Source organism: Tiliqua scincoides, chromosome 2 (genome assembly GCF_035046505.1).
Source record: "Tiliqua scincoides isolate rTilSci1 chromosome 2, rTilSci1.hap2, whole genome shotgun sequence".
Classification (NCBI taxonomy): domain Eukaryota; kingdom Metazoa; phylum Chordata; class Lepidosauria; order Squamata; family Scincidae; genus Tiliqua; species Tiliqua scincoides.
The window spans coordinates 116,606,509-116,747,417 of NC_089822.1; the positions used below are offsets into that span (position 1 = coordinate 116,606,509).

General features: G+C 46.5%; 5 protein-coding genes across 19 annotated transcripts in view; 1 reads left to right on the forward strand and 4 right to left on the reverse strand.

Annotated features, from left to right (window-relative positions):
• FAM3A (FAM3 metabolism regulating signaling molecule A) overlaps nt 1-928 on the reverse strand; it is a 10,570-nt gene extending 9,642 nt beyond the window's left edge. The window contains exon 1 of the mRNA XM_066616930.1: nt 808-928. The gene's annotated coding sequence lies outside the window, so the exon portion shown is untranslated. The remainder of the gene's footprint in view (nt 1-807) is intronic.
• A 16,461-nt stretch (nt 929-17,389) lies between these two features.
• Nucleotides 17,390-44,009, forward strand: KDM5C (lysine demethylase 5C). Of its 5 annotated transcripts, none has more exons than XM_066618465.1 (28): nt 17,390-17,941; nt 21,537-21,614; nt 23,239-23,361; nt 23,877-24,047; nt 24,385-24,519; nt 25,810-25,878; nt 26,271-26,394; nt 26,480-26,661; nt 31,295-31,453; nt 31,655-31,774; nt 31,974-32,132; nt 32,245-32,426; nt 33,066-33,228; nt 33,314-33,433; nt 33,621-33,815; nt 33,901-34,082; nt 35,065-35,189; nt 35,648-35,795; nt 36,090-36,186; nt 36,343-36,701; nt 36,858-36,996; nt 37,272-37,451; nt 37,534-37,674; nt 38,026-38,562; nt 40,641-40,698; nt 40,947-41,146; nt 42,896-43,099; nt 43,190-44,009. In XM_066618465.1, the coding sequence occupies exons 1-28, from the start codon at nt 17,390-17,392 to the stop codon at nt 43,196-43,198; spliced, it is 4,911 nt and encodes a 1,636-aa protein (XP_066474562.1). In that variant the 3' UTR covers nt 43,199-44,009. The 5 variants fall into 5 exon arrangements, with proteins under 5 accessions (XP_066474562.1, XP_066474563.1, XP_066474566.1 ...); XM_066618466.1 differs by having other exon boundaries at nt 43,193-44,009; XM_066618469.1 differs by lacking the exons at nt 17,390-17,941; nt 21,537-21,614 and having other exon boundaries at nt 23,278-23,361; nt 36,343-36,492; nt 36,862-36,996.
• Nucleotides 44,010-48,115: 4,106 nt separating this feature from the next.
• On the reverse strand, nt 48,116-73,910 carry LOC136642127 (semaphorin-3F-like). 2 transcript variants are annotated; one of them, XM_066618367.1, is made up of 19 exons: nt 73,699-73,910; nt 72,058-72,183; nt 63,811-63,971; nt 63,458-63,520; nt 62,898-63,017; nt 62,630-62,723; nt 61,843-61,962; nt 61,247-61,386; nt 59,924-60,038; nt 59,562-59,631; nt 59,314-59,458; nt 58,869-59,091; nt 57,074-57,162; nt 56,931-56,972; nt 56,527-56,684; nt 55,432-55,499; nt 54,263-54,447; nt 49,991-50,121; nt 49,511-49,648 (listed from the first exon to the last, which is right to left on the reverse strand). In XM_066618367.1, exons 2-19 carry the CDS (start codon nt 72,158-72,160, stop codon nt 49,600-49,602), a joined length of 2,076 nt encoding a protein of 691 aa, XP_066474464.1. In that variant the 5' UTR covers nt 72,161-72,183; nt 73,699-73,910; the 3' UTR covers nt 49,511-49,599. The 2 variants fall into 2 exon arrangements, with proteins under 2 accessions (XP_066474462.1, XP_066474464.1); XM_066618365.1 differs by lacking the exon at nt 54,263-54,447 and having other exon boundaries at nt 48,116-49,648.
• Nucleotides 73,911-80,255: 6,345 nt separating this feature from the next.
• Nucleotides 80,256-94,390, reverse strand: LOC136638673 (serine protease 53-like). The gene is made up of 14 exons (XM_066612707.1): nt 94,369-94,390; nt 92,577-92,754; nt 92,144-92,388; nt 90,412-90,455; nt 89,330-89,525; nt 88,355-88,489; nt 87,957-88,125; nt 85,176-85,432; nt 84,008-84,138; nt 83,004-83,241; nt 82,650-82,785; nt 81,327-81,574; nt 80,626-80,762; nt 80,256-80,519 (listed from the first exon to the last, which is right to left on the reverse strand). Exons 1-14 carry the CDS (start codon nt 94,388-94,390, stop codon nt 80,256-80,258), a joined length of 2,400 nt encoding a protein of 799 aa, XP_066468804.1.
• Nucleotides 94,391-106,713: 12,323 nt separating this feature from the next.
• HUWE1 (HECT, UBA and WWE domain containing E3 ubiquitin protein ligase 1) overlaps nt 106,714-140,909 on the reverse strand; it is a 119,139-nt gene continuing 84,943 nt past the window's right edge. For 7 of the 10 annotated variants that reach the window (XM_066614323.1, XM_066614324.1, XM_066614331.1 and 4 more), the window contains 39 exons: nt 139,982-140,048; nt 138,426-138,640; nt 137,998-138,209; nt 137,487-137,669; nt 136,477-136,649; nt 136,088-136,236; nt 135,639-135,714; nt 135,094-135,192; nt 134,674-134,807; nt 133,668-133,839; nt 131,541-131,769; nt 131,153-131,331; nt 130,045-130,134; nt 129,802-129,953; nt 129,195-129,240; nt 127,831-128,109; nt 126,884-127,142; nt 126,665-126,798; nt 126,364-126,584; nt 125,156-125,444; nt 124,962-125,064; nt 124,012-124,552; nt 120,906-121,461; nt 120,157-120,275; nt 119,871-120,027; nt 118,979-119,111; nt 117,996-118,198; nt 117,640-117,767; nt 114,710-114,806; nt 114,377-114,532; nt 113,849-114,094; nt 112,339-112,456; nt 111,408-111,548; nt 110,847-111,134; nt 110,625-110,730; nt 109,350-109,467; nt 108,629-108,810; nt 108,067-108,257; nt 106,714-107,243 (listed from right to left, as the gene is read on the reverse strand). In XM_066614323.1, coding sequence (XP_066470420.1) covers nt 107,141-107,243; nt 108,067-108,257; nt 108,629-108,810; nt 109,350-109,467; nt 110,625-110,730; nt 110,847-111,134; nt 111,408-111,548; nt 112,339-112,456; nt 113,849-114,094; nt 114,377-114,532; nt 114,710-114,806; nt 117,640-117,767; nt 117,996-118,198; nt 118,979-119,111; nt 119,871-120,027; nt 120,157-120,275; nt 120,906-121,461; nt 124,012-124,552; nt 124,962-125,064; nt 125,156-125,444; nt 126,364-126,584; nt 126,665-126,798; nt 126,884-127,142; nt 127,831-128,109; nt 129,195-129,240; nt 129,802-129,953; nt 130,045-130,134; nt 131,153-131,331; nt 131,541-131,769; nt 133,668-133,839; nt 134,674-134,807; nt 135,094-135,192; nt 135,639-135,714; nt 136,088-136,236; nt 136,477-136,649; nt 137,487-137,669; nt 137,998-138,209; nt 138,426-138,640; nt 139,982-140,048 — 7,044 coding nt within the window. In that variant the 3' untranslated portion in view covers nt 106,714-107,140. The remainder of the gene's footprint in view (nt 107,244-108,066; nt 108,258-108,628; nt 108,811-109,349; nt 109,468-110,624; nt 110,731-110,846; nt 111,135-111,407; nt 111,549-112,338; nt 112,457-113,848; nt 114,095-114,376; nt 114,533-114,709; nt 114,807-117,639; nt 117,768-117,995; nt 118,199-118,978; nt 119,112-119,870; nt 120,028-120,156; nt 120,276-120,905; nt 121,462-124,011; nt 124,553-124,961; nt 125,065-125,155; nt 125,445-126,363; nt 126,585-126,664; nt 126,799-126,883; nt 127,143-127,830; nt 128,110-129,194; nt 129,241-129,801; nt 129,954-130,044; nt 130,135-131,152; nt 131,332-131,540; nt 131,770-133,667; nt 133,840-134,673; nt 134,808-135,093; nt 135,193-135,638; nt 135,715-136,087; nt 136,237-136,476; nt 136,650-137,486; nt 137,670-137,997; nt 138,210-138,425; nt 138,641-139,981; nt 140,049-140,909) is intronic. The other 3 variants (XM_066614329.1, XM_066614330.1, XM_066614333.1) reach the window with 3 other exon arrangements.

Below are 140,909 nucleotides of genomic sequence, written 5' to 3' on the forward strand. Positions count from 1 at the left end.
GACACACAGACACATTCACATTCTTATCTTCATCAACTATTCCCAGAAGGAAGAGACTTTTGAGAGTATCTGATGGCCTGCCTTCTCCAATACAGACTGGCTCATCCCCTAATGGGGCTGACATCTAGCCTTACAGGATTGCAGCCTTACAGCCCAATCCTACCAACACTTTCCTAGGAGTAAGCCCCATTGACACTAATGGAATTTACTTCTGAGTAGACATGCAGATGATTGGGCTCTGAGGTTGCAATCCTCTCCACACTTTCCTGGGAGTAAGCCCCAGTGACTCTAATGGGACTTACTTCTGAGTAGACATGCGCAGGATTGGGCTCTGGGGCTACAATCCTACCCACACTTCCCTGGGAGTCAGCCCCATGAACTACAATGGGATTTGCTTCTGAGTAGACATGCATAGGCTTGGGCTCTGGGGCTGCAATCCTCCCCACACTTTCCTGGGAGTAAGCCCCAGCGACTCTAATGGGACTTACTTCTGAGTAGACATGCATAGGCTTGGGCTCTGGGGCTGCAATCCTCTCCACACTTTCCTGGGAGTAAGCCCCAGCGACTCTAATGGGACTTACTTCTGAGTAGACATGCCTAGGCTTGGGCTGTCTTGGCACTGGGCCGTTGCCGGAGGAAGGGCTCCCCTGCCTGACCATCTCCCCCACCCGCTCCTCACTCAGCCCAGAAGGCGCCCCTCGTCACTCCGATGCACACCCCTCTCCCCAGCCCGCGACCCGACCTCCAGGCACCCCACAGCTTCGCGCTCCCTCTGCCCGGGTCGCCCTCCTTCCCTCGCCCACATACTCATCTCCCCAGCACCCCATCTGCTCCTCCTTCGCGAGACGAGGCCTCCAACCCGCGATCCGCATCTGCCACTTGCGCCGGTTCCGGGCAGAAGCAGGATTTTCCTGCGGCGGCGGCTCCTCCTGGCGGCTCCCAGGGCGAGAAGCGGGGCGGAGCTGAACGCCGGAGCTGCAGCCACCCCGCCCATCACGCCCTGGGTTTGGCAGCTCCCCTGGAAGCCCCGGGGACCCCGTCCCAGCCCCGACTCCACGCTGCCCAATCCCGTGCGCGTCTGCTCAGAAGTCAGTCCCATTAGATTCAGTGGCGCTTACTCCCAGGAAAGTGTGGGCAGGGTTGGGCTGCCAGCCCTGCTCTGGAGATTCCCACGGCTTCCTGCTGTCAGCACCCACGGGTCAGGCCTGCAGGGATTCGTCCCCCCCTTTCGCAGAGCTGCTCTGGCTGTTTGGCGGTGGTTTGGCATTGCCAAACAAACGGGGAGAGGAGAAGGCACCCCATGGAAGAAAATTAAAAATAGAAAAACAAAATAGAGAAGAGATGATCAACTGTAACCGCTTTGCAGCTCACAAGTTCTTAAATCCAATACAGGTTAAGTAGCCCTTATCCCAAATGCTGCCAGATCCTCAACCTTTTGTCCTTGGTTTGGGCCCAATCCTATCCAATTTTCCAGCACCAATGCAGGCATAATGTAGCTTGATGTAAGAGAACAAACACTCCCTTACTTTGAGGAGGCCTCCATGATTCCCTGCCCCCCCCCTGCAGGATGCCCCATTAGCAGGGCTGCACAGGGCTGGAAAATTGGATAGGATTAGGCCCTTTGTTATTTAACAGCAGGTACAGGTATTCTGGTGATGCTACTGCACTGCTTAGTTATCCTCAACACAAGTTTTCCACTGCATTAATGGTATAATTTTTGGCTGTTAAGTACTTATGGGTGAATAAGATGTGGGTCCCATTCCCATGCTATCTCTTTATCTTCTTTAGCGTTTGTCCCGTGTGGTGCCAGGGACCACTATTTTGGATCAGAGTCACCATTTCTCTCGATTGCTATCTCCTTATGTATATGCAAATATTCCAAAATCTGAAAAATTCCAAAACACTTCTGGTCCCAAGCATTCTGGGTAAGGGCTACTCCTCCTGGGTAAGGGATAATCCTGTAACAGCATCCTAAATATAAACCACTGTAATCATGAACTTCAGGAATTTGAGAGCTAAAAGGAAGAGCTATGTAAATAACCATATTTTTTTTAAGGGATGGGAAGGAAGGTATGGGAAAGGGAAACTCACTAATTAATTGGCACCCTCACAAAGATCCTAGGAAAGCCCCAAACCAATATAACGGGTCTCCAGATTTTTTGACACAAGGGCCACATCCTATATCTGACATGGTGTCAAGGGTCAGAAAATGAATAAATAATACATACATGGAGAACCAATGGACTGAGATTTTGATTTGAATACAATATGGAAAAGGAGGGGAGCAGAGGGCAAAACTGACTTGCACAGGAAGAGGAGGAATGGATATTGAAAAAGCATCAAGTAACCTACAATGCAAATCACAAACTTTTTTTGTTTCAGTTTCTGTTCCTTATAAGTTTAACATAGGCATTAACTTTATATTTATGTCCCAGGTCTCCCAGCATCTATATATATATCATCTCATTCAGCCACTAGAGGTGTTGTATTTAATGCAATGTAATGTAATGCATTACATTCAGCACCTTTAGTGGCGGTATATACCCAGCATAAGGGATATACCCATGCTGGGAAACCCGGAAGTGCATCTTTTGAGCTGTTTTTAGCTCTGAGATGCTAGGGAACCTTGAAGGCCTGATAAAATTCACTGGAAGGCTGGATGTAGCCCCCAGGCTGGCGTTTGAAGACCCCTGCAATATAACAGTACTATATTAGCTGGACTTGTAACAAGACAATGATTGTTCTGCTGCATGTGGCAATACTGTACTACATTTCTGAAAAAACAAAAGGGCTACAGAAGAGTATTTGGCTAGCAGTGGCAGTGGTTGGAGTGCCTGACATTCACCAAGAGAGAGCAGATACTCACAAGTTGACTCTTCCAAGTAGGATGGATAGTTAGGCAACACATTTGACAACAGCAAGTTGGAGGAATAGCAAAGATGCATTTGACAATACTGAAGGGTTTGTGTGGGGGCAGGGGGAGAGACATGAAACAGATAATCAGCATCAATGCATCCTGGCATGGGATTCCCCCCCCCCGCATTTCCTTGCTCCCCCTGCTGGATCAGGGATGCCCAAACCCCAGCCCTGGGGCCACTTGCGGCCCTCGAGGACTGTCAATGCAGCCCTCAGGGAGCCCCCAGTCTCCAATGAGCCTCTGGTCCTCCAGAGATTTGTTGGAGCCCACACTGGCCCGATGCAACTGCTCTTAGCGTGAGGGCAACTGTTTGACCTCTCGCGTGAGCTGTGGGATGAGGGCTCCCGCCACTGCTTGCAGTTTCATGTCTGTGATGCAGCAGAGGCAGCAAAGGAAAGGCCAGCTTTGCTTTGTACAGGGCCTTTTATAGGCCTTGAGCTATTGCAAGACCTTCATTCATTCATATAAGTTCATCTTTAATATATTCATTTATGTAAACTTATTCAAATTTTAAATGTGAATTAATTATTCCCCCCCCCCCGGCCCCCGACACAGTGTCAGAGAGATGATGTGGCCCTTCTGCCAAAAACTTTGGACACTCCTGTGCTGGACTGATGGAGTGGAGTTTCCAGCTGGGTGTTTGTGTATGGAGTTAGTTCTCCAGGGGCAGATGAGAATTCTGCAATGAAAAGTATAAAAAGATAAGCTTTGACAAAGTGCCTTGCCATGCATGCTGTGAGGACAGCAGGCTGTTTGTGCGAAGTGCTTCCTTTGTGCCCTTTCCCCATGGTTCCTGTCACAAGATTCCCAGGCACATGCCCTATGGGTCCATGAAATGAGCCCAGAAAGATATAATCTCATGCTACACTCCCATGCACTCTGTCAGGCCTGGGCTGCTGGCAAGGTAGCTGTGGCAACTGTGTATGGGACAGAGCCACCAGCACAAATGGCTGGAAGCCCCACACTGCCAATGGACTGCCAAGCAGTGCATCAATGTGAGGGACAGAATAGGTAGGTCAGGAGAGAATTGGGGCATGGATGTGTTGAGGGTGGGCTGGGGATGGTTATTGGTGGCAGCAGCAGTGCCAATATCCTATGACCTTAGCTTGGGCCTGACATACCCCTTTGAACCTACTCAGATTTACACCAGCAAAAGAGCTGGTATGGATCTGAGTAGGACTATTGGGGGCTATGGCATGGTGGAGTGGGTAATAATACAAATCCTTTATTTATCTCTCCTCCACTGCCTGGTCCTCAGCCATTCTACAGCACACAGCAGAGACTGTCTTACTGTTGCTGCATGCTCTGGGCCACCCTTGACAAGATTGGGCCACTAATCTCACAAAAAATGGAATATATGAAAATCTTTTAAAGTATGTGAACAAGACTTGCAGCCCAATTCATTACAACTCCCTGTGTGGTGATGTAGCGGTGCCAGCATGGGTTCTGTTGAGTCCCATGAGGGAGTTTTGGCCTCAAGAAGCCTCCTCAGGGTAAGGGAATAGCTCTATAGCTGGTGCAAGTTCACGTTGACCCAGGAAGGCAGATCAAGTCCAAGCAGTGGTCAGGATTTGGCATGTGCCACCACTACTGCAGCCATACCTGCCCCTCTCCCAGGCCTAATCCACACTCCCTTCACTGTTCAGGTTATAGTCGAACAAAGGGGCAGATTGAGAAAACACAGTCAGGGGTGATTTGGGGCTGAGGACCAAGGAAGTCTGCCAGGGTGGCAGAAATGGCCTAAGGCCACCTGGCACCTGAGGTGGCATGTCAAACACTGCCCCCCTTTATCTGGTGAACACCTCTGCGCTTCTTGCTCCCTGGATTAGACAGGGAAGAGGGGGTTGAGCAGAAGGGCAGAGGAGAGGAGAAGGTGGGGGAGCAGGGGAGGCAAGTGGACAGAGGTGGGTGCCCCCTGCCAATCTGTGGCTGGAGGCAGTGGCCTCAGTCAGACTTGTGGATGGGCCAGCGCTGCAGGGCGGGAACAGAGTAAGCTTGCTTCAGCACTCTCACAAGTTGATCAGACTGCCAGGCAAAGGCAAGGGTAGAGGCAAGGATTTTTTATAGAGCCCAAGTGTCACTTGACTGTCCTCAGCCTGGCCTTGCACCCCAGAAGATATTCTTGGTCCAGGGAATTGTAATTGCTCTGGCTTCCTAATTATCACTGTGCATCTCATTCAAGATACTCACCCTGACACTTTACACTAGAAACATTATGCCAAATTTCTAGTGATACAAGACAATCAAGCAACCACATGGTAGAAAACCCACTGCATGGTAAGCTGGTCACCAGTAATTACATGGGAACAAAAAGGAAGTGCAAAAGGAAAGGTAACTTAACACTCTCCATGTAATAAAGGGAAGAGTCTCAAAGCTGAAATGCCCAGTATAAACAATTATTTCACCTAACCATCTAATCTCCAAGTACTAGCCAGGGCTGACCATCACTCATGGAAACCTCTGCAACAAATCAGGGCCAAATGACACATTATACAGGAGATGCATGATTTATCTGCTGTGTTTGTTTAACTGAAGTGCAACCAAGGAGCAGTGGCAGAGGAGGTACTTAACCCTTTCTCATACACCTCATCTGCAGTGCTCCCCAAGGCTGCTGTTTGCCCCATGTGGGAAAAACATTTAACCTTATCCTTGTATTTTCCTCCCTCTGGGACAACAGCAGCTTGGAAGCAATTTTAATTGTGAAAATGGTTTAGGAGGAAAGGACGAAATACCTCCTTCCTCCAAAGTTATGGCAAACAAATAGGCAGTCTCCCTGAGACTGCTTTTTCATTCAGAACCAACTCTAGTCAGGAAATCAATTGAGGCTAGTTCAAGCCCTGCTTGCACTTAAGACAGGGCACCAAATGTTGTAGTGTGCAATACTTTGCTGCAGTCAATGCTTCCACATTTACCTAGAGACATGCCAATGTGCAAAAAGCCATATCTGCTGCTTCCTTAACCATTGTCGTCATCATCATTATTGTTCTCTTCCTCCACTGCTGCTGTTCCTCCTGATCCTAAGTCTCCCGCATTTAAAAAGGAAGAGGGAAAGGGAGTGGAAGTGTGCAGAAGAGGAGTGTGGCGGGCTAAAGTGGAGACATTCTAGGCCTGTCATGCACTACCCTCTCCTCCACTCTTCCTCTCTTGTTCTTTCCCTTCTTCCTTTCTATGAAGGAAGGCCAATTCTATGCTTGGGATCGTTAGAAAAGGTATTGAGAACAAAAGAGCTAATATTATAATGCTGTTGTACAAATCTATGGTAAGGCCACACCTGGAGTATTGCGTCCAGTTCTGGTCACCACATCTCAAAAAGATCATAGTGGAAATGGAAAAGGTGCAAAAGAGAACAACTAAGATGATTACTGGGCTGGGGCACCTTCCTTATGAGGAAAGGCTATAGCGATTGGGCCTCTTCAGCCTAGAAAAGAAGCACCTGAGGGGGGACATGATTGAGACATACAAAATTATGCATGGGAAGGACAGAGTGGATGGAGAGATGTTCTTTACCCTCTCACACAACACCAGAACCAGGGGACATCCACTAAAATTGAGTGTTGGGAGATTTAGGACAGACAAAAGAAAATATTTCTTTACTCAGCATGTAGTTGATCAGAGTTAGGACAGACAAAAGAAAATATTTCTTTACTCAGCATGTAGTTGGTCAGTGGAACTCCTTGCCACAGCATGTGGTGATGGCATCTGGCCTAGATGCCTTTAAAAGGGGATTGGACCCATTTCTGGAGGAAAAATCCATCACGGGTTTCAAGCCATGATGTGTATGTGCAACCTTCTGATTTTATAAATGGGCTGCATCAGAATGCCAGATGCCAGGGAGGGCACCAGAATGAGGTTCTTGTTGTCTTATGTGCTCCCTGGGGCATTTGGTGGGCCACTGTGTGATACAGGCAGCTGGACTAGATGGGCCTATGGCCTGATCCAGCAGGGCTGTTCTTATGTTCTTTTTAAAATCCAGGGAGCGTGGAAGGAGGAGCAGTGGTGGAGCATGGCAGAGGTGGGTGGAGGTAAAATGAGGTGGCCCCAGTTAATCCACGCTTAGGGTGACCACTTTGCTATGCCTAATGGATAGACTGGCCCTGAAACCAATCATGGATCTCCCATTTGATGCAGGACTTCCAGCAAGAAAGTCTCTGGCATCTTATTTCCTGTGTTATCTGCACTCTGACTCTTCATGCAGTTGAACCCTCCATGGGTCAAGGATGTCCCTTTGGCTGAACACTGTCTGCTGCCGAGTCCTTAATCCAATGAGGATGCATCAGGCCCTGTGAAGCACCTGCTTCCAAACCAAGTCAAATATAGTCCAGATCCAGTTCTTGAGAATAATCATGACATTTTTTTTATTAGGGCATTACAGATATGATAATAGGGCTGACATAATTCTGAAGAACAAAGTCCCTAGAACAGCTTCTATAAGAGAAACTTCAATATCTCTCATATGCTAAGGGGGAAAAAAAATAAAGCCACAACCTTGGAATTAATCTGAAATGTGAGATAGCATGAAGGGTGCTCTGTGAACTATCAGCCACAAACATTGTTCCAATTATCCTGATACAAGGCCACATGTGTGCTATTGTTCCTATTAAAAACCAATTCAAAAAAATTGTCCTTCTCCAAACTTGCTTTAATACTGGGAAATTTCTGAACTCTTTACCAAAAAAGACTTGAGCTGCAATTCCATTCTATAATTATAATCCTATTCTATCCTATCACGTCCTTGTCAGAGTAAGCACTCAGAAAGAACAATATTTGTTGTTCACAAGGTTGGTCCATCATGAAGCCAACTGAGGCAGTAATTTCAGGAGGGGTATGGCTACCGCCACCCACCGACTCACATCCATTGTTCTTCCTTCCATTCTCAGAAGAGACACTCTTAATTTAACTCTACCACCCTTATCTCTTCCACTCATCCCCTTCTTCCAATCCAGGGAATGGAAGCAGAGACTCACACATCACCAATCAAGGCAGGGAACCAGCATTTGCCATGTAACCTCAGGTGCTGGTGATACCCAAGGGTTGGCCCTGGTTGTTCATTTCTGAAATACAGCTTTTACCTATCATCCAGAAAATTACTTACAGCTCTCTTCAATCACCCAATACATTTGATGTTCACATGAAAAGTTTCTGAAGTTTAGAAAAACATTTAGCTTGTCTTTACAACTAAGTGTGTTGCACGGTGTCTTTAGGGTTCAAAACAAACTCAGCAGACTGAAATTGTGGTGATTTCCAAGTCTTTATTCATTGCCAGCAATGGGCTTCTCTTGGTGGTACAAAATGGGGAACACAGAGAGCTGTGGTCTCTCAGTGTCCCAGAGAAAAAGCAACATTCCCTGCTGGGTGTGACCATTTATACCTGTAGGTTCTTTGTCTCGAGAAAACTCCAATCATATTTGTTAGAGCCTATGATGTCGGATATGGGGATTTTTCCATTGGCTATTGCCATATCTGGAGCATACATTTAAATATCTCAGGTTACTGTATTCGCCATTTTGGAGAACTCCTCCCCTTTCTGCAATGTCAATACTATTTCAAAAGGGGGCAGTGTGCCTCTATCTTAATTTTCCCAATTACACTAATCTTGTAATAATCCATTTATTTAAATCCGTGTTTATACTTATTTTATTCAGTATTTTATCTTCTCTTCTAATCTAATTCTAATTATTTTGTAACTTTTTCCTACAAGAAGTTATATAGAAATCTCTGATTTTTATAAATCTCTCTCTTCTCTGATATAAGTTGCATTTTCAAGAGAAATCTCTAATTGGAGGCCTCTCTCCCACATTCCTGAGCATCTTCCTTATCGGATTCTGCCAACTCTGATATGTGTAGTCTTCACTAGTTTCATGTCTGTTCTGTCAACTTTGAGTTTGAACAGACTCCCTGTTAATGAGTCTGTGCCTACCAAGATTAATTATTCTCATTACTAGAAATATTCTTAAACTCACTATCTATTCTGGCGCCTAGGAAAGTCTGGGCATTTTAGTTAGTTGTCAGGTTTGAAATATTCCTGCTTAGATAAGAATTTCACATTCCTTATTAGCTGTACTGCCTTTATTTTGCAAGCCTCACTCTAAGGCAGACTTAAATCCTTTTAACTTTGTTTTCCCTTATTAATTTAACTAATATTCAGCAAAGAATATACTTGCTAACTTCTGAGTTTACAAACAATAAATTTTGTAACATTCTATGTGCTACTCTCCTTTTAAATGACTTCAGAACAGCTTTTAAAGTCCCTATTTGGTGCTTGAGCGTCTGAATCACTGTTCAGAAGCTGCATTTTCACTTGTGGACTTCATGTGGCTTCTGTTGACCTCTAATCTCTCCTACTAATTATTTTACAACTTTTACCCAAACAAAACACTTCTGCTGGTAGCAGAATCTGTCACTCTCTATCTACTGTTATTGCTCTGGCTAATTTGCTACTGTTTCATGAAAGGCTCTCTCTGTCTAAATATAGGCCTTTCTTCTGCAGCCTAACTCTTAGATGTTATACTGTTTCTCTGTAAATACATTTTAAACTTTATTTTGGTTTAACAATGTCTTTTGGCTTTTAAAATAATCCAATATGCTCTTCTGTGTGTTTTCCCTCCTCTGCTCAATGCTGTCTTGGAATTGCAAATGAAGAGGGGGGGATTCCAGCAGCAAGCAGTTAGTCAAGGGGATTCTTTGAAGCTTCAGCTTGAATCTATAAATTTTACTAGTTAACTTGACAACAAATTGCTGTTATCTTGATTGTGTCAAATTGGTTTATTGCTTAAGCAATTAACTACCTCTGTTTGTCTATCTGGGACCTCTCTGTGTTAGGCTAGGTCTGACTCTGAAGGGTGACACAGAGTTCATTTGATTTTACCTATTTATTCCCTAACATTTCCTAACTTATTCTTTTATTTCTTATTTACCCATTTCCTTTACTTATTATACTTCTCATTTAATTTTGTTCTTATAAAAGACCAATTAGGATGTATCCTTGATTCCTTCCCAACAGACTTTTCCTTGAGGACTCCCAGCTTGTAGTCCCTCCTCTAAGGCTTCTGGGTAAAATGGATCTAAACTCTTCTTGGCAACTGTGCTTGTGAACATGCTAACATACATATTTCTCTCTAACATAACATAACATTTGATTCATATAAATTCTGATATCCCAAATGCTCTCTCTCATGAGTCTTCTTTGTGAGATGTATTTGAATCTAAAATATTTTGGTTCAGCATAATGGCTACATACAACTTGTAACTTCCAGGGCCTTCCCTCAAGTGAATGAAAATGGCCTATACTGACTAGGTTTTTAATGTCTGATCAATTTAGGGCCCAATCCTATCCAACTTTCCAGTGCCAATGCAGCTGTACAAATGAGACCTGTGCTGCATCCTGTGTTGGGGAGGCAGTCATTAAGGCTTCCTCAAAGTAAGGGAACATTTGTCCCCTCACCTCAGGGCTGCATTGCAGCTGCACCAGCACTAGAAAGTTGGATAGGATTGGCCCCTTATTCAGCTCAATTTCTTTCAAGGCTTTCAACCCAATCCAATACCCTCCCACTGTAAGTAGCCTGTCTGCTTGCTTCCATGCCAGAGGACATCTGTCCTCTCTGCTTTCTTTCTTGTTCAGTGCTGTGTTGGGATTGACAGCCCATGGTTCACAATGAACCAACAAACTGGAATCAGAAAGCATGGCAATAAGGCCCATGTGGGGTGCAGGGGGTACATTGCACCTGGGCCTGGATTAAAAAACCAGGTTGTCTTTATAGAATCATAGAATTGGAAGGCAACTAATAGGTCATCTACTCCAACCCCCTGCCTGTAGCAGGAAATCCTCCTAGAGCAACTCCAACAGGTACTTGTCGAGCCTCTTGCTTGAAGATCTTCAGTGAGGGAGAGTCCACCACCTCCCTCAGCAATCTATTTCACTGCCAAATCACCCTTACCATCAGGAATTTTTTCCTGATATCCAATGGAATTTCTTCTCTTGCAGTTTGTACCCTTTGGATCTAGTTCTACTGTCAGAGGCAGCTGAGAACAAATCTATCCCTTCTTTCATGTGACAGCCCTTCAGGTATTTGAAGAGACTATCATATCCTCTCTCAGCCTTCTCTTCTCCAGGTGAAGTCTAACCAATGCAGAACCACAACTTCTCACAGCTTGGAAGCTACGGTTCTACTAATGCAGGCTAAAATTGCACTTGGCTTCTTTGCAGCCACATCATGCTGCTGACTCATGTTCATCTTGTGATCCAATGCAACTCTAAGATCCCTCTCACATGTTGTGCTGCCAAGCCAGGTATCTCTGATTTTATACCTGTATCTGTCCTTATTTTTGCCTAAGTGCAGAACATTGCATTTGTCCCTGTTGAACTTCATCTTATTCCTTTCAGCCCAGTTTTCCATTTTGTCTAGGTCTTCCTGAAGGATTCTACTGTCTTCTTTTCTGTTTGCTATTCATCCCAGCTTGGTGTCTGTAAGTCCATGGTGGGACCCCACCTCCTGCCCAGGCAGTCCAAGTGCGGTTTGTGGGGGACCTCAGGTGCAACTGACTTACCCCACCTTGGAAGAGACCACAGAGACCTTTGTCTGGCTTGATATAGGCAGTTTATTTGGGTCAAGGTTTTGACATTCATCAAGCCCCTGTTACTTCACAAGGGCCTGGGCTTAACATTCTTGTGCTAATGCTAATTCTGATGATGCTGGGTAGAATGCCTCTGGTGTGTTTGTCAATGTCATGGGCTTGCTTCCATGGTGGGCTGTTGGAGGAGTTGTCCTGTCCACAGGCAGGACCAGAGCCCCACAGTGCTTTGTTTCAAATGGAAAGGAAGATTACATCCTGGTGCTTTAAAAACCAGATCTATGCCAAACATTTGCAAAATGGGTGCAGAAGGTTCTTTGAAAGAGAAGGAGGCTTGTCTGATTTAAATGAAAGTCTCAGGAGCAATAAAGAGGTTAAGTTTGCCTGCAGTTTGCCCTGGAGCCCATTGCCATGGAGATTGATTACCCTGTCATTATCTTTGCTGCAGGAACAGCTCTGACTCCTGAATGACCTCGCAGATAATCTATGAGGAGATGATCTATGCTTTGATTTATTGGCAGAAATTTCTCACCTTAAAGGCAAGTATCTACAGTACCTCTGTGGGGATGGAAGCATATTCCTCCATCAGCCAAGGATCCAGTCTCCATATTTGCAGGATCCTCCTTCTGATTGAAGATGAAGACAAAGTAGGAGTTGAGTAGCTCTGTCTCCAGACACCAATTGGCCATCCTTATCCAGCAGCAGTCCCACCCTCTCATTTCTCTTCCTTTTCCTTTGGGCATACCTTAAAAAACCCTTTTTGTTGTTCTTGACATCCCTGGCCAGCCTCAGGTCATACTGGGCTTTAGCATTCCAGACCCTTGCTCTTCAAAACCGGGCTGTCTGTACTTCTCCCTGGTGATCAGTCCCATTTTCCATTTCCTATACATGTCTTTTTAAATCTTCAGTTCCCCACTAAGATGCTTGTGCAGCATCCTGGCTTTTTGAGGTGTCTTCCCCTTTTCTTTTTCAAAGGAATTGTTTCTGACTGTACTTGTAGAAACTGTTTCTTAAGGAACTCTCACTCATCTTGGGTTCCTTTTCTCATTAGTTCATCAGCCCATAGATCCTGTATTGGAATTGCAGAAGATATGGCAAGGAGATAGGATATGGTGTCTGCAGTGGCTCTCTGCTCTGGTATATCTGGGAAACATGGGGTTAAAACCTGGGCTTTCAGCAGTAGCTGTGCTGCACAGTTGCAGCCACTAGAGGCAGTCAGGCTATTAAAGGAGCAAATGGAGCAGGAAGAGTTTGTGGGTTGTAGGGAGAGGAGACTTGCTGGCTAAGTGGACTGACTTTTTAGTTAACTCGTAAATTGACTCATGGTTCTGCTTATTGGACTGACTTGTCGGCTAACTGACTTACTGGCAGTTAACTTATGGACTGACCCATGGCTCTGCTAATGGACTGGCTAATGACTTACTGGACTTTTGGACTGATTAACTGACAACCTGACCAATGGACTGGTGGATGCACGATGAACTGGTAGACTGACTTGTGGATTAACTAACTGACTACCCAATTGATTATCTGGATTGAGATTGCTAGGTGGTGGAGAGCTGAGGGGGTGTTACTGCACCTGGAAGGACTGCTGCCTCAGGAACTAGGAGGAGGGACCATACAGGCCCACAGGCAAACTACTTTTTTCATTGGTGCTGGGGTACAGTGGTAATGTTTGCTAGAGCTGGCTGTGGTTAAGCTGGGGGAACTAATTAGCCTTAAAGTGGGCATAGATTCTCTAGGCCAAGTTCATAGCAGGAATTTGGCAAGACAAAACCTATTTACCATTTCCCTGAGCTTGTTAAAATCAGCCTTCCTGAAATTTAATGTACAGGTTTCACTGTTTATTTGTTTTGTTTCCCATAAGATTGAGAATTCCAGTAGTTTATCATCACTTTTCCCTAAGGTTCCTACTACTTTGACCTCATCAACCAATTCCTCCTTATTGGTTAAGATCAGGTCAAGGATGGCTCCTCCCCTTGTTCCTTCCTCCACTTTCTGGAAGATGAAGTTAGCCTCCAGACACAATAGGAATTTATTAGAGCTCCCATGCTTGGCTGAATTACAGCCCAATCCTGAGCTGCCCGGGGTGCACGGCTGCAGCGGCGCTGAGAATGGCTGCCGCCACATGCTGCGCGCCACAGCCTGGCGTGGGCAGCATCTCGGAAGAAGGGGACTTTCATCCCCATCTCCAGGTAAGGGAAGCAGCCCCACCATGGGGCTACTCACTTTACCGCCGACCAAAAGGTTGGTGGTAAGGTAAAGCTGGCCAGTGTTGGGTTAGCATGGGCAGTAGCCCAGCAGTAGGACTCGCAGATGTGCCTTACGGCACGTTTGCAACAGTACGCAGCGGCACAAAGCTGCTGCACCGAGCTCAGGATTGAGAGTCTCCCAACAGATATCTGGATTGTTAAAGTCCCTCATTACAGCTACCTCATGTTTCCTTGCAATGACTGCCAGTTGTTTCAAGGAAACATCATCCATTTCCTCCCCTTGGCCTGGCAGTCTTAGAATAGATGCCCACCACAATGTTGTGCTAGTTACTTTCCCCCTTAACACTCACCCAGATGCTCTCCACAAGGGTACCTGGACCACTTTGTTGGATTTATGAGCAGGTGTATAAATTTTTGACATATTATGCTATCCCCCTCCCCTTAACCACATGTTCTTCCTGAACAACTGATAGCCTTCCATTTGTGTATTCCAATCATGAGTCATCCCACCAGGTTTTGGTTATTCCTATCAAGTCAGATTTACCTTCAGTTGCTAGAAGTTCAAGCTCAAAACCAGGTTGGGTGTATTGTCTGAACAATCCGGCATTGCTCTACTGCCAGTCCTTGCCTGAACACCTTAGCTAGCCTGCTTACTGTTGATTACACAGGCCTACCAAATTGAGGGTCAGAAAAGATTTTCCCAAACTTTATGGTGGTTTGATATGAATTTGGGGTGCCGATTCCCAAAATGGCATCTGTTTTGCCCTATCATGTCTAGTTTTGGAGGTATAGTAAAGCCTCATTAGTGAATGGTTCAAGCAGCTTCCTCATGAGGAAGGCATGGTGTAGGCTTCCTCATGAGGAAGCTGCTTGAACCATTCACTAAAGAGGCTATGCTGTGTCTCCAAAACTAGATGTGATAGGGCAAAATGGATGCCATTTTGGGAATCGGCACGCCAAATATACCCAGGAATTGGTGTAACTTTTAAGGAAGCAAAATGTGTGTTGGCCTGTGCTATTTCTGATGTTATTTATGGCTTTTGGTACCAGCAGTAGCTTTGCACCCAGCATTCCACGTGGGCAGTGAGACTGGACAATGTAAGATCCAGGAAATTTCTGGGCCCCTTCCTTTGGCTCCTGGCGGCCCCCTTTTTGACCCTGGACCCAGGTACAAATTATCCCCTTTTCCTGCTCTTATGGGCTTTGAATCAGAGTCTCATCCAAGGGACCCAAAAGATCATCAACCCCCTTGCCAAGGCAGAGTATCCACGACTATCACATCCTAGATCAGGGGTGTCCAAACCCCGGCCCTGGGGCCACTTGTGGCCCTCAGGGAGTCCCCAGTCTCCAATGAGCCTTTGGCTGTCTGGAGATTTGTTGGAGCCCGCTCTGGCCCAATGCAACTGATCTTAGCGTGAGGGCGACTGTTTGATCTCTCAAACAGTGAGCTGTGGGATGAGGGCTCCCTCCACTGCTTGTTGTTTCATGTCTGATGCAGTAGCGGCAGCAAACAAAAGGCTAGCCTTGCTTTGTGCAAGGCCTTGAGCTATTGCAAGACCTTCATTCATTCATATAAGTTCATCTTTAATATATTCATTTATGTAAACTTATGTAAATTTATTCAAATTTTAAATGTAAATTAATTCTTTTTTTCCCTGGCCCCCTCTCAGTGTCAGAGAGCTGATGTGGCCCTCCTGCCAAAAACTTTGGACACCCCTGTCCTAGATAACTGGCTACCCAGCCTCTGCTTAAAGACCTCTGATGATGGAGAGTCTGCCACCTTCTGGGGCAGACTGTTCCAAGGCAGTCTAGAAAAGAAGCGCCTGAGGGGGGCACATGATTGAGACATACAAAATAATGCAGGGTCATATGTATATGACCTTCCCCCAAACTCCTGTGGCACAGTGATTGAAAATGGCTGGGATAGAGGGATGCAGGGGATGGATAGAGTGGATGCTCTTTTTCCTCTCACACAACACCAGAACCAGGGGATATCCTCTAAAATTGAGTGTCCGGAGAGTTAGGAGACAAAAGAAAATATTTCTTTACACAGTGTGTAGTTCGTCTGTAGAGCTCCTTGCCACAGGATGGTGGTGATGGCATCTGGCCTAGATGCCTTTAAAATTTCTGGAGGAAATGTCCATCATGGGTTACAAGCCATGATGGGCTTGTGCAACTTCCTGGTTTTAGAAGTAGGCTACCTCAGAATGCCAGGTGCAAGGGAGTGGCACCAGGATGCAGCTTTCTTGTTGGCTTGTGTGCTTCCTGAGGGATCTGGTGGGCCTCTGTGAGATACAGGAAGCTGGACTAGATGGACCTATGGCCTGATCCAGTGGGGCTCTTCCTACTTTCCTATGACCAAATAAATCAGTGGTTTTTGCTGTTCTGAATTACATGTTGCTTTTACAAATTCATACAAGGCTGCCAACTAAGCACAGATACCACCTAGTTTGTGCTGGAGCCAGCTGTGGCATGGAGCAGCTATCTTTCTACACAGAACCCTAGGATGAAGCTGCTTGGGAATGAGAAGCAGCTCAATCCCACACAGAGCAGACAAGGAGGGAACATGACAGCGTGTTGCATAAGCTGCACCAGGCCCCTGTAGGCTGGGCCCCTACAGTGTAGAAAGGAACTTCTGGGATGCACCACTTGGGCTGGTGATCCAACTGGATTCTAGTTGTAACTGGACTCCGGCTGTCTTGACTCCAGGGCCCCACAACTGCCACTTGCAAGATCTGAAAAAGAAGCAGGTGGTACTTCCAAGCTACAGACAATGTTGCTTTGCCAGTCTATGCTGAAGAAATGCCATGCTGAAGGCTGGGTCAGAATAAGTGAAGCCAAGCCCTGGCCCAAGATGCCCGCACTAGAGCCCAGAATGGAATTGGCCTTGTGCATGCATGAGTAGCAGGTACACAAAGAAGACTCCAGATCAGGTGAGCCTTAATTAACCGCACTCTGGCAACACAATCCCACGAACGATGCTGCTGATAAAACTGAACTGAGTGGAATCCAATTGACAGCTGCTGGGCTTGGTCTGGTCTGACAACCGAATGGGCGGGGCCACGGCAAACCCCGCCCACTCGCCCTCTCCCCCTCTTCCTGTTTTCTGTCCTCTGGCGCAGGCGCGATGCGGGCCTTTAAACGTGCGCAAGAAGTTCCAGCGGCCACATTGCCTTGCTGCTTGAATCCTTCCGCCTCGGCCTTTGGGGACTTTTTCTCCCTTTCTCTTTCGCCTCGGGAGTTTCCGGCGGGAACGGGCACTCGCAGAGGAGACCTGGCTGGGGGTTTCCGCTCCTGAGAGATTTTTCTGGGGGGCTGCGGCGGCGTTCGGAGGAGCCGCTTCTCGCGCCTGAGGAGACCGGCGGAGGGAGACGCTTTGTTGTTGCTGGAGAGTCTCAGCGGAGGGTATTGAGAAAGTCCAAGATGGCGGTGGCTTCTAGGCCGAGGGGACCCGGCAGGCCCTTAGTCTGAGGAGGCGGGAGGACGAGAGCCGCATTTGGGCCCGGAGAGGCACCGAGGGCACCCCGAGGAGGCGGGAGCGGGGCCGAGGCCAGAGGGAGCGGGCCCGGGGGAAGGAAGCGGCGTTGAGCGGCCTGATCCGTCCCGCCCGGCAGGCCTGTGGCTCGAGTGAGGGGGAGGGGCCGGGCATGGCCCCCTGAGGGGCCCCCCAGGAGGAAGGAGGGGTGGGGGCATGGAGCACAGGGAGGAGCAGGGAGAGCTGAGCGAAGGGGCGGAGCAGGGGGCCTGGGCGGAGAGCAAGGGGCCCCATGGGGACCAGGGAGACTGGGGGCCCCGGGGGGAGAAGGGGGAGCGAGGAGGCCGGGGCCCGAGAGGCGAGCGAGGCCCTTCAAGCGAGAGGGGGGAGCATGGCGATGCGGGGGAGCGGGGCCCCAGGGCGGCAGAGAAGGGGGAGCGGGGCGCTAAGGGGGAGCGGGTGCCCCGTAGTGACAAGGCCGAGCAGGGAGATGGGGGTCCTCGGGGTGAGCGAGCCCTTCGAGCTTCAAGAGGAGCAGACCAGGCTGACCGAGGTTTGTGGGGCATAGAGCAGGGTGAATGGGTCGAGCGTGGCTTGCCTTGGGCTGGGGAACCCGATCCCCTGTTGCCGCCTGAGGATTTCTTGCCGCCCCCTGAGTGCCCCGTCTTTGAGCCCAGTTGGGCTGAATTCAGCGATCCACTGGGTTACATTGCTAAGATTCGGCCCATCGCAGAGAAGAGTGGTATCTGCAAAATCCGGCCTCCTGCTGTAAGTATGGATGGGGCAACACAAGAGGGGTGCTTTCTCGCAGATCCTGGGACAGGTTACACCAGTCCATGAGCATGTGGCATTTTGGGAGCTGGTTTGTTGTGAGGAGCAGATCTTATCGTTTGGGGTCGTGTTTGCCAGTGAGTATGTGGGGAATGGTTTTGTGGGAAGTGGAGTGGAAAGTTCACCTACTGGTGCGTTGGGGGTACAGGACTGAACTGGTGTATCTTTGGGGGCACCGACAGAAATGAATGACTGTGGAGACACTGACAGTATCCAGTGAAACTGGTCTTGAGTATGGCATTCTTTGAGGTCGTACAGGACTTCAGTAACATCTGAAGGAAATTTGCTGAGGGCAGTCATGATTCATGTAAAGGCTGAATGGGTGGTGAAAGGTGTGTGGCTTTGTTGAGATTGAAAAGTATGGGCCCCTCCCACCCTACTCCATCAGTCTATAGGGGCTCTTATCTCTATGATGATGGAATGAATATGTAAAGTCTATGCACACTGGAGTCAGGGATGTCCAACATGTTACTGGACTGTCTGTGTGTCAGTGCATAACTTGTGGTTTTTTCAGTGAAAGGATATGGAGGGCCGAACAGCATTTATCATGCCTGTTGAGAGTAGGAGGTGATGTCATTGGGCAGGAAGTGATGTCATAACAAAATAAGAACTTTTTCTCACTTACAAACTCATGAGCTGGAAATAACAGAAGAGAAAGTACGCAAATCTTGATCATATTTCAAGATATGAGAGAGCCCAAATTTCATGGGGGCTGCCCTTTTAGCAGTAACACCACAGCACTGCTCAGCTGCTGAGAGCCTGAGGGTCGGATAAAAAGCTTCTGCAAGCCACATCTGGCCCCCGGACCTTATGTTTGACACTCCTGGATTATACTTGTAATGGTGGTATGTGGTTGGATGTATCAGCTAACATCTTGGAGAACTTGCTTTTTTGCCAGGCTGGAAATGTTGCAAGTTAGGCATCTCCTTTTATTGCCTCATGCCTTATACATCCTCATGGGATGTAAATCTTCATACATCGCAATGATTCTACTAGTTTTCTACATCCAAGTCATGAGCATAGAGTAGATTGTCACATCATCTGTAGATATGTCCTCCTTTTTACATGTCCTCCTTACATGGTTTTTCCAGTATCTACTTATGTTTTTCTGCTGCTTTGTTTTGATGTTGATGATCTGGTCATAGAAAAAATTTCAAGTATAAGAATAAAGCATGTAAGAATTATTCAATAGTGTTTTGGGTACTAATAACAGTGACATGTCCAGTATGGCTGCCAATGGCAGAGTCTTTGTTTAAGAAGCATCTGGAGGTGGGGAAGAAGAAGAAGAAGAAGTATTAGAGCACCCTTGTTTTCCCTTGCAGAGTGTGCATCTCCCAAGACATAACAGGAAGGTTTCATGATGCTGTAGGACCAGAGGACAGGAAGTGCTGAGGTGCTTCAGTAGAAGCATGGTCATAAAATCCTGATTTTGTCTCAGCTTTTCCAGGCCTCTGGTCCCAAAGAAGCACTTGAGTCAGAATTTATTATTATTAATATTAATATTAATATTATTATTAATAATAATAACAGTATTTATATACCGCTTTTCAACTAAAAGTTCACAAAGCGGTTTACAGAGAAAAATCAAATAACTAATGGCTCCCTGTCCCTACTTCCCAATCTTCTCTGAGAAACCATTGCGATTTTTTCTGAAAGCAACAAAAATATTAGTTCTTATCTAACCAGTGAATTGTTTTGTGGGGATAAAGGGTTTTCTTAAGTTGTATCCTCCTTGTTTTACTTTCAAGGGCTATAAACTTGGTTCCAGACTGTTGTTTTGTATAATCCATACCCTCCAGCTTGAAAGCATCTGCTGTAGTTCAGCTTGGTAGAGGTTGGTGTTACTCTAGATAGCCATTAGTTGATTGTTTGATTTTCTCTGTAAACTGCTTTGTGAACTTTTGGTTGAAAAGTGGTATATAAATACTGTTAATAATGATAATGATAATAGCTTGGTCTTCTTGTTAGTGTTATTCTAGATAGCTGTCAAACATTTATCTTGTTAAGATTGTTTGGTTTCATCTTCCTGTCTTTACTATTTGGAAAGTTGTGATACTATGTGGGCCATCTCCCTTTACAATTACGATTTGTGAGTTGCATTTGCCAGTGTACATTCAACAGAATTTATAGTGTTGTAAATCTGTCTTATCTTTACTACTCAGTCAAAAGCTTTGACATAGAAATCAACCATGTGATAAAGATCTTTCACAATCGAGAAGTCAGGAATTTTCCAACTTAATCTGTCTCTTTTCCTCAAACTCTTTTAAATAATTTTGTCACACAACTACTAAAATCTAAGAGGAATATTTTATTAATGTCATTACTGTTACAAAAATGGAGCCAATTAATGTGGCTCATGAGTGAGTAGGAAACAGCCTAATGGCAATTCTAGTTTTTAAAAATTAAAATAGGTAATCATCAATTTGACCTACTTCCAAGATGCTTTTGTTATGAGGCCTTGAATATCTCCCCCTTCACAGGCCTTCTCTTGTCTTTCCGTCCCTGGCAGCTGATGACTATAAGCAGTTGCCCCACCCTTGAAGTATCTGAGCAACAGATAGTTCCTGCATATCCAGTGCCTTGGGGAAAAATATTTGTAGATTGGTTAAAGAGGCATTTATGATGTACTGTGCTTTTGTCAGGCTTACTGTATATAAATAGTCAAGGGGAAGATGCGTACATACACCACTTTACAATGCCTAATGCATTCATGCTTCACAAGTGGGCATCTGTCTACAAAGCTAGGTCTCTTTCAGATGTCACCTTTATTCCCGTTCGAGCTTGCTCTCTTTTTTTCTGGTGGCTGTGGGTTATCTTCCCTTGCAAAACAAAGAATCTTCCCCTTCTCCCAGGATTTTTTGATATTTTTTTTCCTTCTCTTTTACTTAAAGTCTTCTAGGTGGAAAATTGAATTGGGATCCTGTGAGACACCATTCTTTTGAGTTTCATGTTTTAATCCTTGTCTACAGCAGGGTCCATTGAAGCCCACAGATGATGTTGTAACCTATCGCTTTATAGCAGGGGTGTCCAAACTTTTTGGCAGGAGGGCCACATCATCTCTCTGACACTGTGTCAGGGGATGGGGAAAAAAAGAAATTAATTTACATTTAAAATTGGAATAAATTTACATAAATGAATATATTAGAGATGGAATTTATGAATGAATTAAAGTCTCGCAATAGTTCAAGGTCTGTAAAAGGCCTTGCGCAAAGCAAGTCTGGCCTTTCCTTTGCTACCATTGCTGCTTCACAGACATGAAACAGCAAGTAGTGGAGGGAGTCCTCAGCCCACAGCTTGCACGAGAGGTTGAACAGTTGATCTTCACACTGAGAGCAGTTGGGCTCCAGCAAGTCTTTGGTGGGTCAGAGGACTGGGGACTCCCTGTGAGCCAGATTGGGGGTCCAAGAGGGCTGCAAATGGCCCCTGGGCCGAGTTTTAGGCACCCCTGCTCTATAGGATTAGTAACAGATTTTACATGAGTAGAAATGGAGCATTAGGGCCCTAATCACACACCTTTCTACTTTTTCCTCAGGACTGGCAGCCTCCCTTTGCTGTAGAAGTGGATAATTTTAGGTTTACACCACGAATACAAAGGCTCAATGAACTGGAGGTGAGTGTTGCAGGTGTGGGAGAGAGAAATCTACTGGATATTGTCCATGTTCCTTGGAGGACTAATGGGCCATCTAAACCAAGCTCAATGTTGTGGTTTTTGTTTTGTTCTTTTGAACCAAAAAGACAATAAAGGACTCTCTTGATAAATTAAATATTTCTGCAAAATATAGAACAAATACAAGTCAGAAAATCCCCCCAAATAGATTAATTCTTCATGATTAGTTTTTCTTATGAAAAAAGAACCCATATGAAAGTGCTGTTAATAAGATGGACTCCATATAAGGCTTTTATTAACAGGATCAGGTCCAAAAGTTGTGTCAAAGTGTAGAGAGTTTGATACTGTTTTGGACTCCATGTTGTTAATTACAGTTTGCAGCAGCTGATAACTGGGGCAGCTCATTGGAGACCACCTAATAGTCTAATAAGGGCAAAACTCTTGAATCGCACTCTTGGTGAAAAGAATTAACCTGCCTAAGCTTGTTTTAGGTGTGAAGGTGCTAGATGCTAACCTAGGACCTCAACTTCTTTTTGTTGTTGAAGTTGTTAAGGAACCTTGGCTATGTGACTAGGGCTGCAATCCTAACCACACTTTCCTGAGAGTGAATTGAACAAAATAGGGCTTATTTCTGAGTAGAACTGGTAAGGATTGTGCCCTAAGGGCGCAATCCAGCCCTTGACTTGGGCCACCTCAAGTCCCTTGCGCCAGCCCAGGAGGTATGGCATGTTTGTGCCTCCTTGGGAGGAAGCCGGGCCAGCGCTCAGAGAAGCACCAGCCTGCAGACAGAAGCCTCCGCACCAGCTTCCTCCAAGTGCCTTGCGTCGGCATGGCTGTGCCGACTCAAGGCTCTGAGGTAGGCGGGGAGGAGGTGGGAGGGATGCATTCCTTGGTGGATGGGGAGTGGGAGGAGGGGCTGGGATTCAGCAGCTATGTTTGCCCTTGCCTCTGGCTGAGCCACTTATGGCCTCTATCCTGTGCTGGATACAGCGCAAGCCTCTTGGCTTGCTGTTCCGTGCAGGATAGGATTGTGCCTTAAGGCCCAAATCCTAACTAACTTGATCGCACTGACACAGCTGTGTCAGTGGGGCATGTGCTGCATCCTGCAATTGTGTGGCAGTCATGGAGGTCTTCTCAAGGTAAGGGAAGGTTTATTCCCTTACCTCGGAGCTAGAAAGTTGTTTAGGATTGTGCCCTAAGAGATGTGCCTTGAGAGAAATATTATTGTAGTGCAGACAACTCTGAAAAATCTAATTCCATTTCCCCCACTTAAATTTGACTAAATTACTTCAGTGGCTACCCTGAATTATGACAATGAAGTTCTGCATTCAAAATTCTAGTCTCCAAGGAAACCTTCTGGCAGGGCATTGTGTCAGTTAGCAGGAGCAGACAAGAGCAGCCCTTGTTAAGAGCCCCGCAACTGCACAGAAACCCAAGGCCAGTACCAGCCCAAAACAATGTGTATATGCAACATTTATGACTATCAAAACTGACTGAATCTCAACATCTTGTGGGCAAGCTAGAGGTCAACATTGGTGGATGAAAGGTGCCATTCTTTCATAGAAAACTGTATGTGTGAGCTGCTGGCTACAAGGAAACTGACTGCAGTTTATGTCCTTATCACCAGGCACAGACTAGGGTGAAGCTGAACTATTTGGACCAGATTGCAAAGTTTTGGGAAATTCAAGGCTCCTCACTGAAAATCCCCAATGTGGAGAGGCGAATCCTTGATTTGTACAGCTTGAGCAAAGTAAGTTAGAATTGAATTCCTTCCTAAAAGACAGAAGTGTAAGCTAGATTTAAGGATTGAGAAGAGGCTGTAGATCTGGTGGGTTTCTTTACTAAAGTTAGTAACCACCTTACTAACTTTATGGGTTAAAGATTTTCTGTTGACTACTGATTGAAATAGAGGAGTATTGGTAAGTGTGAGAAGAAAGCTGGGACTACAGAATCTGGGACTACTTTATAGAAGTGAGGTAGGAAGAATTGGGTTTGGTATTTGGTATAGCTCAGTGGTTCCCAAACCAACTGGTGGCTCCTTTGACCTACGGGCCATTGGCTGTGGCTCCCCATTAGGACTACAATTCTATACGTTGTATAGGACAGCGGGTTCTTCACGAGGATTCTGTGGCTCCCAATGGAGTTACATCTCACAGTTTGGGAACCACTGATAAAGTGCATTGAGATGCGGGTTCTTGTGTGGTGACTGAATAATACTATCTAAGTTTGAGTGAATTTGGTGTTCCTCAATACTTTGTATTCCAGATTGTGATGGAAGAAGGTGGATACGAAGCCATCTGTAAGGATCGCCGGTGGGCACGAGTGGCCCAGCGCCTTTCCTATCCATCAGGGAAGAACATTGGCTCCCTTCTTCGCTCCCACTATGAGCGCATAATTTACCCTTATGAAATGTACCAGTCAGGTGCCAATTTGGTGGTAAGTAGCAGGCTGTGTAGGAATTTTAATGGTGTAATCTTTAAAAATCTTCGTTTGCCTTCTGTTTCCTCTTAGCTTGTTCTAGATGCCCCTAAGAAAACTTGAGACCATCTAACCACAACCCCTTTGGATTTTGTTTTCCATTCTGGGAACAGAGTTCTTGCTGGGGGGAAGGTGTGGGCTCTTGAGTTCCATGAAAATGCCATGTGTTCCATTGTCTTGATTCTGTTGAGTTTTGAGGGGACAGCTGGGGTTAGTCTGTTGTTTTCTGATCCCTAGCCATGGGGTGGGCACAGTGAGGAGGTTTACTTTGTGTTAATGCTACTCCTTCTCCCAGCAGTGCAATACCCAGCCATTTGACAGTGAGGAGAAGGACAAGGAGTATAAGCCACACAGCATCCCATTGCGCCAGTCAGTGCAGCCCTCCAAGTTCAACAGCTATGGGCGTCGAGCCAAGCGTCTGCAGCAGGAGGTGAGTGTAGAATGCTTACTTCTAGCCCTAATTATAGCTTTTGTTCTGGGTTGGGCAAGCCCCAAACTCCCAGAGCTATTTCACGTAGCCCTAACTCTGCAGAAAGCTTATTCCTTCCCAGGCCTTCTGGAGTCCATTCCTCCCACGCAGAGAAGTCTTATCCTTGCAGGTTTTAAAAACTGGAAGTGTTTGTCAGCCTTTCTCCAACCTTTCAAAGAAAGTATCCAGTTACTCTGGAAGGAACAGGATCAGTGGTTAAACTTAAGTGGAGAAGAGTCTGTGGTCTTAGGTGTTCTGTCCCTGTCTGTATTGTCTTGCCATTAAAAAAAAAATACAGTTGTTATGGGCTACCAACCTCAGTTTTCAATCTTGTGGTCAGCTGTGACTCACCAAAAGATTGTTGGGATATGGATGGTGGAGTGTGTGTGTTTAAAGGAGAAAAAAAATCTGTCTTGATTCAGTTTGGGAAAAATGTTGATTGTAGCATATTCAGGACTAGGAGAAGGAATTGAATTCTCTCTGTGGGGAATAGGTCTGATAGTGGAGTGTGCAACTGGAACTTGGTCTCCAAGGTTCTGTTTCCAGGTCTGTAATATTAGAATAATCTAGGTGCAGCAAAAGGTGCTGGAGTTCAGAACACACCATATATTCCTTCTCTTTGAAAGTGTAAGGAAGTCTATAAAATTGTACTGCAGATGCCAAGTTGCATTCTAGGCATCAGTTAATCTGGAATTACTGTCGTCCCCCCCTTTACCCTGTGCTTGCAGTCACTATAGCATGGGTTGGAATCTGTACCTTTCCTGTGTAAGCTTTTGAAAGGTGGCAAAATATCTACTCACCACTTCATGAGTGTAGCAGTATGGCTTGAATGAGAAGGGATAACTAATCTATTGGGTGAGAAGGGATAACTAATCTGTTTCCAGTGATCTTGAAGTATCTGTGAACAAGATGTGGTAAGAATTAAGATTCCAGGATTCTTTTTTCTCCTTGCGCAGCTCTTGTTCCTATACTCCATCTGTAAAATGGGAGCTAAGAGACTGTTTGGTTTTTAAATCCTTGTTGACTTCCAGGAAATAACAAAGCATTTTTGCACCCACTCAGTTTGCTGGCTCTCTGTTATAAGGCACCTTTTGTTCCTTTTTGTTTCATGAAAAAGGAATTGTTTAAAGATATCAGTTTCCTTTATGGTAATCCAGTACTCTCTCCCCCTTCCTTTGCTGATGCCCTCATTTAAAATTCCTGGAGCCATGCTGTTGACTCCCACTCCCCACACATTTTGTCGTCCTACAGGAATCTGAATTGTGCCCTGAACCTGCCAGCGCCCCAGCTCTGTTACCCGAGCGAGCGCCTCAAGCATGGGTACTGTTCCTGTTGTCCACCTCTCCTGCATATCTTCTGCTCTGATTACTTGCCCTGCTTCATGACTGGAAGTCTGTGGGTCACATGAAACAGGAGATGTGGCCTGAGGAGACTAAATGTCCCAGCATACACTGCTTTACTTCTGTTTGCAGTGCATTTTGGGCATTGCTTGTATTGGAAACCAAGAATTCTTCTCCGTAAGAAGTTGAGGTTTCTGTTACAGGAGCTCACTCACAGCTTAGCACTGTCCTAGTATTGCCTGCTTCTTGCTACTGCAATCTATCTGCTGCTGTTGCTTTCCTTTGCTGCTACTTTTTGAGGGGCTCTGGAGCGAAGTTTAGGGCTAATGACCTTAATATTATTATATCCCCTCTAACATGTTCGCCTTGCAGCCAGAGCCAACAGAAGAAGACATTGAGAAGAACCCAGAACTGAAAAAACTGCAGATCTATGGTGCTGGCCCCAAAATGATGGGCTTGGGGCTTGTGGCCAAGGACAAGAACATGCGCAAGAAAGGTGGGAATGATGGGCTGGACTTGCACTAGGGGACCAGAGGGTAATCAACCTGTTAGTACTCTTAAGTTTCTTTTCTCCAATCTAGAAAAAGAGATGCCAGAGTGTCCTCCAACTGTGATTGTGAAAGAGGAGACACCTGTTCCAGAGACTAAGCTGGAGCCTATTTCACCCCGAGGCTATGCACATATGAAAGAAGAGTTGAGGCATAGTCCGGAACCTTGCACCAAGATGACCATGCGCCTGCGTCGTAACCACAACACTCAGTTTGTAAGTGAAATCGGCAGTATGCTCCCTTCTTATTGGTTAGGTCTGTTAGCAGAGATGTGGGACAAAAGCAAATTCATTCACAGTGGATCTGGGTTATACTGTTTATATTCTTCAGTACTAAGCATGAGAAGTAACTGAGCATGGTGCCTCAGACAGAAAGACATTAGATGACAGCAGCACAGGAAAAGTGACTAAGGCTGCAATCCTAACCACATTTTCCTGAGTGTAAGTCCCATTGAACAAAATCGGATTTACCTCTGATTAGACCTGGTTAGGATTGTGCCCTATATGAGAAGACTAGTCAAAGCAGGTGAGAGCAACCCACAAGCCTTTACACCAGGGGTCTCCAAACCCCGGTCCGGGGGCCGGATGCAGCCCGCAGCAAGCCTCTATCCAGCCCGCAAGCCAGGCTCTTGTCCCCTGAAAGCCTCTGGCCCACTCAGCTGAACACGACCAACTGTGCTCTGGTTTTGTCTGGAGGGTGTTCTGAGGACCAGAGAGGTTGAATGAATGAGCCCATTCATTCATTTATTCACTCATCTAAGTTCCATCTCTAATTTATTCATTTAAATCTTATATTTAAATTCTTTTTCCGGCCCTCAACACCTTGCCAGGTATTTGATGCGGCCCTGTGGCCAAAAGTTTGGAGACCCCTGCTTTACGCTAAGAATGGGATAGGCAACTGCTTCCTCTGTTGGTGGGGATGAACATACATACATAACCTCATCCATTGTTGTACAGATTTAGCTTGCATGCTATTGCTCTTCCAGCATCCTTTCTTGGCAGCATGTTTGCCAAGCCAGAGTTCTTTTGCTTTGCAAGATGCAGTGCCACTCCACTCTGGGTTTGGTGAATGCATCTGAAGTCATCTCATCAGATGGGCAATAGTGCATGTCAGTAGTCCTTGCCCTTGGGAGAGGGGTGATGAACTCATTTCATATAGTGAGCTGACTAGCATTCATGGCGCCTGCTGGGGGCCAGAAATGTCATTAAGCAGGAAATGACACAATTAAGGAGGTGATGACCAGAAATAAGCACTTTTTCTTACTGAGGCAGTCATTAACTGCAAATGACAGGAGAAGATATGCAAATCTAGATCTTACAAGATAAGGGAGAGCCCAATTATCATGTGGGCCACCCTTTTAGCAGTGCAACTTCTGCTGAGGCATCACTTCACAACTCAGCAGCTGAGAGGTGCTCTGTTAGGTAACACCTTGACAGAAGTAGCACTGCTAAAAGGATGGCCCACATGATAATTATGTTCACTCAGTGCACCTGCTATTTCTCCATTTCTCAGCTCTCTTGGTCTATTTCTTCCAGCATACTGTTCCTCGCCTCCTGAGTTCTTCTGTCTCCCTCACAGCACCTTGGCAGAAGTGGCACTGCTGAAAAGGAGACCCTGCTTGATAACCGGCTTTTCCCAATGTCACCCTTTCAGCAGAGCCGCTTCTATCCATGCCTCATTTCACAAGTCAAAGCAGCTGATGATGTGCAAGGAGAGCCTAATAGTCATGGGGTCCAGGCCCACAGAAGCTCTTTATGTTTGACATCCCTGCCATTTGATGGCAATGTGTTTAGCTCAGGAATTGATTCTTTGTGATCAGAACGTATGTTTCTGCCTGTCATCCTGCTTTCTTGAATTTATGTATAAGGCCTGGGTCAGCCTTGCCTCTCACAAATCTTGTCTCAGCCAGCAATTGGTTTATTTTCTCATTCCATATTCTTGCAGTCTGTTTGAGCCTGTAGATACTCTTTTGAAGTTTAAACATGAGGTCCTGGCCCTGAATCTTGGATAGGTTCGTACTGACTTCCACCTCACTTTCATCTGTGGTTTCACTGTCATTTGTGGATTCCCTTGAGTCATGTGGGTTTGCATGATATTTGGTGCTGGGCTTTTGTAAAAGTTTATAGTCCTGCTTATTGCAACCTTGTCTGTTTGCCCCAGAGTAAGGGGCAAAAAGTAGATCCTTTTTGCCCCCTACTCTGGGCACAGTAATGCACAAATATGCCCTTGGTGGTTCTGGTCCCTAACTTGGATAGTTGCAAAGCTTATACCTCTTATTTCAACTGAGCATCCAAACATTCTCATGTCTCTCACACTTGGTCTGGATCTGTGTCACAGTTTGAATGGAGAGCTGTCAGTGCCTTTGATGGCAATCTGTTCAGTGGGTAGGTTGCTGTCGTTTTTGCTTCACCCTAGTATTTGTAAAGTAGTGCAGCTTCTAGTTACAGACATCTAGTCATCTCGACTAGAGTACAGTTCTTTCTCTTTGCTTGTTCAGATGTACATGGCATAGTTATCCTGTTTTCAATGCCTTGTTCCTTCGAGTAGGCTTCCATGTCCTTCTCTGTGTATTCTCTGCCATTATCTGTGCAAAGTGTTTGTAGCTTCCTCTGGAAGTTATTACATGGTTATTGCCATGTACTTTCATAGTTGCCAAGCATCTTGCTTTTCTGTTCCAAAGGTAGGTGATGGTGTATCTGGAGTAATTGTTGGTGAAAATTAACTGATTTTTGCTCCCACTTTGGGGTGAGAGTTTTCCTTGGTTCATGTATGTTGTCATGATGACCTTCAGAGGTTGAGTAATCTTGTTCTGTGGAAGTGGTATATGTGTGGCTTTTACCTTGATGCAACATGTGCACCTTATGGTTGTGTGACATGAAGACATTTTCAGTCAGGTTGTGTTTAAACAAGCTCTTCTTTAGTCTCTGTGTGACTGTGTCCTGGGCATCTGCTACAGGTGGATGCACTTCGTGTTCTGTGTTTGAATGCTGATTCTGGTTTGTTCAGTTTGGTATACACATTTGTGGAGGTGGCTATCCACAATTTCTCTGGCTGTAAGCTCAGTCTCCTTAATCTCTACATTGGCCCCCTTGGAATTGCACTGTGAGACTGTTGTTGCTAGTGAGGTGCTTCACCGATAGAAGGCTTCCAGCTTGGTCTGGGATGTGTAAGACATCTTTCACGAGACTGTTCTGTGCTCCTTTTGAACCCTACAGCCTAAAAATCCATAGCCCATTCCCTCTTCAATGAAGCTCTTTTCCATCTGCTAGGAAAATGTGTTGTTTTTTTTTTTTTACATCAAGGTCTGAAAAATTCTAGATTGCTGGTCTTGTTGCCCCTGAATCAATGTTCCATCCATGCACTATACTGCCTGGGTGGCTTTCAAGCAGTCGTTCCGTGCATCAACTGCAGATTGTCTGTGGCACACTTGATGCTTGTTTCCTGTGCTCAGCTCATCAGATTTAGTAGTCCTTTTTTGGATGTCTAACTTTCTTGTATTTAAAACATGCCCTGGTTTCCCTTCTCCGCCTTGTGACTTCATCTACGTTCACTCCCTTGAATTTCCTTTCGGCACCTAAACTCATCTACCAGCTTGCCTTTGATTTACTCCATTGTGAGGTGTGATTCTGGCTTGGTCTCTAAGATACTGATGAGGGTGCCAGAGGACTTTGGGAGACTGCACAGTAATAGTTCCCCTACATGGTTGTCTTTCATTTCTTCTTGGAGCCCACGCAGCTGTTCCACAGTTTCTAACATGGCATTTTTGTGTTTATGCATCTCCTGCCCTTTTCCAAGTCTCATTCTGTGTAGTGGACATAGCAGGACCAGTTTTCTGTTAAAGCTGAGCCTTTGTACATTTTCTAAAGAGCATTCCCCAGACCATTCACAGTTTCTTTCTTTCCCACATGTATGAGCTGTTGATCTGCTAGCAAAGCTATAGATACTTTTGTCTACCTGCCTTTTCTGTCCCTTTTGTACATGGTTATCAGCTAGTCTGACTCTGTACAACACATCCCAGAGAACATACTTGGAAAGTAGCAGTTCCACTGCTGATAATTTTCATTGTTTAGCTTTGCTATGGCAGACTTAGCCTCTCAACTGCCAGCCATTTTTCTTCTATGGATTGTTGGATACGTCCTGCCCCTTCTACTTACCCACAGCTTTTCACAGCTTGTCCTTAGCACTCTGTTTGCAGTTTGTATTATGTCTGGGCCCATAATGAGAGCTGTGGAAAAAGCAAACTCATTCACCACAGAGCTGAGTTATGCAAAGCATTCATGTGCTGCAAAATGAAAGAGAAGTAAGCTGGTCATGGCTGCTTGAGAAGCGAGATATAAAACAACAGAAAGGGAGGGAAACCAACAAGAAGTCTAATCAAGCCACACAAGACAATCCAAGTATTTAAACTAGAGCCCAGATAGGTAATGGCTGTCCCTACTGGTGGAGATGAACACCCACTATCATTATAAAGGTTTACGTCGCATGCTGTTGCTCTTCCAGTAAGATCCTCTTTAGTTCTTCTGTGCCCTGCCTCTGGATTAGCTAGTCTGGTGACCTGGGATGAATTGAAGCTGGTGTGTCTGTAGAATAGTCTTGTACTCTTTTTTTCTTATTGGTGATTGGCTCGTAGAGACGGACTGCTGGCAGATACAACCTCAAAGCTCATGGCATCCATAGCCCACTGATCCCCAGATTCAAGTAATGATAAGAAAGTAATAGATTAACTTGAGTGGCTTCTATGACTTCTTCCTTTCTTCAGGGCTGGTTGTTGTTGGAGAAAAGACTTACAGAACAGATCGTTAGTAGTGTTGTTGTAATAGTTTTATGTTTGGTTTTGCTGTCTTTTAGATTGAGTCTTATGTATGTCGTATCTGTGCTCGGGGAGATGAGGATGATAAGCTGTTACTATGTGATGGCTGTGATGACAACTACCACATCTTCTGTCTATTACCACCGTTGCCTGAGATTCCTAAAGGCGTCTGGAGGTGTCCTAAATGTGTCATGGCGGTAAGGAGTCTCTGTCTACCTCTGATAGCAGGGCATGGGAAATATTCCTTGACTGGCTCAGCCTTTATGAAGTTGATGGCGGTCACAAAATCATTCAAAATATAACACCAATCCAATCACTGATACATGGTGGAAGGCAGAGAACAATCATTTGTCTCTGTATTCCTTCTGCCTATTTTTTTTTTCTCTGTTCCTCCATAGGAATGCAAGCGCCCCCCAGAAGCTTTTGGCTTTGAGCAGGCCACTCGAGAGTACACATTACAGAGCTTTGGGGAGATGGCAGATTCGTTCAAGGCTGATTATTTCAACATGCCTGTACATGTGAGTTCTGGAACCCTCACCCTCACTTGCATGTGCAAGTGCTAGAGTCATGGTCAATTAGTACCCATTGTACTTTAGGGAAGAGAGTAGCTTTTGATGGATGTAAAAAGCTTTGCATCCTGCTCTTTCTCAGTTCCTACCATGCTGCTTCTAGCCTCTGATATGTATGGCCTGTATTCCTGACTGTTTCCTTCCCCAGATGGTGCCAACAGAACTGGTGGAAAAGGAGTTCTGGCGCTTGGTGAACAGCATTGAAGAGGATGTGACAGTGGAGTATGGAGCAGACATCCATTCCAAAGAATTTGGAAGTGGCTTTCCCATCAATGACGGCAAAAGGCAACTCTCTCCAGAAGAAGAGGTGTGTATCACACTGAAGGCAGTTACGTATCTCACTTTGTACCTCATGACCTGAGGATGAATTTGTATTCCTGAATCTGCCCTCATTCTTAAGCCCATGTCTTTGGTTGCAGGAGTATGCAGCCAGTGGCTGGAACCTCAATGTGATGCCAGTTCTAAAGCAGTCAGTGCTGTGCCACATCAATGCTGATATTTCGGGCATGAAGGTACCATGGCTGTATGTAGGCATGGTGTTCTCTGCCTTCTGCTGGCACATTGAGGATCATTGGAGTTACTCTATTAACTACCTCCACTGGTAAGACATCTGGGGTTGGTGGGTGGATCTGTTCTGTCTAGTACAGTATTTCTTAACCTTTTATAACAGTTAAAGCTCCTGGTACAAACGTAAGACAATTGGTACTATAAACGTATATTTAGGAGTGCAAGAAAGTTTTAAATGTTTTTGTTAAATTGAAATTGAACGAGAAAGCAGTGAACAATTCACTACTTCTGTGGCACTTGACACTTTACAGACACTATTGTAATGGTTGACCCATTCATCGTTAAAGCACATCCAGGAGTGTGTTGGTAAGCCCTGCTGCCAATCTCCTTAACTTTGCCCTTTCTCTCCTCGGGGAGAGAAGAGCGGGGAGCAAAGCCAAGGCTTGCTGACACGTTCCTCAGCATTCTGTAACCATGACAGAGTCCACAGTTGCAATAACATCTGAAAAGGGCTAATCTTTCTCTTCCAGTCTCCTCCTTGGTTAATTTACTTCGTCCACCACCTCCTGCTTCATAGCCTTGAGTCCTTAGGAAAATCAGCTTTCTTAACAAAACATTTTGGGGTGAAGAAGTGTCCCAGAGTCTGGAGAGCAGTGGTTACCCAATCTGCCTTTTCCAAAATGTAAGGGCTAAATGAAAGCAGCCCTTCCTGACTTCATTTCCTCTTTTCTAGGGGTGAGCCCAAGACCTGGTATGGGGTTCCATCCTTTGCAGCTGAACATCTGGAAGAGGTCATGAAGAAATTGACTCCAGAACTGTTTGAGAGCCAGCCAGACCTGTTGCACCAGTTGGTGACTCTCATGAACCCTAACACGCTCATGGCTCATGGGGTTCCTGTGAGTTTCTTTCCTACTCCCCCTCTGCACCCTTCCTCTATCTACAGTCCCTGTTCTCTCACTGTTTCTCCTTTTCCTTCTGCAGGTTGTTCGGACCAATCAGTGTGCTGGAGAGTTTGTCATTACTTTCCCTAGAGCCTATCACAGTGGTTTCAACCAGGGCTATAACTTTGCTGAAGCAGTCAACTTCTGCACTGCTGATTGGGTGAGTACAGAGCTAGCCAAGATTTATGTGCCTTTTTGTCTTTGGTTGTAGAATAAAATGCAGTAGGTTACCAAAGAGATTTAGGTTGCAGTTTATGGCTTGAGGTCTTGTTTATGTGTGAAACACACCTGAAACTCTTGAGCCAAAGTTCTTCTGTTTTATTGACTATTGGCTTGTTCATATTCAGTTGCCAGCTGGTCGCCAGTGCATTGAGCACTACCGCCGCCTCCGCCGCTATTGTGTCTTCTCACATGAAGAGCTTATCTGCAAGATGGCTGCTTGCCCTGAAAAGCTGGACCTGAATTTGGCAGCTGCTGTGCACAAGGAAATGTTCATCTTGGTGCAAGAGGAACGCAAGCTGCGCAAGGCACTCCTTGACAAGGTGGGGGATATAGAGTGGGCAGACAGCTAGTTTTGGGTTGGGTATGGATGCCTAACAAGCTCTTTATTGCTCCTGCTTTTCCCAGGGTATCACAGAGGCAGAACGGGAGGCCTTTGAGCTGCTCCCAGATGATGAACGCCAGTGTGATAAGTGCAAGACAACCTGCTTCCTGTCAGCACTGGCTTGCTACAATTGTCCAGATTGTCTTGTCTGCCTGTACCACATCAATGACCTCTGCAGGTGTCCTAGCAGCAGGCAGTACCTCAGGTAGGTTGAAAGAAGCAGACTCTTTTTATGAATTGATTCATCATGCCTTCATGAAAAAGAAAATAGATAATAGACTTGTTGCCTCACACAGCCTTTGTAATCATAAACACTTCAGCAGCTGTCTCTTTTTTCACTATTGAGTGAAACTGGGCTTGGTGTCTGTTTGTGCATACTGGAGTGTTGCAAAAGCATGTCTGCTTTCAATGTGGCATTTTCTTTTTTAAATTAACTAAGATTTAAAACCTTTGTCTTACATTGTCACTTCACTATGGTTAGATCACTGCTTCTTAAACTCTTGGACGAATCTTGCTTGGAGAGCACAGAACACCTCAGTGGGGAGGACACAAAGCTCTAGGGAGGATTAGGATTCTGAGGCAGGTGGAGTCTTCCTCCCACCAGTAGTCATGTATGGACTGAAACCTTCCTAGCAGACGAGCCTTATTTATCCATGTTAAAACAAGCTTGTTGAAGACTTAGCAAAATAGTGACAGCTCTTTGCCTGGCTCACACTTTATCCTTGCACATGGAATTTGAGGATACCTGTCATATTGGGGCAGCCCAATCCTAACCTGTGCTGGTTCAGGCAGGCCAATCAGGCAGGGTTTGAAGTGGATCCAGCCCAGCCGACTCCTGAGGAGGAGTCGTGACTTATGGAACGTTTGCAACACTCCTGAGCTGGTGCAAGGGACTTAGTTGCCAAGAGAAATGATAGTAGGAAAGGATTGCCATCAAAAATGTGTCTTTGCAGGGGGTACTGAGTTGTAAATGAGAGGCATGGGTAATAGTGGCTGTGCACAATGAGACAGATGGGGGAGGGTGATTTGTGCTCCAATTAGCCACAAAGTGGCTAGGTAGCTTATGTATTCATCCCCCCCTTTTAATATCCCTTTATGGTCTGGAGCCTGTAGTTCCAACACAAGTTTGTGGATGGACTTAAAGGGAGATCACACTGTTCTCTTTTTTGCTTCTCCTTCCCGTTCAGGTATCGGTATACCCTGGATGAGCTCCCAACCATGTTACACAAGTTGAAGGTCCGAGCAGAGTGTTTTGACACGTGGGCCAATAAGGTTCGAATTGCCTTAGAAGTGGAAGATGGGCGGAAGAGAAGTAAGTAACCTCATCCCAGGGCTCCTGAGAACAAAGACTTCAAATCTCCTATGGAATGGGTTTATGGTCTGGTGGGGAAGTGCATATGTTCCCCCCAAGGTACCCTGCATAATTCCACTTGAGTAAATTGTGAGCAAGTGCACAATTGTGTTGGCAACCATGAGAAATTTTCCTTCTAAAATGTAATTTTCCTTCATACTACAAAAAGCAGTGTGGAAAATGGGGAGCAATGGGATTTGGTGGCGGGGGCACAGGCAAAAGCTTCTGGGTCAAAGAAAAATGTCACTCAAAGCTGGGACTGAGAGTGGTGGAGGGGTTGGCAACTCTCCTAATGAGAAGTGTCCTGGAATCTTCAAAAGGCTCTTGGGAGCTCCTGGGCTCTCTTTACCAACCTTGGTTCCTGGGATTGGTAACAGGAGATGGGGAGTGGAATTGACTCTGAGCCTGTATTCTTATAGCCTTGGAGGAATTGCGTGCCCTGGAGTCCGAAGCACGAGAGAGGAAGTTCCCAGAGAACGAACTGCTTCATCGCCTCAAATGCTGCCTAAGTGAAGCAGAGAAGTGTGTCTCAGAGGCCCTGGGTCTGATAAGCAGCCAGGAAATGGAGTGAGTGAAAACTGTTCTTAGTGAGCTCTTCTCTATAGCAGTATTATCAAGCCAGGATGCCTCTGTCTTTCTATCAGCTTAATCCATCCAATGTTCAGAGTATCCCACCTCCGCTTATGATTTTGTTAAGTAATTCTCTTGAGCAAGGGTGAACACTTCTGCTCCGTGTATTAGATTGATGACAAGGCTGCTTGTGCTTGACCTGTCTGCTGTGGCTTCATTTCTCTGGGATCACATTCATCTCCTAAACAGCTTCTTAGAGTGCCATGCTTCTTCTCCTGCTTGCTCTTACAGGGAACCATCAGTCCATATGACGGTGGAGGAGTTGCGCACCTTCTTAGAGCAAATGAGCAATTTGCCCTGTGTCATGCACCAGATAAAGGAAGTTCAGGTAGGGACAGCAGAGGTATATTGTGGTTCCCAAGTTTGGAGAACTGACCACAGGCTAGAGCACCAAATGGGGCTAAACGGATGCTCATTCTGGGTGTAACATTGATTGTAGGGAGGAGCCTGGCTCTGACTTGATTTGATGTGTGTCACCTTCTAGGGTGTGTTGGAGACAGTGGAAGCCTTCCAAGCAGCCGTTCAGGAGGCCCTGCAGGATCTTCCAGGCAGCTCCCCAGAGCTGCATAAACTGCTGGCACAGGGGACACGACTGGGGGTCGAGGTGCCAGAAATGGAACTGCTGGAGAGGCAGGTGCAACAGGGTGTCTGGCTGGAAGAGGTCAAGCAGACGCTGCGTTCACCCCAGGATAAGGTTGCCCTGTCTGTCATGAGGGCACTCATCACCTCTGGTTGTGGGGTTGCCCCCAGTCCTGCTGTGGACAAGGCCATGGCTGAGCTGCAAGAGTTACTCACTATTGCCCAGCGCTGGGAGGAAAAGGCCCAGATGTGTTTGGAGGCCAGGTGAGGTTTGGACTCTGTTGTAGATGGCGGAGAGAAGTTGTCGGGTGTCTGTAGTTCTGGGTGGAAGGGTTAATCTTGGCGCCGTTGGTGCTTTGGCAGAGTGATGGAACATGCATGTGAAGCTTCTTGTCTGATCGCTTCCTCTGATACTTGCAGGCAGAAGCATCCACCAGCCACACTGGAGGCAATCATCAAAGAGGCAGAGAACATCCCAGTGCATTTGCCCAATATCCTGTCTCTCAAGGAGGCGCTCTCTAAAGCACAGGCTTGGATTGCAGATGTAGAGGAGATCCAGGTGTGCTGTAACCCAGAGGACTCAGGCCCAAATCCTAACCAACTTTCCAGCGCTGGCCTAGTGATGCCAATGGAACATGTACTGCATCCTGCAGTTGGGTGGCAGTCAAGGAGACCTCCTCAAAGTAATGGGATGTTTGTTCCTTACCTTGGAGCTGCATTGCCTTTAGTTCGGTGATGGAAAGTGGGTTAGGATTGCGCCCTTGGTTAATTTAGTGCGGGTTGGTTGGTGATACCCCAGAACATTAGCAGCATGTGTCTACTTTCTCATCACAGAATGGTGACCATTATCCATGCCTAGATGATCTGGAGGGGCTTGTGGCTGTGGGTAGGGACTTGCCAGTGCGCCTGGAAGAACTGCGTCACTTAGAGGTTCAAGTGGCTACTGCACACTCCTGGCGGGAAAAAGCCTCTAAGACTTTCCTGAAGAAAAACTCTTGCTACACGTTGCTTGAGGTGAGTGCTGGTTTTGGAGTGCATGAGATGGGGAGGAACTGTCCTTCCTCAAAGGCTTAATTCCTTGGCCTCTTTCTCCCAGGTGCTGTGCCCGTGTGCTGATGCAGAGTCAGACAGTGTCAAACGCACCAAGTGGCAGCGAGAGAAAGAACCAGGCCTGTACAAATCGGACACAGAGAGCCTGGGCCTCTCAGCGCAAGACCTCAGGGACCCTGGCTCCGTTGTGAGTGTCTGGGCGCCTAGTATGGCTGGTTGGCCTGGGAGGGGAATGTATGGTGAATGGGATCCAGGGGTCTGTCTTGGGGTGGGAGGGGCCTATTCGGTAATGTTTAGGTGTTGCTAAGGATTATGTTTGTCTTGTGGTTCTAAAGATGAAGAGGTCTGTGGTGCTCCCTGGTGTGAAGATTGGTTTTACTGGGGAGTGGGAGATATGTTTGGATTTCTGCCTCTAATTTTGTCAATAGGTACTTTGTTTTGGGGAGGGGCGTTCTGATTTTCAAGAGTAGAAGGGAGTCCACAGGTAAGGTTTTTTTCAGCTTTGACTATACATGATCTACCTACTTTGTGCCAGCAGATCTTGGCCTTCAAAGAGGGTGAGCAGAAGGAGAAAGCGGGGATCCTGCGCCTACGCCAGTCAAATGCCCAGAAGCCTGTGCCGTCAACACACAGCACTCCTGGGAGTCAGTACTGTGTGTGTTCCCAACCCCCAAGCCCTGCCATGCTGCAGTGTGAACTGTGCCAGGACTGGTTCCACACCACCTGTGTGGCTTGGCCCCACCTGGGCAACCCTCGTCCCTCTCCGGCATGGTGGGAGTGGGAAGCAAAATTCCTGTGCCCACTGTGCCAGCGCTCTCGCCGGCCCCGCCTGGAGACGATCCTGGCCTTGCTTGTGGCCCTGCAGAAGCTGCCTGTGCGGCTACCTGAGGGAGAAGCCTTGCAGTGCTTGACCGAGCGTGCCATTACGTGGCAGGACCGTGCCCGACAACTCCTAGCCTCCTCAGACGTGGCGGCTGCCTTGGAGCATTTGGCAGGGCTGCGGCAGCGACTTCTTGGGGACTCTGCCAAGGAGGCAGGTGCGCTGAAAGAGAGCAGCTGTAATGAACAGACCAAGGTAAGTGCAGGAGCGGGCTTCCCACATCAGTGCTGGAAAGGAGCGCAAGGGGTGTGTCTCAACACTTGCAGCACTTGCTTCCTCTCTGCCGAATTCTGTGCACATTTTGCATCTTATGATTTGTGTATTTAATCATGCTTGTTATATAGCCGGGGCCTAAAAAGGTTTTGTAACTCTTATTTTTCAGGGGGGTGTGAGATTGTGAATAAAGGCTGAGTCTTATTTCTTCCTAACAGCAAAGGACTAGAAGGAGAACTGTGGCACTTGAGAAATTGGAATCTATGCCAGGTCCCACATTGTGTATGTGACAAAAGCATCCCATCTGTCTTGGATACATACAGCCAAATTGATGGTTGATTGGGATCAGTACATGAAATACAGCCCCCCACTCCAGTGCTTCTTGATGCTCATTGTCCTGGTCACAGTTGAGGCAAAATTTCCCTTTCAGTGTCTAGACTAGTGATTTTCAACCATTGTTCCACAAATGGTCCACAGGAGTTTGGAAGAGGGTCATTTATTAGAGGGCAGTTGGGGGATGTGAGCCCCTCACTGGCAGTGCCATGTGCCTTGTCAGTTGTCCAAAGACCAATGGTGTGCCTTGACGGTTTTAGCTCTTTGTCAGTGTGCTGTGAGATAAAGAAGGTTGAAAATAGTTGGTCTAGACCAGGGTTTCCTCAAACTGTGGGTTATGACTCATTTGGTGGTTTGTGGAGCTTTAATTTATAAACTGAGAAGGCAAATGCTTGGAGTCTTATGGAAGGTGAAACTGAGCCATAACACTTGTTTGCTTGCGAGTATGTGAACTTGCCTTAGTCCACTGGAAAAGGCAGACTGAGAGGAATGGTTCCAATCTGATGAACTTGGCCCCCAAAAAACACCTGGGAAGGAATTCCCTCCCTCCAAACTGATGTTTGTATTGAGTCCTATGGAAAGTGGAACTAAGCTACACATTTTTGTTCACTCGCAAATAAGCAAATGTGCCTTGACTCATGGTCAGGTCAGGCAAAGAGGAATGCAAGGCCACCAGAATGGTCCCAATCTGATGAAAGTGTAGGTCAGCAAAAGTTCCAGAAAGCAACCTTCTCTCCCATAAAAAGAATAAAACAGAGGCTTGAGCTGGTAAGGTGAAATCTTTTTTTAAACTTGTAAAACTACATGGGTCCTAATAGTGATATGGTTTAAATATAAGAACTTGAGCTAGGCACTGGGTAGGGCTGAAAATTTTACTGGCTTTTTTTTTTAATGGGGGTTGTTATTGCAGGCAGACTATAGAGTAAATTCACTTAGAACAGGGCTGGCTTCCCCTTATTTGTTTTACTTAATTATTTATAATTTGTTTGGTGTCACTTCCAGCCATGACATCACTTCTGGTGGATCCCAGACAGATCATCCTTCTAAAACATGGTCCTCGTGCTAAAAGTTTGACAACCACTGGACTAGACACTATTCTGGAATCTCTCTTTCCTTCCAAAAGAGCACTTTCTCTCCTGTGTCTAGGCCTTGTATGTAGTCTGCTTTAGCTTATTTTGTTTCCTCCTGTCTCTTCAGTCCATTTCCTGCTTTGTTCTGCCCCTCTAGCCACCTTCTTTCTTGACCCAACTTTCTACTGCTCATCTTCTCTCTGATCAGACCCTTTCTTGCCTCTATTCTTTTTTTCTTTTCCTTAAGTCTCATTATCCACTGACTCTTTCTACAGGTTTCTTTGCACCCTGAGCTTCTTGATGCCCTGGGACCTCTTCCCAGCCTGTGCTTGTGTGAGATTTTAACCTCTAACACACCATTCTTTTCCTTGCACAGAAACTGGACTGCAAACTGCTTAGTTTTCTGAGCAATCAGACATTATGAGCCACCATGCCACTTCAGCCAACCAGTGTCAGTCTTCACTGCCACCAGCACAGTGCAATGTAGACCGTCTGGATTGTCCTGTTTTGGTGGAGGCAGCACCTTGAGTGAATCTCAGCAGGTCCAGAAGCCCTTGTTGCTGCCCACAGGGCTAATGTGGCTGCCTGGGAGCACCATGTCGAAACAATATTAGTGACTCAAAAGTGCCTTTTGTATCTCATCTTCCTCTTACTCAGGTTTCCTTGGAAAATGGAAATTCCACATCTCCAGAGAAGAACGGCTCCTGTGCCTCAGGTAACACTCTAGTAAAGTCCTTGGATTAAGACCAGTAGGGTGGTCTGGCTTCCCTATTTCATGTAGGAGTCAAGAGGGTGGAATGGCTCATGGCAGTGGGGTTGAGTGAGACTGTATTTTAGGTACTCCCTGTGTCTGCCTGGCCTGGGTGGATTAGTCTCCAGTGTGTAGCGGGAGCTAGGGGTTGGGGAAGGGGAAGCAGGGTTCTGACACTTTCCCCCTCAATTTACTTTGTACCCCTCTTCCAGACCTAGAGACACTCTGCTCGTACCTGCCACAGCTGCAGGGCCCTGTACTTAAGTTGCCAGATGCTGCCCGTCTGCCCCTGGAAGAGCTGCTAATGGAGGGGGATCTTCTGGAAGTGACGTTAGATGAGAGCCAGAGCATTTGGCGGCTCCTACAGGCAGCCTGTGATCCCCAGCTTGACAAATTTCGCCAGCTGTTGGACGTGAGTGACCTAATTGGAGTCATATCCTAACTATTAGAAGACACCCTTGTCTGTACTGAATCTGCATAGCTCCTCTCCACCCCAAATTCATCTTGTTCCCCTTCATCACAGAAATGTTAAAAGAAACACTTCCTGCCATGACACTTGAAACTTTGACTTGCTTAAGAGCTTTATTTAGCTTATTGTTTGTTGCTGAATGCAGGTTGGATTCAGATCTAAGATCTGATCAGGAGACTCTGTCAGAGTCAGTGAAGAGCCAGTTACATGTGGGACCTCAGTATCCACTGATTTGACTCACGATTGAGACTGGGGTCCACCTTTAAATGCTTTGTAACAAGGAAAAAAAGTACCAAAATCAGATTTTCTACCTTTATGCTGTTAAACTGCAGTGGTCATAAGCTTCTCAAGGTTAAATAGAGCTTTAAAGACCCTCTTCTGGGTTTCTTACTCCTACATTGTTGCCCCAGAATGCATTGGTATATGGACACTACTGCATTCCATTAATCACTCCATCTAGTGGCTGAATGTGGTATATCATCTATACCAGTGCATTCTGTCATGACAGTGGAGGTGCAAAAAACCTGCAAGTTGGACTTTAACGCTATTTTCCCACTGATTTGGTATCCACTGATTTTTTTAAATCCACTGGGGTTCTGGAACTGAACCCCATTTGAAAACGAGGCACCATCTGTACTTTTCATTATTGATGTGATTTCTGGTAGCCCTGTGCTGCAGAGCAGTTTTTATAAACCCAGAATAATCCAAAGGCAAATAGTTAAAAGACATGAATGTGATTAGAGAGTTGGATTATCTGTATAGAGGGGGGAGATGGGTGGGGCATGTCATGAAAGGAGGCTTTTCAGAAATGTTGACAAAGAAGATAACTGATTTACTGAAGAGGATTATCTTGGAAGTAGCCTTGAATTCCTATGGAGTATGGATATGGAGTATGATATGGAGTATTTGACACTCCATAGGAATTGCAACAGTTTCAGTAATATAATTCTCAAACTCGTATCAGGTTTAATTTGCAGCACAATTGGGCCATATTTTGAGGGCTTCACTTACATTGTTCTGAATCAAGAGATGGCACTATTGACTATACTTTTGCATAGTTTGGAATATTTTGGCAAGGCTGAGTGAGTTATAGCATAATCCTATAATGTTTACTCAGAAATAAGTTCCATTCTATTGAATACTCCCATGTAGGTATTTATAAGATTGCAGCCCTAGCTGCAATGGGACCAAAGAAATGAAAAGGTGTGGGCCTATAAGCAAGAACCATTCAGGATACAGAAGCTGCCATAAGGAAGTGGATGGGGTTGGGTTTTAAGGCTTAAATTCAAGATCTGCATCTGTGATGGCTTAAAATGACAAGTTTTTAGCCAACATTTGCAAGCACCTAGATCAGTGGTTTTCAACCTTTTCATCTCACAGCACACTGACAAGGCACTAAAATTATCAAGGCACATCATCAGGTTTTTGACAATTGACAAGGCATACCATGCTGCTAAGTGGGGGGCACACATCCCCCATTGGCCCTACTAATAAATGACTCTCCTCCAAATTCTTGTGGCACACCTGTGGACCACTCATGGCACACCATTGTGCCACAGCACAGTGATTGACAATGACTCACCTAGATTCTTACACTGTGTGTCGCATTATTGCAAATCCTACGTGCTCCCTAATTTTCTGTGGGTTATCTGTGAAGATTTGATCAATTCCTGGTGACTTGTTTGTTTTCAGCTGGAGCAAGCAGAACGACGTGGCGCCCGAGGGCGAGGCCGTGACTCAGAACGACGGCGGAAGCGCAAGACAGACCGTGGTGACTACGCACCCCTGCCCAAGGAGGAATTGGAGCCAAAGAAGATCCGGGAGGCAGACCCAGCACTGCCCCACGGTGGGGCTCCTCCTGCAGCAGGCACAGATTGCAGCCACAATGGAGTGGAGGTAAGAGGGGAAAAGAACAATCCTGGGGTATTTTGGATGGCTGTTTCTCCCCTCCATTTTCCCAGAGTAACCACCTGCTTTTTCCTGTAGCAGTTGTGACGGCTAGAAGATGTCTGGATTTCCCCTTTCTGGACTATACTGCACTGCAAGGGACTCTGGCAGCCCCGTGTCACCCTGTCGGTTTGACTAGCACTCTGCATGGTGAGGGGCACTCAGCCCCAGAAGCTGGGGGCTGCAACTCCCTCCTGGACTCTGCACTGGCCCTGCACCAGACTCTTTTCAGATGATGTAATATTTCATTTTCTTTTTCCTCCTTTTGTATTGATACCTCAGCAGGGGGAGGCATTGCAGGGGTCACCATGAGCACCAACAGCAGGGCCCCCCTGTTCCTTTTGGCAGAAGCAGCAGAGAGCACTGGCTGCTGCTGTGAGGATTAGGACCTTGCACAGACCCATAATGGGTGGCAGCAGTGTGTGCTGGAACATCTCCAGCTCCTTATTTCAGGCAGTAAAAGGAGCCAGGTGCCCGCCTGAGGGCAGGGCTCTGTTCCGTGTACCAGCAGCGCCTCCTGTTGGACAGAGAGGCAGCTCTCCCCAACTCCCCCTCTCCTCCTCTGGTACCTGTTGGGTTTTATAGGAATTGGGGTAACCACTTTGTTCTTCGGGTGGTGGAAAGGGCAAGGAATCTTCTAATTCCACTCCAGCCTTTACTCCACTGTCTCCTTCCCACCCCCAGATCATGGGCCCCATGCTGCCTCAGGCTCTGACACTAAATTCTTTTGTCTTTCTCTTTTTAGTGTTTTCCTTTATTTTCTCCAGCAGGGGAGGGTGGGCTGTTGGGGGTAGGGAGGGGTGTGTTATTTTATTGTATTATGATTTTTTATTATTATTAAACTTTGGAGGTTAATGGAGTTACTTGGATTTTGAGATGGGGGCAAGGGTTACTGTTCAGCAACCAATGTGTAGAATTGGGTCCGTATCTCTGTTTATAGTGGGAAAAGACAGACACCTACATAAGAGGGTGGCTGTGAAGCCGAGTCCTGTGTTCCCTTGACTCATTGCAGTAGAATTGTCAAGACTTCCTCCACACTCATGAGTTCTGCCAGCCTGGTTTTCAACGAAAGCTACTGTGCTAGTATTCTCTTTCAGTATCCTAACAGTTGCTGCAGAGATGGTAAAACATCTTTTTGTTTTAAGATCTGTAATTTTTCAGATCTATCCTAATTTTTCTACTTGTATTCAAAGTGGAACAAGCCTTGCCGATGAAGAATCAACCTGGCTTCTGCAAGGGGTCTTGTCTCATTCAAATTCTTGACAGATAAATGTGTGAATAGAGGTAATCCAAAGTACTCAACTTCTGCTAAGGAGTTCAAAGTTTAGCAATATTTGGATTAAGAGGATAGGTCTACTTAGGGATCTGTAACTGGTTAATAAAACAGCAACAATCAAAGTGTAGGAATAATTCAAATAATTCACACAGTTTCTGCAGCTGAGAGAAGAAAAGCAGTAGTGTTCCCCAGCATCTGTAAGGAGCTTAGTGCTGTTTAACATGAATAGAGAGTATCCAAATTTTGCAGATACCAAACTTGCAAGCACTCCAATACGATCCCAATCTGCCTGAATGCCGCTTTGCACAATGGATAACTGGGATTTACTACTACACGCTTTTAAGAAGCATTACATAAACTCATGGAGTCTAGGGCTCTCAGTGCCAATCAGCCTGTTAATCTAATGGAGCCTCCATGCACAAAAATAGTGCATTTTGAGCCACCAGACAGAGGGTGCTGTCCTGTACTTTCAGTATGCTTGTTCTGCATGCAGCTTTTGCTAGTGACTAGAGGATAGCACAATGCTAGGTAGCCAAACAAATGAGCATCAGCCCCCATTCTGTTTGGCCAATTGCCAAAAAGCAGGGGTGAGTATGTCAGGCTAATTAGGCATCAATGTCTTTAAAAATTGGTAAGTTTTAACCTTTCATCCCAGGTGTGAAGCAAAAGTGAAGATCCAGCCTTGCCCAAATCTCATTTTTGAATACCCTGTTCCAGTTAAGTGATTCTGGAACAATAGTTGCAGTAGTGAGAGTTCTTGGTAGAGACTAGGTAACAAGTCTGACAGTGCTGCTGAAGGGATAACAGCCCAGGACAGCCTGATTGGAAAATCAAAACATCCATAAGTTCTAGTTGGGAGGAGAAGTGCAGATTGCCTTAGAGCTTACTTTGGCACTGCAGTAAGTATTGGAAGGGTGGGGGTTAGAACCCAGACAGCTCTACAGTGATTGCAACACTGCCACAAGCATGGTGTTTTTACACTTATCTGGGGGATTGTGCTGTTGCAGATAGCTTCGATGGGTGATCAGAGCCCACTTCCACTGATAGCTGCTATTTGCAGCAGCCTCCCAGAGGCCAGCTCAACTCCCCCAGGTAAGCATAAAACACCTTGCTATCAGCAGGGCTGTGGCAGGAACCCATTTCTGGGCTACTTCCCTTTAGGGTAGTAGTTCTCAAACTCTCCAGGAGAGTTTGAGAGCCACTGAGTTCTTGCGTGGGTGGGAGGGGGGAGGAGGGGAGGCAGCAGGGGTGGGGGGAGGCAGCAGCGCAATCCCCAGGATGATGCCACTCAGGTGGGCTTGGATACATGCCTGGGGGGGGTGCGGGGAGCCCAGCGCAACCTGCAGCAGGGCTCCCTGCAGCAGTGAAAGTAGATGCGGAGCAATCGCACCCCACCTCCACTAAAGCTCTGCATCTACTTTCACTGCTGTGGGTTGCACTGGGCTCCCCGCACCCCCGGGGAGGCACATACCCAGGCCCCTGCCAAATGTTGGGGATTGTGCTGCTGCCTCCTCCCTGCCTCCAGGCTGCCCCTGCCCCTTAAAGGGGCAGGGGCCAGGGCCTGCAGGCTGGGGCGTCACGACGCCCCTGTTTGAAAAGCCCTGCTTTAGGGGGAATGGCCCTCTTCCTGTTCCCTTGGTGGGATGCAACTCACTAGTTTAGGAACCACTGCCTTAAGACAAACATAAGAAGAGCCCTGCTGCATCAGGCCAAGGGCCCATCTAGTCCAGCTTCCTTTCTCTCCCAATGGCCCACTAGAAGTCTCAGGGAGCAAGATAAGAAAACATGCTGTTATCCTGTTGCTACTCCCTTGCATCTGGCATTCTGAGATAGCCTACTTCTGAAACCAGAGGTTGTACATATCCATCATAGCTTGTAACCCTGTGATGGACATTTCTTCTTCTTCTGATGGACATACAACAGGAAGCAGGTATCTGGCATTAGGAGAAAAGCTACTCCTAAAACCATGAGATTGCATATAATTATCATGGCTTGTAACTTGTGATGGACTTTTCTTCCATAAACCTGTCCAATCCCCTTTGAAAGACATCTAGGGCAAGTTCCACTGTCCTTTTTGAGATATGATGTGTTTAACACATAGACGAACAAACCTTGCTGAGGGAGAATCAGTATGGCTTGTGTAAGGGTAAGTCTTGCCTCATGAACCTTTTATAATTCTTTGAAAAGGTCAATAGGTAAGTGGATGCAGGTGGACATTATATATCTGGACTTGCAGAAGGCATTTGACAAGGTAACCCTCACCAAAGGCTGCTGAGAAAACTCCACAAGTCAGGGAATTAGAGGTCAGGTCCTCTCCTGGATTAGGAACTGGTTGCAGTCCCAGAAGCAGAAAGTGGGTGTCAATAGGCAATTTTCACAATTGAGAGAGGTGAAAAGTGAGTGCCCCAAGGATCTGTCTTGGGACTGATGCTTTTCAACCTGTTCATAAATGACCTGCAGACAGGGCTAAGAAGCAAAGTGGCCAAGTTTGCAGATGATACCAAACTTTTCCAAATGGTGAAGACCAGAAGAGATTGTGAGGAGCTCCAGAAAGAAGACTGGGCAGCAAAAATGGCAGATGTTTCACTGTAAGTAAGTGTGAGGTCATGCACACTGGGGCAAAGAATCAAAACTTTGCATATAGGGTAATTGGTTCTGAGCTGTCTGTCACAGATCAGGAGAGAGATCTTGGGGTCCTTCTGGACAGTTCAATGAAAGTTTTGACCCAATGCGTGGCAACAGTGAAGAAGGCTAATTCCATGCTTGGGATCATTAGGAAAGGCATTGAGGATAAGACAGCTAATATTGTACAAATTGATGGTAAGGCCACACCTGGAGTATTGTCCAGTTCTGGTAGTCACATCTCAAAAAGGAGATAGTGAAAAATGGAAAAGGTGCAAAAGAGAGCAACCAAAATTACTACTGGGCTGGGGCACCTTCCCTATGAGGAAAGGCTACAGCGTTTGGGCCTCTTCAGTCTAGAAAAGAGGCACCTGAGGGGGTATATGATTGAGACATACAAAGTTATGCAGGGGATGGACAGAGTGGTTAGAGAGATGCTCTTCCCTCTCACACAACACCAGAACCAGGGGACATCCATGAAAGTTGAGTGGTGGGAGAGTTAGGACAGACAGAAGAAAATACAGGTAGAGTCTATCCGTGTTAGTTCTGTTCTATGACTCAACGCGATTAACAAAAAACACGTGCTAAATGCCATAGAGTTACACAAATTTGCTGCAGCCTGACCCTTCTGGATGGAAGGAAACGAAGGCAGCTGTTCTCAATCCCCTCTGCTCTGTACTCAGCCCTCCTGTTGCCAGCTGTCCTGCTTCTTTCACAGTTGGACTGGTGAGCTTGCTTGGGAAGCCTTGTCCTCTGTGTCCAGGACAGCCTCCCAACAGCGCTGCAGGTTCTCCTTCTCTTTGCTGCTGCAGCTCCTGCAGCCCTCCCTGGCCACCATCATGGAAGCTCCTCTGTCCCAGAGCATTCTGGGACTGGTAGTTTGGCTCTCTGCTCAACCTCACCTGTCTCTCCAAGGCTTCCCAAGACTTGCTGGAGCAGGAGAGCCTGCATCATGGGGGGGGGGGGGAATTCAGCAAACACTCCCTGGGTTTTTTAAAGTAAGCCCCATTGTAGTCAATGTGACTTTCAGTACCCCCACCCCATTTGTGTTGAGACAAATCAGCAGATAAAAAAGAGTCCGTGGATAAATAGGCTGTACCTGTATTTCTTTACTCAGCGTGTAACTAGTTTGTGGAACTCTTTGCCACAGGAAGTAGTGATGGCATCTTGCCTGGATGCCTTTAAGAGGGGATTGGATAAATTTCTGGAGGAAAAGTTCATTATGGGTTACAAGTCATAGTAGGTATGTGCAAGCTCTTCGTTTAAGAGGCAGGCTGTCTCTGATTGCCAGATGCAGGGGAGGGCACTGGGATGCAGGTTGTATCTGTTGTCTTGTGTGCTCCCTGAAGCATTTGGTGGGCTGCTGTGAGCTGGACTAGATGGGCCTTTGGCCTGATCCAGTGGGGCAAGGGCAGTTGGCAAAAAATGGCATAAGGGATAGGTGTAGTGTGTATGTTACATACCCAAAACTATAGTTCTGCCTACTGAAGGCTGCTTAGCCACAGTGAACAAAAATATTGCTTTTCTGTTTGAGTCTAGAGTTCTGTTTAATAGCTTTGTGGTGTAGTCAACATTCAAGTTACCCAAAAAAATCTCTCATCCTTTGCTCCCATTGTGCTCTACCCCACTCAGTCAGGGCTCTGACTCAATGAGTTTGGCTCTTTGGATTATCTTTCCTCTAACAGTGGCAATGATCCTCCTTTCACAAAGTCACCAAAGCCCTTTAAAATTTGTTTAGAAAATAAACTGGCACTTTTATTTTCTACCAGTCTGTTCCTGAAACACAGGTTAATAAATCATTGGGTTAACCCCCATTTTCCTACCACAGTAGGAAAGATAATTCAGCCATGTTAGGGGTGTGTGTGGAAACTAGCAATGTAAAAAATAGACTCTAAAACCAAAGCCCCTGCAATCAAAACTGGTCACTATTTACATCTGTGGAACGAGCCAGCGAGCCCTGGTCCTGCAAAAACCTGGAATTAGCTTGGACACACAACACAGCACACCCTGTTAGCAACAGTGTTGTCCCCTCAGCATGAGGGAAGGAGAGGCTTTCCCATCTGTATCCACCCAGCTCTTGGAATCCAATGGAATGTCATTCTCAGCCATAAAATGTGGGTAAGTCTTTCCCTTCCCTTTCTCTTCCGCTTTACTCAGCTTCGAGGAGGGTAGCGGTAGCCTGTCCATGGCTTGGAGCGGCGGCGGTGGTGGTGGTGGTGGTGACTGTTTTGGGAGTTCTGGGAGCTACTTCTGGTCCCATTCAGAGAGTGTGGATTGCTTCTGTACCAGTTAGCCTGCTGTACAGAGTCCCACAGGATCGGTCCAGTGCGGGACTGGCGGCTGCTCCGACCACGCCGTGTGTCCTGGGCTCTATTGAGCTGTTGCCAGTAGTTCTCGCAAATGCCAAGAGCAGGAGGCTGCTGTTGGCCAATGGCCCCTTCCAGCAAAGCACGTGGGAGTATGTGTAACCTAAGACGGCGCAGTGTGTGGCGGAAGCGATTCTCTGTGCCAATACACTGGTAGAGGCCACCGTCGGCAGATGTCACGGGGCCTAAAAGCACACCCTGAGGTGTTTGCAGCAGCACACGATCCCTGGGCAGCTGCAAAGGAACAGGAGCATCAGTTAATTCAAACTCCTTCAGTTCTCTGTTTTAGAACCAAGCTGTACTATTTGAGCAGTTTCTTGTTGACAGTATGGTTGGCAGCTTTTGTACGCTAAACAGCCCACAAACCCATCACCCACTTTATACCAGAGATGCCATCACTTTTTTTGTTTTGTTTTGCTTTTATCATTTGTTTTTAATGCAATTTAAAAATAAATGTCTCCTTTTAGGCTCAGGGTGGTTTTTTTGTTTACTATCCTCACTATCTTCCATGGGTACAGCCCAAATGTACAGAGTACTGAAGGCTATGCTGAGTAGAAACACATAAGAGGGACTTACCACCTTGCGTTTATCAGAGCTGTCTGTTTGTAGGAGCCACTTGATGGAGGTATGGGGAGAACGTGGCTCACATTCCAGAAACACACTTCCACCTTCCAGTCCGTACTGAACCTGCTCAGGTAACTGTTGCTCTAGTGGGAGTAAAGAAAAACAAGAGAACAGGCCCAGGTTTACTTGAATTCTGTATACTTTGCAAATGTGGCATTTTGGTGCACACAAATGTTTTATTTAGCAGAATCGTTGCAAAAATATTAAGACCAAGAACACACTAGCTACCATCAATCTCTATTGAAAGGGAATGAGCAACTTGTAAATCCCAAATGTCTCTGATGTATACTACACCTATGTTCCCAAAGCCTTTATTTCTATTCTGGAAGCTGATTGAGCCCCATGGCTAAGTTGTGCTACCTGCACTACCTCCCACTGGAGGTGCCTTCGATGCTAAATGGCAGTGGTCTTGGAAGAGGCAGTAAAATCTGAAGATTGTTCCAGGCTGCACATGTTTCAAGACCAAGAAACAGAACAGAAAGGGGGAAAATGGCCTAAAATCAACATCTGCAGCAGCAAGTGGAGAGAGTAATGTAGACAGCTACCAGAGAGTGATAAGCAGTATGTGGAAGGCTCAAACAAGCAAAGCTGTTCCTACAAGTGCTTAGCACTACAAATGCATGGAAATCCTCTTCCTAGCATATTAACAAGAGCTAGCTTAGTCTTTCTACTGGATGTTAACACTATGCTCCTACCTGTTGTCCCTACCTACTGCAGGTTTTTGTTCCCCTACTTAGCTGCAAGTAGTATGGGTTCAATCATCTAAAGCTAAAAACATGAGATTCTGAAAAGAGGGTGTTTCAGAAAGGATAGGTTGGAAGCCCTCACACTTTTTAATCTGTAGATGGGAATGACCTGTAAGAATACCTTTAAAAAAACCTATCATTAGTCTTCCCATGGTGGATGAGTTAGCTTCCAAACCCCTGGCACACAGTAAATATGTTAGAGATAACCCATATACTGATGGCAGTATAATGGCAGAATCCACAATAGATCTGCAATTGAGCAGCCAAGACTAGGACAATAACTTGTGCAGGACTACAGACCAAAGCATAAAGTTCACATTTTCTTAATACAAAGCTTTGGAAAGAGACTTGCTACAATATTAGTAGCAATTAAGGATGTGCCAACCCTTTCTGTATTTTCTTACAGATATTTAAAACGGGATGATTTTCACAGATAAAGCAATTTTTTGCAATTCACCACTGTGGCTTTGTGTTGTGTACCAGGCATGCTTCCCTTGAATCTTTATAGTGGTGGTGCATCCAATCCACCCTTAACAAGTTCCCATTCTGCACTACTGCACAAGTATCAAATCCACAATAACTGCTATGGAAATAGCTATCTATTTTGAAAATTGTTGGATTCTGCTTCAGAAAATGTCACTGCATCCCTAGTATAGTCCAAAGATGAGCCAGTGGAATTTCAGTGTCAACAAAGACCAGAGAGATGCAACCGAGAGGTGCCTACTTCCATTCACTGCACCTCCTTTAAATTTGGGCACTGCATTTTGTGGACCTAGAAGACTTTAGGATGGCAACAATTGGGCTTCCCCCCCCCCCATCCAGCAACTGTAATGGGGTGTGAGGGATGAGGGAAGACAACCTTTTCAACCTCTTCATAAATGACCTGGAGACAGGGTTGAGCAGTGAGGTGGCAAAGTTTGCAGACGACACCAAACTTTTCCAAGTGGTGAAAACCAGAAGTGATTGTGAGGAGCTCCAGAAGGATCTCTCCAGACTGGCAGAATGGGCAGCAAAATGGCAGATGCGCTTCAATGTCTAAGTGTAAGGTCATGCACATTGGGGCAAAAAATCAAAACTTTACATATAGGCTGATGGGTTCTGAGCTGTCTGTGACAGATCAGGAGAGAGATCTTTGGATGGTGGTGGACAGGTCGATGAAAGTGTCAACTCAATGTGCGGCGGCAGTAAAGAAAGCCAATTCTATGCTTGGGATCATTAGAAAAGGTACTGAGAACAAAACGGCTAATATTATAATACACATTATTATGCACAAATCTATGGTAAGGCCACACCTGGAGTATTGTGTCCAGTTCTGGTCACCGCATCTCAAAAAAGACATAGTGGAAATGGAAAAGGTGCAAAAGATGATTACTGGGCTAGGGCACCTTCCTTATGAGGAAAGGCTACGGCGTTTAGGCCTCTTCAGCCTAGAAAAGAGGTGCCTGAGGGGGGACATGATTGAGACGTACAAAATTATGCAGGGGATGGACAGAGTGGATAGAGAGATGCTCTTTACACTCTCACATAACACCAGAACCAGGGGACATCCACTAAAATTGAGTGTTGGGAGGGTTAGGACAGACAAAAGAAAATATTTCTTTACTCAGCGTGTGGCTGGTCTGTGGAACTCCTTGCCACAGGATGTGGTGATGGCGTCTGGCCTGGACACCTTTAAAAGGGGATTGGACAAGTTTCTGGAGGAAAAATCCATTACGGGTTACAAGCCACGATGTGTATGTGCAACCTCCTGATTTTAGAAATGGGCTATGTCAGAATGCCAGATGCAAGGGAGGGCACCAGGAGGAGGTCTCTTGTTATCTGGTGTGCTCCCTGGGGCATTTGGTGGGCCGGTCTGAGATACAGGAAGCTGGACTAGATGGGCCTCTGGCTGATCCAGCAGGGCTGTTCTTATGTTCTTATTCCACTTTAATTTGGTTCTGAGTTAGAACAGGAGGCTGCACAGGAGGCACAAAGAGATGATGCAGAGCTTTCCTTTGTGCTTTCTTGCATGCGGAAGGAAGAACCTCGTGCTTATTCTTACTCTCTATTAATGGAGGATCAAGCACTTGGCCAAATAGCTTGGACCCCTTGAAATGCACACCCACCAGACATGACTGGGATTCCTGATCTACTTCCCATTGCCTTAGCCAAATGTTTCTTCTGCCCACAATATTGGATGCGAGACAGCTGGCATTGAATTGCATTGAGTCTAAAGATGCATCTGCCATAAAGGCAGCAGAAAGGGATATTTCCTTGAGCATGGGAACATCTGCCTTCCGAGGCCTCCAGATCTTCCAACTAGGACAGGATGGCCCTGGCAAAGAGGGAACTAGTGGCAGATGCACGGAGGGCACAGGAAGAGGCCTCAAACCCCCTCTTCAGGACTGCTTCTACCTGCCTGTCGCAGTGGTCTTTAGGGCCACCCTCCCCCTCTGAGAGAATGACTGTGGACCAGGACAGCCATTGGACCATCTACCCCGGTACCTTGAGCGATTCCATGATCTCTACTGGTAGAGAATATAATTTACTCATGACCTGGGTGTTATGTTTTGTTCTGGATGGTGACACCCACTCCAAGACTCTCTGGAAAGGTATTACAGATAGCTTGCTGGGACTCTGTGTGAAGAAGAACTTAGAAGAGGGGCCATGTGAGATGGATGCAGTAACTTCTGCCTCCTTGGGAAGTTCAAGATAAAATGCTTGAACCACCTTATTCAGCAGACTAGGAATAGATCAGAAGAAAAGAACATCATTGTCCCTGCTTTGGCCAGGTCCTCCTCCTCCTCCTCCTCCAATAATTCTCCCTCTTCCCTGGAAGTGTCTGCGGAGGAGGGGGTGTCAGTTTCCCAGGGATCGGAGAATACCAGATCCTTAAGTCTGGCTTAAGGCCCTCTTGCATGGAGCATGGAGGAGCTCCTGCCCTTTTGGGTGGACTTCTGGGGGCGCTTAAGCATTTCAGGACTGGTGTCCTCAGACTCAACTTGGGCAACTTTTGTTCTTGTGTAGTAGTCTCAGTCAAAATCCTGCTGAGCCACAGTTTGACAGTGGCTTAGGAAGTCACTCTGCCCTCTGCAACTGGGCTAGGCTGTGGTGAGGAGGCCTGCCTGCTGGCCCACCAAATCATTACTTTCATTACACAGCATGCTGAAAGGATGATGAAGAAAAGGATGGGTAAGAAAACAAACCGCGCTGAACTGTCTGAGAAGAAAATTGAACAGAGCAAGAGCCTGGCACAGCAAACTCACCTTCTTCCCACTAGTAGCTAATGGGGGGGGGGGGGGAGGTTACCATGTGTGATGTTCAGTTGCACCATTAAATATGGTGGTCAGATAGGCAGCAGCGCGTTGTGGGGCCACAAGCCAAAATCCTCTGCAGGCACTCTGAATTTGGAGGTGACTGAGCAATGGAGAGGCCGTCCAACTTTGCTAATCCTACTGGTGGGTTTGGGGTTAACGGCACAGCAGTGGGATCAACTCACCTCAACAGGCTCTCTCATCGTGAGATCGAAGGGGAACAGAGCGGTAGTGGGGCTGCTCACCCTTCTGACTCCTGATTTCACAGTTGGATGGTAGTAGGGCCGCCAACCCTTTGTGTGCGTTACCTGGCACTGGCAATGATTGGGACCTCTTTCCACCGGACTGAAGGCAACGCAAGGCTGAAGGCCTTAAGAAAATCACACCATAGTGTGAGAAACTCACCCTAACGTTGTGAGTCTTGATTCCTGCTGCCTTCCCCTTCCTTAAAGGCCCCTTTACCTGATTAATCCAGATAAGGGGAGGAAGGCAGCAAAGGAAGACAATTTTTTTTTTTTAAAGGAGGAGTATGCTGCGCTATGGCTCAGGCAAATTGAGACCCTCACTGGCTCCTTAGAGAGGCAGAGCTGGTCTGGGGAAAGGGACGCTCTCCCAGAAGGAGGCTTTCAGTTAGATTGACTCCGCCTCCTGGAGGGGAGGGGCTTCCCATATGTCAGGAATGCCACCCTTCCTCTATACGGTGTTTCTCCCATACAGTGGTACAGGTACCACCAGTGGCACTTGAGGCGGTGTCTGGTTGTACTCATGGGACCCCTGAACTCCTGCCGCCCGTCAGCAAGACCAGGAATGCGACACAACGAACAGTGGTAGGAGGCTCCAAAGCATGCTTTCCTGTGCTCAAAAAAGCCATCCCACCCACTCCTGAGCTTCTTACTGGTGTTTATCACGTTGCAGCTGGCCTCCCAACCTAGAAGTAACTGGTAATGATGTCATCGCCAGTTACTTCGGGTGGTACTTCCAATAGGTGGACCATGTGAAGTGGTACGGCAAAGGACAAACATTGAGAAACACTGCTCTATCAGAGAACGTATAATCACAGCTACACTGCACAAAAGCTTCCAAGTGGTAGTGACATTAAACCAACGCAAAACGTTTCCCTCTCTCTGGTTTTTGCGTTCAAGAGTGCTGAGCAGACATGGCCTGGTCTGGAATAATCCCGTAGTAATGGAACAATGCAAATGATTGCTTCTGTATTTTGATTCCTAGAGGAAGAGTTTCATTCCAGCCTGTACTGAGATTGCCAAATTTTTAAAGATTCATGATAAGGAAATGCAGCATTTATAAGCAAGTAGGCAGTAGGGACTATTCTTGGGATGGTGCTGGAGAGACTTACCTTTAGCATTAAAGCCTCGGCACTGCCTTAGGGGGTCACCATGTTTGATATCCTGGCGTCGGCTTCTCCTAAATGGGACCAAGAGTTCAAACTTACTCCCTTTCTCATTCCAAGATCTCACTCTAGTCTTGCTTTGAGCACCTGACAGGGTCTTTTAACACCATGTAGCAGTGATAGTAATAAAAGAACAGCAACTTGCAGAATTAAGAATTAGGTTTTCAACACAGCCTACAAACCTCTTTGCTTTCAATTTGGGGGATGGTTTGCCATGCTATAAATGAGGGGTGCCCAAACCCCAACCCAGGGGCCACTTGCAGCCCTCGGGAACTCCCAATACAGCCCGGGGGGGCCCCCCAATCTCCAATGAGCTTCTGGCCCTCTGGAGACTTGCTGGAGCCCTTGTGGCCCACGCAACTGCTCTTGGCGTGATGGTGACTGTTCAATCTCTTGCATGAGCTGTGGGACGAGGGCTCCCTCTACCGCTTGCTGTTTCTTATCTGTGATACAATAGCGTCAGTGAAGGAAGGGCCAGCCTTGCTTTATGCAAGGCCTTTTATAGGCCTTGAGCTATTGCAAGACCTTCATTCATTCATGTAAGTTCCATCTCTAATATATTCGTTTATGTAAATTTATGTAAATTTATTCAAATTTGAAATGTAAATTAATTCTTTTTTTCCCCAGCCCCCAAAACAGTGTCAGAGAGATGATGTGGCCCTCCTGCCAAAATGTTTGGACACCCCTGCTATAAGCCAACATTTTCCCTCACCCTCTGTCAGCTAGAGAGCCGTGCCAGACGGTTAGTGGGGCTATGCTGCCTTGGCAAAAGGGCAAAGAGAAAACTCCCCCCAGAAGCACCTGCCTCTCAGACCAATCTGGAAATGGAGCAGATATTATCAGGGTTGGGGAGGGCAGAGTTGCTTTTGTCACTCAGTTCTTCCACAGGCAGCTGAGGTGATGGTGGTCAAAATCTTGATGGGAGGGAGCTTGATTTAACTGTTTCCTCCCTCCCCAATGACAGCGACTATTCTGATGTCTTGGCACCCGCCCCCCCTCGGTAGCATGTTGCAAGCATTCCATTCCACTCAGGACTTTTACCTTTTGGCTGTGTGGCTATAGCGGGCACAGCGCTGCCCATCCCAAGCACAGTAGGGGTCCCGCGCCAGGCAGCAGTCAGCACAAGCTTCTCCATACTCACGACACCGATGCAGGCTCAACTGGGAGACACCCACGTCAGAGGAGACATACAGCTGTTGCTACCAAGGGCAGAGGCAGGAGAGTGGAACGTGAAGCAGTGGTGCTTCCAGAACCCTCTGCCTGCTCTGGGGCAAACCTAAGATTCAGAATTCTCAGGTCCCCTCATAGGAATTCAGTTACATTCTCTTTTTCTGTACTGGGGGGCTAGCCCACAAACCCCCGCAGCCCCGCTGGGTGCACCCCTTCTGGCAGAGCAACCCATGAAGGGCTACTTCATTCTTCAGCAACCTTGTCCAGCAACTTACTCGTTTAGAAGATATCCACAGTGTCTTCACTGGAGCTGGAGCCTGCAGGTTGAGAAGGGAAATCAAAACTCGAAAAGAGCAGAGATGGGAATGGGTAGGGCAGCAACCAGAGGGAGTTGGGGCTGGCCTTTTTGCTCACTCACCCTGAACACCTCAACCTCCTCCAGGGTTAGCTCTTCCAGGACCCCATGCTCCTGAGGCAGCACAATCACTTTCTGCACTGTGCCTTGGTCTAGAAGAAGAGGACCGAGATTTCTGTTAATCAAAGAAGACCCCTCTCCCCTGAGAACCAACATCACCTTTAGGTGGGTGCCCAAGAAATAAAGGCCACAGGCACAGGGCCACTTGTTTGGGGAATAACACCTAGCTTTGATACTTGAAGTGCTTAGAGGAGTAGAGACTTCATGCTGTTCAAAAGTTTTACATGGTAACTGATGGGTGGGCAATCACAAGCCTGGAACTCACTGATTTGGAAGTGGACAGCATTACTGCCAGGGCTGTGCATGTTCTAAGCATCTACAACTACAAGGAGTGATTGTATCATTTGGAGATTCTGATATTTATGTATTTTTCACATTTTTATACCGCCCTTCCTCCAAAGAGCTCAGGGCAGTGTACAAAGCTGCTCCCCTGCTTTTGTCCTCACAACAACCCTGTGAGGTAGGTGAGGCTGAGAGAAAGTGACTGGCCCAAGGTCACCCAGGAAGCTTCATGGCTGAGAGGGGATTCGAACCTGGATCTACCAGGTCTAAGTCCACCTCCCAAACCACTACACCACCCTGGCTCTCTCTGATATAGAATACAACCACATGAGAAGGTGAGGCAGCTACCCTCAGTAGATTTTGGGTAGCACAGTGGGAGCCAAAACAGATCTGCTCCATTATGGCACAACCCACTGGAAACTTCCTGCCCATGATCCATTTAAGTATTCAGTTGCACTCTTGGGCAGCTCCTGTTCATGTCACTGGGATACAGACAGGAACATTTCTTAGCAGAGGAAGCCCTGTTTCATTGTTAGCCTGCATGTAGGCACTGCTTTCATTTTTGTATAGCATCTAGTGATTTAAGTTATTATTAATAGCAGCAGCAGAGCAGTGTGTATACATGTGCTATTTTTATTCATCTTTCCGCATCAAATCCTGGACTTCCTGTGGATTAAATACAAGAATCGCAACACTATTTTTTTAGCAACAGAAACAAACTTGAAAACACAGCAACAGTACCAATCTAGCTGAACACTATGCTTGGAAAAATCTTTAGGAGGCAATTGAATGGGATTTCTAGTAATCACATGGTAGAATGCCAGACCTCTGCACAGATCCTTCACCTACTGCCCTGGATTAGAGGGGCACAGGGTACAGCCACCTTGGTGGAGGATAAGCTGCTCCTAGTCAATATTTTGACCTGGGAATTCTATGTATGCTACCTTGGGTACCACAATGGAAGAAAAATGGGATAAAAATGTTACAAATTGCTTGCAGAAGATGAATAAATTATGTGAAATTTGCAAGAAAGCAAATATGTTTTATTTATACAAATTATTCTGGTTATATAATTTGTCTTTTCTTGGCTATTGGTGGGTTAGCAGAAGCAAAATTCACACCACATGAAGGTTATGGTCATCTGTAAAGTGGGGGATGTGGTCCAGAACTGGGCCCCTCCTGCTGCCTCTCCACGGAAGCAATAGGGACAGAGAAGATTTTATCATGTGTGGTGCACAAGATGCATTTGCCCCACCAGCATTAGCATATTGACAATCTTAATGAAGCCCCAGTCATAGCTAGCTACTGTGAGAGGGCATGAATGAGTCTTGCACCATTTTGCCTGCTGCGACTAATAGCTTTAAAAGTGACACTTCAAAAAACGAACATGTGTGCCAACACCTTAAGCAGCAGCACTCCTAAAGTTTTAAGTTTAACCCGGGGTGTCTGGGCATACCTGTGCCGAGAAAGAGCACCTCATAACGCCCATCCACTGCATCCACCAGATCAACAGCCAGTGTGGTGAAGCTGTAAGGCACGTTAGTTCTCACCAGCAGAGGGCGGCGTTGCAGTGGGTAAACAGCATTGTACATCAGAGGGTGAGCGCGGACAAAGGTCACCAGCTCATCTGAGAACTCTCGTGTAGTACGAAGCCCTGGGGTGAAGGTTCCTCCTGGGCACTGAAAAAGAGAGCCAGGGAGAAGGTCAGAGTTCGGAAAAGCGTAGAACTTCCAGTTGCCTTTTCTAAACTGCCTCACTCAGAATGCAAAAGTGCACAAAACTGTAAATCAGAGAATACATCAATTTAAGAACATTTACAGGAAGTGGAATGAGTGAGGGCAGGAAATGAAATACAGGCATAAGGGAACTGGCATAAGGAGAGTGAGGTAGTGGTGACTTACTGCTCCAGGACGAGGGTAAGGCACGCGCCCGGTGTATGGGCCCCACTGATAGTTATGGCCCTCCTTATGGGCAAAGGGCCCGTTGAAGACAGTGCGTATGTCAGCCATGGAATAAACACAGACGGCAGAGCCCCGGAACACTGACCTTGGAAGAAGAGAAACAGAGACACAGGAAAGGGCTTTAAGGTTTGTAGTTGGCTGTCCAGCTAAAGCTTTGCTATTGAAATCCCTCTTTGTGTGGCACTCACCCCAATGTGGAGAACACCCCATAGAGTAGCGGGTGCTTCTCATCCTGCGTGGGCAGCAAGAAAACATCACCTTGGGAAGGGAAACCAAGAGACTCAATATCTTGATGCATTTCTGGAGGTATGAATGACCCAGTCACGTCAACTTCAGTGATCTGGTTTAAATAACTCAGACTGGATCTTCACCCAGAACTGGGAACAGAAGTCTGGCTCCCACCCCCCTCACTGTCCCACACTTCTCCCAAAGGCTGAAGTCTAAACCCAAGTCCTGGCTCTCAGCCTCCCAGATGTACTAAATCCCTGCCCCACCAGACCAGTTTATTCTACCCTCCAAAACCGAATCCCTTTCCAAAACAGAGGCTCACGCAGCTCATCAAAGAAGGTCTCCACACCATCCTCTCCAATCACAGAGCAGACCAGCCTCGCTTTCAGGAATGTCGTCCACTTGTTCACCAAAGAGCGCTGACCCCCATCGTCATTCTGAAAAGAGCAAGGTACTCTGCTGGCATGACATTCCTCTGCTCCCTGTCCTCCCAACTAATAGATTCATCCAGCTCAGGGCTATGGGATGGGGAAAGCAGACATGTAGAAAGGGGTTGCTTGCCTAAATTCCAGCACATGAATAGGGAGCAGCCAAGCTAACACTTCATGAGAACAGAGGAAAAGAATGACAGTAACATGTCATCTTTGAAATTGCAGAGCAGAGCTGAGGAAGCAGAATGGAGTTCCAAAGATTTGGATCTGATCTGGAACCATGACTACAAGGAGGCTTTAAATTGACAGCAAAATGGGACAAGTTTTTCTAACTGAGCCTTTTTTGAAACACATCAGTCCCAGCAGCACAATGGGGATCAGTGCTGACTCCCAGGTGGGAACACTTCAGGCCCTTCCTTCTATCAGAACTAGTTAAATGCTAGTAGTCAAGCATGTGTTGTGATCTGCACAGCTGGACCTCTTCCAAGGATGGAGAAACCATTAAGCCAAGTATCCCATGGAGTGGGGTCTCCTCCTATAATAGTGTCCCTCACTTCATTGCCTAAGGGCACTGCTTTCTTCAGTATTCTGTAGTCCCTCAAAAAACCTCAGGCTCTGCACAGGCCACAGTAGAGCGGTTGCTTCCTCAGCATACAATCAGGTTTCAACAGCCATGCTTCCCGTTGTTGGGGAAGCTTAAAGTACATTTCAGCAATTCACCAGAAAGGTCTCATGCACAAGCCAAGATAAAAATGAATGGCACTTTGTCTCTTGTTCAAGCTCCATTCATTTCAATGGGACTTTTGCCGAACACTCTGGTGGGTCATGCTCATAGATTGTGCAGCGTGAACTGCAGAAAGCCCACATACATGTGTGCACACAATATGCTACCAGCTTATGATTTATGGCTGTGCTGTGGCAGGTGTGGCTCAAGTGTTTGTATGAACACAGGCAGAAGAAGGAGTCTGGCATATGGAACAGAGACGTATGTGAACAGGTCTCTGGGTCAGGCCAAAACGTCCATCTATATCCAGCACTGTGTCAGCAGTCCCAAAGGTGGCAGTCATCTCTCTCTCTCTCTCTCTCCCTCACACACACACACACACACACACATACACACACACCCTCAGACAGCAGCCCCAGCCTCCACCTTTCTCATCCTGCTGACACAGGTGTCAAAGAGACCCAATGTCCCTGCTCCAAGCATTGCTCACCAGGCAAACCCGTCCCACCCGAGCGAGCACAGCAGGCCCCACGGCACCCTCAAGCGCTTTCTCACGGAAAAAGAAGTACAGCTTGTCGTCACTGTGGTCGGAGCTGTCGGGAATGACATGGGCTTGGAGGAAAACAGGGTCTAGTGACGGGGAGGGGAAAAAAGAGAGGCCGTTATTTTGGTTCACCACCAGGCGGCAACAGCAAACACATTTTGCACAGAGGTGGTCAGCCTTTACAGCAAGTGTACCACAAAAGCAACATTGTGAGAGCAGCCACCCTAGCAATACTGCAATACATATACAGCCCCCTATCTACCCATTTGCCTTGGGGTAGATTTGCCTCTGGTCTACCAAGCTGGGGAGAAAGTTGCAGTGCAATGTGGAAGAGACAAGCAGGAATTTTGCTCTGCCACAGCCAGGCCCAGAAACCAAGGTGTTCCTGCCCAGGTGTGCCACTCACCATTACCTGTGGCACAAGTTGGCCATCCACGCTTAACTTTAGACTTCAGTCCAAACCTCCCCAACACACACATACCCCATCACCACCACCACCAATGTCCTCCTTTGGCTTTTTTAGCTGCCATTCAGCTTCCTACCATAGAGCCAGCGGGAATCGTGCTGCTCAGTGCGCACAGCTGGGCGAGGCCCCATAGTGCGGAACAAGGCAGCATCAGTGCCCATGAAATCCACATGAACTCCAGCATACAGTGTGTTATCTGGGAAGAGGAAGAACAGAGACAAGACCATATAGGCTGTCAATCAAATATGCACATGGACATATGCCCAACGCACATACGCTCTTGAAAAAAAGGAAGCCAGCAATGGGTTTTTGAGAGGGGAACAGTGTTGGACAGGGGGAGTGGCCTTTTTCAACTGCACCTTCCATCCATTTAGACCAGCTACACTAACTGGCAGCCACTCTTCTCCACCAGCTCACTGTTCCCACTAACCCAGTATTAGCAGTTCATCTGATCTTGGAAGCTAAGCAGGGTCAGGCCTGGTTAGTACTTGGATGGGAGACCGCCTGGGAATACTGGGTGCTGTAGGCTTATACCACAGTCTTTCAAGACTGAAGGTTGCCAACCAACCAGTATTAGCAGTAATGGGCTGTTTGCCTAATATAGGATACATGCAGCGCACCTAGCTAAGAAAAACAGGAGATCATACAGGAGAGACTGCAGACACATTGACACAACATGATTTGGCATCTAATCTTATATGAGTAGCAAGAGACTCAAAGCCACCTACAGTTCACTTAACAAACAAGAGTTAAAAGAGATCTCTACGAACACAAACCAGCCGCTTCTGCAGCAGGCTTGTATTCTGCATGCAGCAGCAGGCTTGTACAGGGCAATAGGTGCACACTCACTCAAGGCCACTTACTGACAAGCACAGCCATACTGTGCTGCCGTGGGTCATATGGGCACTTTCCCTTTCCTGGCTCCAGGGAACGAGGCACCATGTGGAAGAGGTACTCCTAGCAGGGAGGAGAGGGGAGACGAAAACAGGAATGTTAGCATCAAAGCCCACCTTGAGCCCAAGCCATTTAGACCCCAACTGGGGATACAGTCCAGGTCTTTCCTCTTGATCTGCTCTCCTTTTCTAGCCCACCCTACTTGCAGGGAGTGACTTGAGTGTCTTTCCTGCTTACTTCAGAGCGCCAGCCACGATTGATGAGGGCACAGACTGGGTGGTAGGCACCTGTTCCACATGCATAGAGGTGGGTACGGTTCAGTGGCTGCATAAGGCGTATGTAGTTGAAGCATTCACCCTATGGAGGACACAGGAATGAGGTCACAAGTTGGCACCTTCGTATGGTCAGCCAGAAGTCAGCACAACACCCATTTTGTCACTCTGGGACTCTCCCCCAAACAAGTCAGACAGGGATGTCCAACTTCAGTAGGCTGAGATGCATCACCTCATATTAGTGGGGCCATCACAAACACAACAGCTCAGACTCACGGCCGCTGCAGAATCAAAGGGTATCCCAGGAGAGGTTGTGGAGGCAGTGTCTTTTCTTATAGTGGCCCCAGGTTACCCAGGGCTCTGAGGGCAAAAGACACCCCCAAAATCACTGAGGACAAATGTTCTTTGCCAATGTCAGCTGACAAGAGTTCACAGGGACTTGGGAAACCAAGGTCAAATAGTCAAGAGGTCATAAAATAAAGACCAGGACCAAAGTAAGAGTGAGAGAGCAGGACTGCTACTCACCCGCAGGCCCTTCCCTGCCAAGCGACACTCATTCTGGTGGCTTGGTAGTGCTGGCCAATGAATCTGGAGAGAGAAAGGAGGAGGTGGTCAGAGAAGCTGGAGTTGCTCCCATCCCCCTCTGTTTGGGCTCCCCCAAGTCTTCAGCCTTTGTCTCCTCTGAAGCTTGGGCTAGGACTCAAGGAACTTGAGTGTCAGCCCCCCTCTCCCTTGCTCAGCATTAATTATCCTCTGTGTTGCCTGCCCATCAATCTGGCTGGCCACAGCTGAAAACCAACATGCCAGTCTACTTGATCTTTTGGCCCAATTCAGGGGGGGGGGGGGCTTCTCTAGTGTTCTTATGGCCACTGGCTTACAATGAGCGGCTCCTTGTTGATGTTGTGGAGATCCAAGGCCACCAGGAAGTCTCGTGCTCCCAGGTAGAGCCGCTCCTGGTCTTGGTCCATCAGCAGGATCCGATAGTCACTTGTGTTGAAGGTGAAGCTGAAAGGACGGGCAGTGCGGGTTTCCAGCAGCTCTGGGGAGAGATGGCCTCAGAGTCAAGGGCCGGACCCAAGCTCCCACTTCTGAGGCCAACCTGCCCCCTTTGGCCCATTGACCTCCAGCTCTTCTCCAGATGGAAGATAAGACCCCAGGCCACAATCTTCCCTTTTTCTTGCCCCCCCCCGTTCCACACAGAAAGGGCAGCAGCTGGAGCATGTTAATCCATGTGATCACTGGCCTGGGCTCAGTTGGACTGGAGTGAGCTCAGGGGGTATTTTCGTCCCATGAAGTGGCTAAGGCGGAGCCGACGTGGGCGTGGGGGGGCACTCAGCGGCTGGTACAGCAAAGAGCCTAAATCCCCAGCAATCCCCCTGGCCACATTCCACAGGCACAGATCAGAGAGCGGCACGGTGAGCTTCCACCTGCGGTGACCTTGGGGACAGGATCAGAGGACACCAGTCCCTTTGCCTGGCCAGTTCCTTGTTGCCTTCTGCAGCCAGGCCTGGGCAAGAATTCAGAGACCAGCGACCAAAATTGGCCTAATCCCTGTGGACAAGTGGACTAAAGCTTGGCAGAAGAGCAGATTTCCGGGGAGCTCAGGAAAGGACAGATGGGAGAGGGAGTGAAACAAATCTGAATGGAAAGGAAATTAAGAACCAATTAAAAGAAAAATCAGGCCAGGAACAACACCTCAGAATTCCTCCTACTTGTCAGACATCTCCTCTGATTCAGTTGACACTGAAGCCTTCCAAAGCTGGGGATAGAACCCAGGAAACCTGATGGAATTCCCCAAGCATTAACGCATGGTGGGAGACAATCTCCCAACTCCCATGATAAATGGCAGGCAGTCCCGTTCAGAGTCCCCAGGGGCAGCAAGTGTCCTGCATACCCAGTTCTGATACACAATGACTATTATATAACACTGATGGTTTATCAGCAGCATTGTTAACTCCTTTCAGGAATGCATATAGAGTCAAGACACGTTGGAGGATCAGGCTTAGTACATAACTGTGAGGGCACCAGAGTCTTTCACTTGTAATTGTAACAGAGGAGAACTTACATAAAGAAATAACTCCATAAGGAAAGCAGCCACAAATTGTGCCCTTGAGGATCACCTTATTATTCTAAGTTGGGGTGGTCTGACTTAGAATAAGGACTCTCTTATTATTATAAGTCAGGGGTGACCAACCTGTGGCACACATGCAACTCGTGGCACATGGAGACTTTCTAAGTGGCACACAGTCTCAATTAAAAAAGAAAAAAAAAGAGATTTAAAATGGCAAAGAAAGCACCTCAGCAGTTTACAGCTTGCTTGATTTCTTTGCTGCTCCTTAAACAGCATGCCCCCAAGTTTCTAACAGCTACAGTACGGTGGTCCCAGCTACTCTGCTTTATTTGCTCTGGTTGGAAAATCAAAAGGCGCTAAAAGAAAGATGGACAGAAGAGAAAGCCAATAGGGCAGATGCTAGTGAACTGCATTCACTAACTGGTAGGTCACTCAATTACCCTTGAAGGTTGGTATTGATAGAGCAATTGAGGTGAGGGGTGGGCTGCATTAGGCAGCAGGGGCTGGGCAGGGTAGTGCAGAGATGGCCAATGAGATCAGCAAAGCCCTGGCGGAGATACCATCTTCAGGAAAATCATCCACAAAGAGATCTTAGCTATGATCATCTTGGAGGACAAGAAGGTGGGCGGGTAGAAGGGGACTCTGCAGAAGGGCAATGAACACACATTATATGGACCTTGGAATAAAACCTGCTGGGCCAGACTAAAGGGACATGCAGGCCCCCATTCCAGCCTCATCAGCAGTCAGCTCGGTGTCTTTGGAAAGTCCCAAATAGATATTTCTTGCTTGGTACCTTCTGGCACTCAGAGATAATAATGCTCTTGAACTTGGAGGCTCTATTTAGCTATCATGGTAATCACTAAAAATAACGTTAAGGTGGAGTGGCGCATTCAAGATTCTCTACATAAAAAGTGGCACATGGCGTGCTATTGGTTGGCCATCCCTGTTCTAAATTAAGGCACAGCCCCTCATAATATGCCTCTGGGGAAAAATGTTTGTACCCATATTTTTGCCAGACCAACCGGTGTTCTCAGGGCAATCTAGATTAGTCCCCAGAGTCTACTGGTTTGGGAGGAACAAACTGTCTACAAGGTTTGCAGTTGAATCTAGACTCTCCCCAGACAGAACTCTCTTGCTGTAGCCCCACCCACCCATGATGTCAAATGGTGCTTTGGAACCTGTCCATCACAGGCTCATAAAGCAGAAAACATAGGCTTTACACAAACTCCTGTATACTTGTGCAAACTTGTTGTGTATGTGCACACACAAAAGGACTTCCTGGGATGCAGATCCATTCACACCGCAGGGTGAAGTTATTGGAAACCTTCCCCAATATGCATTTGTTAGAACAACAATGGATCTTCTTTTTAAAGATTGGCTCCTGAACCTCTGTGTCCTCTGTGTCCAAACATGACTCATGGTTTGGAGATCCACCATAATTGTGCCTGCAGTCAGGAAGGCTTTGGAATTAACACTGTGGAATTAAGTCACCACAGACCCCTCACTAGGTGATTTCTTTTTATCTTTTAAAAGATCCCCGGGAACACTTTTATGCTCACGATGCATTTAAGAGAGCCACCGCTTCTTCCCCTCTTAAAATACTATATCTTTCCCTTCCTCTCCCCTTTTGCCTTTTTAACTATCAGTTTTACAGTATTCTACAGCAGGGGTCTCCAAACTTTATGGCCAGAGGGCCGCATGAAATTTCTGGCGCAATGCTGAGGGCTGGAAAAAAATTAAAATATAAAATTGAAATAAATAAGAGCTGGAACTTAGATGAATGAATAAATGAATGAGTGGGCTCATTCACTCAGCCTGTCCGGCCCTCAGAACACCCTTCAGATGCCATCAAAGCACAGCTCTGGTCATGTTCAGTCAAGTGGGCCAGAGGTTTTCAGGGGACAAGAGGCTGGCCGCAGGCTGGATAGAGGCTTGCTGTGGGTCGCATCTGGCCCCTGGGCCGGGGTTGGGAGACCCCTGTTCTACAGTAACCCTGTTCAGATTTCACCTCTGCCACAAACTCATCATGTGGCTCATATCTGTAAGCTTCAGTTTCCCATTAGTAATATGAGTTCGGAGACCCACCATAATTGTGCCTGAAGTGGGGCACATGGAGAATATGGGGAGTTGAGAACATCATATTTTTATTCTATGCAAATTGCTCAGGGAACAAAAGGTTCCACACAGAGAGACACCCCATGTTACCCTCAACACCCATCCCTGTGAGACAGGATAGTCTGAAAGTAACTGGCTCCAAACTGATCCAGGGAGTGGGAATTTGAACCCATGACCCCCTCATTCCAAATCTCCCAGCTTCTGGAGCTGCTTTTCAGAGCTGTTAGGATAAATGAAACAACACGTGCTACTGCTCCGAACACTCTAATGCAGAGATTCCCAAATTGTGGGTCTGTGGCCCACCTGTGGTTCACGATCCAATTTTTGGTGGGTCTCAAAACTGACAAGGCAGATTAGGCTGTGTGCATCAAGGGTTAAACAACCTGCTACTTGGGGGCAGCACTTTTGCCCAATCATCATTATAGCCACAGACGCTTGAATGGCTAGGAAAGGGAAACTTATTTTTTATGCTTAAAAGTTTCAGGACCACTAATGTGCTCTGTATTATTATCCTCCTTGCTGGCAGCAGTAATAGAGTTCTGGTTTATTTCAGCCTTTCAGGCACATGCCCTGAAGCCTTGGAATAGGATGGGCCATCAGTGTGAGACAACCTACTGGCATGCACTCTCCCTAGTATATCCTCACATTGTCTGAACAGAAGAATCACCCACGCACGCACACGCACACACGCACCCCACTCTGTATGGACACCCTGAATCTGTGTGCAGCACACAGGTCAAAGAGCAAAATACAGAACATTGGCGTGCATAGCTCAGGCATACAACTCTCCCCAGACTACCCTATAGTGCAATCAACACTGCAAGAAGCAGCAGCAGCTTTCAGGGTACGTGTGACAAATTCACACCACACTTCTCCTAGCACTGCTCCCAAATAGTTATGCCCAACAACACTTAACTTACACCAGACACCCTCCTGCTTGCATGAAACATAAGCCAGCTAGACTTCACACAAAACCTCCTAAAACACCACCTCCACTCCACCAAGTATCCATGCCAGGACATACATTCTCACTGGCTGCATGTCCCATGCAACAAGCACATATGTACACAGACACAAACAAACACAGATGTGTGTGCATGCATACACACAAAGGGTCGGAGTGATACGTTCAAGGCTTTGCCTTTTATAGCCAGGCTGCTGACACCAAAAGGAATGAATTGTCCTTTGGCCAACGATCTCTCTCTCTCTCTCTCTCTCTCTCTCTCTCTCTCTCTCACTAACACACCCCAAGGGCTGGCCTGGCCCCAACTGCCTTAGTTAAAGGAAAAGAGAGGGAGGCTGCAGCAATGACAGGAACGGGTAGGGTTTCCATAATGGCTGGAGTGACATGTACCCCCAGCAATTAAATGATCCTCTCCGCCCCAGGCTATCTCACTTCCCCTTCCCACAATGTGCTTTGAAAGGGGGAATCCATCCAAGTGCGTTCTAGCCCCTTCTCTGTATGGTATGCTGGGTATTTTAAGACCTTCTGGGAAATCCTTTTCCCCTGTGGCTGGCAAGTAACCAGATCCCGGAATCCCCGAGAACAGAGTGCGTAGGGGGAACCCAGCAAGGTCACAGGAGATATGGGGGAGGGGGAAGCATAGAAACCCTCACATTATATTCACTTTTCCACAAGAAAATTATGCTCAAAGAAGCAACAATCACCACATATGATGGTATGCCTCTGCATAGCTGGCATCCCCACCCACCCTGCTGCACAAAGCCATTGTTTGCAAGAAGACAACAGTCCAGGCACAGCCCTGGCTTTTAGCGGTCTTTCAGTGTGCAAGAGGGTGACTTCATGATTGCACAAATGTCAAATGCATGAGAATGGCCAGGATTAGATTGCATAGACTGCAGTTGGGAACAGAAAGTCACACAAGCTGATACTGTATATTGATCACATCCACAGTCAGAAGTGCCCTAGCATGCATGTGCATCATTGGCATCTAAGACTGCTTATGGGGTGACAACCACTGGGAAAACATGTGCGTATTTGCCTAGACAGTCCTCTCTGCAAATACGGTCTCTACAAATATGGACATGCATTCTTGCATATCTCTATCTAGGCTGGAAGCAGGTGTGTACCCATTTATGTGCAAAAATGCATTACTGCTTCTAAGTAGAGGTGGGACAAAACAGTTTTATTTTTTCACGGATTTCAGAGTTTTCCAAAAGTTAAAGGTGCAGAAAGCAGTGTTATGTGTTTTTATTCAATATTTGCATTATAATTATAAATTACAAATGCTTTAAAAGAATACTAGGTAGGTGACATCGGTGGTATAGTGTCAGCAGATGCAGCCACACTCATGCACCCCTTCCCCTTTAAATAATAAACAAAAACCAAATAAAACTCTAGTTTTATAAAGACAATAAAGATAATAAAGATATAAGCAGCTGCTAAAATATGGCTGCATCCTTCTCTTTTACATCCAGTTTGACCTATGGAACTCACTGCCACAGGACACTGTGTGTGCCACTAGTGTATATGGCTTCAGGGGAAAAAAAGATGAGGTGAATGTATAGAAGACAGGTCTAAGGGAGCCACTGGCCATGAGAATGCAAAACACAATCTCCATGTTTGGAAACTTGCCAACAACCACACACCAGCGCTTAACAACAAGGAATGCCATCATACTATGCCTGTGTCAGGTTACTGCTGGGAGAGAGAAAACAGTAAAAACAAGTTGCTGGTTTGATCTCAACACAGTAGGTCCTTTGATCTATTGCACGTAGGTGGAAAGATACTCATATTTTCTAGAATGATAGCTTATTGGTTCTGGAACTCACATATACACACAGTCACATGACATTCTTACACAGCAAGAAAGATAAGATCAGTGTTTACCTGTCTTATGTGTGCACCGAAAGAAGCTCACTTTCCCTTCTCCGAGTACAGATGATCTCAAATCTAAATTCCACGTCGGCTTCCTCCAAGAAATTCAGGGTGACATATATGGGCATTATTACACTTTATCTTCACAACGGCCCCTGCAAACCCCTAGGCTGAGAGTGCCCAAGGTCACCCAGGAAGCTTTATAGTTCATTGGGAGGGGGTTTTCAAACCTCCCCACTCCAGCATTCTCTTCACTGCAGTATCCTGGCACAATAAGATGCTGGAAAAGTTATTGTCTGCTCTACACACATCATTCAAAGCCCTTGCTGCAAGCACCATAAGTTTGTCTCTATTTCACATCACCACTCATAAAACCTGCCCATTGCTTGACCATCATTAAATCGCTCTCTTCCTCTCTCATTCAGTTCTGAGAGCATTTCTGTTTCAGTCTGTAGTTCAATACCCCTTGGGATGTCACCACATCCCTAACAGCTACAAACATCACCAGTCACTGGATGGCTAGGACCAGAAGCAATTGCACAAAGGCACAAGGGTTTTAGAGTACACACCTAATATGCAAGTATCATAGAGAAAACAGCTGGGTTACATGGGAGATCATGGTGGTGATCTCAGGTGTAGATGTGATGTGTGGATGCAGTTCTAGGCACACACCTAGAATAAGCCCCATGGAACACAGTCCAGAAGGAAGCAGCTTTATTAGCCTGTTGCAGCAAAAAATACCAAGAGCCTTAAAGACACCATATAGACAAGCACATTTATTTTGGCATAGGGTTTCATGGACTGCAGTCCACTTCCTCAGATGCATGACGTGCTATCTTCAGTAAGCAGGCAGATGTATATACAAGTGGGAATAGAGAAAGAGGGGAAGGTAAACGATGGGATCAACCACTTCTATCTCACAGCCCTTTGATCTCATTCTCTATTTTTTATATTTTCCCCCCATCTCTGTGTCTGTCCGCCACCTAAATCTAGCACTTCATGCATCTGACTCCCACCCTACCAAAAGCTTACACTAAATTTAATTGATTTGTTTTTAAGATGCTACAGGAGTCTTTGTGGCATTTCACTGAACATAGCAGGATTTTCTTTTTGATAAACACACACAAGATTGTGCTGCATGCCTTATTCTCTGTCTCAGGACTAACCCCACCCCCCATAATAAATAGAACTCATACTTTAACTGGCAGCACTGAAATGTTCAGTCAATGAATCAATTAAAATCTTTTCATCAGTTAAAGAGGTGAACCCATTAAATTGGGTAGCAGTTCTTTTCAACACACTGTATTAATTATGGCAATTGTAAGTTCTCATATATCTATGAATGGCAGAGAAGAGGCAATACCTTCTCCTCCTCTCTCACATGAGGGGGCATGCCTCTTCTGAGAAAGTGGCTGCCACAACACTCATACATATCATCTGAAGACAAAGAATGTGTCCCCCCACCAAACTATTGTTTTATTCATGTTATTTATTTAAAAAATGTATACTCCACCTTATATAAATAAATTCATGTTTAATCAATTACTCAGCTAATGCTGCAATCCTATCCTCACTTACCTAAGAGTAAGTCCCATAATGGGGCTTACGTCAAGGTAGATATGGATAGGATTGGGCTCTTCACCTCATAGAACTGACTAAGATTTCTTTAATCCAGTGATAGCCGAGAGAGGTGGTGGACTCTCCCTCATTAGAGATATTCAAGCAGAGGCTTGAAAAGCACCTGTTGGAGATGCTCTAAGACGATTTCCTGCCTAAGGCTGGAGGTTGGACTAGATGACCTATCAGGCCCTTTCCAACTCTATGATTAGGTTCTTTGTGGTTTTTTAAATCATTTGGTGTAATCAGCTGCCACAAGTGCCTACAGTCAAGGCCAGCTATGGGAGATCAAATTTTGAACTTAAAAAAATAAAAATAAAACGGGTTTACCTGAGCAACCTGAACCAAGGGCCACCTTTGTCCCACCACTGTCTCCATACCGTCTTATGGCTTTCCACACCATACAGAGCAGCATCCATCTGAAACACCACATGCCATCTTCACCACCAGTCTTTTCCCGGGACTCACCTGAGTCACCCTTACCTTTATAGGTTAAGTAGACGCGGGGGGCACTGGTGAGACTGCTGTGGCCAAGGCAGCAATGCAGCAGCAGCCCCAGTAGGAATGGAGTCATCCAAGGCATCATGGCTGAGGGAGCCTTCCAGACACCTGTAAGGAGAAGAGCAGGATATGTGAGACTGGGCATGGCTCTGTGGTGGAGGCAAAGAGATACTCTGCTGGGGTGTTTACTGCAGGGAAGTGGTGGCTGGATGAGAACTAGAGGGCGCTGCACATGGAATCACAGAGATCAAAGTCTCTGCCTTGTCCAGCCCATTGGGCACCCTTCCAAGCAGCTGTAACCCGAGTGGCAGCAGCGGCTGATGGGCACTTCAAAGGCTCCGTCTTCCTCTGCCAGCTTCTGCTATACTCCCCCCTTTCTCCCCACCCATGCTTGAGGCTAGCGGCACTTTGAAGCTGGGGTACAGAGACTGGGAGTCCCCAGATGGGTGCTGGCCTTCCTCCTGCCCCCCCTTCACCACCTTAATAGACTCTTCCTGCTTTACCAGAACCCCCTCCCTCACTCCATTGGATATAGCGCCCCCTCCAGGGTTCCTGCAGAGACATATATAGTGGGAAGAGCACTTTCTCTTGGGACAGCCCCCTTCATTCTGAAGAGGGCACCGAGGCTTGAGCTGCCATTCTGGACACAGGCTTGGGTTTGCTGTGGCCTCCTGACGCCATCACTCTCAGCACAGGGGCAGGAACGGCAGAAATCCTTCCTCACACCCCAGCCGGGCTATAATCTTCCCCATGCCACAGAACAGGTGCCAGGGGACAATGCCAGCAGCCCCCCTGCACCAGCACAGCTCAGTGCTAGCAGGGCCTGTGGTTTTGATCTGCCTGCCAACCCCCATTTCTTTCTCTCCCTGTGTGTGCACGCACACACGATGGCCCTTCTTCTCCTGGACTTGCTGCAACCTGCTGCTGCCATACCTGAACCAGGTGCAGCTACAGAAACAGAGCATGCTGGGACACAGAGTCTCCTCATGGCCCCAGGTGTCTGCAGAGCTAACTATGTGGCCACGCACCCCATCCTGGACCCATTCTCCATACACTTCCAAGTCATGTCTCCTTTGCACGAGGCACACAAACTGCAGGTTGCAAGAGCACAAAACCCTCAACCAAGTTTCACTCTCTCGCCTTTCAGACCCAGCACAAGATCCAGGACAGAAGACTCCGCACTCTTCGCTGGGCGGTATGACATGCAATCCTCAGAGCACAAGCCCAACCAGGTCTACTCGGAAGTAAGTCCTATTGTGTTCAGTGAGTCTTACTCCCAGGAAAGTGAGGTTAGGAATGCAGCCTCACTTTTTATGGTTGGGGAAGGGGCTGCATCTCAGACAAAGGCGCACCCGCACCTGGGCGTAAGCCCCACTGAAGTTAATGGGCCTTTCTGTGGGGTAAAAGTGCACAGGAACGCGATCAGGAAGAGAGAGAAACAGAAGTGGCCTAAAGCGAAGCAATACCACGCAGAGCTTTGCGGCGGGGGGGGGGCTCAGCTGCAGGCAGTGGTCGAAGCACACCGGTGAGAGTGAGCAGGGAGGCGCTTGCTGAGACGGTCTGGGTGGGTGGATCAGGCCCCCGCTCGCGACTTGGGGCTGCTTAGGGAAGAAGGCTGCTTACCCTACGCCAGCTCCCTGCGTCCAGACCGCTCCTGGGGGTTAGAGCCCGGCTTCCCCGCTGGGTTGCGTCCAGGAAAGTTCCTCCGCGATGTTCTTCTTCCAGCAGGACAAGCGGCTGCAGGGAAGCGGGGACATGTCTGCCCCCCGCCCCTGGGGCCCTGCAGCGGCGCTCCTTTCCCACAGGACAAGCCCCGAGTTAATCGGCTCGCGAGTTCCGCAGCAGATAAGCAAACCCTGCCTCCCCCGGGACGCGCTGGGACGGCTTAACCCCTTCGCTGCTCCCGAGCCGGGAAACCTCTGCGGTGTGCGGCTGCGGGGGATGCCCCCACCTCGCCCCGCCCCGCCCCGCGGCACAAGGTGATGGTGGAGAAGCGACGCCGCCGGGAGTCTTCGCCGCAGGAGCTCTTTCTCCGAGAGGGGGCCAGGGCAGGCTGTGGCAGAGCCGGGCTGCCGGGCCGGGGGGCTTCCACCAGGGGGCAGGGCTCACGGCTCCTCTCCAGGCCCGCCAGCAGTTCGCATCCTGCCAGCCGCACCTCGGGACCCTCCCCGGCGAGGAAGGGGAGGGCGGCACCTGTGGGGGGCCAGGGAAGGAAGGGGGCAGGACGTGGCACGGCGTCGGGTGTCGGAGCCCAGGCGGGGCGGGGGGCGAAGAGGACACCTGGCTGGAGGGCGGCTCTCCTCGCACTCGCCTGCCTGCGCACAGCCTGGCCCCCCAGCCCCGCGTTGGCACCTGCCACTCCTGCACAGTGAGCCCGGCTGGAGCTCTCCGGAGCAGCAAGGCGCCTTCTCCAAGGCTGCAGAAGTGACTGGACGCCAGCACGGAGTGAGTGCCCCTTCCTTTGCTCCCTCTCTCTGCCCAAAGTTTGCAGGGAGTTGGCTGGGGCGGGGGGTGCCTGTTGCCACTGAGGCCAGGAGCCTGCTGAGGGCACTAGCAGGGCCAACCCAGGCACTTGGCGGCACCCCCGCCCTCCTCTTTTTTTCCTTTTCCAGTCATCCCCTCCCCACTTCCTTCAAATCTCTCCCTTCCCCTAGCAGGGAAAAGCAGTGGGTGGTGTCTTCTTGCCTTCCTTCCTCTGCAGGCCAGCTATGGAAGGGTGCTGAGAACTGGCTCCCAATCTTCAAGTAGCCCACCTCACCCTCCTTCATGGTAAGGCTGGCCCTGATACCAGGACTCCTTTATTTCACAGTAGGCTACTACTTCTTTTCCTTGGGAACAATATGTTACAACGATCTGCTAAAGAAAGCACAATCGCAAGATGCACAAACACATTCAATCAGGGCCTCTGAGCGGAATTTTATCAGGGGGTACAAAGTTTCTTTGGGGCCCCTTTGCAAAGGGGCAGGGAGGGTGGTGACGGGCAAGCAGAATAGGGGCAGGGAGGGGCAAAGCAGAGTGGGGGAAGAGTGGAGACAGCTGGAAAAAGTCTTTGGAGCCCAGGTCTACCAACCCATGTGACATCAGTAGTGTCCCCAGCATCCCTAGTTGTGGTAGTGTCGCCAGCATCCTGTGTGGGCAACAAGTTTGAAATTGTAAGATCCCTAGAAATTTCTGGGCCCTCTCCTTAGGGTCCTGGTCCCCCCTTTTGACCCTGGGCCGGGGTACAAATTACCCCTTTACCTCCTCTCCTAGGTCCTGCATTCAATCAGAGGATAGTTACAAAAATGCATAGGAAAAAATAACTACCTAATCAGTTCTCAATGCCCCAAATCAGTGCCCCAATCAGGGGCAAATTTGCTATGTGTGAATTTGCTTATCTGCGAGGGGGAGAATTGCCACTTCCTCTTCTTATCTTCGACTGTGTTCTTTATCTGCATATACTGTGCTGGTGCACTGGGGTGGAGGGGGGCTTGGCAAGCTAAGAGCAGGCAGGTGGGATGAGAGAGGTTGTGGGAGAAGGAGAAGAGGCAGTGGCCACCTCACAAGCAGAAGGCAGTGTCAGCACCATGGGGGTGAGGGGGGAGGAAGTGCCACCTTTTCAGTATACAGCCAGGAAAGGGGGGGGGCTGTTGTAATCATGTTCAGCCAATTGTTTTGTTTTAGAAAGTTGCCTGGATCTGGTCGATTTTCTGCATCAAATGGGCATCCGTATTGGCCTATGGAGAATCGGAACTGGGTTCTTTCCCAGATTTGCCCCACCATCTTGAGATTCCAGATGAACCTTCACAGCCCTGGCGATGATGAGAGATCTCTTGAAGGCTGCCTTGAGGGTTGCTCTGGGGCTGGGGTAAGTTCAGGGAAGGTGCCAAGAGACAGGATGGGTTATTATAAATAGATAACATTATTTCTTTCTAGATTTCCTTTTTTAAAAGTCTGATAAACCTAGGTGGATCCTGATAGTGTCACTTTAAAAAGTAGGTCCTGGTGCTAAAACATTTGGGAACCACTGCATTAGGACCATTAGCTAATGGTCTGGTTCAGTAGGAGGTCCCTTTCCATCACAGAATTAATACCTAAAAGATGCTATTTTCTTAGAACTCTGCAGTGCACAAAGGACTTCTAAACCAATTTGATGACCTTCTGCAGTCTAGCTGCAGGCTTTGAGGGATAGTTGCTAGTTCTCTCAGTTTTGGTTTACATCATGCAGTTGAAATGTCCACTTAGGACAGTGGTATTCAAACTTGGGCGTCGCGACACCCCAGCCTGAGGGTCCTGGTCCCTTTCCTCTTAAGGGCCGGGGGCAGCCAGGAGGCAGGGAGGAGGCAGCGGCGTGATCGCACCACTCAGGGGGGCTGCAGGGGCTTGGTGCATCCCCAGCCCCCCGGGGGTGCAGGGAGCCCTGCGCAACCTTCGGCAGGACTCCCCGGGTCAGGGAAGGTGATAGCGGAGCAATTGTGCCCCGCTCTGCAAAACGGGAAGCGGAGCGCGATCGCCCCACTCTCACTTTCCCTGACCCGAGGAGCCCTGCAGGCCCATCGCGCCCGGCTCCCCGCAGCCAGGGACGGCTGCTGCAGGGACTGGAGGCTGCACCCCAGTCCCTGCAGCCCGGTCAAAAGGGGAAGAGGAGCGATCACGCACCGCTCCAGTTTTAGCAGAGCGGTGCGCGATCGCTCCGCTGTCACCTTCCCTGACCCGGGGAGCCCTGCCGAAGGTTGTGCAGGGCTCCCCGCAGCCCCCCTGAGCGGCGCAATCCTGGGGACTTACTGCAGGATTCAAACTCCCTGCAAGTTTGAAAACCGCAGACTTAGGATTAGGAAGGGCTCGGCAGCAGGTATCAGCACCTAAGCTTTCAGGTCTCTCCTGGTCAAATTCAAAGGTGCAGAAGACACCCATGCAGCCTTTAGGTATTCTCCCTAGAAAGGCTCAGTACTAATGAAACTATAGAAAACCCTTGTTCCTAGATCCCAGAAGTCAACACACTCTTTATTGAGACTTCAGAAAATATCGAACAAGAATATAATGTCTATAAACACAGAATATTTCTACATTTGGGATGCCAAATGATTGGCATGCTATGATGATTTGGCTTCTAAACAACCATCCTAACCTCCCATATTTGGTCTTTCTGCAACAGCAAGCATGCGTAACTAAATTTTTCATCACAACCACAGAATGTCGTGTCCATGCGTCCCCAATCAGGGTAGGTGAGAATAACACAGAATGATGGGAACTTGCATAAATAAAGTGCTGGTTCAAAAATGAAGACAAAATCAGCAATGCACAGTGGGAAAATCTCTTTTCCCTCCTCGTGCTGTCGGGTTACCATCCCCCACCTCATGCCCAAATTTCCCAGACTCACACAAATGCCTCTTTTCATACTACAGCCTTGGGATTTGCTGCCCAAGCAAGACTGATTCCTGTCTCCCTCCCCATCCTGGGTGCTTGCCACACACAGCAGAAATGGTTCCCACGGCTCCAGGTCCCCCAATCTCATGGAAAGGAGCTGTAAGGGGCATTACTAATGGAGAGGGAAGAGGATATGTTGATAGAGACAAGAGAGAAATGAGCTCGATTAGGGGAGGGGGCTGTGATTATTTCCATTGCCAGCAGGTGCTGGTGGAAAGCGTTCCACGGGGACAGAGGCTCCTAGCAACACTCTCTGGAGCGCAAACAGGGTAGGGGCAGATGGGACCTGAAAAACCAGCCAAGGAATAGGGGAACCAACAACTCCTAAAGGAGTTTAGGGCCTGAATCACATTTTTTTGGTCAGGAAACATCTCCCAAACTACAGCAGAGTCAAATTCTAGAGCAGGAAGGGGGGGGGGGAAATCAGAGGTTCCTGTTTCCAAAGGCATGCTCAGGACACCCCCTAGCTCTCACTTTGGGATCTTGCAGGTAGCTCTGCAGGATGAATTAGCTTTGCTGTTAGCAGAGCTAGGGGGAGACTTCAGACATCCAGGTTAAACATTCAATTTTCAGGGGAGAATCCAGGTTAAACATTCAATTTTCCACTGACATCTATTCTGAAATTTTCTCAGGCCTGGAAAAAAGATCTGAAAACTGTAAGGCCCCAGTGAGATTGCCGAGAGGGTTCCCCCTTATTTTTAGCTAGATAATCATACTACAGAGGTACTTCTTGACATGAGGCATCTCATGGAATCACAGCAAGGGCCAAGTTTTAGAATAAGTACTCCTGGGTTCTGTTGCTGCACATTCCAGACATGGTAGTTAGCCCCAGTGTATGCAGACATAATTTTTCATTTCTACCTATGACAGCAGTTGGATAAATTTGCCTGCTTTCCCAAATAAAATAGAGAACAGGAGATGAGGGCGCCCGGAACAATGTCAGCTTGAAACACATAACTAAGAATTGAAAACAGGCAAGGTGTGGAGGAGGGAGCTGAAAATTACATGGAGGTTCAGAATGGAGAGAAGGCAAATCACAGTAGATTCCATCCCCAGGGGCCAAGGCTGTGGAATGCCAGGTATTCCTTCGCTTCACCTCTACAGGATTCATCTGCTTCTGTGTCTCCAATACTCCATACTTTATATACACACAGACACGCACAAACAGACAGACTCCATACCTTATTGCAGCCAGTGATCCTGCCATAATTTACATAGAGTACTCAAGTAATTGTCCCTGTGACTTCAAGGCAGTGCCAGAAAATCTTTTATCAGCCTATAGCATTCATTCCTTCCATGTTATTTCTGTTCCCATCCCATCTGCCCACAAAGCAGTGGCGTAGCTAAGCGGTTGCAGGGGGTAGCAGTTACACCAGGCATCAAGCTTTAGGGGGGGCAACATGCTGAGCTTGACACTAGTGACCAAAATTGTGAAAATCTTGGCATGTATGATTAATGCCATCATGTTATATATCATTGGAAAGGTAATTTAATGCAGAATGCAATGCAACAAACTGCACTGGAATATCTGCATTCTATCAAATGTTATCACAGATTAAACAGAAAATGAAAACACAACTGCCTTGTGGAACAAAAAGTGGATTTGCTTAACTCCAAACTGACCTATGAGACTGATTGTTCTGGGTGCCAATGAGATGTTATTATGATATAGCATGGAACCAATAACTTGTATTTATTTGCTTAATTAAATTTGATTTTGTAATGTAGGGGGGGGCTACAAAATCTTCTTTGACCCTAGGTAGCATATATGTGCCTTAGCTATGCCACTGACGGGGCTGTGGCAACACAGCAAGTGGGTGGTGAGCTGCTGGGGAGAGGAGGTGGGTTCCTCCCAATTTTCACTTTTTAAAAAGTCTGGCTGTGATGTCACTTCTGGTTGTGACATCACTTCCTGGGCAACATTTTAAACTTGCCACTGGGCTACACAATCATTAGCTACGCCACTGCCACAAAGTACCACACTCACAGCAGATTCCATACCTGAGGCTTCCTCCAGGATGGGGGAGAGGTTACAATTTCAAGAGGAGTTCCTTGGGGAATAGAAGAGCAAGGGTGAGGTCCCAGTTTAGCCCCATACAGACTGGGACTCCACAATGTGTCTGAGAGCATTTCTGTTTGTATGATTCATAACTTTAATTATAAAATTATGGACCACATGTACAAATCAGGTACACTGCCCCCAAACCCCACCCTTGAAAGTGGTGCTTGGAGACACACACCACTGAAAAAGTCAGTAGTTACTTGTAAAGTTGTCTGTAAATTGGATGGAAATTTTCTGAAACTCTTGCCATGGTTTTCTTACCTTTCAACTTAAAATCCTCAGGATAATGCCTTTTGCCTGAAATGTCTGTCCTTTTTAGCATAATTATAACTTGCTAATTTCATGAGGCAATCACTGATAGAGAAGTCCATGGTAGCCTACAAGACTTAGCAATGGATCCCTCTCCCAGGACAGGCCTCCATTTGATGGTGTTTGTCAACGAAGGCCCTCATCCAGACAGAACCTCAACTGACCATCAGCAAACCAGCAGTGATCACACTTCATCCCGTAGTCAAATGTGGAGCCTTATGATGCCTACAGAGTCATCAGGAGAGTGGGCCACCTGGAATGTGGAGAGCAACACACATTGCCCACTGCTGAAGTCACCTCTCTTAACTCAGTGCCCTCAACATAAGAGCAAGTTAAAAGAAAAGCATCTGGGATATCATCGTACAGAGCCAGTGTGGAGCTGCCATCTCATGTCCTCCTTTGTTCAACCCAATTCTGTTGCCCCAAACAGTGACCAAAGCAGGAGGACCATCCAGCTGCTTGGACTATAGGCTGCTTTTCCACTGGTCAGAGATAATATGTGCTTCGCTTGTTTGGATGTTTCTTCCATCCAGTTCACATAGGAGGTGATACTGGAGGACAGAACAACTGGCTGAGATCCCGGAAAGGGCGTATTTATCAAGCCAACCTGGCTCCAAGTCGTGTTTTTGGCTTCTAAGCGGCATAACAGGGCTGCACCCTCACCTACCTAGAAGAGGAAGAAGAGAATGAGGCAAGGCAACTGTTTTGGCCTATGTTAAGGGGTGCATATAGGTGGTTAATTGGAGACGGTGTGGAGAAGTACTCACAGCAGCAGTGGCAGCAGGTTTGTGGCCAGTTGTGTGCCTTACAAGGCAATACACATTGGGATTGACCCCTGGAAGCTCCTTTGCACATTCTGAGGCAGATAGCACCTTGACTTGGTATACACTGTGGTCAGTTTCAACTTCACCTGTCAAAAGATTGGTAAACCAGCAAGCTGCTTCTTGTTAACATTGAGACAATTAGGCCCCACTCACTTCCTACTTCCAGGAAACAAAACCTGCAGTCTTGCCTCCCATCTCCAAATGCCTTGATTCCACAGTGTATACATTGTATGGCATCATTTTATTCCAGATTCATTTCACTCAAAAATTATCAGTAAAGTCCAACTGCTTCCAATCATCTGATCACTAATCAAGATTAGAATGGCAGGCCTTTTTGTAAGACTTAAAGCGTGGCCTTTAGTCACCACTTTAGTTTATCTATTATAGATTAAGGATGGTTGTCTGCATAGTTTGTAAATGTGCCTTAATCTACACTTCAGACAGATACAATACCCAGGCCAGCACAAGTTTTTTTGCTACCTATAGAAATCAAGATACAACTTGGTACAGTGTAACAAGGGTCCCAAATGCACGCACAAAATGATATTTAAAGGAATAACTAATCTGCATAATGTGATCTTGTACCCCCTGAACCCAATTTGATAGCACACTACCCCTATCATCATCCCTTACCCAATCCTCTGGCATACCAGATTGCAGCAGTTGCAGTCCCATCACTTTGCAGCTATCCCAAGACTTCATCTGGGAGAAGGACATAGAAGACACATGCTGGTCAAAGCTGATGGGTTTCTGGAGGAGGAGCAGGGCCATGGTGTAGCCACCAGTGAGACTGTACTGTAAGACCCTTTCATGAGGGTAAATCGCAGCCACACGGATCCCCTGGACTTGGCCACTGGGGTGTGCCAGCCCCACAAACACAGCTGTGTTTGCTGGGTCCCTGCAAACATTAGAGAAGAGGTTGAAATAACTATATTCCTGGACAGATGCGAAGCAACAAAATACTGGGAATAGGCACGGTCTTGCTCTGAACAGGGTGTATAATAGTGGAAACACAGCAGATCCAGAGATGTTTACAGTTCTCCAGGATAACTACTTTATTCTTTTAAACTGCAGATTTGTTCACACAGGCATTAGCTATGATGAACTTGAGACTGATATGCATTGAAAAGGCAGGAAAGAAGAGGTCCCTCAATCAGGCCATTTTGAATCTTGTGCTATCTGAGTTCATCACCCCTGCTGAGGAGTGAGTGAGATGAAACCACCTTGCGGTTCCCTCCCCTTCCTGCCTGCCAACTGAACAACTCTCTCCAGCATCCTAGGCAGGCCAAATGGATGCCTCCTTTCCACTACCACTCTGTAATGAGATCTACCTCCTGACCATGCAGTAGGGAATAAGTTGGCTTAATGCAGAGGCCTCCAAACCCTGGCGCCAGATGTGGTCCGCGACAAGCCGCTATCCAGCCCGCAGCAAGCCTCTGGACCTCTGCATGTTTCTGACTCACTCAACCGAATGTGACTGGAGCTGTGCTGCAGTTTCACCTGGAGGGTGTTTTGAGGGCTAGGGAGGCCACATGCCTAACCTCAGAATGCCTTCTAAAGGCCTAAAAACATCACTTCCTGAAACCAGGTTTTTGGGCCATTTGAAGGCCTTTGGCTTTCTGAGGTTTTTGAATGTATTTATTTAAATTTTATATTTAAAATGTATTTATTTTTCCAGCCCTCAACACCATGCCAGATATGTGATGTGGCCCTCTGGCCTAAAAGTTTAGAGACCCCTGGATTAATGAATGAAATCCTATAAGAATGGAGAACAGGTACTTCTGCTTCTAAAGCAGTTCTGATCTCAATCTGCATGACTCAGAAAGGACAGGATAGGAAAATGGAAACATCATCATGTTAGGCCAGGCTTTCAAACTCAACATTTTTTCTACTGGGCCTGAGTTGTGCTGGGCCTTTGTCATTATGATGGAAATGGCTATGACCTAGGCCTGGAGCAGATGCGCGTCACTTACACCTCTTGAACACACTGCCCTGTGGTCAGCACCCAGTAGCGATCCAGGATTGAACCCACACAGCTCCGATTTCCACATGTGGCAATGAGGACTTGCCAAGGCAAAGAGAAGTGTGCTGAGATCTGTTTAATCAGGGCTGGAAAGGGAAAGAGGCTAGTCAGCGTGTGATGGGTGAGGCTAGAATCAACAGTGGGGCTTGCTCATTCTGCCCTGGGATAGGCACATATGGAATGCCACCCATATCAGAGATAGTCTGGAAGGTACCATACCATATTTGCTGTCCCAAGTGGCCTGGATGAATTAGGGGTCATAATAGACATGTAATTCCATGAGAAATACCAAGCTGTCACTCACTCTCTGGTTCCTGCAGCACTCTGAGATGCTTTGTAGGGTTCTGCCATTCCCAAGGCAACGTAAGATTGTCATGATGTCCTGCAGTCCTTGTGGTATTCTCCAGCCATGGCAGGTAGTGGGGCAGACTGTTGAAAACATAGGGGCGAGAGCAAGCTTCATCAAAACTGCTCAACACCCCAAGTTGAAGCCAGGCCCCACTCTGGGGGTCACGGCAGATCAGTGGGGAGCCTACATCACCCTGGATAGGAAAAAATAAGGGAATGTTAAAGAACATAAGAACAGCCCCACTGGATCAGGCCATAGGCCCATCTAGTCCAGCTTCCTGTATCACACAGCGGTCCACCAAATGCCCCAGGGAGCACACCAGATAACAAGAGACCTCATCCTGGTGCCCTCCCTTGCACCTGGCCTTCTGACATAGCCCATTTCTAAAATCAGGAGGTTGTGCATACACATCATGGCTTGTAACCCGTAATGGATTTTTCCTCCAGAAACTTGTCCAATCCCCTTTTAAAGGTGTCCAGGCCAGATGCCGTCACCACATCCTGTAGCAAGGAGTTCCACAGACCAACCACACGCTGCGTAAAGAAATATTTTCTCTTGTCTGTTCTAACTCTCCCAACACTCAATTTTAGTGGATGTCCCCTGGTTCTGGTGTTATGTGAGAGTGTAAAGAGCATCTCCCTATCCACTCTGTCCATAGGCATGAGAGCAGCACCATAACTATCACATTCAGCTACTTTCCAGCCTACTTTCAGTAAGATATGCAGTGAAACAAGCAAATTTGAAAAACCCATTTACCGGCTTTTGAGATGCCTATGACAGTTTTTTTAGAGTGAATGTTTGTGTTCTGGCCAGTGTTGTGTAATGGGAAGACCAAAAATGATATGCTTCTAGCTTGAGTGGCATAAAACCATTTGGAATGGGGGAGAAAGTTACATTCACATCAGTGCTGAGTCAAACAGAGGGAGGTTAAGGTGTTGCTTTGTTCCCAAACATCTCACCTTGCAGGCTCCTTTCTGGCCCCTCTGAGCCTTCATACAAAAGATGGCACTGGAATGCTGTTCTCTGAATGGATTGCAATTGCTGATGCTCAGGGTGTCTAGGGGATATCTCAGTAGTATGGTGAGGCCTCCTAGAGTAAGGAGAAAACATGGATTGGGAGAATGTTCCTGCTCCCGACATGAGGTTGCACAAACACATTCTGGCTTCTGGCCGATAATCACCAGTGGAACAAATGAAAAAAAAAGTCAAGGGCCTGACAAGGCAGCAGGACAAGGAAAGGGGGGAGGCTTGAGGAGGTGAGTTAATAAAGGGAATGGTCCAGAAATATTATTAAGAATGTTTATAAACCACTTTTCAACAAATAAGTTCATAAAGTGGTTTACAGTCAAAAATCAAATAATTAAATGGGTCCCTGTCCCCAAAGGGTTCACAATTTAGGGCAGTCATTTTCAACCACTGTTCCATGGCACACTGGTGTGCCGCGGATAATGTGCAGGTGTGCTGTGGGAGTTTGGGGAAAGATCATTTGTTAGTAGGCCCACTGGGGGATGCAAGCCCCTGCTGTCAGTGTGGTGTGCCTTGTCAGTTGTCAAAAAACTGATGGTGTGCCATGACCACTTTAGTGTCTTGTCAGTGTGACGCCACCCGAAATCATCTGGCCCATAGTTCCAAAAAGATATATCCACTTAGGCGGCAGTGATCCTAAAAAATAATTCACATTTGTAAATTCCATCTCTGAGGCTTACAGTGTAAGCAGACCAAGGACAGACACTTCTTTAGAATGTCATTCTCAGTCTGGGCATGTATCTCGAAGCCATGTGTATCTCTTTTTTCTTAGCTCTATGGCCGAATTAGGAGTTTCATGCTTGCATATTGAACACACTTGCAATCTTACTAGTGACAAACCTGATGTCTGGTCCCTATGCAGAAGAAGGGATCCTCTAGAAAGGCTGCAAATAAAACGTATTTCATCCAAATCCTGGCCCAGACACTCTTAACCACTGTTCCATGCTGGCTTGTCCATAAAATTACAGAGCTTGAAAAAAAACAATGCCATTAACCCAACCCGTCCTAAAGCCAGCCCCTCCTTATGCAATTCAGATCAGTGTATCACAATACTCATCCTGCTCAGAGAGTTAAATCCATCAGGTTCCTGGCACCACTCACCCTCCAGCACAGTCCAGCCTGGCAGCCAACAATCCTTGAAATCACCTATCATGTTTGCTTTGTTCAAGAGACACGTTGGTGCAATCAGGGGTCCCATGTCTAGCGGTTTCTCCAGTTGCAAAAGCCCCACATTATGAAGAACATTACTGGCCAGCCAGTGCGGGTGGGTCAGAGCTTGGCGGATCGGTATTGAATGCATTTCTTCTGAGACATCTGCCAGCCCAGCCTGAGCCAATGCCAAAGCCTCTGAATTCTTTCTAGAAAAGGGATACAGCAACATAAAGCAGGTGAGCAGCTTGGTTGCTTATTGCAGAGTTTCCACAGTCATGCCCCATATGGCAGAAACTGCCCCCAGCATAAATTAATGTTGTTGGTGGGTGGTTGTTAATATTGTAGCATTTTTCATTGTGACTCAAAAAGGCAACTTAAATTCCCCAAGGCAGCTTAGACAAAAAGCAATCAAATAAAATGTGTTTCTTGCCCTTTGCGGTTGCTCAACCCTGCTCAACATTCAAACAAATAGATTAACAAACATGCCAAATTTTCACTGCTCTTTCTGTTTCCTCAAAACTCTTGATACCCAGGTCAGAAGTTTTGTCCTGGATTAAAACTGGAGATGCATGCCACTGCACACTCCAAAAGATATCATGTATACTGCATGTGCATGTATGTCGCTGATATGCAACAAACCTCTTTGCTGTTTCAGGGTAACCCAGTTAATATTGCTTCAGAGTCTGTGCTGGCAAAATGGCTGGTGCCAGATTTGAGAAGCCCCACTGAGCAAGCTGGGTCTTTACTAGGGGTAAGGGACAGCACAGGATCTCACAGTAGGCATTTGGTGCCACCATTCCCATGCTGGGTAGGATTAGGCTATAAGTTTCGTATTCATGCACAGAGATCTTAGGTGTGCATTCTGCCAGGTCTGCTACTGGAACCAGCTGCTGTTTGTGGTAGTCACACACACCCTTCAGTCAATCCAGAGACCAAGATTCCTGGGATAATGTAAGTAGCTACCAATATGGACAACATGGATTTCTAGCTAGATGCATGTATGGAATTCATTTTTTTTTTTCTCATTTCACTGCAAACCAGCCTGCAAAACTTCCTCAGTTTAGTAATGCTTTGGGGTTTTCTGTACTTTCCTCTTGAGTAGCTTCTCAGCTTCCTCTGCTGGATATTATTATTTACTGCATCCAACAGCACAATCTTGGGTATGTCTGCTTAGAATTAAGTCCCATTGAGTTCAATGGGACTTACTCCCAGGTGAGTATAGGATTATATCCTCATTTGGTCAAGCTTTTTCTTTGTTTCCATCCAGTTGATTTCAAACCTTTTCTGTTAACTGCTTGTTGTACTTTTGTCTACCCTAGTGGTTCTTAAACTTTTTAGCACTGGGACCCACGTTTTAGAATGACAATCTGTTGGGACCCACAGGAAGTGATGTCATGGCTGGAAGTGATGTCATCAAGCAGGATGATGATTTATCATCCCCATATGGCTAAAATAAAATAAATTAAGTAAATTAAAAGTTTATAATGCCTATTAGTCTAAAAAAATTGAAATAAAGAACCCTCCCAAGCTGTTGATCTCTTTAAAAAAATTCCCCAAACATCCCAAAGGCTGCAATCCTGTCCACACTTAAATAGGAATAAGCCCCATTGACTATCATTGTGAAAAGCATATACATAGTAGCTTAACAAATACAGACCTGTAATTTTCCCAGATGAAGTCACATACCATGGTATAATGAAGTCTAATATAATAAAAATAAAATACGCATTGAAATGAACGGGGACCCACCTGAAATTGGTTTGCAACCCACCTAGTGGGTCCCGACCCACAGTCTGGAAAACACTGCTCTATCCCATTTGGTTTAATTCCTTTTTCATTTGAGTTTTTAATAAATCGGGTATATTTGGACCCCTTGCCTGTCTAGTCTATGTTTACGGGTATTCAGTGAGTTGTCACATCTGATTGCTGATAGACACTACTGCAATTTTATTGTAAACAAGAATTGACGGGGCTCTGCTCTCCTGGGAGGGAATTTTCCTTAATTCCCCTCTCCCAACCCAGGAAAAAGGGAAAACAGGAAGGGGTACATGAGTACTAACTGTTAGGTACTACTACTCTCCTCAATCAGCCAGACGCCTCTGGTTTCCCTCCCTGACACATGGGATGAGATACTATTGGCAAAGAAACCCCAAAAGGATGTATAGGATGCAAAAGAACTGATCAATTGTACAGTTAGAAAAACTGGATGATGTAGAAATAGACAAGTTCCCACTCTTTCTGCCTGCACATGCAGACATCTCTTTTGGTTTATTAGCCATGTTTCTTAGAAAGCATGTTTCTAAGCTATCCTACAGTCACAAGGGCTAGAAACATACAACATAATATATAAAACTCAGACACCTGTATGAGCATGTCCAACTGCTTTTGCACATACAAAGGAGCATCTGCAATTTTCTTTTACAAAAGCAGTTCCTCATGTTTCATTTGATGTTGCTTTGAAAAGTCCCCTTGACTTATGGAAGCAGCCTTTCAGGGACTGCAATAGGAAAGGTAGCCTCAGAAGTTCCAGTTTGCCACACAAACCTCTGAAACACAGCTGTATTTTTTCAAAAACCAAAACCAAAGTACTTAGGATTCTGAAACCATGCCCACTTGAAGCTCAGAAAGCAGATTCCAGGTAGATCCTATTTTCAGTAGACCACGTGCTATTGGGAGGAAGCAAAACACCCACCATGGACTTGTTAGGTATTGCAAAACAGAGGCACTCACATAAGGTTGGCACAATTGGCTGTGGTTAAAATCCACCTGGGATTGAGAATGGAGCCAGCACAGATATGTCGGATGGACAACTTGAGAGAGACGATCCAGGGAAACTCACCCACCTCAGCCTCAGAGCAACTTGGGCATTTGGGCACAAATCCAGGCCGCAGACCACATCCTGAAGAGAAAGACTAAAATATTAGAAAGGTATTTGCCTGCCTTCAAGCCTCAGATTCTCTGACATATTTGAAGTGAGATTATCTTGTAGGCTATTCCTCTTCAGAGTAGTGGCCGGGAGTGGGGAGAGAAAGAATTGGTAACACATGTATAGTTTCTCAGATGTCCCCATATTGTAGGAGAGGAAGGACTGTAGAGGTTATCAGCTACATCACCACTGCTGTACTCACCAACTCTGTGATCCATCAGAATTGCCATCTTGTTAAGTCTATAGGTATGGGAGTTGCTGTTCCATGCCAGTCCCATCTCACACTGTTCCATTGTCACCCACACAGGAGATTCCAAACTGGAAGTTCTGTGAATGGCTGTAGTGAGTGGGGGAGGTAACATTATGGAAAGATCAGGAAATACGGCTATGTCACGTTTGCTCTTATGGTACTGTGGTCCAACTGCAATGAGAGTAACAGATGCACCTTGATTGATATCAGCTGAGGGTTGAGGTGATGGGAGCTCTGATTGGCTTGTAGTAGTAGTAGGTATTATTATTACATGATGTGATTGTCTGGCGATTTGTGCAGGTGGGGGTGAGATTGTGGGGGTTAGAGATGATTGTAGTTTAGGTGTGGAGGATACTACAGATAGCGCTTGGCTGGCTGTTTCAGGAATAATTACTACATGCACAGGTTTTGTGGTTTGAGACAGGGACTGTGTTGTGAAAGTTACAGGTACAGGTAGTTCGACTGGTGGGAATGCCGCAAAGATTATTTGATGGTCTTGTGGGGAAGGCTGACTCATTTTTGATGGATTTACAAGTGTGGGGTGCCCTTCAGATACAGGTGATTTTGTGGCTTCTGTTGATGTGTATTTTGTGGTCTTGGTTAATTCTAAAGGTGGCGGCTGGGTTTTTACAAATTCTCTCAATGGCTGTTTTGCATCTGGAAGTATTACAGGTACTTGTAGGGATTTGTGGAGTGAATGGGTAGTAGCTGTGTGTTCTGCTAAAGGTTTTCGCTTCAACGTTCGATGGGTAGAAGCTGTGAGCTTTGTTAAAGGTTTTTGCTTCGATGTTTGGAGTGCTTCTCGTTTTGAGAATGTTGCAGGCTGCCTAGTTGTTGAAGATACTCCTTCTTTTGTAGATACGATATGTAACGGTGGGGTTGTTGTTGTTGTTGAAGACTGTTTTGTTCGTGGAGAAGATGATTTACCACTAGCAGTCTTGGTATGTTGTGGTTGGAAATGATTCACCACCGCTCCTTCTTTCCACAACCACTGGTGATGGGGTACAACCTGGGTAGCCAATACAGGAGCTGTGCAGTCCTGCAAGCTCTGGCTCACGATGCCCACCAACTCCCATTGCTCTCTGGCTGGATCACGGCAGATCACAGGACTGCCAATAGGCACCTGAAGCAAGAGAGGGCATGAGGATTAAATAGGAACTGAAACGACAGAGACCAAATCAAAACATTTTGTTGATGCTAAAGCAGTTAGGAATGTTGTGTCTTGGGAAGCATATAAATAGCTCATATTTCTACAAGGATATTCTGCTATAATTGGATGAAGGAGCTCAGCAATGGGTACTATAGTGATATGCATATGTTTAAATTGGTGCTTTTTGACTGAAGAGCTTGTGCCTGTCTTTCTTCATATGATGTTACATTAGAAGCTGGGCTCCTAAAGAAAAGCCATTTTCCCCACAAACAACGGCGAAAGGAACACCCCAGCAGGGAAGCTGCTGTGATAACAATCCATAGAGGTGGTGGGAGATTCTCCCACTGTAGCAGATTCTTTAGAGGAGACTTGCTTTTGAAAAGGACCCCCATTTTAATCTTGGCTGCTGGCTGGGGAAACAGAAGCAAGGTTGGTTACACACCAAGAGTACTCTACTTGCTGCTTGAAATACTGTAGTCATGTATTCTGAGTCATGTATGCAGTCTGAGGCTGCAATCCTAACCACACTTTCCTGAGAGCAAGCCCCATTGAACAAAATAGGACTTACTTCTGAGTAGACCTGGTTAGGCTTGTGCCCTTAATGCCATAGCAAGCATAAGTGGGGTTTTCCTATGAGAGTTTCAGGGAGTTCATGGCTCTGATTAGAAGAAATATTGCAGGGGAGATGCTGGACAGTGGTGTCTTGAGAAACAGAGTTAGTACTTTTTCTGTCATTTCTGACCCTGAAACCATTCACACTGATTACCATGCAGTCGCTGTGCTTCAGCACCTTTCTTTCAACACACAAGTTCCATTGTACTGTTGCGTCTGGCCAGATTGTGGCACATGCTGATGTCACCAAAATGTGCACCATAATCCTATTCAGCAACCATTTCTTGGGCCCTGTGAAAAAGGAAAGAGGTCCCTCAGTTACAAAGCTTTGTTAACCTAAGTCAGTGGTTCCCAAACTGTAAACGGTGGCTCCTCAGGGAGCTGCAGAAACCAGCCTGGGGAGTTGCAGAATTCTTATGAAAAACCTGCCACCACATAGTATAGGATTGTAGCCCTAATGGGGAGCCACAGCCAACGGCCCAGTTGGTCAAGGGAGCTGCCAGTCCAAAATGTTTGGGACCACGTTGGCCCAAATCCTAACCAACTTTCCAGCACTGGCATAACTGTGCAATGGGACAGGTGCTGCAACCTGCAGTTGGGTGGCACTCACAGAGGCCTCCTCAAAGTAAGGGAATGTTTGTTCCCTTACCTCAGAGCTGTATTGCCATTTTGTCGGTGCTGGAAAGTGGGTTAGGACTGCGCCCTTAAGTGTTTAAAATCCAAATTCTCAAACTTCGCTCTAGATCAGAGGTGGGCAAACTTTCAATTTTAGGGATCCTGGACCTTTAACAATTGTATAGAAGAGGGAATTTCATCAGGTGCAGCTTGTCATCTCACAGATGACAAGCTACACCTGCCAAAATTCTCTCTCCTACACAACTGTTTAAGGTCCAGGATCCCTAAAGTTGAAAGTTTGCCAACACCTGCTCTAGATTTTCAGAGGAATTTTCAGTGCTTACATCAGGCACTGACCATATGTTTCAGGTATTTCCATAGGCCAGAGGTTTTCAGACTGGGGCATCCGGTTTTGTGGAGGCAGAGTGCGATTGCTCACTTTCAATGCTGCTGACCTGGGGAGCCCTGCAGGGGCTCGTACAGGGCTCCCCACACCCCTAGGATGCCGCTGCAGGGATTACTGAGTGCATCCCAGTCCCTGCAGCCCCCCTGAGTGGCGCGATCCTGGGGATTGCGTTGCTGCCTTAACCCCACCCCCGTTGTCTCCCCCCACCCCCGCAAGGACTTACTGCAGATTTCAAACTCTGGGAGAGTTTGAAAACCACAGCCATAGGCATAAGAGCTATAAACAATTTATTTTTAAAAATTAATCTAATCTTGGGCAGGAGGTCTGGTCTAGAGGGTAGAGCCTCCAGTTGCCTGAAGATTAACATCCACAAGGTCGCCAGTTCGAGGCCACCGGCACCGTGCGACCTTGAAGCAGCTGACAAGCTGCAGCTGAGCTGTTCCATCTGCTCGGAGCGTGGGAGGATGGAGGCCAGAATGTGAAACCAGATCGGAGTGTAACACTTTGAATGTAGTGGTTCTTGAAAGAAAGAACCTTCTTTCAATTTGTAAAAATCCCTGCGTGGATTTAATAAGCCTGCCTATGTAAACCGCCTTGAATAAAGTCTTGAATAAAGACCAAGAAAGGCGGTATATAAATACTGTATATTATATATTATTATCTTGCGTAATCTTTCTGACTGCCAATATAATATTTCTGAGTATATTATTTAAAAATTTAAAAAAAATAATTTAGACAGTTCTGCAAATCAATTGATGGCAATGAATCAGGATATTGGTATTTGGAACTGTGTGCCAAATACCATTTTTCTCTTAAATGTTTCAGGCGACATCTGGCCATACCTACAGTCAGATATGTTTCAATAACTTATGTATATTGATGGCCTCTTTCCAAACCCAGCACCTCTTTTACCAATAGTGTAATCTTTAGAATCCTGTTGGAGGATCCCCAAACTCACTATTTTGGCTTCGTTCAAAAATATTGCAATGCACCAGTACATCAGGAGATTCTTGACGGTGAGGAACACAAACTGGCCACACATCTTCCCTTCTCAAATCAATTGGCTGGGCAAGCAGAACAAGTCCAAGGTCACTGTTGGGCGCCGCATCCCAGGAACTGAAGCCCCGATGTGACACAGTTTGGCTTACTGTGATGGTAGAAAAACGTCCATGAATTCCAATTAGCTCCACATGACTTGGCTTCCTGTCAGTGAAAGATTGGCAGCTCATTATTAACACAATCAAGACAACCAACTGTGTTGACCTGAACTGGGCTTTATTACAGTTGCTAAAAAGCATAAGCACCACATTCCATTGCAGAATCAACTACTCAAACATATGAGCTTACACTCCATCACGATACAAAACATTTCAGTTTTTCACATTACTCACATCAATAGGAAGCAGCTAGCTGCTGTCAAGACCCACCAGTTGCTCAAGATAACTCCTTGGCATATCTTGCCATTACCAAATACTTTCACTAGCCATGGTGCTACCAGGTTTTCATTTTGTTCTGGGACCTGTATGTGGGCTTCCTTCCAATTGGATGAGTGGAGTGGAACACGACAGACTGTGGGAGAAGAGAAGGAATATTGTAGGAGTCTCCATCCCAAGCATCCCATCTGTGGTGCAATGCAAAATATGCTCCAATGTTGGGAGAGTTTGAGCATTCAGCTAACAAGAATCATGATTGATGAAGGACCCTTCAGTGTCACTCCATGCTCTAGGGCTGTTTTTGAGTGAGCAGAAACCTCTACCTACCCTCATCTCAATCTCTACCTTATCTACATATAAGTCAAAACAAGCTAACTCCAAAAGTAATTTTTTAAAATGCAGGTTTGATTTTAATAGTTTATTGCTATGGACTAGTCTCCTACACCCCATCCTCCCATTCAGTTATGTCACTTCATCCCAAATAACATTAAACAGCACAGGTCTCACTACTAGCCCTCCCTTTTCCACAGAACTGGGAAACACAAGTATCCTGACACCTGGCCGTTGCTGCTTACGGCTGGAGAAGGAAGACAAAAGCAGCTGGAAGAAGGTGCAAAGGCAAAGAAGAAACTTCATCCTTCCTCTCTGTGACAGGGAGGCCGAGGAATCATAAAGAGGCATAATAGGAAAGGTGAAAAGCAACAGAATTAGTCACAGGTCCAACTGGGACAAGGAAACAAGAGACAGCTGAGTGGTCCGAAGTGGAATCTTTGAGCTCACAAAAGACTTGTCAGTGACCTCAGTTCCATAGAGCTCTGACAATTAGCTTGAAACCTAACATGCAAGAACTCCAGACTACTTTCAGTCAGTGCTCATTGGTCACTCTTCTGATGATGCTCAGTTGTTCTATGCTGCAGCTGCTTGCATGCAATTCTATTTCGAAGATGATTGTATTCACAGTGGATGTGTATGGAATGCAGTAGAATCATAGTATACGTTTGACAACATTGCAATATTCTGATCTTAGGAAAGCTAATTATGTTTTGTGGTGCTGCAATGCCCTGGAATAATGGGCAGTTGTTTAAAATAAGGGGCTTCTGGCAACCTACTCGTGCAAATACTGCATGGTATTAATTTATCAAGTTGGTAATGTGTCAACTGATGGAGCTGCTCCAAATATCATTCATGATGCCTAGTGAGGGCCAGAAGTGATGTCATTAAACAGGTCAGCAGAAATAAGCACTCTGTTCTTGTGTCGGAACCATTAGCTGCAAATGACAGAAGAGAAGATGCACAAATCTTGATCATATTTCAAGACATGGGAGAGCCCAATTATCATGCAGGCCACCTTCCAGTGGTGAGACTTCACCATTGCTCAGCAGCTGAGAGCCCGAGGGCCAGATAAAAAGCTTCTCCGGGCCGCATCCAGTCCCCAGGCCTTACGTTTGACACCCCTGAACTAAGATGTGGTGCCAAAGGCTTCAAGCAAAAGGTGAAGGAATTGGAAGGAAGGAAGGGAGAGTAATTTGAGACAGCAGGAAGCCTTTGAATAGTTAAAGGTGGAGACTTACAGCTCCACCTTGCAGATAAACCAGTGCACAGTATGTTCAAGGACCCCCAGCACAACTCCAGCAGCAGAGAGGCCAAAAGAGGCTGGGGTGTGATGTGGGATGAGACTGGAGTGTAACATGTGGGAAGGACAAATCAACATACACCTTATTCTCAGTGGCATCACTAGGGTTTGCATCACCCAGTACAGAAGGCAAGTGCATCGTCCCATGATGGATCTCCTCCATCATCACTCCTGCAGTGGGTGGGGCAACAACCCAGGCAGTGGGTGTGGTGATACACTATCACCCCCCTGCTGGTTATTTTTGGTCATACCCTTTGATAGAATAGAGATATTTCAAAATGGTTTGTTTCATTGCATTCTGTTGTAAATTACACATCAAATGGTATATAACAGGGGTCTCCAAATGTTTTGGCCAGAGGGCCGCATCAAATATCTGGCATGGTGTTGAGGGCCAGAAAAAAATTTAAATATAAAACTTAAATAAATAAATTGGGGATGGAACTTAGATGAGTGAATACATGAATGAATGGGTTTATTCATTCAACCTCTCTGGCCCTCAGAATGCCCTCCAGACGCAACCAGAACACAGCTCTGGTTGTGTTCGGTTGAATGGGCCAGAGGCTTTCAGGGGACAAGAGGCTGGCCACAGGCCAAATAGAGGCTCGCCATGAGCCACATCTGGCCCCAGGGCTGGGATTTGGAGACCCCTGGTATACAACATGATGGTATTATTCCTACATACTGCGATTTTGGTCACTAGTAGTGACACCACCCCCTCAAGGGTATCACCTTACTAATTAATACCTTATTGGTTCCATACTGTGTTATAATAATAACTCATTGGCTCTTCAGTCTCATTGGTCCGTTTTGAATTAAGGAAATGTACTGTTTAGTTATATAAGATAGTTGCATTTTTGTTTTCTGTTTTTTGGCCATAACTTTTAATAGAATAGAGATATTTCACTTTGGTTTTTTTCATTGCATTCTGCTGCAAATTACACATCAAATGGTCTATAACATGATGGTGGTATTCCTACAAAACACAATTTTAGCAATTTTGGTCACTAGCAGTGTCACCCCCTCTTGTGTGTCACCCAGTGTGGGCCACCCCCCCTGCTTATTCTAACCCCCTTTCAGACTACAAATATGCCTCCAACACTGGAAAAATGCTATGCCAACTACTGTACTGGCATAGGTAGAAGTAAACTATAGGAAAAAATGGGGAAGGGGGAAAAATAACATCTCCCACTATTCCCCAATCTGCCCACTTTCTATGATGAAGCATAGGATATAGCACAACCAATCACAGTATACCAACCCCCATATATAAGACCCTGCCCAGGAGACTAAAGCTCAGATGGCATAGCACAGGGGTGACCAAACTTGCTTCACATAACAGCCACATACAATAAACTTCAGATGTTTGAAAGCCACAATATTTAAGAAGCATTTAAATTCTTAAATATATTTAGTCATCATAAGCATTAAACTTACGTTTTGCTTCACTGGACTCTCATATATACCTGGTAAATAATTATACAGCTTGAAAGCATCTTAGTTATCTTTTGTATTAACTGTGATGCAAAAAGGAGCTCAGCCAATATATTTTTGATAGCCACACATTATATGTCAGAGAGCAGTACATGGCTTGTGACATGATCCATGGTTTGGCCACCCCTGGCATAGACCTGCTGTGTCTCTCTGGTCTCTCAAAGAAGAACTTTGGTGATGAGAACCATGGTGAAAGGGTACTTGACATACAAATGGAGTACTTTACACAACTTCTTGTCCCTCATAACATGTTTGGCAAGATATTTGTTTAATGCTTGTCTTTTCAGAATTCTTATTGCACGTACTCTGCCCCAGGAGGGCTACATGCACAAACACCAAACTGGAATCTCTGTCTCACTAACTCATCAAGGGAAACAACGGCAATGCATCTCACACAGACAAGCAAAGGGAACCCTACGCCACCATACATTGATACTGCATCTCTGTCTCATGTATCTTCCCCTCTCCCCGGACCTTTCAGGATTATCAGTGTGCCTTTCCTATCCACTGTGTTGCTTAATTATCCTTTTCTTTTGCAATAGCTAAGAGCACTGAGTGTCTGCTCCCTTTTGGTGAATGGCAGTGACTTCACCCATTCTTATTGCTGGCCAAACACTCATCTGAATCTCTCTTACGTTTCACTGCCATAGAGGGCTGAACACTTGCCCTCTGTAAAGTTCCACAGCGAAGAGGAGACTGGGTGTAGGGATTCCTAGCTACATTTGCTCGTTTGTTGCTAAAGCCACAATAACTCCTGTAGAGCATGGGTTGCTGTGGCATCATGTTGTGTGTGTGTCGGGGGGGGGTTCTTTGGGCAGCTCCCCATGGTTGGTGGTGGTGCCTGTTGCTGTGTTACTCATTTATAATTGTTGGTGGAGACTGCCCCCCCATGGTGGCTGCCTGTTGGCCCTGTGCCTGCCCCTACCCCCTGCTCAGTTGACTCTAGCGGTGCTTCTCTGGCTGTTGGCATTGGATGTGAACGTCATGGAAATAATGAACCAATGCTGCATCAACATCAGGATGCTGCTCGATGGATGGTGGGCTATGTTGGGGTTTCCATGGATGCTTTTGACATTACTGGGAAGGACTGTGCCAGCATTACTAGGAGAGATGTGCTGGTGTGGCATCGCCTGGGCAGATCTCACATGGTGTCACTATGCCCTTGGTGGGGGATATCTAAACAATTGATTGAGCCATTGCAAAATAAATAAAGCTCATATCTTGTGCTAGGATCTTCAGACTTACCGTGTAAATTGCTTGGGGGGTCTCTATAGGTCAAAAAAGCAGGAAATAAATTCAAATGTAAATTAAAGGTTGTAATTCAGGCAACAGATGAAATTCACATTTTACCAGCTTTTAAATATATACAGCCTTTAGCCTACTGTGCACAATGTTTTGTTGTAATTGTTTAGGGTTGCCAATTGCAAAATGTACAGGTATTACCAAGTGATGTTTATACTGTGAAAAGCTTCTTACTAATTTCTGTATATCAAACTGAGGTTCAAAGGCACAAGAACTGACCAGGGTAGTATTTCTGGTCAGGTGGTAATCTTCATGTTGTTGTTCTCTGTGGTGGCTTATACATTGCTTTGATCACAATTAAGAAATTTTCAGTCAACTATAAACAATAAAAATAGAAAAACACATGCGTAATTTGCTCTTCAATTCCCACCTACAGGTTTTATTTTCTGCTTCTCTTGGTTCTTCCAAGCTTCTGGGATGCATCCTGATCACTGTTTTTCAGTCAGTGGTACAAATACCAGTATTGGTATTTCATAGTACTATAGCTGGTACTTGCCCCCACTGCCACAGAGACCACATGACACTGCTCTGCCTTGCCTAATCCTGCTGAAAGTGGAGATGGCTGGAGGGGTAGTTCTAAAGAGGCAGAACAAGGAAGAATGGAAGATGCAAAATTAGGAGTCAATGGCAAGTGAAGAAACCTGACCCTCACTGCAGTCTGATCTTGGAAGCTAAGCAGGGTCAGGCCTGGTTAGTACTTGGATGGGAGACTGCCTGGGAATACTGGGTGCTGTAGGCTTATACCATAGTCTTTCGAGACTGAAGGTTGCCAACCACCAACCACTGCAGAGACAACAGTAGGGTTATGTCACACAACAGCTACGCACACTACCTGTCTCTGGTAGCGGTGGTACTTGCAAACATAGTTCTTGTTTAAAAAACAAGGACAACCTTGAGCTGGTATGATTTTGTATGATGCTGCCGCTCGTGCAGACCCAGCATCACCAATCCACAGGATTAAAGCCAGAATGTTGTTCAGATGCAAGCCTTTGACGTACAGGAGGTGGGGGAGAAGAGGGAAATGGCATTATTGAGCTTTCTGCACCAGCACAGTAACTTTTGAATTTTGAACAAGGCTGTTCACTTTTAAGTGAAACAAGGCCATGTTTCACTTAAAACCTTCACCACATGAAAAAAATATGTGATGAAGTCATCATGTGCAGGCTTACTATGTCAAAAATTCAAGAGTTAGTTGTGGGGCCAAAGGCACATTAAACACCCCAACCATGAAGTATTTATTATTAGCTTATTTCAGTTATTTAATCCACGCCTTTCCAAGGACTAGAGGTGAGTTCCAGGAACAGCAGCCTGAAGAAAAGGCACCAAACAGCTGGGAGTGTTTAGATCAGTGATCTTCAATCACTATGCCATGGTGTGCCATGAATGGTCTGCAGGTGTGCCACGGGAGTTTGGGGGAGGGTCATATATTAGCCAGGTCATCAGGAGATGAGAGGCCCCTGCCAGCAGTGTGGTGTGCCTTGTCAATTGTCAACAAAACAGGTGTGCCTTGATCATTTTAGTGCCTGCTCAGTGTGCCATGAGATGAAAAAGACTGAAAATTACTGGTTTAGAGTTTCCCTTCAGGGCAAATTCCAGTGCTGGTTTTCTGACCCAAATATTTTGGAGGTTTCAGAACAGAAACCACTGGGGAGTCCTTTGTTACACCACCTCTGAGAAAGGTGCTTGTGTAATGTGTCCATGTGAAATCAGTTACAGGGAGGGAAGTGAAGCTACTCTTTCCATCACACTAACTTCATGCAAGACACTGAAGCCCATTTACATTTTGAAAACCCCAGCAGCAGGTTTGAAAGCTTCAAATGGCACTGCAATGGGGGGGGGGCTTAAAGTGCCTCTTAATATGTAGTCCATGCCTCAGGATGCCTCCCAAACCTGAAATTGCCACTCGCAATATGGCTCCTATAGCATAAGACCACCGACTAAAGAAAATATGCACCAGACGTTTCCCCTGTCATCCAGTCATTGGATTACCATCTTGCCCCTTCCAAGATGGCGTCATAGCCATGAAACTGTTCCCTACTTACTCCCCACTTCGCTACACCCAAGATGGCAGCATACAGACACTCACACTTTTCGCTCCCCCTGCATGGGTCAAGAAGAACCTCGTATTTAGGCAGAGGCAATGGAAAATGTGGGGATAAGAGCTGTTGGGGACAGAACTGTACATGGTCCTAGGGGAGATCCAGTGCTTGTGTTGGGGGGAGCCATGAGCACTACCTTGACTCCAGAGCCCAGGTCAACCAGGTGGGTAGACCTGGGCTCCTGATTGAGCTTATGGCCTTCATGGCTGTTTGCTGGGCAGACAGTTCTGGGCTTCTGTCTGGATTTGGACAGATTACCCCTGCTAACTGGGTAAGAGGCACTTTTTCAAGTAGGTGCTCCTCTTATTTAGCAGGGGGAGAGTAACTGGCCTTCCTCACCCCAGCAGTGTCTTTTCTAGTGGCTGTCTGCTGGTGTTCTTTTGCATATTTTTAGATTGTGAGCCCTTTTGGGACAGGGAGCCATTTAGTTATTTGATTTTTCTCTGTAAACCGCTTTGTGAACTTTTGTTGAAAAGTGGTATATAAATACTGTTAATAATAATACCTGCACAGGTATACTACTACTACTACTACTACTACTACTACCACCACCTGCACAGTAGACCTGGGCTCCTGATTGAACTCAGCGCCATTGCATTGGCCACCAATGCCCCACGCAGTGGGTGCTCCCCTGGCCCCCACTTTCCCGTGTACCCATGGCCCGCCGCTGGATCGCCCATGCACAGACCTTGATCTGATCTAGCAAGGCAATACCTCTCAAGGCAGAGAAAAAGCCTGGTAAAAGGATCAAAGGCCCCCTACATCCTAAACCAGCATTTTCAGATATGGCTCCTTTAAAGTCTGAGTTTTTTTTTAGTCTTCAAACAGCAGCTAAACACTTAGAGAGCAGGAAGAGAAGGTGGCAAGAACAGAAGTGGGGAAAAACGGAGGGCTGTCATTCCAATTCCAATATTCTTGGAATTCCATCAACAAAAGAATTGCATTCCTAAGCTGCTTAAGTCTCACGAGTTTCCCCTTCCAACTCAGTCTGCCTCCACACTCACTGTGGGGCATAACTGAAAGAGCAACTTGAACACTAGAGCAGGCTGAGAGAAATTATTTGAGGGTACACTTCTTCAGAGACTTTCAAAGGCTAGAGAGAGGATGGGGGGCAGTGGCTGTCACAAGGTGGAAATCACTGCTGCTTGCTGCTCCCACCCCATGTCACTTGGAAACAACTTATCAAACTCAGTTGAAAAGCAGAGTGCAAACAAAGTAAATAAAATAGCCTGTGTGTGATGGACTTTGGAGGATGCGACACCTAACAATATTATGCACCAGACTGAGACCCAAATAAAGGGCTGCGCTGACTCTTCTCTCCACTTGTATCCTTAAAAGGTTGACAGCAGCTCGGAGGTGAAGGAAAAAATTGCATCCATAGCACTGCAAATGTTTCCACAGAAGTTAACTGTAGGCAAGGAGCAAATGACCAAGGTTGGTTTAAGCACTCCAAAGGCCCATCTAGCAACTAAATTTTCCAAGATTTCTAACTGTAAACTAGCTATCTAGTGTGTCCCACACTTCATCCTGTGTCTAATCATCTCTTGTTCTGATTACTTTTTGGAGAGATTGCACCACAAAGAAGCCAAACCATTAGCCTAAGTCAGGGATGTCAAACATAAGGCCAGCTGTGGCCCCCAGAAGCTCTTTAACCACAGCCCCTGTTCCCACCCACAGCCCTCTCCCACAGTTCCCTTTCAGCTGCACTACTTCTAGCAAGGCATCACTTCACAGAGCACCACTGAACTGCAAAATGTTGTGGCAGAAACAGTTCTGCTGAAAGGGTGGCCTACATGATAATTGGGCTCTACTATCTTGAAAATATGATCAGAATTTGAATATTCTCTCATTTACAGCAAAAGAAGTTCCTAGGTGAGAACAAAGTGCTTATTTCTGGCCATCAGTTACTTAATGACATCACTTCCTGCTTAATGTCACTCTCACCACACAATATGAATGCTGTTCAGCCCACTGTATGAATTACACTTGATCCCTCTTGCCTAAGTGAACTGAGCAGAATATGTGCATCTCATCTCTGATATACCATCACATCTGTATCTCACTCCTCCTTGAAGCAGCGCAGGGTTGCATGTATGAGGTTCTCTATTTCAGCCATCCATCTCAAGGGTGGAAAGTTGTACTTAAAGCTACATAACTGGGGGATGAGTAGGTTTGAATTTAATTTTTACACACTGATCTCTGCCTGCAGTAATCCAGACCCAAGGACAGAGTCTTCTCTAAGACAACACCCAAATGGTGGAAATTTGCTTCAGGGATACTTGCCTGATGTCAGCTTTTGTTTTTCAGTGCCAAGTGAAAACTAGTGTATCCTCCCTTTTAATGGTTCCTCCCATTTTTTGACTGCTCTGTTTTTGTGCTGTTTACATTTTAAACATTCTTTAATACTCTTGATAAAGAACTTAATACTACTCAAATTGCAAAGGGCAGTTTTGTTGCCTGTTCTCTGCCATGAACTGCCACAATTATACCTATTATTCTGTGGAGAAATCTTTCTGTTACAAGGTATTGGTAGCAGTTTCTACCACTATATATTCAACTATGTTAAATGCTCCTTTCCACTCTCCTCAAACTGTGTAGTAAAGCAGGCGCTGGCAGTGACTAGCTGAACTATCTTCATGACTTGTAGTGAGGGAGATAGAAGGGTTTCCAGCGGGCATTGGCTGAGATACACAAGGCCTACAGAGAAGTGACTGGAAGATAGACTGTGGTCACTGATCAATTTCACCTGGACCACATGTTTGCTGAGATTCTTGCAAAGAATTCAGGGCCAAGCTGAGCTTGGACTGATCCAGGAGAGTGGTACTTACATTTTTAAGTAGGAATGCACTCTGATGTCTCCACACAGATTACTTATGCCTAACAAAGAGATCCTCTATATGCACTCTTATTTTGTGGATCATGCAAGACTCAAGTTACTCCACCTCTACTTGAGCAGAAGGTGGCAGCAGACAAAGTAGAGCGGTATTAGGACAGGAGGTCTCAAAATCCTGTCTGCTACATATGCATGGATTTGCATGGGGCTGTAGCTCACTGGCCAGTGTGTAGAAAGTTACAGGTTCAGTCGTGGCTTCTCCAGCTAAAAGTATTTTACATAATAGGCCTGAGAAAGATCTCTGCCCATGGTCTTGGGGAATCACCATCAGAGAAGGCAGCACTTGACTAGGGGGACTCATGGTCTGACTTGCTATAAAGGCAGTTTCTTATAAAGATTGAAAGACAAAGTAGTAAGGGGAGAAATAGGTATAGAGAAGAATTGCAGAGGGTAGGGCAGCTGGAGGTAAGGATCTGAATGCTGGCCTACTGTGGAATCCACGTCATACGTTTCTAACTAAGGATGTGATGAAATAGTCAGTACTCTCTCAGTCTGACTCATAAGGTGACTGTGCAGAAGCCGTGGGGCAAAGAGGCATGACATATTGCAGCCCATGCTGAATCATCATCACCCAGGACTACTGGAGCTGCCCCTTAATTATAGCTCAGCTAATTGATAAGAGGACCTACATGAGTGACAGCAGCCACCTTTGGATTTACCATGTGACTTTTCCCTTCTAGAGGAAGCTTCCCAGCAAGTGGGTCCAGATCCAGCAGTTGGTTGCAACATCTCTGCTGGTGGGCTGTGATAGCATTGCTGTTGCCATTTTGTTTGAGGCTCAGGTTTGTACAGTAGCCAAGGCTACTGATAGGTAAATCTCACAAGAGTCCCTGCTTAGAAGGGGTTACAAGCACCTTGATCTTTAGTGGACCCCTCAGTCTCTCCCCCACCTGCCCTCTATTTCCTGCTGCAGCACTCCCTTTGTGCTCTGCCTTGCTTACTCCTCCTCTCTCCACTTTACAGAACTGAGGACACACTGTTGCCACTGCACACTTTGCTGTTGTCTCTTTTCTGCTGGCCTGGAAGTGAAGAATGAGCAGAATGCCACACTAACAGCATGCTCCAACTGGCTGTCGCTGAGCTGGGAAAAGAATTGCAGGTGTTCACTTGCCACTCAGCTCTTGAAGCAAGTTCCATGTTACAGCTTGAGGTTTATACTGGGGGCCCCAGTTCACAACAAGTTGTAGATCACTGCCCTAGAGAATTCCACACTTCCCCTTTTACCATCACATCATCCTTTTCAAACCTTGCATGTCAAAACCCCCTACCCACAGCAGCAGGTAGTAACAGACATTCAAGAGACTACTGAATGTATTTCAGAGGAGTTCTTCACTCCCATCTAGTGGCCAAATCCCTGCAAGAAGGAAGATGAACTAGCTAGCAGGTTCAAAACTCTGAGATAAGACACCACTCAGCGGGCACACTGCCACCAAGCCCTCCAACCACTGGGTAATGCACTTTGGCTCGGACACAAAAATCCCTAAGGTAAGCAATCAGAACTCATGTTGCCTTGATGAAACTGTTCAGCAAGAGCTGGGGTGGCAGATAAAATTAAATGGATCAGGATATCCAAGGACGAGGCTGGTGGTAGAAGGGTGTGGGTCCCAGGGTGACTAAACTAGTGCAGGGGCCCTCCACATGGCCATAACTTGTGCACTCAAGTAAAAGTAGGCATAAAAAGTAATTTCAATAACTGAATATATATTTAATTCCCTAATATACTGATAGCTAAGCCAGCTAATAAAATAGACAAAATCACTAAAAACTGAAATATTAAAGCACTCTAAATCAACGGTTCCCAAGTACTACTTGGACTTTGGGACCACCGGTGAATATTTGCAGGGGCAGGGGGATCTTGCCAGTGCCACAGTGATTGTGGCACCACTTGGGGGGGGGAACCCAGGGGCTTTCCCCCTTAGCTGGAAGTCCCACTGGCCTTGGGGAGGGTCTGGGAGGCCCACAGCTCCCTCTGCAGGTCTCTCCAATGCTAAAAATAGCTGTTTGGGGATTGGAGCACATTTCTAGTTTTCTTGTGAAAAGGGGAAGTGCGCTCCAGTCCTCAAATGGATCCATTTTTAGCTTCAGAGGGGACTGCAAGTCTCCCAGACACTCTGCAAGGCCAGCAGGACCCTTCAGGTAAGGGGAAAAAACCCTGGGCCCCTGCAGTACTATGATCAGTGCAGCGCTGCTGGGACACCCATTACTGGGCCACGCCCCTTAACGGAGAATGGCCCAGTTTTGGTTCTCAATGGTGGGTCATGACCCACCACTTTGGGAACCACTGCTCTAAATTAAACTCAACTCACTCCCCCCAAAGGGAGAATCTTCCGTTCTCTTTTTAAAAATCTATCAAATATGTATTAAGAACATAAGAACCGCCCTACTGGATCAGGCCATAGGCCCATCTAGTCCAGCTTCCTGTATCTCACAGTGGCCCACCAAATGCCCCAGGGAGCACACCAGATAACAAAAGACCTCATTCTGGTGCCCTCCCTTGCATCTGGCCTTCTGACATAGCCCATTTCTAAAATCAGGAGGTTGCGCATACACATCATGGCTTGTACCCCATAATGGATTTTTCCTCCAGAAACTCGTCCAATCCCCTTTTAAAGGCGTCTAGGCTAGACGCCAGCACCACATCCTGTGGCAAGGAGTTCCACAGACCGACCACGCGCTGAGTAAAGAAATATTTTCTTTTGTCTGTCCTAACCCGCCCAACACTCAATTTTAGTGGATGTCCCCTGGTTCTGGTATTATGTGAGAGTGTAAAGAGCATCTCCCTATCCACTCTGTCCATCCCCTGCATAATTTTGTATGTCTCAATCATGTCCCCCCTCAAGCGTCTCTTTTCTAGGCTGAAGAGGCCCAAACGCCGTAGCCTTTCCTCATAAGGAAGGTGCCCCAGCCCCGTAATCATCTTAGTCGCTCTCTTTTGCACCTTTTCCATTTCCACTATGTCTTTTTTGAGATGCGGCGACCAGAACTGGACACAATACTCCAGGTGTGGCCTTACCATCGATTTGTACAACGGCATTATAATACTAGCCGTTTTGTTCTCAATACCCTTCCTAATGATCCCAAGCATAGAATTGGCCTTCTTCACTGCCACCGCACATTGGGTCGACACTTTCATCGACCTGTCCACCACCACCCCAAGATCTCTCTCCTGATCTGTCACAGACAGCTCAGAACCCATTAGCCTATATGTGAAGTTTTGATTTTTTTTGCCCCAATGTGCATGACCTTACACTTACTGACATTGAAGCGCATCTGCCATTTTGCTGCCCATTCTGCCAGTCTGGAGAGATCCTTCTGGGGCTCCTCACAATCACTTCTGGTCTTCACCACTTGGAAAAGTTTGGTGTCGTCCGCAAACTTAGCCACCTCACTGCTCAACCCTATCTCCATGTCATTTATGAAGAGGTTGAAGAGCAGCGGTCCCACGACAGATCCTTGGGGCACACCGCTTTTCACTTCTCTCCATTGTGAAAATTGCCCACTGACACCCACTCTCTGTTTCCTGGTCTTCAACCAGTTCTCAATCCATGAGAGGACCTGTCCTCTTATTCCTTGACTGTGGAGTTTTTTCAGTAGCCTTTGGTATTGTGTTATGAAGAGGCAGATAGCAAATACCTCAAGGAGAGAAAGTAGTAAGGAAGAAAAGTGGGAACACCACACCAACTAGGAAGCCAAGTGGGAAAAAAATGGGGGGGGGAGGCTTGTAATATGGAAATTTCATGGGGTACTCATATCTTATGAAGTATATAAAATACTATTTTAAAGCAGAAGTTTTCATGCATCTCTGCCACAGCCAGGAAATTGAAATACTTTGCACACACACCCCTGCACAATTTTGTTCTTAGCCTCTTAGGAGAGATTTGGTACACGTATGATCAGAGGAAGTTGCATGCAACAGGACTTCATTCTGTGGGAGTCCTTGATGTGTATTGATATATAAAGGGCATAAGAGGTGGCATTACATGATTCTTATTTTTAACAGAAGGCAAAACCCATCTGTTGCCTTCCTTGCCTAAAGGCTCAATCATATATACACTTACCTGGGAGTAAACCCCACTGGAATAAATGGGACTTCTGAATAGACATGCATAGGATTGTCCCCCCCCTTCCAACTCCACCCAGCCTCCAGTGTTTGATATAGAAGCAGGTACAGAACAGCCCCAGCCTTTACCTGCACTTCTGCCACTGCTTCTGAAACCGTTTCTCGTTGTAATGCCTGCTTGTAGCAGCAGAGACCCTCCAAGTGTGGGGCCCAGGACAGCCACCCTAGTTGCCCACTCTAAGGGATATACCTTCCAAGGATGAAGGGGTTACTTATGCTGAGCACTGAAGCTCCATGTGGACCACAAATCTGGTTAACAAGAGTGAAACTGGATTGCCCAGCTTGCCGTGCTAGCATAGTGGTTTCACATATACAACACTAGAGCTGTTCCCTGCCCCCAAATCTAAAGGCTGAGAGCTGTCTTTTTCTTCCAATTCAAAATATATAACCTTCCGCTGCAAACAAGATTCTGGAAGTGACCACCATGCATTTAAATCCCCCCTTTCCCCCCCCTCATTCTGCTCCCAAACATGTTCCCCTTTTCCAGAGATATTCTCAAAGCTAAGCCACATATCTCTTCATCCCTTCTACCTAAATAAATAGACAGGCACAATACATTCTTATCAAGAGTGCGCTTTTATTTTTTAAATTTTTTTTCCTTTTTTGGAATTTTTTTAAACTTTAAGGTTCTCTTCCAGCAGCAAATGGGTGCCAAGGGAAGAAACCAACGAAAGAATCCAAACGCTCCCTCCCACCGCTTCATCAACACATTCCAAGCACAAATTAAGAAATGCAAACTAAACCAAAAAATATATATATATTTATATATATAATTTGTCTCTCTCCCCCTGGGTTGCACCCCGGCCCCGCCTCCGAAGATGGCTGATTGGCTGGGGGTGTGGCTCTCTTCAGTAAGGGGGCAGCAGGGCACGCACACACACACACACAGGTGGCTGGAAAAGGGGGAGGAGCATCGCTCAGTTCCACTCCCTCCCATTGCTCCCCAAGTCTGACAGTAGAAAAATATGGCAGCTGGAGCCACCCTTATGCCAGGCCAAAACCCTCTGAGCACTCCTGGATGGCCAGTAGCAGCATATGACGCAACTTTTCATAGCTCTCGTAGGCAGGGAGGTCCAGCTGGTTGAAACTGGAGAAGAAAGAAAAAGAAGAAGTTTAAAGCATAAATATGAGGGGGTGGGTGGGATGAATGACCACCCAAGCTAAATTGTCAGGCAGTCCTTTTTGAATACGGCTACTTCTCTTTAGAATGCAGGACCAAGGACAAGTTTTATGTCATTCCCCACTTCAGCAAACTCTGTAGAAATAACCATTCCTGCTTTAGTGGTAAAGCCCCAAGAGTTATGGCAATCTATAAATCCCTTACCTTTGATTCTTGGTAGGGCTAAATTTGAACCAGGGCTTTGCCCCAGAACCCGTATTGAATGTCAAGACTCATTAGTGTGGGAAATGTACTCAGCATGCATGCAGAAACACATTCATGTCATGTTCCATGAACGAAGTTGGTCATTCCATCGCATTTAATCAATATTTACATGAGACAGAAGGCTGGAGTTCTGCCCCTACAGAAATTAGGCATGGAGACTGAAGATCTATCTACAATTTTCTCAATTTAAACAAGACTCATTTCCCTTCTTCTCCCTCCTAGGGAAAAAAATAAATCAGACAACCCCAATTGTGTCTCCAGACAGGGGGCTGACTGGTACCAAAGTTGCAAAAGACAGTTGGAAGCAATAAAGCCAGACAGTTACAGTAAGCAAATTCTTTCAACAGCTCAGCAACAGGGAAAGTCAATGAATTTGAAATCCTAACACTATGATTGATTTGAGTTCAATCTCATGGCACTTATGTTCCATTTGCGTTAAAGTCTTTATATGATCATGAGAGAGCACTAAAGTATGTGGGACTGCTGCAGCAAAATAACCCAACAGTAAAACTTTCTTATGCCTTACCATGTGTGAGCAGAAGGCAGTCTGTCCGTAGAGCGGTCATCTCTGTGGATCTGGAATTTCTGGATGCCGTTCATGCCCTCTAGGGCAGCGAATCCTTGCAGGGGCACCTTTGATGTACCCGTGACAAACTGAAGGAACTTTGCTCTGTCCGCCTGATCAAAAGACCGCAGTGCTCGCCAGAACCACTGGATCTGTGGGGAAGGATGAAAGGAATGGGGAGCTAAGCGAGTACTACTAGCTTTTTTCAAGTAGCAGAAGTTTGGATGCCACAAAGCAGTGCAGGATACACATCCAGAAAGACCAAGTCATTGAGGTCTTGCCTGGGAAAGGAAGCATCTGCTATGCCCTTTATGACAAACAAAATTAGAGTTTAAAGTTCAGAATTACACACCATGTAATTCATATATTTACATCTCTATGTTTGATAGTCAATGAACGAAAAGTAACATTATTGCCAACAATGTAGGGAAGTTTAAAGTGAAAGCTCTCCAGTTGGTCTTGCCAATATTGTTCTGGGAGAAGGACTGATAAAGAAGAACCTGTTGCAGCTGAAAAAGCTAACCTGGATAGAGTTTGCCTGGTATTTGTGGTACTCTGTGTTGGATTTCAGATCATCTATGTCAATGGTGGGCAGCCCCGAGATCAGCAGCTCCAGCTCCTGCTCAGTGAAGATGGAGATGAGGCGCTTGGGGATGATCTCGTAGAAGCCCTCCAGGAAGGCAGCCAGCTGCTTGCGGATTGCTCCTGCCAGAAAGGAACACAGTTTGCAGTCAGGAGATGGAGACAATGAAAGCTCTAAGCAACCCAAGAAAGAGGGACACTACAATTTACACATAAAATGCCCATGCCTGTTGTGGACAGGAAGAAGGAAAAGATCACCTCCTCCTGAAACCCAGCGCCTACCTTCCATCTTTGCGGAATGTAAACATCCATATAAAATTAATACAAATTTCTCAAAAGCTGATTAGTGAATGAGTTTTGCCTCACGTACAGAATCCAGCCAATCACCATATTTACAGTTACTTCAGGCCAGGTTAGCTGGCGAGTAGCTTTCTGTACATTGTACTTTGGCTTACTGACTCAATTCAGCAAAATAATAAGATCTGAGCAGCTCTGCTGTGGCTTTTTTACAAGCAAGAAAAAACATTATGTAGCATGTGACAGGTGGATCTAGGCCAACAAAAAGGTTTCTGGTCCTTAAGTAGGGATGGGACTAGAACTTCAGGTCTCTTCCATAGGTATCCCATGTAACCACCCACTTGATACATTTTGCCCCAACACACCTGTCATTCTCATTTGACACACCAAATGCACGTATTCTTTCTTGTTCTCCTCAGTCACCAGGATGTTGGCCCCATTAGGCTTAAGGTCACGTACCTCACACACACCAAACTCTTGAACCTATTGGGAGCAGAGAAGATATAGAAGAGTGCTATGCAGGATATAGAAGAGTGCTATGAAGAAATGAGCAAGTCAGGTCTTCACCAAAATCTAAGCTCAGATAGCATAGCCTGGGTTTGGACTTGAGCCTGGATTCAGCTCCTGTATAAAATCACTCATTCTCTCTTAGCCTCAGTTGGTAGCTACCATCAAATGGTAGCTGCAAGAAACAGATTATAAACCCCTTGTACACAGTATAGTAGTAACAGTTTCAAGTGAAACTTCATACTCTGGATAGGACAGTTTTGTTTTGCAATGCTATATCCCAAATGCACTCCTTATCACAACATCAACTTCCCAGTCCCAAATACTGCAACTTCCCAATCTTGCTGTTTCTCTTCACATACTATTTGCAACCAGAGACCTAATTTAGAAAGACAAAAACACACAGAGAACTCACCTATAACAAAAGAACATAACATTTTTTGTTTATTACCCATTATCTCAGAGGTTCCCAAACTTTCTCTGTTCATGGAATCCCTACAATTCTACTGTTATGTTTCCCGTAGAAGTTTAAAGTATCCTTCAGCACTCTTGTGTTTGTTGCAGCACAAAGGTTGGAACCATGGCATTACTTCCAAGTAGGCATGGTTATAAAATTGTCCATTTTACAAAATAATAATTGGTCCCTTCTCCCCCCTGCACTAGAAATTTCCAACTTCCCTGCCCTGAAATTCTACTAGTACAGAGGTTCTCAAACGTCTTAGCACCAGGATCCACTTTTTAGAATGACAATCTCTCAGGGATCCACTGGAAGTGATGTCATGGCTGGAGGTGACATCATGAAGCAAACATTTGTCAGCGTGGAGGGGGGAATTCTTTCCCCAGTGTTTTTTGGAGGCTGTATTCAGCGGATTGGGCCTATTCCAGTGGCATTGGATTCCTCTAGGCATGCTCTTTGCAATGAACAAAGGCACCCTTGCCTATACATGAGTAAACACATGATGTGGCTCAGTTTCACATTCCATAGAGCTCCATGCATTTTCCTTCTCACACAGGGCTCCATGCATTTTCCTTCTCAGCTATCTGCCTGTCAGTTTCAGCTTTATGACTCACCAAGTGGGTCACCACCCACAGTTTGAGAAACACTGTACTAGTAGAAAGGAAGAGTAGATTACCTCGGTGCTGAAGGTGAGATCATAGCCCAGTGTGGAGACATCATTTTCTAAGAGGTAAACCAGTCCCTGGTAAAAGTGGTAATCCTCACTCTCCATGTCTGTATACCTGTAGATTTGAAGGAAAATGGTCAGATTAGAAGCAACTTCCATACATTTTTGGGAATGCACAGAAGATGGACTAGAGGCTCATGCAAGAGCCCCTTGATAAAAGGCATTACTCACCTGACTGATTTGCCCAAGATGTGTTTGTAGAAGGAGCGGGTAAAATAACACTCTAGCAACCGGTTGTCGTACACAGCCTTCGCAACAATACGCCCTACAAACTTGAAGTAGCTCAGGTGATTAGGATTACAGTGAGAGGAAGGATTGATGGTATAAGTGACCCGGTCACCAGGCGACGTGCGGAAGAGTGCATACATGGGGTTAAACATCTCCCGTGAGATGATCATGTACCACTCACGCAGCAGACCTCCAGCATCCTGACCCTCTTCTCCTTCAAATACTATATACCTGGTAGGAGGAGGAAGGTACAAGAGTTATGATAATGTTAAAGAGGAATGGATTTGGGACTAAAAGTCTGTCAGGGACTCGGTGTCTGACTACAGAATAAGAAAAGACTACAGAATATGGCAAAAGAAGGAAAAGTCAAAGCTTACAAACTCATTTGAGTGAATTTCTGACAGAGTTGAGTGTGCAAAGGGACCCTGATAAGGATAATGTCTTGGTGCACACAGGAAGTAGATGGGGAAACTGAGTTTTAAAACTGAGGAAACAATTGCTTACAATCTGTTTTTCATTTCCTCAGGTGACTTGCGATGCAATTCACGATAGGAGTCTTCAAAGACGTGATCTCGGCGCACATGCACAGCCATGTCTTCTTTCCGAAGCCCCTCATCCAATCGTTCCAGCTCCTGACGGAAATATCTGGGGAAAAAAATATATGTATGCGGCCAATACTGTAGACATAGGGCATTCTCCAGAACTATACTGAAAGGTGACTCAAAGACAAGACTGTTCCCAGTTGCTTGGCAATTCAAATGTGAACCGCTTTGCTGAGTAGTAGACAACTGCTTGAGTCCCAGAGTATGGCCTAAGGTTGAATGATACAACCACCCTGCTGAGGTAAAGCAGATCTAAGTCTGGACCAGTGTCTGGATGAATGACCACCTGAGAACTCCATTTATGCTCCCTTTGAACTCAATTATAAAAGAAACACAAACATAATAGAAACCTGGATGGAGCCAGTTTTGTTCATTCATCCTTCCAAATCCCAAGCTGACTTCAGAATTGTCATGTTTTGGGAAGGAGAAGAAAGTCATGTTCTCAGAGGGGCCCCAGAAATGTCATGTTTTAGGAAGGGGAAGAATGGTTGCTTGCCTGCAGTATACCAAACCGGCCAGGTCTATCCATCATTACTTATCCTAACTGCACATACACCCTGTGTCATTGGGGGAAGCTGAACAATATCAAGGAAGTCAGATATTTCAAGGCAGCCAGGCCACACTTCAGCCTATGGGGCCTCTCAAGTGACAGTAAACAAGTACACTAGCCTGGAGTGGCACTGGAGTAATCTACCCTGGTGCTCAGAAGATGGGAATTGTTATTCCTTCTGTATAGGGTAAGCTTATAATCCTTAGATGCCAACTGCTTTGTTTTCAAGAGAAGGAACTGAAGCAGTAAGAAAACAAATTATTAATACACTTTTGAAACCTACTTCCGTTTGACATCGAAGTCCAGAACACGTATGTAATCAACAAGAACGGCAAAGGGACCATCAGCCAGATGGGTGGTGGACTGGCGCAGGATTTGGTTCAGCACAGTGCGGTGCGTCTCTATGGGCCAAAAACACATAAATAACTGCTCTGTTATAAGCTTCTCACCATATCCTTTCTAGTGTCCTGCAGAGCTCTAACCCAAACTCTTCCCTGCAGGAAATTACGGCAGACACCTGCCCATAAGTCAATCTCACAGATAAGTCGGCAGGTTTCGAGCTCCAAATCATGGAATTTTCTATGACCCTCGGATAAGTCAGGGGTCAAACTTGGGGGGTGAGGTCTGACTATAATTTTGTCTGATTTTACCTGGGGCCAGATCCTGAAAAATAACCTTCCAGTAATTGTTACCTAAAAACTGCACAGTTTCTAATTTATTAAAAATACAATAAAAGATCATAAGATGCATTTTTGACTTTTAAAATTCTGGTCTTCACAACATTTGTGTAAACATTGTCAGAGTAAGTGACTGTAAACAACATACCAGTAGAACCATTAATCAAATCCTTCTTTAAGGTGCCTGGTGTGTTAAGTCAGAGGCTCTACATATAACATGCAACATAAAACATGTAATTGGGAGTGCGCAGTTCAGTTCACAGCAGGGAGACAACAACAAGGACTGAGCTGCCACAGTTGCAACCCACTTTACTCAGAAGCAGACCCAGTGCTTTCTATGGGTGCTATTCTTAAGTAAGGGTGCATTGTAGCCTGGAACTTCGTTTCAGATGGAAATGAGGATCCCATCCTGGGGTTTTAAAAACCAGACCCCTAAACTTGGGGGGATGGTGAAATTCTTTGCAAATGACTTGCCAGGAATGTTCTGAGGCAGCAGCAAAAGAAGAAAAGGAGGCATTTCCCTTCTTCTCCAAACTGGAAGGGGGACAAAGTGGCTTCTGGGAATTGTGGGGAGGCTTTGTGGGAGTATGTGCTGCATTCCATAGCAGCAGCCCATACAGACTACAATTCCCAGAAGCGCCTTCACTTGTCTTCCTGTCTGGAAAAGAGGCTGCCTCTGAATATCGTAATTACTAGTAAAAATTCTCCTTTTTCTCCACCTGCTTCTCAGCCCATTTCCACACCCCCCCCCCCACTTCACTAGACAGCTGCTGAGCTTCCATAAGCTTCCCAGAAGCTCCCAGAGGATTCTGCCTCATTCACTGCATTGACCCGGGTATAAGTCGACCCAGGATCTCAGGCTCTATTTTAGGCATAAAATTTTTGACCTCTAGGCGAGTATATATGGTGCTTGGCAAATACTGCTGATAAACCCCATGCAGTACTGGCCTTGGCCTGTCATTCATATTCAACCTATGTCTTGATGACTTCCATCCACAATTCTTCCCAGAAAGCCTCTTCTCCTGAGACAGACAGCTCAGATTCCCCAACTGTGACTATCTTCTCACTGAATAATCCATCTTAATTTCCTCGATATAGCCCAATATTTGAACTCACCTGCAAAGCGGAGGAACTTCTGTGTGTCCGGGGGAAGGCTGGAGGAGATGTGCATGGATGAGGGCTCACGGGAGAAGAAGGGGTCAAGGGATGAAGGAGTGGCAGGTGTCAGTGGGGCAGGTGAGAGAGGTGGTGGTTCATCCTTGATGTGGGCCAGCTGGCTCTCCCGGGTGTCACGAACAGGTGGCTTGCTTTCCCGCTCTGTAGCATGCACCAGGAAGAAGGCCTCTACTGCAGGCTGCAGCACTGTAGGGAAGAACATGTTGAGACTCCTAAGGGGCAGGAATTGAGGCCCTGGAGAACCCTAATTTCCCCATTAACACTATGCAGCAGCAGTTCTCAATGGGAGCCATATGGTCCCCTGAGGTCCCCTGGAACATTTGAAGGGGCCACAAACTGAAAACTGGAAATAAATGATTTTATGTTTGTCTGTTCATGTTGTATCTTTGACTGGGGGGGGGGGGGAGCCCACCTGGAACCTGAGAAGACCTCCTAAGGGAAGCCAAAAAGGTTGGTCTAGAGCCTTACCAAGTACAGCATGTTGGTCGTGGGACTCTTCCAACTCTTTCAGACACTCGCCCAGCATGTCCCACAGTTCATCCAGGCTAAGCTGCTCACTGAGCAGTGGCAGATCTGGTGGACGCTCCTCTTTCTCCTTCTCACTTTGCTGGGACCCTTCTGACACTGCAGGAAAAAAGTTTCAGTGCCTGGAATTTATATAAATTTATTGCCTTGCTATCCCAGCACTCCAGTTTCATACCAGATCTCCCTTGAATTCTTTCAAAAGCAGGGCCTACCCAGAGAGAACACATCTCCACATTAACGGCAGACAACCCTCAACACCAGAAGGCAGATACTAACCAATTGATTGTGTGTCTTGTGTGGTGGGTGATGGCTGATCCACATCCATGGGTGATTCGTCTCTCCGTGCAGAGCCCTCTGCCTGGTTTGACTCAGACTAAACAGAAGAGCAAGTCATTAGTGTAGGCTGCAGCCTTTCTGAAGCACTGATGGAATGCAAGCTGAGGGATAAACCCGATGGCTTCCACAAGGAAGGGAAGAAAATGAACCATTGGACAGAATTGTCATGGTAGCCTTACTACTTTATCCACCCTTTACAAAGTCCAAAGAAGGTTTAAACATGCTACTGCACAAACGAGCTAGAATCTGCAAAGAGAGAAATGAATCTAATGCACAGCTACAAAAGTAACAGAGCAGCAAGGGAAAAAAGAGCTAGCAGGAAGCATGACATGCATGACCTGGAAAGGCAGGACACTTACAGCCAGGAGCAAACAAAGAATGCATGCATCAGAGTGGGAAAGACTTGTGGAAAACAAAGAACAGGAGAAGGGAAGAGAGAGAGAGTTGTCATCAGGGACCTACTTGCAAGGAATAACTTCCGATACAACAAGGCCTAAACACCAGATGTGGTTAGCATCTCTACTCAAACAGTGTTTATTATAAAGCCAGTATGAAAGCCTGGATACAATCAAATCCTAAGAAGCACTTATCTTGAGAACCCTTCATCACCAGCCGTTTCTGAAGAGAGGTGGACTTGGGGGTTGTACATACATTACTGTCTTGTCATGTTTATACAAAAGCAGTTGTTATCCAATTAAAATGCACTAATAGGGCATTTTATAGTGCACAAATTAGTGCACTAATATAAGCTGCAATTATTCTTGTGTGTGCAGACACATACTAGAATCCTACTTACTCCTAACAATAACCTCAAATTGCTGCAACTTATAATAAGCTTATCTACCTCTTGGTAGAGCAGCTAAGTGATAAAACGTAATGCATGTGCAAGTTCCCATGCTTTATGCCTCACAGAAAAGCAGGCTTCAAACCATGCTGTACCTATGGAAACTGGCCCTGCTTCAGATTTGCATGGCAGTGATAGTACAGTATCCATACTGGTTCTAAACTGGGAAGGAGCCAGACCTATCATGGATGACTCCTCACTCCTAGCCAAGCCTGCTCTCTGATACAAGTGCCTTAGGACCAGGAAGAAGAAAAAGATAAAGGCAAAGTGCACGGGGAAGCAGCTAAAAGCCATGGTTACAGCTATAGGCAGAAGAATCTGGCATTCAGTCCACTTCTTGCAGCCCTGGCTAGCATGATTCTGCAGCTTTTAAACTTTCACAGAACCCCACCAGTTGCCACAAACTATCTCAAGTAGTGTTTCTCAAACTGTGGGTCAGGACCTACTAGGTGGGTCACGAGCTAGTTTCAGGTGGCCATTTATTTCAGTATTTTATTTTTACTATATTAGACTTGATTCTACCATGGTATGTGAGTGCATTTAGGGAAATGTTCCAGTCCTGTACTTTTAACAGGCTACTATGTATATTCTTTTAACAATGACAGTAAATGGGACTTACTCCTTGGTAAGTGTGGGTAGGATTGCAGCCTAGGATTGTAAGAAAAAAAAAGAAAAAAAATTCCTGCTTGATGACGTCACTTCCTGTCATGACATCACTTCTGATGGTCCTGACAGATTCTCATTCTAAAAAGTGGGTGCTTAATGTGTGACAACCACTGATATAAAGCCTCCAAATTTGGTAGAGTATCCATTGTTGAGAGCAGAGCACGAAGTCCTCAAACTGCCTGCATTTTCTCCCATCCTTTGCAACTTGGGACCACTAATCCCAGGAACACCACTGAGGGTTGTTTGTTGTTGTTTTTTTAAAACCAACAGTTTCTACAACCAAAATTTATGCCAACTAGAAAATTTACAGAACCGATCTGGTCTGATGTGATATTTCTAGTCACAGAAAAAATTTGGGGGTCCACCAATACTAAATAAGTGCACCTGCAGTGAGGTGTGCCTTAATTCTTATTCCATTTCCACCTGCAAGTGGCTCTCACCACACTGTCTTTCCAGTTACACTCAATTTTTGATCAACAGTTCTCAAAGGAGCCAACAATAAATATACACATTAACCCAAAAGACAGTAATAAAATCAGGATGCCACACGTGGCTTTTAATATAACTTATTGCTTTAGGTGTGTTTTTGTTGGGTGAGGCTAATGTTAGGTTTGGGTGAGGTTAATGTTGGCCTCAGCTACAGCAGGTCAAACAGTGCAATGCCTGAGCATGAAGCCCCTTCTCTTCTCCCATCTGCTTGAGGTTGAAACATCACAAAAACATAGAAAAGATATAGAAGGTTAGAAATATTTGGTGCAGAGATACCCAAGCCAACCAGGGCTAGTAAAGAAAGAAAATGAAAAAGTAGGTAACAAGTGCTGAGCTGGTAAGTGAAAACACAAGACAAAACCAACATTCTGGAAGAGTGACTACGCCAAAGACTACAATTTGTCAAAACTATGAAAATATTCAACTAAGATCTCTCAAATCAGTCAGCAGACTTTGTGAAAGGTCAAGACTCAGAAGTCCAGTGGAAGGCAGCTGATTGATGGGAGAGCAGCCATTAGTGAGCACCTTCAACCATGTACAAAAAAGGGGCAAAATTTCTTCTTGCTTTACAATATTCCTTACACTCCCCAGCTGTGGTCAGCACTTTTCAAATCCCTCCCACACAGAACCCATAGTGTAGCTTACACTTGGCCCCCACAAGTCTCTCTGAATAGCAGCTTTGAGATTTAGAGTCAACAGTGGCTAAAGACCAAATCTCTGAACAAAACACTTCTCTGATGACATACCAAATAGGCATAAAAAGAGGGGAGTGGAGACAAAAGATGAAGAAAGGAACATAAAAAAGAATGGAAAAGGGGAGTTCAAATAAACAAAATGAGTGGCTTGCAAGCGCCACAGGCACCATGCTAACCGTTGTTGCTTGCTGCTGCCTCCGGGCCCTCTGACCCTCACGTACCATTTGTATAATGGCGTCAGCCTCAGCCTCCAGCTGCCGAACAGCGGCCTGGATGCTGCTAACTGAGCCCAGACCGGAAGTACCTGCAAAGAAGTGGAGGGAGGGGGGAAGAGAAGAATGAAAGTTGAATTCTACAGTTATGCCGATTGGGCTTAGCCCCCTCTTTGAGCTCTGGGCTTCAGCTGTATGGGGCCATGAATCTCCCAGATCTGCTATAGAAAAGTACCAGCAGTTGGCTGATCTCCTATCATAGCTTACCCTCCCATATGCCAGCACCCAGCACAGGACTTAGCTAACCCCATCCAACGTACCTAGCCTGCCTGTCTGTTTTGCCTTTTTGTTGGCACGGCGTGTATCATCCCGCAGCTGAATGATGACCTGCAGCACCCGGAGAAAGAACTTCTGTGTGGACGTCTTAGAGGTCAGCATAGACATAGAGGGCAGTTGGAGTTCCCGACCACCCAAGGGGCGCTTCTGTGAGGCCACTATCACCACATTCTCAGCAATGTCAAACCTGTAATTGAGGAAGGAGGAAAACACGGGGAGGTTAGTGAAGGCTACTCAAATAAGCAGCGAGAGGCCAGCTGGGGGACACTGTCATGAATATGTACATGTTAGGCCTAGGCTGGCAGTAGAAGCCTGAACCACACTAAGACAGTGAAATGGAGAAGTTGCTAGCAGTTCCTAGCTGCAGGAATGTGAGTAAATACATTCCTCCAATCCAACAAAGGATTGTTGTCTCTCCTTTGCTGGCCAGAAAGGACAGATAACAAGAATTACAACCCATTGGAATGTTTGGCACCTTAGTAGACAGTGAGATCAGCTGATCAAGCATGATGGAGTACAGTTATGGATCTCCAGTTGGGAGGGGTAAGAACTAGGAGTTAGCAAACAGGCCAACTTCAAGAAGTTTCTGTTCCTCAAGGGTTCTCATTGGACAGTCTAAATAAGTATGAAGTCACCTCAGTACTATTAGCATAAGAAGTATAATAATGAGTGCCCAAGGGGTGTGTCCTGTTCCTTCTTGGACAGAGTTTAGGGTGCAACATCCTGCCTAGCCGTTCAGCAAGCTGCCAAGTGCTCACTGAGGTCTAGTAACTTGAGGACTGAAGCTTTAACTGGAGAAAGCGCTCAGTGCCTGCAAGGGAGAGCATTAAGCCTAGAGGGTCTCAGTGTCCCTGGACTGAGGCACTGGCACATACAGGGTGGTGGCAGTACTACTGAGCAGAGGGCTTTAGGGTTCAAAAACCAAGACCCTGAGCACCCCAAACCCCCCTATGTTTACGACACTCACCTGCTCTGCATCTTGCCTTTCAATTTCGTGGTCTGAGGCTGCTCCTCAGGGAGCCCATCTGGGGACAGGGACTCGCACTGGGCTCGACGCTGCTGCTCCAAGTTGTACTCTCGCAACTCTGCCAAAAGAGTACCTGGAACGAGGCATTTAGGATTGACATGGATAGTGTCTCTTCAGAGAGAAAGAATTCCACCCTCTGTGTGGCTCATTTGAAATGGATAGCAAGGAAAAAATGCTGCCAAACATTTATAGTTCTGTGACTCTAATAATGGCTCCATTGTACAATTTGGTCAAGGTTTTTTTAATCTTAAAACACAGCAACCACCACTTGATTAACTGCTTGTCCAAAGAAAGCTTCCTCCCAGCACTGAATTTTGATTTTACCAGCTCAGGTCTAATGGAGAATTCTACCAGCTACAATGCAACAGAGATAAGAGAGGTCATGCTGAAAACCTGTACTTTCAAGATTACCTGAGTCTTAAGCAGAAACAAGCAAGCCAAGTGCACCTGCTACGGATTCAAGCTACATACCTGACAGATGAAAGTTCCCTCCCTATCAGCATAGATATTCTGACCTTGCTACCACATCATTTTAAAAAGGTTAGAGAGGAAGGTACACAAACCCACTTGACCTGGTTTCCCCCTTCCAAAATCTACTGTTCACCCCAAGGTACATTTGGTATATTTTACCTATAGCATGCTACCAACAACAGAAACACAGGTGGGAGTCCTCATAAGTGCACACCAGTACAATGAGGACAGTACCTGTAAGTCCCTAAGATTCTACCAGCTACTCCTCCTATTTTCACCCTTTGACCTTTTCTCAAGGATAGTGGTAGGGTATGGTCACTCACCCTAGCCAGCTCCTCCTACTGATATTTCCCAATCTTACCTATCTGTTTGCAGAGTGTATAGCCCAGCTGCCGGGCTCCATTAAGCAGGAGCTTGAGCACAGTGTCGCGCGTGGCTGGGTCGCCCCGTGACAGTTGCAAGAGAACATTGGCAGCATCTTCCAGGCCTTCTTCAGAGCAGGAGTGAGATGTCAGCACCTGGGCATAGAAAAGCAGTTAATCACTGTGTGCCAGGATGCTGTATGGTTCAGTCATCTCCCCAAATCCCTTGTATTGTGAGGACATTCCCAACATTTCACCCACAGTGAATGCATTTTTAAAAATTACCTCTACAGACAGTTGCAGCTGATTCTCCGTTAGGCCCGAGGCAGCCATTTTGCTGTCAATTCCACCTCCACCACCTCCTTCGCCTACTTTGGCTGGAGATTTGCTATTTTTTGCAATAGCTTAGAAAAGTGACAAGATACATGTTAGTATATCAGCAGGGCATAAGCTGGAGTAAGCTTCCCAAAAGTTTGAGGTTCTTGAGTCATACTACAGTATATCATTTTGACTATCATTTCTTTTCAGTTACCTTGATGCCTCCATTCTGGAAACCATGCATGCAGAGATATTCTCTGTTTATCCTTCTCGCCTGCATCAGGTTTTCATTGTCAGAAACCAGTCCCTTAGTTAGTGGTGATTTCATGGGAGTGCAGAAGCTAGCACTGCATACAGAATTCAGCCTGAGAATTCCACATTCATTTTAAAAAGCTTGCATGTTACCAGTCCCTATACTGCGATGCCTGAAAGTGTATGGCAATGTCTCCCAAGATCTTAGAAGCTAAAGGAGTTGCTGAATTTCTAGTGGTTGGGGACAAGGGCTTTAATGCCTTTGCATAGCCCCTTGGTCTTCCCCATGATGAGCAAAACCACAATTATGCAAGTGGAGGACACAGGATTTGGATCACTTGAATGTAAAATCTGGAAATTTAGATCCAAGCCCTGTCCTTGGTCCTAGAAGCAGGAAGCAGAACGCAGGGCAACAAATATCACCTTTCCCCCCAATCAGATTCCCTGATCAACACAGGACTTACTGGACACAGTGGTGGGGACAGTAGATGTGGCGGTTACTGTGGCAGCACCAGAGGTGGCAATAGAAGCAGCAGTTGCAGCTGCAGTTGCAGCAGCTACAGCAGCAGCAGCCAGGGCAGGTGTAGGGGTAGAGGTTGCAACAGGAGCAGCAGCAGCAGCGTGGTTGGTTGCCCCCTCAGCTGTAGTCTTGTTCTCAGGCAGAGCAATGGAGATGAGAGACAGGAGGCGTAGCAGCTTCTCAGTCAGCAGAGAGCTCCGTCTGATCACTGGATGGGACAGCATGTTCATCAACTGGCCAAGAGGAGAGGCTTCCAAGCTATAGGGGGAACTCTCCCCCTCTGAGCCAGAGCTCACAGGCACAGATTTGATGGAGTTCTTGCCCTTGCGGCTTACATTCATGTTGTCCAGTTTGACCAGCAAGTCCCAGAAATCAGTGGAAATGCCGCTAGCGCCTGTCTGACTCGGACAAGGGCTTCCTGATTGCTTGGTCCCACGCTCTCGCTCACTTTCACAGTTGGTCTCTTTGGTCCGCTGCTGTGTGAAGTGGCTCGGGAACACCTAGGAGGACAGAGGAGATTTAGTCACTGTTTTGGAATTCCTCACTCATTCCTCTCCCTATTCCAACATATAGATTGCCCAATTTTTGCCCAAAGAATTAAGATTCCTAACCATTGGGCATTATATCCCACCCCCCAACACACAACCCCTTCTGGATTAGGCAGGTACGGGAAGTTACAGCAAGCTCAAAACTCCACGGTTAGTTATAATGGTCAGCACAGTATTGCTAACCTGATGATAACCTGAAAGAAGCAGGGCTATGGAGTTGGTAGACAAAACTTCTGCTTCTGACTCCATCCAAAATTGGTTTTGATTGACTCCACAGTCATGGTTTACAGGATGTAAGCTGGATGACACCTATTGAATGCTATAGAGTTGATATTGGTATTTTGGTGTGAGCAGTGGAAGCAGGAATACTCTTTGATTTCATCTCATTCTGAGCAGGGCAGTGTAGTCAGAAGCAATTTTGGGTGGGGCTGGAGTCAGAAGTTTGGTATACCAACTCCAAAGTCCTACTGTAAGCAGGATAGCTATGTCTTAAATATACTGTACTGGTAGCATTGGAACCAACCTCCAACTACAGTTTTCATCACCACCTGTAATTTGGTTTTTTAAACTCTGTTTGCCCCCCTCCTCAAATTAAGGAACATATGAGCGAGGAGCAATGCAGAGCAGCATGCGTGAGAGCCTGGCTGCTCTGGCAGCACAGTCTACTTTGGAGTGGAGTAATAACCACAAACTGGAGATTGTGTACGGAACATGCACCCAAGCCAAACAACTGACTCCTTTCTGCTTCTCCTTCCTCCAAGGAGGGACTTCGCTACAGGATCAGCAAGAATCCTCTGAGAGGGAAGAACACTTGGCTTGGACAGAAGTTTAGATCTCAGATCAGTTACGTTTTGGATAAGTTGCACATATGCAACCTCAAATTACACTTGTAAGATTCAAAAAACTCTTTACTCCACAGAGCTGCTCCAGCATTGAACATAACAAGTATTTAAAAACTACAGGTCCAGCCTTGTTATACACGGATTTTTTATACACAGATTTGTCTCAACATGAATGGCCGCTGCAAATGAGAAGGAATATGCTGATCCCTGGAGAAGGGAAAAAATGCATCCCTTTAAAATCACAGTTTAAAAAACTACTTTTTACTGTTGCAGAGACAGTCATACAAATGATTACAGGTATAACCTAATTATCCACAGATTTTTCTATCTCAAAGCTGATGAGAAGGACCTTTTACATTAAAGGAAAACAGTCCTTTAATAATGCCAGAGAGGGCAGCCAGCTGACAATCCATCAATCATTCTCTCTGTAGGCTTCACTCCTCCCTTCCCCCTGAGCACCTGAAAGAAGGCTTAAATGGCAGCGATTATCACCTTCTCCATTCTTTCCCCCTTGCTGGGGCTCCTGGTGAAGGGAGGGATTGCTGTCTCGTAGTGAAGCCTAAGCTCCTGGAGAAAGACTGATAGCCTCTGTGCGCATTACAAAGGTCAGCAAGGCTGTTTTTTAAATCACCAGAGCAGAGAGACTTTGTTTTTTAAATTGATTTGCTATAGTTCGTTTTTTGCCATCCAGGTGAGTTCTTGGAACAGAACCCTCGCAAATAATGAGACTCAACCTGTAGCTAACCCCTTAGCTACACCCAGACGTACCAAAAACTTAAGAGGGAACAGAAATTCTCAAATCACAAAGTAACACAAATCTGCACTGCTGTCCCCACAGAGGGAAAACCTTGAAAACAGGAAAGGCTGTATTTTATGTAGATACTGCATTATTTTTAGTTCATTACACTTTCAAGTTTGTCAAACTCTTTGGGACAGAATCCTTATTGCCAACAAAAATATCACCACCACATTTTAAGTCTGTCAGTCACTTCGGGTAAAACAGATTTTGTAACCTGCTCAACATGGAGCCTTAGGCCAAGCAACAAATGCTGAGAAGGCGGTACCACAGCTGCTGCTTGCTGATACAATCTAACATGACCTGAGATAGCCCCAGGGACCGAAAACAGGAAAACCACCATTAGCCTAGCCTCTTTCCTTAAGATAGGATATCCTGTACTTGACTGGTGGTTGCCCATGGAAGGTGATTGGCCACAGTCAACACAGTGAACAGCCCAGCTCCCCATTTGTCATTATGGCAGCTCTGATAAACTTTGATTGTTTTGTGTACTGTTAAATTCTGTCAGCAGCTGCTTTGGGCACAACAGTGGAAAGGCAGAATTTAGAGCATAGGAACAACAACGCCCCTTCCCCAAGCAATGTGTTCTGTGGCTCATCTGTTCTCAATTAAGAAGCAGCAGCACTACTAATTAATCTTAAATCTACCTCCCTTAGGTTTACAAACCCCTGTGCTATTATCCTGCTTCTCAACTGATGGAATGAATCATTGCTTCCTTTACTCTCAACGCCCTTTTGTTAATTACTGAAATACTATTCCTACTGGGCTGAGCAGGCTTAACACTCTCAGTCTTTCTTGAGAAGAACTATTTCCTCCTCGCACCCAGCAAGTTACAAGAATACCACCCAGACAACCTGTCTTCACCTTGGCAAGCTGAATGAGGGTGTCAAGGACATGCCGACAAACCACAGGAGCAGCCTGCGGGTGTATGTGAACGGTGGAACCAGCAGCAGCATGCTTCTCTGTGTGCTTACGCCCCCCTGCTCGTTGGATCTGGAAGATGTTGGTTCGACAACCCAGGGCAGCGTCCATAGAGACAGAGAGCCAAGAAAGTTGCCCTGAACTCTTAGATTCCATTTTGTGCAGGAGGTCAAGTGGCCGGCTGTCAGAGGCACAAGCCTTAGCAGCTCTTTTGCCTTTGTCGTCTGGTGCAGCAGTTCCCTTAGGAGTCTCTATGCACAGTTCGCTCTCACTGCTGCGCTGCAGGATGGACAGCAGGCTGCGAATCACCCAGCTACGTGTCTGCGCATGGTAGCATAGGTTCCGCAACACCCGATGAAGTCGGCTTGTGTTCAGCTTCGGCTCATCCACAAAGAGCAGCACCAGCAGGCAGGACAAGGCCTCATGGTCTAGCAAAAGTCGCCCACGCAGACGAAGCAAGCTGTCCACATTGCTTCCCGATGGCCTAGGAAGCAACAATTGGAAAATCAGAGCAGAATTAGGGCTCCAAAGCACAGAATTTAAGGAATCGAAAACTCCTTACTATGGGCAGCCATATTTGACATATGTAATTAAGTATCGATAATCGGATGCCGAAAAAACTATCCGCAGCCCGCAGACTGGCCTTGTTAGATCTGAAAAAACCAGGGCCACTGAGAGGGCTATTAAGCTGAAAGCTGCAAGATAGTAATCTTGGGTTTCTCAACTTCACACAGTTAGCCTACCTTTGTGGAGCAAATAGCTTGGTCCACTTATAATCCTAGTCCCAATTTTCTAAGTATTTCAATCAAACACACAAGATTTCCCCCTATAGTCCTTTCTGTGGAAGTGCAGCACCCTTCACAGCCCCCCCCCCCCGCCCAAACATTTAATACCTGCTGTGACTGCTGCTACCACCCATCTGGAAGGTGCCCCCTCTCTGTACAGCCAAGCGTGTATACTGGACGCCCCGGTTTCCACTCAGTCGGCTTGTGAATGCTATGGACGGAAAAAAGAAACCATCGGATCAGGAATGAGAAGTTACAGAGCTAGGAAACTAAGATGGTAAAACATGGGAGTCATCCTTTACCTGGGCTACGCAAAATGGCAGACAAGGCAGAGGTGCTAGAATGGCCGAAGAGACGCTCATGCATGAGCTGGCGCTGACGTGCTTCCTGCTCACGCCGCAGCGCCTGTGCCTCAGCAGCAATGTCAGGAGGCATTACTGCCAGTACACTGTCCTCCATGTCCTCCAGCACACTGCGCCGTAAGTCTGATGGCAATGTCTGAATAAACGTGACTGGGTCCATGGGGGTGTCTGAGCTTGTGTTCTGGGCCAGCTCACGCCGCTGCTGCTCTGCCCGCTGCTGGGCCAACACCTAGCATTTGAGAAAAGGATAAAAATGACAAGTTATCAGTGAGCACAACTGGGCAGAAATAAGTGTAGGCACTAGCCAGTCTCTCACCACAATGAGCAGGAGGGTTTACAAATCCCTAAAACCCTACCCCACGCTCCAAGAAAAACCAAAGTAGAATATGGCCCCATCTACTCACTACTCAGAAACTGTAACTTTTCTATTATGATTTCAGCAAGATGGGGGTGCCTACTGCCAAGAAATCCTTATGCTCTTAAGAGTTGTTCAACAGCATAATGTTGGGTAACATGCAAAAAGTGTTAACATTCTGCAGTACAGGCAACGCATCAGCTAAGAGCAGTTCATATCAACTGCTTGGTGAGTTACAAGACTCAAGGAATGTTCCATTCAGAAATTATGACATGACAATGTATTTGGGCTCCGGTATCTCTTCCCCACACGGTGCTTTTTCTTATTTAAATAAATGAATAAACTAGATTACTACTACAAAAATAAGGTATTGTACATGCTGCTTCTGCACAGGGAAAATGAAAGAAACTGGAGGTGGTCAGGATAAAAATCATACCCATTTCCCCATCCCAAACAGGACGGTTGGGGAATCTCCTTCCTTGGAGAATTTTTAAAATTATACTTATATCCTGTTCTTACATGGGGCTCCCAGTGGTCTCCCATCAAAGGAACTGATCAGGTTCACAACTGCTTAGCTTCAGCAATGCTGCAGCATCAGGTGGTCCCAGACCATTCACTTGGCCCCTTCCTTGGAGGTTTTAAAGAAAATGTTGGACATGTGTCTGTCAGGAATGTGTTAGATACTGAAAATCCTATTTTAGCTCAGAGCAATAGACGACTTGCTGGGGTTCATAATTCTATAAGCATGAGATTAGTTGTGCATTACCCCCTACCCTTTAAAGGGCAAGCCTACCTCTTCTTGAATAGCTGGAGGCAATGCAGCCAGGAACTCTGGACTGACTTCTGTCACACTAGGGTTGCCCACTACAGGTGGTGCTGGTGTAGCAGCAGTGGTGGTTGGGGCAGTCCGGGCAGGAGGCCGGATCCCCAACTGATTCTGCAGCACCTCACGTCGAATGTCATCAGGCAGTGCAGCCAGAAAAGATGGGTCTACACCTTCCGGGAGGTTTATGCCTAGGGAGAAAGATATTATGGTTGACACAGCTTTAGCATTAATTATAGCTGTTCTCATTAGGTTCACTTCTACCACATACCTGCCAAGGGGTCTTCCTCCTCACTGCTGGTAGAGGGCAGTGGCTCCTCCAAGATGCCTCGAGAATCAGCACCTGAAATGGCCACAGCTGAGTCCCTCGTAGAGGAGCTCTCAGAAGATGAGGCAGGTGGGGAACTAGAAAGCAAGAAAAGAGTTAATTAGTGCTATGCCAATGCTAAACAGATGGAATCAGGTGACTTATCTTCTCTCTGCTCCTTACCCATCATCCACCTGCTGGCTGGAATCAGGTGGGCTCTCCCTAATGGCCTGGACATTGGACCCTTGCTGCGCTGCATCACCTGCTGCTGTGACAGGACTTGCACCCGTCTGTTCCACGCTGCTAGCCCCGCCACCCTCTCCAACACCTTCTTCAAGGTTGCAGGAGGCCAGGCTACTGGTGTCCATTGGTGAACCCTCTAGCTGGCTGCTGACTGCTGTCAAGGCATCTGAGTCTTCAGCCCTCTCTGGAGAGAGTGAGGCTGGTGGAATAGCAAAAGGAGAAGCATACTTTCAGCTGCAGGAACACAGAATGTTTTAATGCAAAATCAACCAAGAATATGACAGGGACAGAAATCTATCTGCATTATCACCTTCACCAAAGAAACGCTAACAGAAGACGGTGCCCGAGACCTAAAAGAATGGATGTCAAATTTGTTAGAGCATCCCAGAGTCCTAGACCAATGAACAGCAGCAACTAAGAAAAAGACTGGATGCAAAATCTGCTGTCAGGATTGGAAGTACAAAGCTAGCTGGACTCTTGTTCCCATTCAACAATACAATTTCTTCTTATTTTGGACACAAATACCTCACCAGGTACTAGAGAACAAGAACAGGCTATAGAAGTCACCAGAAATTGCTTATCAACACTATCAAAATAGCTGACTGGACAAACTGGATTTTGCCAGTATGATATCCCTTATGTTTATGGGACTCAATCTGAGCTTAACCCTCCAGGAGGGGGTTTTAAAAGAGGGGCTTGATTTTGATAGCCAGGACTAAAGCATGGGTGGTGGTGTCAACATGCAATTCACTTACACGTTTCAGTTAACATTGCAATGATCACTGTCTTCTCAACATTTGGAAAACACTAAGAAATCTGAATACATATAAGTGAGATATAGTCAGACTTGGGATAACACCTGCAGGGTGAAGCCTGAGGCCACTTACTGATGGTGGGGGCAGGTGACAGCTCCATCTGTGTGGCCTCAGCGTCTGTGCTCGGCCTCCCAGGGCCCGAGTCCTCCTGCTCCACTGGCATCAGCAGCTGCCCAGAAGCCTGAGCACTGGACTGCCCCACCAGCTCCGACGGGAGCTCGCCTGCCCCTGTCGCTTGCTGCAGTTGCTGTTGGGGGCTCTCCAGTGTGACCAGAGTCTGCTTGGGGCCAGCCGAGGTGTCTTCGGCGGCAGTCGGGACCACGGGATACCCGTCAGGGTGGGCTGCACCATCTGGGAGCCAAGAAAGGGAGGAAGGCTGGCTTAAAACCCAGACTGCTGAGCAGCAGAGGGGTTTCAAGCAAGGCCTTGGTTTTACCCTTTCAGCACCACAGATCTATACCCCAAGGTTAACTAGATACATGAAAACCCCACTACAATCTTGGGTATTTTACTCCAACCAGGGAAAGTAGTAGGTTGTATAGTTATCTCAGATTTGGGGCACAAATCCCTACCCCACAACAATACAACTTACTACCTCACCCCAGCAGAAGCAAAGTCACACAGCCGGTGACAGGCTTACAGGTGCTTTCAGTATTCAGAATTACAATTCTTTTTCTGGCCAAAAGGCTCCTAATGGATCGTCCCACCTCATAAAGGGAAGTCATACTCCTATGCACTGGCCTCTTACACATGCCTGAGAACATGCATGATGGAAATCCTCTCCCCAAACCAGGCAAAGAACCAAGACTCCTGTCTGCCTGAGCATATGACATATCATCCCACAGCCCCAACCCTCTCTACAGTGGGATAGAATCAAACTCTTGCATCATATTTGTATCTATGTACTACTTTTCAGTAAAGATCACAAAGATATAAATTCACAGTTCCCTGTCCCAAAAGGGCGCACAATCTCAAAAAAGAAAAGAAAAAAAAGATGCAGAATATAAACTAAAGTAACTGGAAAAGACACCGTGCTGTGGCAAATAGGAATAGTTGCTCTCTCCCTGTGAAAAGTAAGAGGACCCCCACTTAAAAAGATACCTCTCTGCCCAGTTTGCAAAGGTATCTCTTACATCTTGACCCAGGGACTTTGTTTCCCAATTCCCTGCTTGAACTTGTCATCTTTCCCGCCCACAACTAGATGTAGTCTTGAAGTGGTTTCCCTCCTTGTCTTCAAAAGGTAGGCAACAGTGGCATGTGGAGATGGAAACCTCATAGGAAAGACAGTAGATTGTATAGTTATCTCCAAGACCGGGTATGACCCTAAAACTATACAATCTACTACCTCATCCCAGGGGGCCCAGGAACAGCATCTGCTTCAGCTAGGTTGAGGAAAGAAGACAGGATAGATCGACATCCAGCAACCAATAAGTTACCTGGGAGATTCTGTTCAGCTGAACTGTTTGACTGGGGCACTGGTCCCTACAGAGGCAAGGAACAAATATCAGAGCAACCCAGGTTTCTCCCAATTCAAAGTCAAACCTATTGATCAGCCATCTGCAGAAAAATTGCACAGGTAGTCCCCTCCCCTTAAGACAGGAAGTGTGATGGGAGAGCTTTAAGTGACTGGCTGTCTCCCCATTTTCATCTTGACATTTGCAACTTCACCCCCTTCGTCTCTTGTAATGGCCCCATTCACTTCCTATCCAGTTCCATGAAGCATATTTATCAGAATGTTCTGAAGGAGCAAGAGCAAGTTTAACTCAAGGAGCAAGAAAAGAGAGGAGCCTGGTAAGAAAGGGGACTTCCCACCTCTATTCTAAAGGAAATAAGCTTGTCAAGCTACACAGGACTAACACACCTCTACTGGCATTTTCATTACAGTTATAGATTCTCAGTTTCTCATTTGCAACTCAACTGCATACATCTAAAGTGCCCCAGAATAACAATGCCAGTTCCTTAAAGAAAACAATGCCGGTAACGATGATCCTCGCCCCTAAAATCTCTGAAATGACCCACAGATGCTTAAGCTGGGCTTCCAACCTGGGCATTCTGCTCCTTATCTTCGGTTTCCTTGGCCTTGTCTGCCACTTTGGCCTCCTCCTCAGCCATTTGCTTGCGCCGCTTCTCTCTGCGTTCCTCCAACTCCTCATCCCTCAGTGCCTCCAGGTGGTTGATAATGGGAACCTTCACCACTGGATGGAAAAAGGGCAGACAAGGTTAGTAGCAGCTGATCACTAAAAGGGCCCTCTTGGTTGCAAGGAGGAAAGCTATTCACTGGCTCACCTGAAACACAGTCATGCATGCTTTCTGCATCTAACACTTTGCATTCTTCTGTCCAGCGAGTCAGGGCAGTGGGGATGCTTGACAAGGTTCCTAAAGAAAAAGATGGAGAGATATTACACAATGTAAAACAGCTCAAGAAAACTTGTTAACTGAGACATACAGCTGTGCCTTGGTCCAGCTATTCTGATAGGTCTCTAAGATCTAGAGCAGAAGTCTCAAAACTCAAGACTGCTGAGCGCCAAAAAACTTTTCCCCCGCTTAAACGGAGCATTCCATTCCACAGGGCAGCCTCACATCTGTACCTCTGATCTTCCATAAACATTGTCCTGGGCAGCTGCATCTGCTTGGAAATCCAGACACAGAACCTGCTGGAGCGACGGGCAGCAGGACTGGCTGCCCGGCATGAAGTTTAGGGAAGATCGAAGGCACAAATAAGAGGCTGTCCTGCGGAATGGCAAGCTCCATTCATGTGGGGGAAGAGCAATTGATCCAGCCCTTCGGCAGGGGTTTGGTGCATGCTGATCAAGAGAACTAGAAATGATTCACAAACGCATGTAACTTCACTTGATTCTACTACCCTTGACATAACTGAATGTGTGACCCAATTCCATGAATAAGCACATTCCGTTTGAAGTTATGCACAGTGGCATTAAAGTTCTGCGGTAGTATCTCTGATCACTAATTTACATATGAAAGTCATGAAGGAGTAACATGCTTTTGTGAACCAGCCCTTGAGCAAGTTAACAAGAAGGGTGCAAGACAAGCAGCTCCATATTGTCCCATCTGACTGCTTAATTGCTTGGTGGAATTAGAGATTTATCTCCAATTGTACTAGGCTGGAAGTTCTTATTTGAAAAGATGTGCAGAAACCAATGCTACATTACCCACTGAAATAGCAACATAAAGGTCAGTCCTAGCGGTTACAATACAAAGCACTGCTATACCGCAAAACAGTGTTTGCATGGCTGCACCTGAAGATATCATCTGCATAGAAGATATTTAATAGTTTAAGAAAAACAGATTACCACCTCCAGAAACACTATGTTGCCTTTGAAGTCCTGAGTGTGGGGTCTGAACATTTCAAATGTTAATACTCATGAGGACTTGCCTGCCTGGCTGGTGGCTGTGCTTTGATCATGGAAGAAGTCATCTAGCAATTCATCATCTGAGCGGGCAATTATGTGCACATCATCATTGCCTACGAGGAGGCGAGCTCGACCTCTGCTCTGTAGTGGGAGGCTGCTGCTTAGCTGAAGGATGTCTGCAGCTGCTGAAGGGCCCAGCAACCTAGGAAGGAAACACAATGGTTGAAAAGCAATGGGATATTTTCCCAGATACACAGACATGCAGAAACTTTACAATGAGGGAAAACAAAGCATGATCAAAACTGCACAGGAAAACCCACCTCCCAAACAGGGTTAGAATATGCCAGGAGGTTTAATTTAACTGTGTACATCTGCAGCTTGGGATGCGCTGCTCCCTCCCCTTAGTCTCACCTCTGTAAGATGAGAGGTGGGTTGGGCTGCCGGGTGCCAGGGTAATGCACATGGATAGTATGGCCCGTATTAGCTGTCAGCTGCCGTAGTGTCCTCTGGCTGCGACCAATGCCCTGTGCCAATCTGGTAGTGGAGGAGCCACTACCCAAGGTGAGAGAGCTGTGGTCTGCATGCCGTACCATGAGCGGGTGAGTGGCAGGAATGTTGCCAGGTGACGGGGGAATGTCCGCTGGGAAGAGAGACAGGAGGAGAAGTTAGCAGGCCAAAACAAAGCTGTGAAGACACAAAAGTGCACCATTTTTCTCAGAGAAGACAAAAATAGCCCAGACCAGACTAAATAAATCTACAATTCAGAAGCAACTTTTTGGAGCCAAGATTTAGTTGAGTTCCAGGGGCCCATAAATTTTTGGCACCCCAATACAACGAAATCATAATTGATTTAATTAATTAATTACTTTAAAAATATTACTAAGTAGCACTCATACATTATCACTCTCTTGCTATGAAATTCAGCATGTTCTAATCTCATAATTTAGTCCAGTTATCTTCAATTTTCTGATTAAGGGTCCAATCCTATCCAATTTTCCAATGTTAGTGCAATTGTGCCAGTGGGATGTGCACTGCAGCCTGTAGTGGACAGGCAGTCACTGGGGCCTTCTCAAGATATGGGACCATGGGGCTGTATTGTGGCTAGAAAGTTGGATAGGATTGGGCCCTTAGTCTCTACTGTATACTACTTGCTTTCCCATCTCATTTAATATATAAAATGATACAGATTCCACATACTCCACAGATACACAGACACAGATCTTTGTGTAACCAAAGCTCCATTTAATGTTACATCCAGATCGTTCAGAGCATACCACAACGATCACTGGCCGCTTGGCTGCTCCTCATCACTCAGGGACAACACTGGCTGGCTGAGTGCACAATCCTCTGCATGTCTACTCAGAAGTAAGCCCCATAATAGTCAATATGGAAACTCCTAGGAAAGTGTGGATAAGATTGCAGCCTGCTTGTGCTCTTCTTGTGGAGCACCTAAGGGGTCTCTGGGACAAACCCTGTCCCCAAGGAAAGTCTCCCTGTGCTCAGCCAATATTGTGTGTGGTTTCCAGGGGTGCTCTGGCAGGACATGTGCTTGAGAATTTCTTGCTGGCTATCTTGCTGTTCCTTTCCATCCCCCCTCATTCTTCGGCTGGTGCGTTCTTCAGGAGGTGCAGAGCCAGAGCGGTTGCACCTCCCACTGTTCAAAGCGAGAACACCAAGGTGCCCCATTGGGATGATGTAGCAGCAGCAGAAGGTAGTCAGGCCAAGGAGGGCGCAGCCTGGCATCCCAACCCTATGCATGTCTACTCAGAAATAAGCCCCATCGTTGTCAAACGGGTTTACCCTCAGGAAAGTGAGAGTAGGATCACCATCTCACTTGCCCACCCTGGCTGCTTCCAAACTCTAGGAAGTTGCCCCCTTCCCATGCTACCCATTCCTCCACCTCCAGCTGGCTGGCTTGCCCTCTCTCCCACCCTCTCAGAGGTAGCCACTACTCACCATGGAGCCCCCACTCCCCCATCTCTTGCTTGCTCACTCACTCATCCACCTTCCTTCCCTTCCCCCACACACACTTCCGGAGGCTGGCCCTTCCTCTCCCGGCGCTACCCGTTCCCTCACCTACATGCAACCTGCTTACCGCTGCCAGAAGAACTGGCTCTGTGATAACCTCCACGCGGCTCCACTTCTGCACCTCCAGTTCCCCCCCCCCCCACTAGAAAGAGGGCAGGCACTGCTATGCCACCCAGGAGCTCAGCTGCTGGCTGCAGCTGCTCTCAGAAGCCATGCGCCTGCAGCCAGTGCCCGCCATGCTGTGGGTCCGCCATGTTGGGGGCAGCTTGTCACTCTCCCATCATGGCACCCAGGGCTGGCAGCCCCCTTGGCCACACAGTCGCAATGCTAGTGATCAGTCCCACGGGCTAACAAAAAATGCTATACTCAAGTTAAGAGAGTTCCTGGAACCCAACCTCCTAGTCTACATAGGTTTTGCAAACAGCCCAACATTGTGGTTCCCAACCTCCAAAGAATCAGTCATTAGTATATCACCCATGTCCTATGGCTCCCAGGTTTCAGAGTTCTTACTGGCACTGGAGAACATGTTGTCAAACTCTATGATGAGGTCATCTTCACGGTCAAAGCGCTCAAAACGCACCAGTGGGGAGGCATTCATGTCAGGATAGTCTTCATCCAACTCCATCTCAGAGCCATCGTCATCATCTTCCTCCTCTTCACCTTCCTCACCTTCTTCATCATCCTAGAGGGAAAGAGCACATAACTCAAAGGCCTAAATCAGCGGTTCCCAAACTCTCCAGGAGTTTGGGAGCTGCAGTAAGTTTTTGGAGGGGAGGGGGAATGCAGCGATGCAATCCCCAGGACCATGCCTCTGCCAGGGGCGACAGAGGCTTCCCTTCTACTCAGCACCACCACAACCAGCAACTTCCTGGCGTGCTGGAAGCTCCAGCGGAAGCTTCCATAGGGCTCTCCAAGCCTCAGAAAATCTAAAAATAAAGATCACAACCTACTTCCGGTTTTTGATCACGAAAACAAAAATGGGTCACAATCTTTATTTTTAGATTTTCGGAGGCTTGGGGAGCCCTGGAAAGGCTTCCATGGGGCTCCCTGCAGCCCTGGGAGGCGGCTGCTGGTGAGTAAAATGAAGCCTGTTGCCCGCGGTGGCACGATCCTGGGGATCACATCATTGCATTTTCCCCCGCCCCTTAAATAGGCAAAGACAGAGCTCCTCAGGCTGGGGCATCACAATGCGCCAATTTGAGAACCTCTGGGCTAAACAAATTCTGATTACAATTAGGATCTTGAATTTCACTGCCTCTACCCTTTTAAATCATTCTCCTCTCCCAGAGCCAGGGACCATATCAAGGAAAACTCTGGCTCTCAGATCCAACTACGTATAAAGCCCAAACACCATCGTTCCAAGGCCATGCTTGTATTGCTTTGTATTGCAACACCCATCCACAATTGTCAGTGATCCCCTTTGCTATTTTGTACATTGCCCTACACAAACACCTGTTAAGAAAATAAAGCTGCCCCAGTATAGACTCCTGCACTAGCTTCCCTCCAATGCCTTTACCTGATCATCTTCATCTTCCTCCTCCTCTTCCTCCTCCTCATCCTGACTGTCATCTTCATCCTCATTGCTGCCACTGCTGTCTTCCTCCTGTGTATGCTCCTCCTCATCCTCAGGATCCAGGATATTCATAGAATCTAGGAGAAATTAGAGTGTGTTGGCTCCTGCTATTGAAGCCAAGATCTTCCCAGCCTTGCCATCTTTCTGGCAGGATCTCCCATCAATTTCCTCTTGGCAGATAAAAGCATCATGCACAGCCAGTCCTCAGAAACTTCCCCTCTCCACCACTCCCCCCTTTAAAAGGAGAGCCAACGCCCATGTTATTTATACCATGCTAGGTAAACCTCCTGCTTTCCTCAGCATCACAAACTACTACAGACTCTTTTCTTACCAACTCCATGCATCTCTTAAGCATTTCCTCACCTTCCCTGTTGGCCTGTAGGGTGGAAGCCTGGCTCAGATTGGAAGGTGCCTCATCCATCAACACATCCTCCTGAGATTCATCCTCTCCACTTCGGCCTACTGAAAGACACATGGATAGTTTTCATGACTTAGTACATTTATGAGAAACCAACACTAAAGGAGAAGTGGTCGATTTATCAGCCAGCACTCTTACATTCCTGATGCGATGCTGCTTGAACACATTAAAGACAGTATCCTAGGCAGTTAAGATGTCACTTGGAGGAGACATTTGCTCCACTTTAGAGGATGTGCCCCCTGGCCTAGTTGAAAGAACATCTCTTTCCTAAAGGGACAACAGGCAGCACTGACACATGCCACATGGAGCACAGCACCCATGCAGTATGGGGGGGGGGAGCTGAATAGGAGATAGCAACAGGTGATCATTTCATACTAGAATGGTTTCTATATAGCACAAAAAATGATGAAAGTGGCTGCCTCAACGATCACTTGCAGGACAAAAATCCTGAAGAACAACCCTGAAACCAGATACTGGGCTTGGAACTCACCTATTATGGTACTGTTTCCTGAGCCACCATCCTGCTCCAATAACTCATCTATTAAGTCCTCCAGCTCATTTTCCACCTAAAAGAGGAAATGTAAATGTATCAATGTGATCTAGTTATTCATTCTCAAATAAGCTCTGCACTCCAACACTATGACCCTGAATTCTAGAAACACGTTTCAGATTCTTGTTTCACTCAAGCTAAGTACTATTTTCCAACCACTCTAGCCTCAAACATCACACCCTGAATAACACAAAGAAGACTGTGCAACTTTATGCAATAACAAATCTGTCATCTTAGAACAGAGCCTGATTTTTTCACCAGCATTTAATTCAGCCTCTCCTCTGCAAGGAGCTTCAATCTCCTACACCCCCTGTCTTGAACCCAGTGGCTGCATCCTGCACACACCAGAAGGTATGCACACACATCACCCTGCAAACTACCATTTATACCTGCATTTCTTGTGTGCTCAACACTTCAGGCTGCCCTGCAATCACGACAGCATCACTCTCAGCTTCGCCATCCATGATGTCACTGTCTCCCACTTCTGCCTGGGCAACATCATGATCTTCCTCAGGAGCCTCTGCTTCTCCGCTCTCTCCTGCAAACCAAAGTATTAAGACCTTAGGACTGCCCACTTAAGTCATCTGCCAACTGATTTGACGGGAAGATAAACAGAAGCATACAGTGGAAGAAGTCAGGAACTATTTCAAGTAAGGGAAATGTGGGTGGGGGAGGCACATAGGAAGGTCAATTATGGGAACAAGGTTAGGTGGTGGTGGTGAAAACGCAGCATGCAGAGTCCAAAACAATAATTGCTGAAATAATGCGGGCCACAGACCTGCATCTTGTTGACCACTACTGGCATCTTGTACTGCTCCTTGAGCATCCTGCTCTGCCTTGCTCTTGCTTGATGCACTCTTGCTGCCAAAGAGACTGCTGGGCTGGTTGACAATACGTGACAGCGTCTCCAGGGGCTTCAATGCTGCATTCACGGTGTTGGCCATATTGGGACTTCAGAAAAAAAGGCGCGTATACTCAGTTAAGCTCCCTTAAAATGGCAAGGCCATTACAGAATTAAAACCTTAGAGCTGCCAAGTAATCCAGTGGTTCTCAAACTATGGGTCTCAAACTGATTAGACTATATGTGTCAAGGGTTAAACAAGCTGCTACGGGGAGGGAGAGTACTGCTGCCCAAACACCATTACAGCCACACCCCTTGGCATTTATACATCAGGCAGCAGCTTCTAGGGCCTCTAAAGGGGTTGAGAACCACTGCAGTAAGTGATTCCAGCTGCAGTGTTCTCCTATACTATACTCCCAGTACTCAGCACATACCTACAGGTATGCACACATCACCTTGCCGACAACCACTTATACCTGCTCAGCACCTCAGGCTGCCCCTGCCCTCAGCAAATGAGAGTAGGAAGTTCTAGCCAAAAAGAGAGTGAGAAGCTGAAAGCTGTTGCTCTGATGCAGGCAGGGTTGGAACTGAGTGGGTCTATTAGAGAAGGTTATGTAGTCAACCTCAAGTCTCATGGTCTTGCCTACAAAGCAAGTGGAAGGAGCAACACTCCTGTAGAAGTGCTATGCAATGTTCAGCCCTAGAACTGAGGTGGAAGGAAGAGAAACCTTTAAAGAGATGAGAGTTGTTTCATATACTGTCTCTCAGCAAGGCAATGCTAATTCTACCCTGAAGACCGAGAATACATTTCCAAAGCCAAAATGCAGTGGAAGTCACACAAAGGATAGAATTCAAGGTCTTATTCTTTGTCCCCTGCACCAACTGTGACTCCACCAGTAACCTCAAAGCAGCCTCTGCTCCATCTCCTCAGAGAATAAGTCAAGCACCTGGACAGATCGAGGCTATGAGGCACCCTTGCCAAGTCATTGACCAATCCCTTCTTGAGGAAGAGGCGGATGATGTTGTTCATGCCATTGTGCTGTGTTTTGGCTGTTGCGCTGCTGTAGAAACTGGAGGTGGATGGACACGATTCCATGATGGTGCTGATAATACACATGACTGCCTGCAGCCTAGAATCAAATGGGACAGAGTTAATGCAGACAAATGTACTGTTTCTCTCCCAACTATGACAAATATCTGCTCTTCCTCCCATATCCACCAAACTAAATCTCTTCAGCAGAGTGTCTGGCTTTCTGTTCACAAATATCCTTGGTTTTTTGGGGGTGTGTGTGTTTTGCATTCCTCCACCACTGGGAGGAATAATTTAGCAATGTGCTCCATTGGAAACAAAGATCTACCTGAATCACAAGACTAAAAATCCTTACACAATCAGAACTACAATACTGTAGCCATCATCCATTCTCCAAATGGAGAAGAGCCTCAAAAGCTAGTGCTCACCTGGCATGCTTCTCGGTACTCTCTGCCATGGCAAGTGCTCGGCCTAGGGCTGCCTTAACCTCATTCACCAGGGCCACCTGGGCATCTGTACCACTGCCGGCTGCTGCCAAACTAGCTAGGAAAAGGCGGGCCAAGGCTGGTGTATCTTTGTCTTCTGCATTCTGGGTATGGGGGAGAAGATGGTCCAAGACAAAGGCCAAAACACTACAGTCCTGAAAAGACACACAAAGACATCAGTAGCTGTGCAACAAAGCAAGTTCAGAAGGTCCAGCCATCCTTCCTCAGCAAACCACCCCCACCACAGCATTCTCTTCAAATTTGCTATTCTTACTATCTACTGAACTTGAGAAACTTAAAGCTCTGACTTTCTCTTACATCTAACTCATTTCAACAGATCACATCAACCAATTCTTCCCAGCATCTCTCACCTCCTTTATTAGCTCAGACTGGCCCACAGTATAGTTGTAGTTTGCAATTAAGGTAGCAATGCCCACATATGAGCGCACAAGCTCTGCCAGCAGCCTCAAGATAGTGGAGGTGGGCATGAGTGGCTTGCTTCCTTTGGCTTTCTGCTTGTTCTCTTCTGCTGTCTTGTCACCTTCCTTATCCTTCTTATTCTCTCTTGATTCTTCAGGAGTGGAGGCTATTAGACATAACAAAAAATATTAACCAGGAGAAGAACTGCCATTCCACCAAACCAAATCTCAGAGTAGATGAGATCAGTTCATAATACATGGAATGGGGGCTGCAAAGACAACTATTTGGTTTCTCCTTTAAGCAAGGACTGAGGAACCTCATCTTTACAACTCAAGCAGACCAGCTGCTAATAAGGAAAACAGAGCCTACAAAGGACTTAAGTGCCTAGGTGTCATGAATAAGTTCATGTTAGGCCTAAGTTGGCATAAGAAGCCTGAAGCAAACTAAGAAAGTGTAACTGAGAAGTTGCTAGCAGTTCCCAGCTGCAGGAATGTGGGTAAATAAACAAAGAGGAAGGAATGTGAGGAAGGCCATCTCCTTTGATGGCCAGGAAGGACAGCTAACAAGAATTACGACTAATTGAAGTGCTTGGCACCTCAGCAGACAGAGAGTCTCCTTAGCAAGGGGGATTGAGTGCAGCTGTGGATCTTCTGTTGGGAGGGGTAAGAACTAGGAGTGTTAGCAACCAGGTCAACTTCGAAAAGGTTATATTCATCAAGAGTTCTGATTGGACAGTCTAATAATTATGAAGTCAGCTCAGTACTATCAGCATAAGAAGTATAATAATGAGTGCCCAGGGTGTGTGTTGGAAGTTCCCTCTTGGACAGAGAGTCTTGGGTGCGACGATCTGCACGCATATGAGCTCCATTGTCCATCATGGGCACCTGGCCCTATAGGTAGCCTGGAGCTAAGAGATCTACAAGAGTAACTGACCCAGGTGAGAGATAGGGATTAACAGAGATAGCCAGCTAGCTTTATTATTTTATTGCTGATATGTTTCCTAGATGTTTATGCCTCTAGCATTTGCTGCCTTATTGTAGAGTATGTTGCCTTATGTACTTAATAAACTAAACTATCTTTTACTAAGTTGTTTCATTCTCTGTTGGGAACAAAGGTTCAGAATCCTGCCTAGCCGTTCAGCAAGCTACCAAGTGCCCGCTGAGGTCTAGTAACTTGAGGACTGAGACTTTAGTTGGAGAAAGAGCTCAGTGCCTGCAAGGAATAGCATTAAGCTTAGAGGGTCTCAGTGTCCCTGGACTGAGGCACTGGCATGTACAGGGTGGTGGCAATACTACCGCGAAAGGGGCCTTGAGGGTTTTAAGGTTCAAAGAACCAAGAACCCTAAGTCTCCAACCCCCTTTTGTTTATGACACTAGGGTATCATTTGAAACCTGCTTTACCACAGGCTTTAGTATTTGATTGACAGGGCTCTGTCTGTCACTCAAACAGGAAGAGTAACCTGTCATCAGGGTCCCCCTCCTCCACTGAAGGAGAAGATGGCACTTACCATCACCCTGGGGAGTCCCAGACTGTGGTGTCTCAGCTGCTGCACTGTCAGCTGCAAAGACCTGAGCCTATACAGGAAGAATGAAAAGCAATTAACAAGATGGGCCAATGCCCTAAAATGCAACAAACACAAAGTAGATCAGTGTTTCTCAACCAGTGGTAGATGTACCACCAGTGGTACTTGGGGTGGTGACTGGTGGTACTCACAGAACCCCTGGAACTTGCTGCTTGGCAGCGAGACCAGGAACGCAACACAACAAACAGTGGTAAGAGGCTTAGCTTGGTGGGCAGAGCTCTAAAGCATGCTTATTCATGCTTGAAAAACCCTTCTGTCTGCTCTGAGTCTCGTACTGGTGTTTGTCACATCACATCTGGCCTCCCAACCCAGAAGTAACTTGTAATGATGTCATCACCAGCTACTTCCAGTGATATACTGAACAAGTGGACCATGTGAAGCGGTACAATGGAGCACAAACCTTGTGAAACACTGGAGTTGATTGTTGCAGAAACCCATATGGGACAAGTGATTATAGCATCCGCTGCCACTTATTTTTCACATTTTTATATCACCCTTCAAGCTAAGGGTTCACTGCTTCTGCCTTTCGTCCTCACAACAATCTGCAAGGTAGGTGAGGCTGAGAGATAATGACTAACCTATGATGACCCAGGTAGGGTCATGGCTAAGTGGGGATTTGAACCTGGATCTTACAGGCCTGAGTCCAACTCCTGAACCGCTACACCAGGCGTGCTCAAGACGTTGATCGCGATCGACTGGTCGATCGCCAAGCAAAATCCAGTTGATCGCGTGCCGAGCCTCCCATCCACCATGTTGAAAGGGGCGGGAAAGAGCCCCAGAGCTTCCCGATTGGCCCGGCGCCGCCGAGTGTCCTGGATGCGATGGCGGGCCAATCGGGAAGCTCCGGGGCTCT

Bases quoted from the DNA above. Each gene is read 5' to 3' on its own strand.
- LOC136638673 (XM_066612707.1), bottom strand. From the start codon at position 94,390: ATGCACTTGCCTTCTGTACTGG. The intron at 92,755-94,368 runs GTGATGCAAACC...CTTCTCCCACAG, and splicing joins GCACTTGCCTTCTGTACTGG to TCTGTCGTGTTCCACTCCAC. The intron at 80,763-81,326 runs GTATGCCAGAGG...ATCTTTTGACAG, and splicing joins ACTGCAACTGCTGCAATCTG to GTGAAGTTGAAACTGACCAC.
- LOC136642127 (XM_066618365.1), bottom strand. From the start codon at position 72,160: ATGATGCCTTGGATGACTCCATTCCTACTGGGGCTGCTGCTGCATTGC. The intron at 59,092-59,313 runs GTAAGTCACCAC...TCTCTTTTTCAG, and splicing joins CTTACCCTCGTCCTGGAGCA to TGCCCAGGAGGAACCTTCAC. The intron at 55,500-56,526 runs GTAAAAGTCCTG...GGTCCCATTTAG, and splicing joins TATAGCCACACAGCCAAAAG to GAGAAGCCGACGCCAGGATA.
- KDM5C (XM_066618465.1), top strand. From the start codon at position 17,390: ATGGAGCACAGGGAGGAGCAGGGAGAGCTGAGCGAAGGGGCGGAGCAG. The intron at 24,520-25,809 runs GTGAGTGTAGAA...GTCGTCCTACAG, and splicing joins CCAAGCGTCTGCAGCAGGAG to GAATCTGAATTGTGCCCTGA. The intron at 37,452-37,533 runs GTGAGTGCTGGT...TCTTTCTCCCAG, and splicing joins CTTGCTACACGTTGCTTGAG to GTGCTGTGCCCGTGTGCTGA.